This window comes from Talpa europaea (genome assembly GCF_964194135.1).
Source record: "Talpa europaea genome assembly, chromosome: 16".
Taxonomy (NCBI): domain Eukaryota; kingdom Metazoa; phylum Chordata; class Mammalia; order Eulipotyphla; family Talpidae; genus Talpa; species Talpa europaea.
The window spans coordinates 48,372,721-48,509,506 of record NC_140084.1 but is presented as its reverse complement, the minus strand read 5'-3'; the positions used below and the strand labels follow the sequence as shown (position 1 = coordinate 48,509,506).

Here is a 136,786-nt window from a genome sequence, read left to right as displayed (position 1 = left end):
CTGTCCTCATGACCCAAGGACCATACGAAACTCTTTATGCTGGGAAGACGGAAGGAACGTTCTCCACTGACTCTGGTTTGGAAACACGTGCACACGGGGACACTTTCTCTTGCGCCACCGGCCTGAGAGTCTGCAGGGGGAGAACAGGGGTGACGTCGGAGCCACCTGAGCGGGAGCTAAAATTGACCTGTTCCAGCATCTTCCACGCCAGCTGTGGGAAATGCCCTGAGCCCTTAAAGAAGTGGCAGCTACAGGGTCTGGGAAAGCAGAAGGTCTCAGGCTGACACGGTGGGGAGGGCCCCGACATCCAGATCAGGGGGTGCAGGAGGAGACCCAGGGATGATTCTCCTCATTGGAGGCCCCAGAACCATGTCTCCTCAGTGACATCAGGGATGCCCCGGGGTGGACTCGGGGACCTACTGCCTAACGTGGGGGAGAAGGTATATGGGGTCATCGTTTCAGACCCTGCAGCTCCCTGTCATGTGACAGGTACAGAACGGGTAAAAGGATGGGTCCCAAGGGACCCCAGGGCAAAACTGGAGGGGATCCCCTGCTTCACAATGGGATGGACGCAGTGGACAGACCAGGGCGGGAGAGGGAGGGCACCCATCCTGACACAGGCTGCCCCTGGGGACACTTGGGTTCTGCTCCAGGCTGAGTCTGTCCCCCCTACACTGACCCACAAGCCGGACATCCACCTCCAAGGACACTGCAGCCCGGCTGGCCCAGGAACATCACCTCTGCAGCACCCTGGGTCTATGGCAAGGGCAAGACCCCCACTTCTCCTGAACAGGGGCGGCCTCAGCACCAGGGGCACCGACTCCAGCGCTGACCCTCAGCTCGGGGCCCCAGCACCACGGCTCTAGCCTCGCGTGCCGGGTGACCTTCCCCGCAGCGGGCGTGACTCTGGGGACCTGGGCTGGCCGAGCTCTGGGCCTGCACAGAAAACCAGTCAACACGTGTCGCTCCCCACATGGCACCTGTTTAGGAGATGCGACTTCCCACCTGGCCTCGCCCCCGTCCACCTGTCCTGCGGGAGAAGCCACAGAGAACTCTAAGGCCCGGACCCCACGGCTGTGAGGCTCTAACTGTGAGAGATGCGGGTCCCCAGAGGAAACAGAGCCTCCCTCAGCATGAACTCAAAGGGTGGGACTGACCTTGACCCCAGGGGGACACCCCGAGTCTGCGGGAAGCACCACGCCATGTGCGCCTGTCCCCAGGCCAGGGGAGAACTGGGATCTTCCCTGTGACGGCCGAGGACACCGAGGTCTGGTGGGAACAAGGGCCCGGCCTTCCTGACTCCAGAGCCCCGTCCCCATCATCATGCTGTGATGTTGTTGCTGATGATGAAGATGATGATGATGACGACGACTGAGTCTCAGACCTTATCGGCCCGTCACCCCGAGGTCCTGGGGCAGAGCACCCAGGTCAGGAGGCCCCAGGACCACCGTGTCCCCTCAGAGCCCAGGCCCCGTCCTCTCCGGCCCATCTCTTGTGGGGCCCCACCTTGGGGCTCACAGAGCAGTTGGGTTCCTACGGCCCTGCCTGGACAACCTCTGCCCACCTGAAGCCACAGCAGCTGCAAAGGTCTCTGAGCCCTTCCGGCGTCATGGACCTTCTCAAGCACAGAGGTGAGGTCGTCCCCAAGCTACTCCGACTTCTGAAAGAAGCAGATGCCCCCCAAGACCAAGGGCATTTACCAACACCTCCTCCCTCACCCAGACACCCCACCATTTCTAACGCCTGCAGGTGCCCCCACTTGAGCCCACACCAGGGGGTCGGCCCCTGGGGGCCCTTGCAGGGCCTGTGTCTTGCTGTGCAGGGAGCCGAGAGCTGCAGGCGGGTCCTCCTGCCCCACGACCCTCAGTGACCCAGGAGAAGTGTCTACGCAGCCTGGCCTGGCGCACAGTGTGGGACGCACCTCCCTGTGGTCAGCTCATTTTGACCACCCCATCTTGCGTCCATCGGGGCTTCCTCAGCCTGTGCCCCCAGATCCGCCACTCCCCGCGATGCTGCCACCGCTGCTGCTGCCCCTGCTGTGGGCAGGTGAGTGGGGGAGGGGAGGGCCCCGGGTGGGGGCTGCACTGACCCTCGTCTCCCCGCAGGGGCCCTGGCTCAGGAGGAGAGATTCTGGTTGCGCCTGCAGGAGCAGGTGACGGTGCAGAAGGGCCAGTGCGTCCTCGTGCCCTGCGACGTCGCCTACCCCAAGGAAGGTTACATTGAGCAAAGTCCATTCTACGGCTACTGGTTCAGGGCCAGGGGAGGGTCTCAGGGTACACAGCGTGTTCTGGTGGCCACAAACCGCCCAGGTCATGAGGTGCAGAAGGAGACCTGGGGCCAATTCCACCTGCTGGGGGACCCCCGGAACTACAGCTGCTCCCTGAACATCAGAGACGCGGGGAGAGAGGACACGGGGACCTACTACTTCAGGGTGGAGAGAGGGGGTTATGTGAAATATAGTTACATGAATCACCAGCTCTCTGTAACTGTGAAAGGTAAGGGCCGGGTGCAGGAGGGATACATGGGAGGGTCCTGAGCGCCCCCAGCAAGGCTAGGAGGGGCCCCAAGTGTTCACCTTGTGAGGGACCCTAAGATCCATGGGGAAACCACCTGGGGCGGGGGTGGAAGGCCTGACAGAGGCAGCCCCTGGGGACACTCAGGTCCTCCTCCACCCATGTCTGTCCCCCCAGCGCTGACCCACACGCCGGACATCCCCCTCCAGCGACCCCTCCAGTCCGGCCGGCCCAGGAATATCACCTGTGCGGCGCCCTGGGCCTGTGGCAGGAGCGCGCCCCCCGCCTTCTCCTGGACGGGGGTTGCCCTCAGCACCATGGGCACTGACTCCCTGGTGCTCACCCTTAGCCCGGGGCCCCAGCACCACGGCTCCAACCTCACCTGCCGGGTGACCTTCCCCACTAGGGCGTGAGCACAGGGGCCACCGTCCGGCTCAGCATGTACTGTGAGTGTGGGGCCTGGACTCCTGGCATGAAGGGTCCAGGGGGCAGCCGATCTAGGAAGAGGAGATGCGGGGGCTGGGGGCTGGGCCTGCACATCCTGGTGCGTGGAGAAAAAGAGGCCCCTGGCCATATCTCATGTTTGTTGGGGAAAGGCCAGCTGACAGAGAACAATTCTGTCTGTCCAGATGCGCCCCAGAACCTGACCATCCAGGTGATCAGGGTAGAAGGATCAGGTACAGAACAAGGTTCCCTCTCTAGTGTGAGGGGACTGGGGTGTGTCCACTCTTCAGAGTAGAGCCAGGGTCTGAAAACACAGATAGGAGAAAGGATGCTAGGTGGGAGGCACCAGTGGTGGGACGCATATGGGCTCCCCCACCGATGACCCTGCTTGTTCAGAGATGACCCTGACCCTGCTGATGTGTATGGTGAGTCAATATAACGAATACACCTTGTCCCCAGTTCTAGGCCTACACCCTCCTCCCCAGTTCTGCCCTCATGCTCCTTATGATCTATCCACCTCCTCAGGATCACTCTCCTGCTACAACTTACTGTTTAAAATAATGACCACAAAATTGGCCTTGGTAGGCAGGGGCTACATAACAAAATGCCCAGAGGGGGTGATCAAATATCACAGGGTGAACCCCTAAAAAAGGCATGAAACTCTCTTTCTCCAGGACCTGAAGCCCTGGGCAACGGCTCCTCTCTCCCGGTGCAGGAGGGCCAGTCCCTGCGCCTGGCCTGTGTGGTCCACAGCCGCCCTCCCGACAATCTGATGTGGGTCAGGAGGAGCCAGACGGTGAAGTCCTCTCCAAGTCTAAACCCCGTGGGTGCAGGAGGCACGTGGGAGCACCCCCAGACCCTGGAGCTGGAGCTGGCCGGGGTGCCCCTGGAGGACCACGGGAAACTCCTCTGCTTTGCTCAGAACCCTCTGGGCTCCCAGGAGGCCTCCCTGAGTCTCTCTGTGGAGAGTGAATCATCACCCCCCGGTGTTCTGCTGCCCCGAGAGGGGAGAGGCTTCGCTGATGTCCCTATCACCCCCATAGCACCCCAGCTACTGGGAGTTGCCCCATCCCTGTGATTCCTGCACCTGGGCTCACAGAGGGCTTAGGGCCTGCTGCTGACCTAGGGGGCACCAGTCTACAGGACCTCTGTGGTTTTGAGGTGGGGATGAGGCTGCCCTCTACGGGTAGGGGACAGAGAAGTCCTGGAAGTGTAAATCAATTTAAAAACCGAACTCACCTCCTTGCCCAGCAAGTCTGAATGGATAAGGGGAGTGGATGGGGCTGCCCTGGCACCCAGACACTGAGTGGCTGATCCTCTAGACCCATCATCCCCAGAGGGACCCCAGGACCAGTCACCCCAACTGGCCATGATGCCTGGAGCACAACAGAGCCTCGGGGCCTCTCTCTGCCAACAGACAACCCCCCACCCCCGTCTCCCCTCCTCTCTCTCAGCGAGTGCATTTCCATGAGCCCAGCTTTTCTGCTCTCACCCGGTCTCTGGTGAATTCCCTCACCCGGGCCCCTCTGGCCTGACCCGATTCTCCCCCAGACCCTGGAGAGAACTGGACGCTCCCGGGACTGGGAGAGGAGCAGCCTGGGGGCCTGGTGTCTGCTCAGGGCAGGAGTCACCCAGGCCTCTGTCTGCAGGCGCAGCGGGAGCGAGGACAGGGGGGCTTCTGGGGCCCTTGGTGGGACTGGGCGCCAAAGCCTTCATCTTGCTCGGCCTCGTCTTCCTCATGTGAGTTGGGGTCCACCTGAGGCCCTCACAGGCAGTGGGGGAGCTGGGGAGGGCGAGGAGGGGCACACTCCAAAGCTCCCTGCCAGGGATGAGGGCAGGTCTCACCCCCGAGGTCTCTGCCCAGAGCAGCCCCACCCGCCTCCGACATCCCTTTGGCTCCCAGGCAAGCAGCAGGGCTGAAGGGTCTGGTCTCCCCCGCAGAGTGAGGAGCTGCAGGAAGAAAGGGACCAAGGAGGCAGCAGGGAGCAGGCCAGGACCCCAGGCTGCATGGAGAATCCTCTGGGGTGAGTGACTCAGGGTCTTCTGCAGGCTCAGGTCAGCCTGACCTCTGGGGCTGTGCCTGGGGCTCTGCTCCCTTCCCCAGTGAGCCCTCTGAGCCCCGGGTTCTCTCAGGTCCCTGGCCTCTCCCTGTCGCCCCAGCTCCCCTCCCCCAACAAGCTCTGGCAAGAAACTCCCCAACAGCTGTCACTCAGCCCCAGCCCTGCCGCCCCCACATCCGGGTGGGGAAGAAATCCCCGGAGCCTCCTGCAGGGCTATCACTGTCCCGGGGGCACATTGCCCAGGAGGACAGACAGACAGACAGACACAGGGATGTCGGGTCAGAGAGCCGGGTCCTCGGGTCCTGTGAGGAGAGTCTCCCCAGAGTGCCCCTTTCAGCAGCTGCGGGGAGTTCCCCCAGGCAGAGAGGCTGGGCACCCCCACAGGGCAGGGCATCAGATCACAGGGCCAGGGCTGAGGCGGTGCAGAGATGGGCGGGCGCTGCCTCTCCAGGGCCGGGGCCCACAGTGGCCTCGGCCTCGGGCTCCTCCGTGTGCAGCATGACCTCCTGCTCCTCCCGTGCTCCCTGGGCCGCGCCTCGGGGAGTTCTCTATGTTGGGGCTCCCAGGTAGATCTGAGGGGCCCGGGACTGCACGGTGACCCCAGGCTCCGGGTCCCCCCCGGGCTGCGCCTCCGCACAAGTCCCTCTCCAGCTCGTTCCTGCCTGTGCTCCTGCCCCTGGGACCCTCCCCGGGGTGTCACCAGGAGCCGCCATCAGTGTCCCCCAGAAGGGAGTTGGGGTTTCAAACCAGGGACAGGAGATCATGATATATGTTAAGGGGTGTGTGTGAGTGAGTACGTGAGTGAGTGTCTGAGTGTGAGTGAGTGTGTGAGTGTGAAGAACCCTCAGGTGTGGGTGTGAATAAATAAGGGAACAGACACCCCCGAGCCCAGGTCCCTTCTCCAGACCCCCGAAGCTGACCCTGAGCCTTATCTCGTCCCCCTCAGGGTCACCAGGGCAGACCCTGGACTGACAGCCCCCTGCAACCCAGGGTCCCGGCGGCGTCCCCCTCAGAGAAAGAGCAGGAGCTGCATTACACCAACCTCGGGCTCCCCAAGGCGAGCCCCAGGGTCCTTCTGGTCCAGGAGGCCTCCGAGTACGCCCAGGTCAAATTCCCAAATGGCGCAGCCCTCCTCTGCCCCCCTCCTGATGCTGGAGCCCCAAAAAGGCCTCTCTGAGGACTGCGGGTCCTGCGCTCCCTGCAGAGTGACGCCTCAGCGAGGTGAGAAAGGCGAGCTCGGGGCTCCTGGGACAGATGGAGCCGGAGCTCCCGGGTCACGCCCAGCCCAGCCGCTTAGACACGCGTCCCCGTCACTCTCCGGCCTCAGCTCCCTCCGCTGTAAAGTGGGCGCATGTGCACAAGGCGGGAAATGCACCCCGTGTTGCCAGCTGGTCAGCTCCCCCCTCCCCCACGGCACTTCTGCTTGGCTGTTCAGGAGCGTGTGGAGTTCCCAGTGTGACTCTGTTCCTCAGGGTCACTCTCTGGGGAGACCAGTTTCCTCATCCAGCTAAACATGCACATGAACCCCGGCTGGGCTCTGAGGCCTCCCCAGTGTCTAAAGGACAGTAGTAGGGGTGAGGCCCTCAGTGCTGAGGACGGCGCTAGGGAGAGGCGTCCCTGGACAGGCCAGCGCCCCGTGACCCGGGACCGTGAAAGGTCCCGCTAAGCAAATAATCACTAAAGCTCCCCACTGCCGGCTCGCAGGCCTGGTGCGGTAACACGCCAACGCCGCTGTCATGACAACTCTGCTCCCTTAACACGTCTGTCCAGAGAAGGATTTATGACTAACACGGACATTTCCACAGGGTGGGGCAGCGGCCACGCTGGTCTGTCCTCAGGGCCCTTCTGATGCCGCTTCTCTCCCCTGCGTGTCCCCCACCCTTCCAAGACCTTTCCGCCAAATAGGTTGCCTGCTGAAAAAGATGCTCTCGACGTATCAAGTAGGAAGACCCTTGCGTATGAAAGCACCCTTGCCTTGAGCCAGAGCTCAGACCCTACGGGGCTACCCAGGTCTGGGCCCTCATGCAGGAGTAACAAAGCTTCTCCTGACCTCACCATCCTGAGGTGCCGCTTGCTCTGACTGGGTCAAAGCCCAGAGTATCTACAACAGGAGGCCCCAAGGAGCCAGCCCTTAGAGCCGGGGCCAAAGCGGACCCGGGAGTGAACAGGAAGCAGCTCGGGGAGGTTTAAACTTTTAGTTTAGCAAAATGAAAACCTCTAGAATCTGGGGGGTGACCGTGGGCCTCTAGTTACCCCTGAACCACACACTGGAAAATGCTGAAGTGGTAAAAATTGTTAGTTATTGGCCTAATTAAGCAAAGCAACAGCTGGGGGTGACCAGGGCTGGGCCGGGCGCCGGGCGGGAGTCACAGTTCCCGGGCAGAGACCCAGGGGAGGACGGTGAGAAGGTCTCGAGACGGCGGAGGTGTGACGGTGGGACCAGACGTGCTGGGCCTGCGGGGACACATCACCGTGCTCAGTGCCGGCTGCGCGCCTCAGCACCCCAAAATGTTTGCTGGGAGAGAGCAAATGTGGGTGCAGATGGGGACCGGCACGCGGAGCTGCCAAACCGCATGGAAACATGTGGGGGGCTGCGGGGATGCGGAGACAGTTACCCCAGGCCGAGTGGTCACGCTCCCCGGCCCTCGAGCACGACAAGAGGGAAGGGACAAGGTGTTGGGGTGAACGTCTTCCGGCGCCACGAGCACCCCAAGGCTCAGGCTCACACTCCCCACGCGACGGGACTTGTGTGTCTGTCACAGACCATAAGATCCATTTCCTGCAGACTCTCAGCCCCGGGCCCCGCCGCACACTCTGTCTGGCCTGTGTCCTCACACCCCGGCCATGGACACGGCCCCGACCTGGCCTGGACCCCAGTCTCAGCCCTCAGCCCCGCCTCTCTGGCTGCTCCTCCCACAACCACTGAGGAGGCCACTTCCTGAATTGGGGAGTCAGCTTCTCCTCCCCTCCCCCAGGCCTGGGAGCTCCCCTGGCCAATTTTGAACACCCCAAGGCCACAACCAGGATGCTCAGGGCCCAAGGCCAGCGTGAGCTGCTTCAGCCCTTCCCCGGATGCTGGGAGAATTGCAGAACCTGATAAAAGTGAAAATTATTGTATATAAATTTAAAGTAACTAAGAATACTATTTTAAAATTTAAATTACATCTATAAAATTAATTACAATATAATTGCACATACAACTAAATTGGTAATTTAAATATTACAATAACATTTTTATCTAGTGTAAATTTACACAGCGTGATTCTTACTTTTTAGGCAGCTTCAGCCCCCCCGGGATTGTCCCTGTTTGAAGACACCAGGTCCGGTGTTAAGCAGAGGTGGACACTGGGGTCCGGGCCCCTGAGGGCGGGTGGGGAAGTCTGAGCATTTGCACAACTTGGCAATCGCTCCTCCGAGAACCAGGCGCTGACCGGGGACTAACACCCCCTCCCTTACCCGTGGTCACCAGGGGACAACCTGACCAGCAGCCCTGTGGAGACAGGTGACCGGGGACTGGACCTCGCCAGCAGCGAAGGCCCTGGGGTGCCCCCTCCTTACACGGACGACATGTTTATTGTCTGTCCCCGGGGCTGACCAGGTCAGCCGGCACCGCCTCCTCCGGATTCTTGAAACTCTACATTGTTTTAACGCAAAAGAAGAATCACCTAAAAATGTTGGCCAAAAATTAGAATTTATGGCCCAAATCTGGGACATGGTAAATGTCTTCCAGACGGTGAACAATTCAGAGATGGCGGAGCCTCCCTGGTGGTGTAGGGGTTAAGTCTCGGCCGGGTAGCTGGCCCACAAGGCGCAGCAGACCTCTCCCGTCCCCGCGCTGCTCCCCTCAGCAGTATTTCAGTGGATCCGCCTGTTCTGCTCCCCACTCTGTCTCTGGTGAATCCCCCACACCTCTGGCCTAAGTAGTTACAGGACCTGTCAGGAGTTGTCCGGCATCCTGTGCCTAGACACACACAAGCAAAGCACACAGGCGCCCGGAGAGACAGGCAGGGCTGATCCTGACCAAGGAGGACACCCCGAGGCTCAGGAAGCACCACCCCACCCTCATGTTGTACCGTCCCCAGGCCAGGGGAGAACTCGTATCCTCCCTGTGACGGCCGAGGACACTAAGGCCTGGTGAGGACAAGTGCCAGGCCCTCATGACTCCAGAGTCAGGTGTCTCCATCGTCAAGCTGTGATGTCATCATCAGATCAGCCTGAGACTCAGCCTGATCACTCTGTCATAGTGGGGTCCGGGGCAGAGCGCCCAGGTCAGGAGGCTCCAGGAATAACGTGTCCCCCTCACAGACCAGGCCCCGTCCTCTCCACCACACATCCTGGGGCCCCACCTTGGAGATCAGAGAGGAGTCAGGGTCCCTCCATGCCCTGCCTGGACAACCTCCTTCACCAAGAGCCACGGCAGCTGAAACAGGCCCTGAGCCCCTCCAGCACCAGGGAGCTTCTCAAGCACAGAGGCCAAGCCACCCCCACCCCGGCTACCCCATCTCCTGAAAGGAGCAGATGCCCCCCAAGGCCAGGGTCATTCATCGCCCCTTCCTCCCTCACCTGGACCTCACCATCTCTGAGGCCTGAAGGTGCCCACTCCTGAGCCCACACCAGGGGTCAGTCCCTGGGGACCCCTGCAGGGCCTGCATTCCGCTGTGCAGGGAGCCGAGAGCTGCAGGCGGGTCCTCCTGCCCTAAGAGCCCTCACGTGACCCGGCAGGAGAAGTGTCTACACAGCCTGGCCTGGCACACAGTGTGGGAAGCTCCTCCCTGTAGTCAGACACTGTAGCCGCCAGTTTGGGGCTCTTTTGGGGCTTCCTCTCAGACCCGGACTCTCCCCCATGCTGCTGCCACCTCTGTTGCTGCTGCTGCCCTTGCTGTGGGCAGGTGAGTGGGGGAGGGGAGGGGCTCGGGTGGGGGCTGCACTGACCATCCTCTCCCCACAGGGGCCCTGACCCAGGATCCGAGATTCTGGTTGCGCCTGCAGGAGCGGGTGACGGTGCAGGAGGGCCAGTGCATCCTCGTGCCCTGTGATGTCGCCTACCCCAAGGAAGGTTACACTGAGCACAGCCCAGCCTACGGCTACTGGTTCAGGGCCAGGGGAGGGTCTCGGCGTACAAAGGGTGATCTGGTGGCCACAAACCACCCAGGTCCTAAGGTGCAGATCAAGACCCGTCAGCGATTCCACCTGCTGTGGGACCCCCGGAACTACAGCTGCTCCCTGGACATCAGAGACGCGCGGAGAGAGGACACGGGGACCTACTACTTCAGGGTGGAGAGAGGGGATTATGTGAAATATAGTTACATGAATCACCAGCTCTCTGTAAACGTGACAGGTAAGGGCCAGGTGCAGGAGGAACACACGGGAGGGCCCTGAGCGCCCTGGGTGAGGCTGGGAGGGGCCCCATGTCTTTATTCTGAGGGACCCTAAGATCAGCTGGTGGGCGGGGGTGGGTGGCCTGACACTCAGGTCCTGCTCCAGCCCGTATCTGTCTCCCCAGTGCTGACCCACAGGCCGGACATCCACCTCCAGGGCCCCCTCAAGTCTGGCCAGCCCAGGAACATCACATGTGCGGTGCCCTGGGCCTGTGAGAGAGGGACACCACCTGCCTTCTCCTGGACGGGGGTCGGCCTCGGCGCCACGGGCACCCACTCCCCGGTGCTCACCCTCAGCCCGGGGCCCCAGCACCACGGCTCCAACCTCACCTGCCGGGTGACCTTCCCTGCAGTGAACGTGAGCACAGAGACCACCGTCCAGCTCAGCGTGGCCTGTGAGTTTAGGGCCGGGAGACCTGGCCTGAGGGGTCCCCAGGGCGGCAGATGTAGGAAGGTGAGACTTGGGGTCTGGACCCCACAGATTCTGGCGGGCAGAAGGATAGAGGTCCCTGGCCATATCCTCCATGTCTCTTGTTCCTGGGGGAATGGCCAGCTGAGAAGAACAATTCTGTCTGTCTGTCCAGATGCGCCCCAGAACCTGACCATCCAGGTGATCAGGAAAGAAGGTTCAGGTAGGGAGCGAGGTCATCAATAAAGCTTGGAGGGAAGTAGGGTTTGTCCTTACACTTCAGAGCAGAGAACACATGAGAACATATGTGGGAGAAAGGCCTTTGCCAGGTGGGGGACAGCAGAGTTGGGAACCCCCTCGGGCTCTCAGCTCACACATGGACTCCCCCAGTCGCTGACCCTGCTCCCTGGGGTGTCCTATGGTCTCTCCCTTTCCTTATGATGTGCTTATCCCCAGGGCTACTTCTACCACCTCCTCCCCAATTCTGCCCTCATGCTCCTTATGATCCATCCACCTGCTTACAATCTCCCTCCTGCTACAACTTATTCTTTAAAGTAATGACCATAAAATTGGCCTCAGTCAGCAGGGGCTGCAGAACACAATGCCACACAGGGGGTGATCAAACCGCACAGGGTGAACCCTAATAAAGACCCGAAATCTCTCTCTCAGGACCTGAAGCGCTGGGCAACAGCTCCTCTCTCCCAGTAAGGGAGGGCCAGTCCCTGCATCTGGCCTGTGTGGTCCGCAGCAGCCCTCCCGCCAGGATGACCTGGGTTGGGGGGAGCCTGACCGTGAAGTCCTCTCCAAGCCTAAACAGCTTAGGTGTGGGAGGTGCGTGGGAGCACCCCCAGACCCTGGAGCTGGAGCTGGCCAAGGTGCACCTGGAGGACCACGGGAAACTCCTCTGCTGTGCTCAGAACCCCCTGGGCTCCCGGGAGGCCTCCCTGAGTCTCTCTGTGGAGAGTGAGTCATCACTCCTGGGGCTTCTGCTGCCCAGAGAGGGGAGAGGCTACCCTGATGCCCCTACCACCCCCACAGCACCCCACCCACACAGCTGCGAGGAGCCTCCTGGTCCTGGAAGCACCAGGGTCTGCTCTGCAGCTGCCCCTCCCTGAGTTGGGGAGGGGGGGGCTACTCTGGGAAGTGACCTGGACCTTGGCTCCTGGGGACAGGAGAGGGAGAGGGGCCTCATCAGGGCCAAGGGGCACCAGCTTTCCGGGTCCCCCGTGGATGGCTGGGAGGGCTTTGAGTGGGGACAGAGGCTGCACCCTTAGGGGGCTGGAGAGGACAAGTCCTGGAGAGAAGTGGGCCTTCAGGGTTGTGGGTGACCCATGGGTGCCTGTTGCCTGCTCAGGGCACAGAGGTCACAAAGGTCCCCCTGTTTGCAGGTGCACCAGCCGTCAGCACATCAGTGTTTGTGGGGACCGTCGGGGGAGCAGGAGTCTCAGCCCTGCTCGTGCTCTGCCTGGTCTTCCTCCTGTGAGTCACGGTCCCCTTGAAGACCTCACAGTCTGTGAGGAGACTGGGGAGGGGGGTCCACAGGGGCAGGAAGACGCCAGAAGTCCCCGCCCACTGCTGGTGGCCTGTGGGTGACTCAGGGTCTGTGATGCTGAAACGCCCCAGTGAGCCTGTCCCCTGGGGTCTCTGCCCAGTGCAGCCCCCACCGCCTCCCACATTACTCCAGGCCCCCAGCGAGAGTGGGGCTGAAAGGCCTGGTCTCCCTCTGCAGAGTGAGGAGCTGCAGGAAGAAAGGGACAGAGGCAGCAGCCAGCAGGCCAGGCCCCCAGGCCGCAGGGAGAACCCCCGGGGTGAGTGTCTTCCTGCAGGGTGGGGCTGGACCCTCTCTACCTGAGCCTGTGCTGAGCCTACAGGGAAAAAGGATTCCCCATCAACACCCTATTTCCTACCTGGCTTCCCTTAGCTCTCAACCCTGAGGCCTGAGCCTCCCCTCACTGCCCCCAGCACCAAGGCTAGGACCCACCAGGTTCAGGGCAGGCACCACTTGAGCAAAGCTTTTCTCCCTCTTCCCGTCCCCACTAAGACCTCTGAGATCTGGTTTTCTAGGGTCCCTGGCCTCACCCCACCACCCCTGCTCCCCTCCCCAAACAAGCTTTGGCAAGAGGCTCCCCAACAGCTGCCACTCAGCCCCCAGCCCTGCCCAGGGCCAAGACAAGCACCGAGTCTTCACTGTCTCTGCTCACGTGCTCCCCCACCCTGCTGCTCCCCATCTTCCTCCTTCTGCCAGGCTCCTCTCCAGCTGCTTCTCCTCCCTGCTCAGCTCCAGCCCCCTTGGGTGGGGCGGGGAACCTGGCACCTCCCTTTCCCTGGGGGGCCCCCAGGTACAGCTGGCGGCTCTGTGCCTCCCCCAGGGTCGATGTCCCCCATCCAGGCTCTTGGGGGATCAATGCCCAGCTGCAGCCCCTCCTGCCCGCCCCACAACGGAGCCTGTGGCCGGGCAGGGCCCAGAGGGGACTCTGCGCCTGTGGGTCCCGTCCCGTCCTCCCCACGCGGGGGCTGGAGACCTCAAGACTTTTTTGCCCCATTTCAACTCACTCCCCTGGGCCCGGCGGGGGAGCAGTCACAGGGCTGTGCCCACCCACTGCCCGCCCTGAGACAGGCCACGTCCACTGCAGACCCCAGGCCCACCCTTGGCCCCTGTGCTGCCCTCACACCCCAACTTGCAAGTAGAGTAGCTTGTGTGGGGTGTGGGGATCAGGGGATGCCCCCCTTGGCCTGCAGGCACCCCAGGTCGGGTCTGTGTGCCGGGGTCATGGGACATCCCTGTGTCTCCATGTCTGTAAAATGGGGCGATGGTGACATCACCCAGGCAGGTGTGAGGGGTTCAGGAGACTAGTGATAAGAACAAGCCGTTATGATGCAAACCTGGCAGAGGTGAGAATAGGTGAGTGTGTGAGTGTGTGAGTGTGTGTGAGTGTGAAAGACCCTCAGGCGTGGGTGTGACTGGACAAGGGAACAGACACCCCTGAGCCCACATCCCTTCTCCAGACCCCGAGGCTGACCCTGAGCCTTATCTCGTCCCTCTCAGGGGCACCAGGGCGGATCCTGGGCTGACAGCCCTCTGCACCCCCAGGGCCCGGCGAAGTCCCCCTCAGAGGAGGAGCAGGAGCTGCATTACGCCAACCTCAGGCTCCCCAAGGCGACCCCCAGGGCCTTTCTGGTCCAGGAGGCCTCCGAGTACGCCCAGGTCAACGTCCGACATGGAGCCGCCGTCCCCTGCCCCCCTCCCGACACTGGAGCCCCAAAAAGGCCTCTCTGAGGACAGCGGGTCCTGCGCTCCCTGCAGAGCTGCCGCCTCAGCGACGTCAGAAAGGCGAGCTCGGGGCTCCTGGGACAGATGGAGCCGGAGCTCCCGGGTCACGCCCAGCCCAGCCGCTTAGACACGCGTCCCCGTCACTCTCCGGCCTCAGCTCCCTCCGCTGTAAAGTGGGCGCATGTGCACAAGGCGGGAAATGCACCCCGTGTTGCTAACTGGGCAGCTCCCCCCTCCCCCGCGGCCCTTCTGATTGGCTGTTTTACGAACGCACTATTTCACAGTATAAAAGTATTTCTATTGGTATTTAGAAGAAGTGGGGTGTATGTCAGAGTTGGGGGTGGTGAGAGGATTCACCAGAGACAGAGTGGGGAGCAGAAGAGGTGGACTGACTGAATTCCATTGCTGAGGGGCTGAGCGGGGAGACAGGAGAGGTCTGCAGCGCCATGTGGGTCAGTGGCCTGTCCAGGGATGAAACTCTGGCCCCGGTTGTCACAGTGGGCCTTCACGGTGGCAGCACTGAGCCTTTAAGCCCTAGACCCCCAGGGAGGACCCCGTGAATCTATTTCTCAGGGTCACTCTCTGGGGGAGACCAGTTTCCTCATCAGCTAAACATGCACATAAACCCCGGGCTGGGCTCTGAGACCTCCCCAGTGTCTAAAAGGACAGAAGTAGGGGTGAGAGCCTCAGTGCTGAGGACGGCGCTAGGTGAGATGAGTCCCCCTGACAGGCCAGCACCCTGTGAGTCCCCACAGGAGGCCCTGAAGGAACCAGCTCTTGGAGCCAGGGCCAGAGCGGACCCGGGAGGGGACAGGAAGCTGCTCCTGGAGGTTCAGCCTTTCAGTTTTGCAAAATGAAAACCTTCCGGAATCTGCAGGCAACTGTGGGCCTCTGGTTACCCCTGAACCACACAACACAAAATGCCGAGGTGGTAACGGTTGTTAGATTTTCCCCCTAATTAAGCAAAGCAACAGCTGGGGGTGACCAGGCCTGGGCCGGCGCCGGGCGGGAGTCACAGTTCCCGGGCAGAGACCCAGGGGAGGACGGTGAGAAGGTCCTGAGACGGCGGAGGTGTGACGGCGGGACCAGACGTGCTGGGCCTGCGGGGACACGTCAGCGCGCTCAGTGCTGGCTGCGCGCACCTCAGCACCCCAAAATGTTTCCTGCGAGAGAGCAAGTGTGGGTGCGGATGGGGACCGGCTCGCGGAGCTGCCAAACCGCGTGGAAACATGTGGGGGCTGCGGGGACGCGGAGACAGTTACCCCAGGCCGAGCGGTCACGCTCCCCGGCCCTCGAGCACGACAACAAGAGGGAAAGGACGAGGTGTTGGGGTGAACGTCTTCCGGCCCCCCGAGCACCCAAGGCTCAGGCTCACACTCCCCACGCGACAGGACTTGTGTGTCTGTCACAGACCGTAAGATCCATTTCCTGCAGACTCTCAGCCCCGGGCCCCGCCGCACACTCTGTCTGGCCTGTGTCCTCACACCCCGGCCATGGACACGGCCCCGACCTGGCCCGGACCCCAGTCTCAGCCCTCAGCCCCGTGTCTCTGGCTGCTTCTCCCACAGACTCCCCTGAGGAGGCCATTCCTGAATTGGGGAGTCACCTTCACCACTCTACCCCCGCGGCTAGGAGTTCCCCTGGCCAAAGTACCATACCCCAAGGACGATGACCAGGATGCTCAGGGCCCAAGTCCACCATGAGCTACTTCAGACAGTCACACCGGGGCCTGGGGCAGAGTAGGGACGAGTCAGGAGGCCCCAGAACCACCATGTCCCCCTCGTAGTCCAGGCCCTGTCCTTTCCGGCCCGTCCCTAGTGAAACTCCACCTTGGAGCTCACAGAGCAGTGGGGTCCTCATCCTGCGCCCCCAGACCCCCTCACAGCAGCCTGACCCCTGCTGGGCCTCGGCGCCCCCGGGCTTCTCCTTCCTCAACACTCTGTCCCGCATCGCTGCCTGCGGGTCCTGGTCTGCGCCGCCCCCGCCTCATGTCCCCTCTCAGCCTCCCTCACCACCAGCCCCCCTGGCGTGACTGACTCACCCACACCCCCCGCGGTGCCCACACCCGCGCACACCCGCTCACAGCCCAACTCTGCCCGCGATCGTGAGCCTTTGCTGTGGTGAGTCTGTGAAAACATGTTGATGCCACAGACACAGCAGCTCGTGTCTGACCCGCCTCATTTCCTGTCTTCACTCGCAAACATGGCTGTATTACCGGGCAGGGAGGGGGCGCCAGATTCCCCCAACCCTGCCCGCCTTGCATCGGATCGGCCATCGCCATATGAAGACAAAACATACTCTAGCAGGGCAGACCGTTAGGGACAGGAAGTCTAACGCCGTCAGTTCCCGATGCAGACGAGACAAAGAATAAAAGATTCAAAGTGAAGCACCAAAGTCACCGTCCACTGCAGGTAAAAGCCCAGACACAGGGCGCTGCCCAGAGCAGGGCACTGAGGCCCGAGGCTGCCACGCATCTAGGGCCCCTCCTGGGGGACCCATAGGAAAGAGGCAGAAGGGCCCATGATCGGGGAGGAAAAGAGCAACATCAAAATCGAGATCAGCGCTGCCGTGTCCCCTCCCCACAGGCCCCCCCGCGTCTGTGTCACCCCGCCCAGGACCAAGACAAGTGCACTGTCTTCACTGTCTCTGCTCCACATGTCCCTCCTGCTCCCCATCTTCCTCCTTCCTCCAGGCTCCTCTCCAGCTGCTTCTCCACCAGAGACAGAGTGGGGAGCTGAACAGGCAGATCCACTGAAATAACACTGCTGAGGGGAGCAGCGGGGAGACAGGCGAGGTCTGCTGCGCCCTGTGGGTCACCACCATGACAGGGGATGGAACTCAGGCCCAGGCCGACGTAGTGGGCCTTCCTGGTGGTAGCACTGGGCTTTTAACCCTTAGGCCTCTGGGGAGGACCCCGTGAATCTATTTCTCAGGGTCACTCTCTGGGGGAGATCAGTTTTCTCATCCAGCTAAACATGCACATAAATCCCCAGGCTGGGCTCTGAGACCACCTCAGGGTCTAAAAGAACAGAAGTAGGGCCTCCCCAGTGGCGCAGCGGTTGAGCGCTGGGTTGCGAAGCTGCCCACGGCCTCTGCAGCGCCGGTTCGATCCCCCGGCTGCTCCCCGGCCACCAGAGGAGGGTCCCACATGGCGCGCAGACCTCTCCTGCCGCCCGCTGCTCCCCTCAGCAGTGTACTTCGGTCCTTCTGCCTGCTCTGCTCCCCGCTCTGGCTCTGGTGAATTCTCTCACCCTCCCGCCCTTCTGACTGTACCCCGTGCTTGTATGAATAAATAAGTTAATTAATTAATTAAAAAAAAAAAAGAACAGAAGTAGGCATAAGAGCGTCAGTGTTGAGGACGTCGCTAAATGAGATGAGTCCCCCCCGACAGGCCAGCACCCCATGAGTCACCACAGGAGACCCTGAAGGAACCAGCCCTTAGAGCCGGGGCCAGAGAGGACCCGGGAGGGGACAGGAAGCTGCTCGTGGAGGTTCAGCCTTTCAGTTTTGCAAAATGAAAACCTTCCGGAATCTGGTGGGCGACCGTGGGCATCTAGATACCCCCAAACCACACATGGAAAATGCCAAGGTGGTAAAGGTTGTTAGATTTTCCCCCTAAGTAAGCAAAGCAACAGCGGGGGGTGACCAGGCCTGGGCCGGGCGCCGGGCGGGAGTCACAGTTCCCGGGCAGAGACCCAGGGGAGGACGGTGAGAAGGTCTCGAGACGGCGGAGGTGTGACGGCGGGACCAGACGTGCTGGGCCTCAGGTACACGTCAGTGCTGGCTGCGCGCACCTCAGCACCCCAAAATGTTTCCTGCAAGAGAGCAAGTGGGTGCGGATGGGGACCGGCTCGCGGAGCTGCCAAACCGCGTGGAAACATGTGGGGGCTGCGGGGACGCGGAGACAGTTACCCCAGGCCGAGCGGTCACGCTCCCCGGCCCTCGAGCACGACAACAAGAGGGAAGGGACGAGGTGTTGGGGTGAACGTCTTCCGGCGCCACGAGCACCCCAAGGCTCAGGCTCACACTCCCCACGCGACGTGACTTGCGTGTCTGTCACAGACCATCAGATCCATTTCCTGCAGACTCTCAGCCCCGGGCCCCGCCGCACACTCTGTCTGGCCTGTGTCCTCACACCCCGGCCATGGACACGGCCCCGACCTGGCCTGGACCCCAGTCTCAGCCCTCAGCCCCGTGTCTCTGGCTGCTCCTCCACAAAGACTGAGGGGTCCCTTCCTGAATCAGGGAGTCAGCTCCTCCTCCCACCCCCCAGGGCTGGGAGCTCCCCTGGCCAAGGTGCAACACCCCAAGGCTGATGACCAGGATGCTCAGGGCCCAAAGCCAGCGTGAGCTGCTTAAGCCTTTTCCTGAGATGCTGGGAAGATTCTGGAACCTGATAATAATGAATATTACTGTATGTAAATTTAAAGTAACTAAAAATATTATTTTAACATTTAAACTGCAATTACATAATTACAATATATTACATATACAACATTAATTTATATATTTTATTTAAGTATTAACATATTCCTACTCACTTAAAATTTAGCTGTAGTTATCAGTCTGTAGTTTTAATCTAAATATTGAAATAATATTTTTATCTACCGCAAATTTCGAGAGAGTGGTTCTCACTTTTTGTGCAACCTCAGCCCCCCCGGGATAGCTCCTGTTAAAACACACAAGGTGGAGAGACGTGGACACAGGGGGTCCGGGCCCCCTGAGGGCAGGTGGGGAAGTCTGAGCATTTCTACAACTTGGCAATCGCTCCTCCGAGAACCAGGCACTGACCGGGGACTAACACCCCCTCCCTTACCCGTGGTCACCAGGGCAGCCCCATGGAGACAGGTGACCAGGACTGGACCTCACGAAGAAGTGAAGGCCCCGGGGTCCCCCCTCCTTACACGGAGACATGTTTATTGTCTGACCCCAGGGCTAAGTTTCCACTCGTCAAGTCAGCCAGCGCCTTCTCCTCCGGATTCTTTAAAACATGTTATTTTAACACAAAGAAAAATCCTCTAGGGCCTCCCCTGGTGGCGCAGGCAGTTGAGCGCAGCGCTGTGAAGCTGTCCGCAGCCTCTGTAGCGCTGTTTCGATCCCGGCCAGCCGGCGAGGGTCCCACATGGCACGGCAGGCTTCTCCTGCTGTGCCCGCTGCTCCCCTCAGCAGTGTATTTCGTCAGTCTGCCTGTTCTGTTCCCCGCTCTGTCTTTGGTGAGTCCTCTCACCCTCCTGCACATCTGGTCTGTACCCCAGCTCTTGTATAAATAAATAAATAAATCTTTAAAAAAAAGAAAAGAAAAAATGTCCTAAAATACGTTTGTCAAACATTAGAACTTAGTATTTATGGCTTGAACGTGGGACATGTCAACTGTCTTCCAGATAGGGAACAATCCAAAATGGCAGAGCCTCCCTGGTGGCGCCAGGTTATGTCTCAGCACTGTGAAGCTATTGCCACCCCTAGGGTTGACTTCGATTCCTAGCCAGGGAGCTGACCCGTATGACACAGCGGACCTCTCCTGTCTCCCTGCTGCTCCCCTCAGCAGTGTATTTCAGAGGATCCTCCTATTCTGCTCCCCACTCTGTCTCTGTGAATACTCTCACCCCCGCAACTCTGGCTCAAGTTGTACAGGACCTGTCACCTGTCAGGTGTTGCCCAGCATCCTGAACTCAGACACACAACCAGTCAAAGCCCACAGATGCCCAAAGAGACAGGCAAGGCTGAACCTGAACCCAGGAGGACACCTCAAGTCTGCACACATGCCACCTTCAATTTGGACTGTCCCCAGGCTGGAGAGAACTGGGATCCTCCCTTAACGGCCGAGGAAGCTGAGACCTGGCGGGGACAAGGGCCTGGCCCACCCGATTCAGAGCCGCGTCCCCAATGTCACGCTGTGACGTCATCAGCTCCAAACCATGCCAGACTGACCATCACAGTGGGGCCTTGGGCAGAGCACCCAGGTCAGGAGGCCCGGGGACCACCACATCCACCTCACAGTTCAGGCCCCGTCCTTACTGGCCCGTCCCTACTGGAACCCCACCTTGGAGCTCACAGAGCAGTGGGGTCCCTACAGGCCCTGTCTGGACAACCTCCACCACCTGAAGCCGCAGCAGCTGCAACAGCCTCCATGCACCTTGGGCATCAGGGACCTTCTGAAGCACAGAGGCGAAGCCGCCCCACAGCTATCCCCTCTCCTGAAAGGAGCAGATGCCCCACGAGGCCGGGATCATTCATCACCACCTCCTCCTTCTCTCAGACAAAACTATCTCTAATGCCTGCAGGTGCCCCTTCCTGATCCCACACCAAGGGGTCACCCCTAGGGACCCCTGCAGGGCCTGCATCCCACTGTGCAGGGGGCTGAGAGCTGCAGGCAGGTCCTCCTGCCCCACACGCCCTCAGTGACCTGGGAGGAAAAGCGTCTACACAGCCTTGGCCTGGCGCACAGTGTGGGAAGCTCTTTCCTGTGGTCAGAACTGCAGCCGCCCACATGGGTTCTTAAGGGCTTCCTCTCAGACCTGGGACTCTCCCCGGGATGCTGCCACCGCTTCTGCTGCTGCCCCTGCTATGGGCAAGTGAGTGGGGGAGGGGAGGACCCCGGGTGGGGGCTGCACTGACCCTCGTCTCCCCGCAGGGGCCCTGGCTCAGGATGAGAGATTCTGGTTGCACCTGCAGGAGCAGGTGACGGTGCAGGAGGGCTAGTGCACCCTCGTGTCCTGTGACATCTCCTACCCCAAGGAAGGTTACACTGAGCGCAACCCAGCCTACGGCTCCTGGATCAGAAACAGGGGAGGGTCTTGGGGTGCAGACTTTCCTCCGGTGACCGCAAACCGCCCAGGTCATGAGGAGCAGAAGGAAACACAAGGCCTATTCTACCTGCTGGGGGATTCCCTGGACCTACAACTGCTCCCTGGACATCAGAGACACGCAGAGAGGACACAGGGACCTACTACTGAAAGGTGGACAGAGGTCATGTGAAACATAATTACCTGAATCACGAGTTCTCTGTAAATGTGACCGGTGAGGGCCAGGCGCAGGAGGGCCACATTTGAGGGCCCTGAGAACCCTGGGCGAGGCTGGGAGGGGACACATGTCTTCATCTTGTGAGGGACCCTGAGATCCGCAGGGAAACCACCCTGGGCGGGGGCAGCCAGTCTGACATAGGCCGCCCCTGGGGACACTCAGGTCCCGTTCCAGGCCGTATCTGTCCCCCCAGCGCTGACCCACAGACCAGACATCCACCTCCAGGGGCCCCCCCCAGTCTGGCTGGACCAGGAACATCACCTGTGCGGCGCCTTGGACCTGTGACAGAGGCGCACCCCCCACCTTCTCCTGGACAGGGGTCGGCCTCAGTGCCACGAGCACCGACTCCCCGGTGCTCACCCTCAGCCCGGGGCCCCAGCACCACGGCTCCAACCTCACCTGCCGGGTGACCTTCCCCGCTGCTGGTGTGAGCACACAGACCATCATTCGGCTCAATGTGGCCTGTGAGTGTGGGGCCTGGACGTCCGCCCTAAGGGGTCCCCAGGGCAGCAGATGTAGGAAGGGGAGATGTGGGGTCTGGGGTCTGGGAACGTTGATTGTGCTGTTAGGAGGGAAAGAGGCCTGTGGCCATATCCTCCCGTGTCTCACGTTCCTGGGGGAAAGGCCACTGAAGGAGAACAATTATGTCTGTTTTCCCAGATGTGCCCCAAAACCTGGACATCCAGCTGATCAGGAAAGAAGGTTCAGGTAGGGAGCAAGGTCGCCTCCAAAAGTGTGAGCGAAGTGGGGCCGCCTCGGCCCTTCAAAGCAGGGCCACGGTGAGAACACACATGGGAGAAAGGCCTTTGCCAGATGGGGGGCAGCAGAGTTGGGAAGCCCCACGGGCTCTTCAGCTCACACCCGAGCTACCCCACCACTGACCCTGCTCCCTGGGATGTCCTAAGGTCTCTTCCTTTTCTTATGATGTGCTTGTCTCCCATGTCAGTTTCACCTCCTCCTCCCGAATTCTGCCCTCATGCTTCTTATGATCTATCCACCTCCTTAGGATGTCCCACCTGCTACAACTTTTTAAAATAATAACCAGGGCCTCCCCTGGTGGCACAGCGGTTGAGCGCTGGGCTGTGAAGCTGCCCGCAGCCTCTGCAGCACCAGTTCGTTCCCCAGCCACCAGTGAGGGTCCCACATGGTGCGACAGACCTCTCCTGCTGTGCCTGCTCCTCCCCTCAGCAGTGTGTTTCGTCGGTCTGTCTGTTCTGCTCCCCACTCTGGCTCTGGTGAATTCTCTCACCCTCCCACACTTGTGACTGTACCTAGCGCTTGTATAAATAATAAATAAATCTTTAAAAATAAAATAAAATAATGACCATAAAATTGGCTTTAGTGAGCAAGGGCTGCAGAACGCAATGCCAAAAATGTGGTGGTCAAACCTCACAGGGTGAACCCCTACTAAAGGCCTGAAATCAACTCCCTCCAGGACCTGAAGCCCTGGGCAACGGCTCCTCTCTCCTCTGCAGGAGAGCCAGACCCTGCGCCTGGCCTGTGTGGTCCATGGCAGCCCTCCCGCCAGGCTGAGCTGGGTCCAGGGAAGACGGACCGAGAAGTCCTCTTCAAGCCTAAACCCCGTGGGTGCGGTAGCAGCGTGGAAACACCCCTAGACCCTGAAGCTGGAGCTGGCCAGGGTGTACCTGGAGGACCACGGTGTACCTGCCGTACTCAGAACCCCCTGGGATCCCAGGAGGCCTCCCTGAGTCTCTCCGTGGAGAGGGAGTCATCACCCCTGGTCTGCTGCCCTGAGAGGGAGAGGCTGCCCTCATGGCCCCTTCAGGGCCTCCGTGGATTCTTATGGGGGTGCAGCAGGGCAGAGGCTGCCAACTTAGGGGCTGGGGGACAGTGAGGAGTCCTGGATGTCCTGTATCAATCGCTAAGTTTAAAACCCAAACCCCCTTCCTTGCCCAGCAAGTTTGGGAGCTGAATGGAAAAGGGGGGTGGATGGGGCTGCCCTGGGAACCGGACAATGAGCGGCTGATCCTCTAGACCCATCATCCCAAAGGGGACCCCAGGACCAGTCACCCCAACTGGCCATGATGCCTGGAGCACAACAGAGCCTCAGGGCCTCTCTCTCTGCCCAAAGACTCTCCCCGCATCCCGAACCCGACCCCCGTCTCTCCTCCCCTCTCTCAGCGAGTGCATTTCCATGAGCCCAGCTTTTCTGCTCTCACCCGGTCTCTGGTGAATTCCCTCACCCAGGTCCCTCTGGCCTGACCCGATTCTCCCCCTGACCCTGGAGAGAAGCGGGTGCTCCCGGGCGTGGGAGTGCAGCAGCCTGGAGCCCTGGTGTCTGCTCAGGGCAGGAGTCACCCAGGCCTCTGTCTGCAGGCACAGCGGGAGCGAGGACAGGGGGGCTTCTGGGGCCCTTGGTGGGACTGGGCGCCAAAGCCTTCATCTTGCTCGGCCTCGTCTTTCTCATGTGAGTCGGGGTCCCCCTGAAGCCCTCACAGGCAGTGGGGTTGGGTGGGGGTGAGGAGGGGGACACTCCTAAGCTGCCAGCCCAGGGATCAGGGCAAGTCTGACCCCTGGAGTCTCTGCCCAGAGCAGTCCCCACGCGCCTCCCACAGCCCTCCAGGCCCCTGGCGAGCAGCTGGCTGAAGGGCCTGGTCTCCCTCCACAGAGTGAAGAGAATCAGGAAGAAAAGCACAGAAGAAGGCAGCAGGGAGCAGGCCAGGCCCCCAGGCCGCAGGGAGACCCCCACCCCCGGGGTGAGTGACTCAGGGTCTTCTGCAGGCTCAGGTCAGCCTGACCTCTGGGGCTGTGCCTGGGGCTCTGCTCCAGGGCAAAAAGGGTTCCCTGGTCACACCCCGTTCCTCCCCTGGCCTCCCTGAGCTCTTGACCCAGAGACTGAGCCTCCCTCACACCCTCCCAGGACTGACCAAGTCCAGGTCAGGCCCCCTCAGGGCAAAGCTTTTGTCCCCACCCCTTGCCCCCCACCCCCAGCCCTCTGAGCCCCGGGCTCTCTCAGGGTCCCTGGCCTCTCCCAGCCGCCCCAGCTCCCCTCCCCCAAACAAGCTCTGGCAAGAAGCTCCCCGAGAGCTGTCACTCAGCCCCAGCCCTGCCGCCCCCACATCCGGGTGGGGCAGAAATACCCAGAGCCTCCTGCAGGGCTATCACTGTCCCGCGGGCACATTGCCCAGGAGGACAGACAGACAGACAGACGCAGGGGTGGTGGGTCAGAGAGCCGGGTCCTCGGGTCCTGTGAGGAGAGTCTCCCCAGAGCGCCCCTTTCAGCAGCTGCGGGGAGTTCCCCCAGGCAGAGAGGCTGGGCACCCCCACAGGGCAGGGCATCAGATCACAGGGCCAGGGCTGAGGCGGCACAGAGAAGGGCGGGCGCTGCCTCTCCAGGGCCTCGGCCTCGGGCTCCTCCGTGTGCAGCATGAGCTCCTGCTCCTCCCGTGCTCCCTGGGCCGCGCCTCGGGGTGTTCTCTATGTGGGGGCTGCCCGGGTAGATCTGAAGGGCCCGGGACTGTCCGGTGACCCCAGGCTCCGTGTCCCCCCCGGGCTGCGCCTCCGCACACGTCCCTCTCCAGCTCGTTCCCGCCTGTGCTCCTGCCCCTGGGACCCTCCCCGGGGTGTCACCAGGAGCCGCCATCAGTGTCCCCCAGAAGGGAGGTGGGGGTTCAGACCAGGGACAGGAGATCATGGAGATATGTTAAGGTGTGAGTGTGTGAGTGTGTGTGTGAGACTGTGAGTGAGTGAGTGAGTGAAGGACTCTCAGGCGTGGGTGTGACTGGACAAGGGAACAGACACCCCTGAGCCCAGGTCCCTTCTCCAGACCCTGAGGCTGACCCTGAGCCTTATCTCGTCCCTCTCAGGGTCACCAGGGTGGACCCTGGGCTGACAGCCCCCTGCACCCCCGGGGCCTGGCATGTCCCTCTCAGAGGAGGAGCAGGAGCTGCATTACGCCTCCCTCGCGTTCCCCAAGGCGAGCCCCAAGGCCTTTCCGGCCCAGGAGGCCTCCGAACACTCTGAGGCCAACATCTGAAATGGAGCCGTCCTGCCCTGCCCCCCTCCCGACTCTGGGGCGAAGCTCCTCCCTGTGTTCAGCCAGCTTGTGATCGCGCCATCAGGCTTCTGTGGAGGCTTCCTCAGCCTGTGATGCCCAGATCCTTGACTCTCCCTGCGATGCTGCCACCGCTGCTGCTGCCCCTGCTGTGGGCAGGTGAGTGGGAGGGGGGCCCACACCCACGCCCGGGCCCGGGGCTGCACTGACCCTCGTCTCCCCGCAGGGGCCCTGGCTCAGGATGGGAGATTCTGGTTGCGCCTGCAGGAGCGGGTGACGCTGCAGGAGGGCCAGTGCGTCCTCGTGCCCTGCCAAGCCGCCTACCCTGGGCCACGTTACACTGCGGGACGCACAGTTTATGGCTCCTGGTTCAAGAAAAGGGAAACGTCTTCAGGTGTAGGTTTTGCTATGGTGGCCACAAACCACCCAGGTCATAAGGTGGAGAAGGAGACCCGGGGGCGATTCTACCTGCTGTGGGACCCCCAGAACTACAACTGCTCCCTGGACATCAGAGACGCGCGGAGAGAGGACACAGGGACCTACTACTTCAGGGTGGAGACACAGAGTTCTGTGTTATATGATTTTATGAATCAGCAGCTCTCTGTACTGGTGACAGGTAAGGGCCGGGTGCAGGAGGGACACACCAGAGGGTCCTGAGAACCTCGGACAAGGCTAGGAGGGTCCCCATGTCTTCACCTCGTGAGGGACCCTAAGATCCGCGGGGAAAGGACCCTGGTGGGTGGAGCGGGCGGCCTGACACAGGCTGCCCCTGGGGACACTCAGGTCCTGCTCCAGGCCGTGTCTGTGCCCCCAGAGCTTACCCACAGGCCGGACATCCACCTCCAGCGGCCCCTCCAGTCCGGCCAGCCCAGGAACATCACCTGTGCGGTGCCCTGGGCCTGTGGCAGGGGTGTGCCCCCCACCTTCTCCTGGACGGGGGTTGGCCTCAGCACCATGGGCACCGACTCCCCGGTGCTCATCCTCAGCCCGGGGCCCCAGCACCACGGCTCCAACCTCACCTGCCGGGTGACCTTCCCCACAGCGGGCGTGAGCACAGAGACCACCGTCCGGCTCAGCGTGGGCTGTGAGTGTGGGGCTTGGACGCCCATCCTGAGGGGTCCCCAGGGCGGCTGATGTAGGAAGGGGAGACGCGGGGTCTGGGCCCCAAAGATCCTGCCGAGAGGAGGAATAGAGGCCCCTGGCTATATCCTCCCTGTCTCATGTTCCTGGGGGAAGGCCAGCTGACGGAGAACAATTCTGTCTGTCCAGATGCGCCCCAGAACCTGACCATCCAGGTGATCAGGGAAGAAGGCTCAGGTAGGGAGCAAGCTGACCTCTAAAGGTGTCGGGGAAGTGGGGTCTGTCCTGACCCTTCAAAACAGCTGGGATCTGAGGACACACATGGGAGAAGGCCTTTGCTAAGTTGGGGGCAGCAGAGATGGGAACCCCCGTGGGCTCTTCAGTTCATACCCAGACTCCCCTGCCAAAGACCAGCTCCCTGTGTGTCCTATTGTTATAGGACAGGGAGAGGGGCAGCCCAAACCCCGCAAACCTGCCTATTCTAAATGGGTTCTGCCATCCGCCGCATCAACACAAAACATAGGAGACTTTAATGGGAAGGAACTTTAATGGGATTGGCCCAGAGCAAGGCCCCAAAGCCTGCCACAAGTCTAAAGCATCTTCCAGTGGGGACCCACAGAAAAGGGTCACAAACAACCGGACAAGCCCGGAAGAAAAAGAGCAAAATCAACATCAAGATAAAAGCTGCCACTGTCACCTCCCCACGGGTCTCACCCACATCTGTGTCACCCCGTCCACGACCAAAAGACAAGCGCAGTTTCTTCACGTGTCTCTAGGCTCCATGGGCCTCCTCCAGGTCTCCTTCTGGCTCCATCCTGCTTCCTTCCTTAGTCTCTTCAGCTTCTCCTCCTGCTCAGCTCCACCCTTCCTTGGGTGGGGCAGGGAACCTCCCCCTTTCCTGGGGACCACCCTGTTACACTATTGTCTCTTCCTTATCTGATGCTGTACATATCCCCAGTGCCAGGTCTACTTCCTCCTCCCCAATTTGCCCTCATGCTTCTTATGATCTATCCACCTCCTTAGCATCTCACTCCTGGGACAACTTACTTTTGAAAATATTGACCATAAAATTGGCCTCAGTCAGCAGGGGCTGCGGAACACAAGGACAGAGGGGTGACCAAAGCTCACAGGGTGACCGCCTATGAGAGCCTGGACTTGACTTTCTCTCTCCCCAGGACCTGAAGCCCTGGGCAACGGCTCCTCTCTCCCGGTGCAGGAGGGCCAGTCCCTGCACCTGGCTTGTGTGGTCCACAGCTACCCTCCTGCCAGGCTAAGCTGGCTCGGGGGGAGCCTGACTGTGAAGTCCTCTCCAAGCCTAAACCCCGTGGGTGCAGGAGGCGCATGGGAGCAGCCCCAGACCCTGGAGCTGGAGCTGGCTGGGGTGCCCCTGGAGGACCACGGGAAACTCCTCTGCCGCGCTCAGAACCCCCTGGGCTCCCAGGAGGCCTCCCTGAGTCTCTCTGTGGAGAGTGAGTCAGCACCCCCAGGGCTTCTGCTGCCCAGAGAGGGGAGAGGCTGCCCTGATGCCCACATCACCCCCACAACACCCCCCTCCCACACACAGCAGCGGGGCCCCTCCTGGTCCTGTGACCACCAGGGTCTGCTCTGCAGCTGCCCCTCCCCGTGCTGGCAGCTGGTGGCCTCTGCTCAGGGAAGGGACATTGACCTTGTTTCATGAGGACAAGAGGGGGGAGACCCTGTGGTTGTTGGGAGTTTTTTGGGGGTGGGACGGAGGCTGCAGCTGCAGAGGGTGGGGGCCCAGAGGACAAGTCCTGGAGAGAAGTGGGCTCTCCCCGTCATGGGTGAGCCCCTGGAGATCTGGTGTCTGCTCAGGGGACAGGGGTCACCCAGATCCCTTTGTGTTAGGTCCACAAGGAGCCAGGACGTGGGTGGTTCTGGGGGCCGTCGGGGGAGCAGGAGTCTCCGCCCTGCTCGTGCTCTGCCTGGTCTTCTTCATGTGAGTTGGGACCCTTGAAGACCTCACAGGCTGGGAGGGGGCAGGGGTGGGGGGAGGAGGGGGCAGGAAGAGGCCAGAGCACCCGCCCAGGGCTGGCGGCCTGTGGGGTGAGTCAGGGGTTGTGATGCTGAAACACCCCAGCAAGTCTGTCCCTGGGGCCTCTGCCCAATGCAGCCCCCACCCGCCTCCCTCAGCCCTTTGGCTCCTGGGCGAGCAGCAGGGCTGAGGGGCCTGGTCTCCTCCGCAGAGTGAGGAGCTGCAGGAAGAAAGGGACAGAGGCAGCAGCGAGCAGGCCGGGCCCCCAGGCCGCAGGGAGAACCCCCGGGGTGAGTGTCTTCCTGCAGGTGGGGCTGGACCCTCTCTACCTGAGCCTGTGCTGAGCCTACAGGGAAAAAGGATTCCCCATCAACACTCTATTTCCTACCTGGCTTCCCTTAGCTCTCAACCCTGAGGCCTGAGCCTCCCCTCACTGCCCCCAGCACCAAGGTTAGGACCCACCAGGTTCAGGGCAGACACCACTTGAGCAAAGCTTTTCTCCCTCTTCCCGTCCCCACTAAGACCTCTGAGATCTGGTTTTCTAGGGTCCCTGGCCTCACCCCACCACCCCTGCTCCCCTCCCCAAACAAGCTTTGGCAAGAGGCTCCCCAACAGCTGTCACTCAGCCCCAGCCCTGCCACCCCCACATCTGGGTGGGGCAGAAATACCCGGAGCCTCCTGCAGGGCTATCACTGTCCCGCAGGCACATTGCCCCTGAGGACAGACAGACAGACGCAGGGATGTCGGGTCAGAGATTTGGGGTCCTGTGAGAAGAGTCTCCCCGGAGCTCCCGTTTTGGCAGCATGGGGGGAGTTTTCCCCCCAGACAGCTACATCTAGTGACACGCAGGGGCAGGGGCATCCTCTCACCGGGGAAGGGCGCGACACCGAGGGGGCAGGAGCTGCCTCGGGCAGGGCAGAGACCGCACTGGCACAGGCTCCTGCTGGGGGCCCATCCTTTGTGGAATTGCACCTGTCGCTAAACTAACTCCTTCTGGGGTGACCAGCAGGTCTGGAAGAACCGGGGATTCTCTGCACTGGCTCCCCCTGCAACTCTCCTCTGGCCTGCGCCCCCAGACCCCCCTCCAGCAGCCTGACCCCTGCTGGGCCTCGGCGCCCCCGGGCTTCTCCTTCCTCAACACTCTGTCCCGCATCGCTGCCTGCGGGTCCTGGTCTGCGCCGCCCCCGCCTCATGTCCCCTCTCAGCCTCCCTCACCACCAGCCCCCCTGGCGTGACTGACTCACCCACACCCCCCGAGGTGCCCACACCCACGCACACCCGCTCACAGCCCAACTCCGCCCGCGATGGCGCCTCTGCTGGGGAGAGTCTGTGGGAACATGTGGATGCCACGGACACAGCAGCTCGTGTCTGACCCGCCTCAGGTCCTGTCCTCTCTCGCCACGCGGGGCTGTGTCACCCGGCAGGGAGGGGGCGCCCAGATGCCCTGACCCTGCCCGCCTGGCATCGGTTCTGCCATCGCCATATCCAGACAAACACAGTCCAGCGGGGAGAGCGGCAGGGACAGGAGGTCTAAGGCCGTCAGTCCCCGCCCAGACAGGACAGAGAGTAAAGGGTTAAAGTCAAGCACCAAAGTCACCGTCCCCTGCGGGTAAAAGCCCAGACACAGGGCGCTGCCCAGAGCAGGGCCCTGAGGCCCGAGGCTGCCACGCATCTAGGGCCCCTCCTGGGGGGACCACAGGGAAGGGACAGGAGGGCCCAGGCCTCCCCCCAACCCGCCCCCCCCCCGTGTCACCCGCCCAGGGCCAACACAAGCGCCGCATCTTCACTGTCTCTGCTCACACTGTCTCTGCTCACGTGCTTCCCCGCACCTCCTGCTCCCCATCTTCCTCCTTCCTCCAGGCCCCTCTCCAGCTGCTTCTCCTCCCTGCTCAGCTCCAGCCCCCTTGGGTGGGGCGGGGAACCTGGCACCTGCCTTTTCCTGGGAACCCTCGGGTACATCTGGGAGCTCTGCGCCTCCCCCAGGGCCCAGATCCCTGTCCCTGGCTCTGGGACTCCCTGCCCAGCTGCAGCTCCTCCCCCCCCCCCAACTGATCAGTGCCCGGGCAGGGCCCTGAGGGGACTCTGCACCTGGGGCTCCTGTCTGGTCCTCCCCACCCGAGGGCTGGAGACTTAGAGTCTTTTTTCCCCATTTCAACTCACCCCCTGGGCCCGGCAGGGGAGCGGTCACAGGGCTGTGCCCACCCACTGCCCGCCCTGAGACAAGCCACGTCCACTGCACACCCCAGGCCCACCCACGGCCCCCGTGCTGCCCTCACACCCAGATTTGCAAGCAGAGAAGCTTGCATGGGATGCAGGGATCAACGGACGCCGCCCCTGGCCTGCAGGACCCCCAGCCTGGGTCTGTGTGCTGGGGGCGCCGGCTGCTCCTGTGTCTACATGTCTGTAAAATGCAGCGACGGTGACATCAAGAGGCAGGGGTGGGGAGGGGAGGAGACTAGTGATAAGAACAAGCCGTTAGGATGAACATCTGTTAGAGGGGCCTTCACAGCGCTGTGAAGCTGTCCACAGCCTCTGCAGTGCTGTCTGATTTCTGGCCGGCCAGGGAGAGTCCCACATGTCACACTGCTCCTTCAGCAGTGCGTTCGGTCCGCCTGCCTGCTCTGCTCCCCGCTCTGTCTCTGGTGAATCCTCTCTCCCTCCTCTGGCCTGTACCCCAGCTCTCGTACACATAAATAAAATCTTAAAAAAAAAAAAAAGAAAACCTGTTAGAGGTGAGAGCAGGTGAGTGTGTGAGTGTGAAGGGCCCTCAGGCGTGGGTGTGACTGGACAAGGGAACAGACACCCCTGAGCCCGGGTCCCTTTTCCAGACCCCGAGGCTGACACTTGAACCTTATTTCTTCCCTCTCAGGAGCACCAGGGTGGATCCTGGGCTGACAGCGCCCTACACCCCCGGGGCCCGGTGGTGTCCCCCTCAGAGGAGGAGCAGGAGCTGCATTATGCCAACCTCGGGCTCCCCAAGGCGAGCCCCAGGGCCCTTCTGGTCCAGGAGACCCCCGAGTACGCTGAGGTCAACGTCCGACATGGAGCCGCCCTCCTCTGACCCCCTCCCGACGCTGGAGCCCCAAAAGGCCTCTGAGGACAGCGGGTCCTGCGCTCCCTGCAGAGCTGCCGCCTCAGCGACGTCAGAAAGGCGAGCTCGGGGCTCCTGGGACAGATGGAGCCGGAGCTCCCGGGTCACGCCCAGCCCAGCCGCTTAGACACGCGTCCCCGTCACTCTCCGGCCTCAGCTCCCTCCGCTGTGAAGTGGGTGCATGTGCACAAGGCGGGAAATGCACCCCGTGTTGCCAGCTGGTCAGCTCCCCTCTCCCCCACGGCCCTTCTGCTTGGCTGTTCAGGAGCGTGAGCGAGTTCCCAGTGTGACTCTCTTCCTCAGGGTCACTCTCTGGGGAGACCAGTTTCCTCATCCAGCTAAACATGCACATGAACCCCGGGCTGGGCTCTGAGACCTCCCCAGTGTCTAAAAGCACAGAAGTAGGGGTGAGAGCCTCAGGGTTGAGGATGTCCTAAGTGAGAGGTGTCCCCCGGACAGGCCAGCGCCCCGTGAGCCGGGACAGGAGGCCCTGAAGAAACCAGCCCTTAGAGCCGGGGCCAGAGCGGACCCAGGAGGGGACAGGGAGCGGCTGGAGGAGGCGATGCAGTGACAAATGACTGGTCCCTCAGATAAGCATGAACAAGTTTGTCTTTCCCCTATTTCTTGCCATTCCCCCCTAGTTTGACAGGTTTGTCTTCTTGCATTCCAAGGAGAGTAACAAGTAGAGCAAGTGCACGCCCACCTGCCTCTGACGTGGCCCCTTCCCCTTTGCAGACCCTCGCCCATCTCCCCCTTTTTTTAACTTTTGTATAAAGACACTGCACCCTGCCCAGGAGCAGGACGGCTGTCCCTCAGACATGAGGCTGCTGCCTCCTCCTCTGTCCACAAATTAAACCACTTCCCTTTCCCCAAACTCCGTTTCCATTCATTGGCTGAGGGGAAGGGAGGCCGCCGTCCGTATCAGAGGGTCAGCCTTCCAGTGTTGCAAAATCAAAACCTCCAGACCTGGTGGCCGGCCGTGGGACTCTGGTTACCCCCAAACCACACTCTGGAAAATGAACGAGGTGGTAACGGTTGTTAGGTTTTCCCCTAATTAAGCAAAGCAACAGCTGGGGGTGACCAGGCCTGGGCCGGGCGCCAGGCGGGAGTCACAGTTCCCAGGCAGAGACCCAGGGCAGGACGGTGAGAAGGTCCTGAGACGGCGGAGGTGTGACGGCGGGACCAGACGTGCTGGGCCTGCAGGGACACGTCAGTGCTGGCTGCATGCACCTCAGCACCCCAAAATGTTTCCTGCAAGAGAGCAAGTGTGGGTGCGGATGGGGACCGGCTCGCGGAGCTGCCAAACCGCGTGGAAACATGTGGGGGCTGCGGGGACGCGGAGACAGTTACCCCAGGCCGAGCGGTCACGCTCCCCGGCCCTCGAGCACGACAACAAGAGGGAAGGGACGAGGTGTTGGGGTGAACGTCTTCCGGCCCGAGTACCCCAAGGCTCAGGCTCACACTCCCCACGCGACGGGACTTGTGTGTCTGTCACAGACCATCAGATCCATTTCCTGCAGACTCTCAGCCCCGGGCCCCGCCGCACACTCTGTCTGGCCTGTGTCCTCACACCCCGGCCGTGGACACGGCCCCGACCTGGCCTGGACCCCAGTCTCAGCCCTCAGCCCTGTGTCTCTGGCTGCTCCTCCTACAGCCATTGAGAGACCCCTTCCTGAATGGGGGAGTCAGCTCCTCCTCCCGCCCCCCAGGGCTGGGAGCTCCCCTGGCCAATGTTGAACACCCCATGGCCGACGGCCAGGATGCTCAGGGCCCAAGGCCAGCGTGACCTGCTTCAGCCCTTCTCGGGATGCTGGGAAGATTCTGGAACATGATGAAAGGAATATTACTGCATCTAAATTTAAAGTAACCAAAAATATTATTTTTAAACTTAAATTACATTTACACAATTAATTACAATATAATTATATGTACAACATAATTAATTTGTATATTTAATTTATATATTAAAACAATATTTTCAGTTACTTTTTTTTAAGAATTATTCATTTTATGCACACAATAGCTGGGGCACAAGCCAGAGGTGTATTGGTGAGAGGATTCACCAGAGACAGAGCGGGGAGCAGAACAGGCAGACTGACTGAAACACACTGCTGAGGGGAGCAGCGGGGAGACAGGAGAGGTCTGCTGCGCCACGTGGGTAGCTCCCTGGCTGGGAACGAACTCGTGCTGCAGAGGCTGCGGACAGCTTCACAGCACGGTGCTCCACCCGAGGTGCCACCAGGGAGGCCCTATTTTCAGTTACTTTAAGTTTAGATACGGTAATCACTTTGTGGTTTTAATGTAAACATTTAAGATAATATTTTTATCTAGTGTGAATTTACATAGACTGATTCTCACTTTTTAGGCACCTCAGCACCACCAGGATTGTCCCTGTTTAAAGACACCAGGTCGGGTGTTAAGCAGAGGTGGACACTGGGGGTCCGGGCCCCTGAGGGCGGGTGGGGAAGTCTGAGCATTTGCACAACTTGGTAATCGCTCCTCCGAGACACAGGCACTGACCAGGGACTAACACCCCCTCCCTTACCCGTGATCACCAGGCGACAACCTGACCAGCAGCCCCGTGGAGACAGGTGACTGGGGACTGGACCTCGCCAGCAGCAAAGGACCCGGGGTCCCCCCTCCTTACACGGACGACATGTTTATTGTCTGACCCCGGGGCTGAGATTCGCCCAGTCAGCCGGCACCGTCTCCTCCGGACTCTTTAAAACAAGCATACTTTTGCAAAAGCAAAACCACCTTAAAATGTTTGCCAAAAATTAGAAATCGTATTTATGGCCTAAACCTGAGATGTGTCAAATGTCTACCAGATGGTGAACATTCAAAGATGGTGGAGCCTCCCTGGTGACGCAGGGGTTACGTCACAGCAGGATCAAACTGTTGCCAGTCCGGGGGTTGAGTTCGATCCCCAGCCAGGGAGCGACCCACATGGCGCAGCAGACCTCTCCTGTCTCCCCGCTGCTCCCCTCAGCAGTGGATTTCAGTAGATCTGCCTGTTCTGCTCCCCACTCTGTCTCTGGTGAATCCTCTCACCCCCCGCACCTCTGGCCTGTACCCCAAGTTCTTGTATGCATAAATAATAAGTCTTAAAATAGGTAAAAGTTCATGAAAGAAACACCAGAAAAACTCACAGAAATGTCCAGCCAATGAAGCTGATATAAATCTCCTGTTAACCCACACATGGGGCACCAATCACCAGGCCACAGTGACATTTCACTGGCAGGAGACTCTGTCCTCATGACCCAAGGACAATATACAACTCTTTATGCTGGAAAGACGGAAGGAACGTTTCTCTACAGACTGTTTTGAAACACGTGCACACAGTGGTCAATGCTCTTACACCACCAGCCTGAGAGTCTGCAGGGAGATAACAGGGGTGACTTGGGAGCCAATGAGCAGGAGCTAAAATTGAACTATTTCAGCATCTTCCACGCCAGCTGGGGGAAACGCCCTGAGCCCTGGCTGCCTTGAGGAAGGAACAGCTACTGGGTCTGGGAAAGCAGAAGTTCTCAGGCTGACACGGTGGGGGGTGGCCCCGACATCCAGATCAGGAGGTACAAGAAGAGACCCAGGCTGATTCCCCTGGGTGGAGGCCCCAGAACCGGGACAGCTCCCTGGACGTCAGTGGCGCCCCGGAGTGGACATGGGGACCTACTGCATCACCCAGGGGAGAAGGTTTTTGGGGGTCAATGTTTCAGACCCTGGAGCTCTCTATAATGTGACAGGTGTGGAATGGGGTCAAGGGGGGGTCCCAAGGGAAAGCTGGAGGGGATCCCCTGCTTCACACTGGAAGAACACAGTGGACAGACCTGGGCAGGCGGGGGCGGGCGACCTGACACACACTGCACCTGGGGACACTCAGGTCCCGTTCCAGGCCGTATCTGTCCCCCCAGCGCTGACCCACAGGCCGGACATCCACCTCCAGGGGCCCCTCCAGTCCGGCCAGCCCAGGAACATCACCAGTACAGCACCCTGAGCCTGTGGCAGGGGTGTGCGCCCCACCTTCTCCTGGACAGGGGTCGGCCTCAGCGCCACGGGGACCGACTCCCCGGTGCTCACCCTCAGCCCGGGGCCCCAGCACCACGGCTCCAGCCTCACCTGCCGGGTGACCTTCCCCGCAGTGAACGTGAGCACAGAGACCACCGTCCGGCTCAGCGTGGCCTGTGAGTGTGGGGCCCGGGGTCCGCCGGGCGGCAGTTGTAGGAAGGGGAGACGCGGGGTCTGGGGTCTGGACATGCTCATCCTGCCGGGAGGAGGAATAGAGGCCCCTGGCCATATCCTCCCTGTCTCACGCTCCTGGCGGAAGGCCAGCTGACGGAGAACAATTCTGTCTGTCTGCGCAGATGCTCCCCAGGACCGGACCATCCAGGTGATCAGGGAAGAAGGCTCAGGCAGGGAGCGAGGTCACCGCTAAAGGTGTAGGGGAAGTGGGGTCTGTCTCGACCCTTCAAAGCAGAGCCGGGGTGAGAACACACATGGGAAAAAGGCCTTTGCCAGGTGGGGGCAACAGTGTTGGGAACACCCACCGGGTCTTTAGCTCACACCCGGGCTCCCCTGGCCAAGACCCTGCTCCCTGGGGTGTTCTCTGGTCGCTCCCTTTTCTTATGATGTGTTTGTCCCCAGCGCAGTTCTATCTCCTCCCCCCAATTCTGCCCTCATGCTCCTTCTGATCTATCCACCTCCTTAGCCACTGCCTCCTGCTACAACTTACTCTTTACAATATTGACCATAAAATTGGCCTCAGTCAGCAGGGGCTGCAGAACAAAATGCCACAAAGGGGGTGATCCAACCTCACAGGGTGAACCCTAATAAAGGCCTGAAATCTCCCTCTGCAGGACCTGAAGCCCTGGGCAACGGCTCCTCTCTCCCGGTGCAGGAGGGCCAGTCCCTGCGCCTGGCCTGTGTGGTCCACAGCCGCCCTCCCGCCAGGCTGACCTGGCTCGGGGGGAGCCTGACCGTGAAGTCCTCTCCAAGCCTAAACCCCGTGTGTGCGGGAGGCGCGTGGGAGCACCCCCAGACCCTGGAGCTGGAGCTGGCCGGGGTGCGCCTGGAGGACCACGGGAAACTCCTCTGCGGCGCTCAGAACCCCCTGGGCTTCCAGGAGGCCTCCCTGAGTCTCTCTGTGGAGAGTGAGTCATCACTCCTAGGGCTTCTGCTGCCCAGAGAGGGGAGAGGCTGCCCTGATGTCCCCATCACCCCCACAGCACCCCCCATACACACAGTGGTGGGGCCCCTCCTGTTCCTGGGGGACCAGAGTCTGCTCTGCAGCTGCCCCTCCCTGCGCTGGAGCGGGTGGGGGATGCTCCGGGAAGGGACACTGACCTGTCCTTGGGGACAGGAGAGGGGGAGGGGCCTCATCAGACAAAGGGGCAGCAGCTTTCAGGGTCCACTGTGGTTGGCTGGGAGGGCTTCAAGGAGACAGAGCCTGCACCCTTAGAGGTGGGCCCAGAGGACAAGTCCTGGAGAGACGTGGCAACTCGCGGGCCTGGGTGATTCCCTGGGTGTCTGGTATCTGCTCAGGGGACAGGAGTCACCCAAGTCCCCTTGGCCCAGACCCAGCAGGAGCCAGGACGTGGGTGGTTCCGGGGGCCGTCGGGGGAGCAGGAGTCTCTGCCCTGCTCGCACTCTGCCTGGTCTTCTTCATGTGAGTCGGGGTCCCCCTGAAGACCTCCCAGTCTGGGAGAGGACTGGGTAGGGGTAGAGGCGTCTGAAAGACGCCAGAGCTCCCGTCTGGGGCTGGCGGCCTGTGGGTGAGTCAGGGGCTGTGATGCTGAAACGCCCTAGTGAGTCTGTCCCCTGTGGTCTCTGCTCAGAGCCGCCCCCACCCACTTCCAACAGCCCTCAGGTTCCCGGAGGAGCAGCTGGGCTGAAAGGCCTGGTCTCCCTCCGCAGAGTGAAGAGACACAGCACGAGAGGGACGGTGGCAGCAGACCCGGGGTGAGTGACTCAGGGTCTTCTGAGGGTCAGTTGGGCCTGGACCCTCTGAGGCTGTGCCTGGGGCTCTGCTCCAGGGCAAAAAGGGTTCCCTGGTCACACCCCGTTCCTTCCCTGGACTCCCCAGAACTCTCCTCCCAGAGATGAGCCTCCCTCACCCTCTCCTGGGACCCACCAAGTTCAGGTCAGGCCCCACGTTCCCCGCTGAGGCCTCTGAGCCCCGGGTTCTCTCAGGGTCCCTGGGCTCTCTCCACCGCCCCAGCTCCCCTCCCCAAACAAGCTCTGGCAAGAAGCTCCCCGACAGCTGTCACTCAGCCCCAGCCCTGCCGCCCCCACATCCGGGTGGGGCAGAAATACCCGGAGCCTCCTGCAGGGCTATCACTGTCCCGCGGGCACACTGCCCAGGAGGACAGGCAGACAGACGCACGGATGTCGGGTCAGAGATTTGGGGTCCTGTGAGAAGAGTCTCCCCGGAGCTCCCATTTTGGCAGCATGGGGGGAGTTTTCCCCCCAGACAGCTACATCTAGTGACACGCAGGGGCAGGTGCATCCTCTCACCCGGGAAGGACGCGACACCGCGGGGGCAGGAGCTGCCTCGGGCAGGGCAGAGACCGCACTGACACAGGCTCCTGCTGCGGGCCCATCCTTTGTGGAAGTGCACCTGTCGCTAAACTAACTCCTTCTGGGGTGACCAGCAGGTCTGGAAGAACCGGGGATTCTCTGCACTGGCTCCCCCTGCAACTCCCCTCTGGCCTGTGCCCCCAGACCCCCTCACAGCAGCCTGACCCCTGCTGGGCCTCGGCGCCCCCGGGCTTCTCCTTCCTCAACACTCTGTCCCGCGTCCCCGCCTGCGGGTCCTGGTCTGCGCCGCCCCCGCCTCATGTCCCCTCTCAGCCTCCCTCACCACCAGCCCCCCTGGCGTGTGACTGACTCACCCACACCCCCCGCGGTGCCCACACCCGGGCACACCCGCGCACAGCCATACAAACAGCACCAACTGATAACGCGATCACTCGATCTTTTGGTGCAGGCGATGTTGTCTTTGAGGTGAGTCTGTGAAAGACAGCGCTGATGTCACACGCACAGCAGCCTCCGGGTTCTGACCACAGCTTTTCCTGTCCTCACTCCCCACACGTGGCTGGGGGCTCCATGCTTCCCCCAGGACCCATGTCCCTGTCCTTGGCTCTGTGACATCCCTGCCCAGCTGCAGCCCCTCCTGTCCTCCCCACAACGGAGCCTGTGGCCGGGCAGGGCCCTGAGGCGACTCGGCGCCTGTGTGTCCTGTCCCGACCTCCCCACGTGGGGGCAGGAACCCCAAGTCTTTTTTGCCCCATTTCAACTCACCCTCCTGCACCTGGCGGGGGGAGCAGTCACAGGGCTGTGCCCACCCACTGCCTGCCTTGAGACAGGCCATGTTCACTGCAGACCCCAGACCCTCCCCCAACACGGCCCCTGCGCTGCCCTCACACCCTGATTATCAAGTAGAGAAGCTTTGTGGGATGTGGGGATCAGGGGACACCCACCTTGTCCCGCAGGCACCCAGGTCGGGTCTGTGTGCTGGGGGCATGGGGTGCTCCCTGTGTCTGCATGTCTGTAAAATGGGGCGATGGTGAGATCACCCAGGCAGGGGTGGGGGTTCAGGAGACTAGGGATAACAACAAGCCATTATGATGAAAATGGGTGAGTGTGTGAGTGACCGAGTGTGTGTGTGTGTGTGTGTGTTGTGTGTGAGTGAATAAATCACCCTCAGGCGTGGGTATGACTGGACAAGGGAACAGACACCCCTGAGCCCAGGTCCCTTCTCCAGATCCCAAGCTTGACCCTGAGCCTTATCTCGTCCCCCTCAGGGTCACCAGGGCGAGTTCGCCCAGGTCAACATCCATCATGGAGCCGCCCTCCCCTGCCCCCCTCCCGACACTGGAGTCCCAAAAAGGCCTCTCTGAGGACAGCGGGTCCTGCGCTCCCTGCAGAGCTGACACCTCAGCGAGGTCAGAAAGGCGAGCTCGGGGCTCCTGGGACAGATGGAGCCGGAGCCCCCGGGTCACGCCCAGCCCAGCCGCTTAGACACGCGTCCCCGTCACTCTCCGGCCTCAGCTCCCTCCGCTGTAAAGTGGGCGCATGTGCACAAGGCGGGAAATGCACCCCGTGTTGCCCACTGGTCAGCTTCCCCCTCCCCCACGGCCCTTCTGCTTGGCTGTTGAGGAGCCTGTGGAGTTCACAGTGTGACTCTGTTCCTCAGGGTCACTCTCTGGGGGAGACCAGTTTCCTCATCCAGCTAAACCTGCACATAAACCCCGGGCTGGGCTCTGAGACCTCCCCAGTGTCTAAAAGCACAGAAGTAGGGGTGAGAGCCTCAGCGTTGAGGACGGCGCTAAGTGAGATGCGTCCACCAGACAGGCCAGCGCCCCGTGAGCCGGGACAGGAGGCCCTGAAGGAACCAGCCCTTAGAGCCGGGGCCAGAGCGGACCTGGGAGGAGACAGGAAGCTGCTCATGGAGGTTCAGCCTTTCAGTTTTCCAAAATGAAAACCTTCCAGATACTGAGGGGCTACCGTGAGCCTCCAGTTACCTCTGAACCACACACAAAAATGGCTGCAGTGGTAAAGGTTGTTAGTTTCTCCCCTTATTAAGCAAAGCAACAAACAGGGTGACCAGGGCTGGGGCCGGGGGCCAGGCGCCGGGCGGGAGAACAGGTTAAGACGGTGAGAAGGTTCTCGAGATGGCGGATGTGAGCTGGCCAAACCAGAATGGGCTGGCTGGGCCTGCAGGGACACGTCACAGTGGTCGGTGCTGGCTGCGTGCCCCTCAGCACCCCAAAATGTTTCCTGTTAGAGAGCAAGTGTGGGTGAAGATGTGAGCACCGGAACTCTCGCTGGCAGGAGTGAGAATTGCTAGAAGCAGAAACATACTTGTTCTGGGCAGCTGAGCATGAGTAACCCGGGCCAAGGGGTCCAATGCTCCGCGCTCTGAGGGCGCATGATGAGAGAGAGGGCAGAGGACTAGCTGAGACGCTGGCCGACGGCTCCACCAGTAACGGGAGGGTCAGGCTCACAGCTCTTCAGGCTCTGTTTCCTGCATGTCTCTCATAGATCAAACATCACGGATCTGTAAGACCATTCATGAAATTATGTCGGTCATTTCCACCAAGTCTCCCCCACCAGCCCCCGCCGGGCCACTGTCTGGCCTATGTCTTCACACCCCGGGCCATGGACACGGCCCGTAGCTGGACCCGGGAAATCTCTGAAATGACTTGAAATCGAGTCGGAGGGGACAGGAGCCGGGTCCGACCTCTCCAGCCTCGGTCCAGGCCTCTCTCCTGTGCATCCCCCAGCCCCCCTGTTCTCAGCATTTCGCTTGGCGCCCAAAGTTGCTGCTGGTTAAGCTAAAATGTAGAGGCAGGCAGGGGCCTCTGAGCAGGACTAAAGTCTTGGTATGAAGATATCTGCCGACACCAGCAGCGGCCCTTATGGCCAGGGCAGCACAGACGGGCTAGACCACCCCGCCAGGAAGCCGAGCGTGAACAGGGACTAGCCGAGGATGCTGTGATCAGCAGCAGCAACGGCGCCCCCAGGCACCAGCCCCTACGCACCCCCCTCCAGCTGCTGCCAGACTCTTAGGCGTCCCCAGTCCACACGCCCATCCGCAGGGTCCTCAGCATTCCTTCTGGACTCAGCCCCTGCCCTGGACCTGACCCCAGTAACGGTGAGACTGGCCGGGGAAGGCGCTCACCTGCATGGGTGTGAGCCCTCCAGGTTTCTCTCTCTACCTGGACTTTGAGTGTCTCCCCCCCACCCCCCACCCCGCCCCACCATCCGCGCCGTTCCCAATACTGCTCCTCAACGCTGCTGCCTCAACGCTGCTGCCCCGCCAGGGGACGTCTCCGAAGCTCTGACTCCCTCTGCCCCCTGGACCTTCTCTCACCAGCGCCGCAGGCTCCCCACTTCCCCGGACCAGACTGGACTCTGCGCCCACCCTCCCGCAGGGTTTTGCCTGGGGCCTCCATCAGGAAGTGAGACGGACTGGCCGGCCTGGGGCCTGGTCCCCAACACTCAGCAAGGGGCACCCCAGAGTGCTGGGCCTGGATTAGCTGCAACGTCCACCCGAACACGGTCTCTGGCCTTGGTCCCCAGGTCTCAGCCCTCAGCCCCGTCTCCCTGGCTGCTCCTCCACAGCCACTGAGGGGGCCATTCCGGAATCGGGGAGTCAGCTCCTCCCCCCCAGGGCTGGGAGCTCCCCTGGTCAAGGTGCAACACCCCAAGGCTGACGACCAGGACGCTCAGGGCCCAAGACCAGCGTGAGCTGCTTCAGCCCTTTCCCGGGATGCTGGGAAGATTCTGGAACATGGTAAAAGGACTATTACTGCATCTAAATTTAAAATCAATAAAAATATTCTTTTAAAGTGTAAATTAAATGTACAAAAATTATATTTGTATATGACTTTTAATGTTGCATGTTTAATTTACATATTAAAACAATATTTTCATTGACTTCACATTTAAATAGAGTGATTCTCGCTTTTTATCCAACCTCAGCCCCACCGGGATTGTTCAGATTGAAAAACACAAGGTCGGGCGTTCATTTGCTGTGGACAGAGGGGGGCCCCCACCCGTGAGAGAGGAGGGGGAGAGTGAGCATTTGTGTGACTTGGCAACTGCTCCCCGCAAACACAGCCTGAGGGCTCCCCCAGGGCGGGGTGGGGGGCAGGGAGGTGTTGGGAGGTCCCCCAGAGACGCAGGGATGGGGGGGTCTCCCAGCAGGTGTCTGTGACGGCGCTCCTGGCGGGGAAGGCCTGGACTCTTCCCTTTGCTGGGCAGCCTCTGGGCCGCCCCCTGGCTCACCCCTGCCCTGGAAGCCGGAGCCCCAGGTGGTCACGAATCAGGAACCCGGAGGCCTTGAGCAGAGAATTCCGGCCTGACTTGGGCTCGGGCCCCTGCTCCCCTTGGCGTTGGTTCGGGGAAGTGGAGAAGGAGGCCCTGATCCGTGCGCAAGCGAAGCTTCTGCTCACGCTGACGGGTATAAAACCACCGCCTGCTCTGCAGGCCCAGCGTCTGCAGGGGCCGGGGTGTCTGCACAAAGTACCTCAGGTGACCCAGACTTTTGTTCTGGAAAGTGACTCCTGTGGGCAAATTACTAAGAACCAGAGAAATGGATTCCCCGCAGAGGTGGTGGAGCTGCAACACTTCACTCAAGAAAACAGAGAAAACCCTCAGCCTCCTGGGAGTTGATGCACTGACGCCCCCTACCCCCCGCTGAGCAAACACTGTGCAGGGTGCAGGTGAGCAGCCGCCGCCGCTCCCCAGCAAGGCCAATGCAGAGGCCAAGCCCCACCTGCACCAGCCGCACAGCGCGAATGGATACCCGAGCGCCAGGAGCCGCTGTGCCAAAGGCTTCGGGGAGCAGGGCAGGGGGGGTGTCCCAGGGTGGGGCGCAGGCACATGCCTAGCGCGTGGGCGTCCGCGGGTCTCTCTGGGCCGGTCTGCGCGCTCCGTGGAGGAGGCGCAGGTCATCCCGGCCCTGTCGCACCGCCCGTCACAGCCGCGGGGTGCGGGCCTGGAGGCTGGGCGCCCCCAACATGCTCAGGTGTCAACACGGGAGGCCTCGCTGCGCTGGCCCCCCCAGCGTCCCCACTGCCTGAGACTCCTCTCCACCCAGCCCCCCTCACATGTGCTTCCCCCAGCAGCCCCAGGGGGGACAGAGTGTCCCCCGGACAGAGAACTGGGGGCAGGTGTGGGCTCCGGCACAGAGAGGGGCCTTTCCCTGGACCCCCAGCTCTCCGAGTCCCCCCATGTTGTACCTACTTCTTCGAACATCCACAGCCTGTCTCGGGGTCTGGCCAGGAGGGGCCCATTTTCACTTTGCAGAGTGACCCCCCAGGGAAGGACACTGACCAGGCTGGGCCGGCTGGGCTGGGGTGGCGTGAGGCCCAGAGCCCCTGGGGAGAACCTAGTTCCCCTTCTGACCTCACCCTCCTCTTCCTGCGGAGCCGCCCCCGAACCCTGCAACTTCTAGTTCCTGAGGAGAACAAGCCCCGAGCAGCGCTTGCCTGCAGCAGCGGCCGCCCCGCCCGACATGCCGCTGTGGCTGCTGCTGCTGCTGTGGCCCAGGGAGGGGGCCCGGGCTGGGAGGTGCTACGACGGGCTGACGGTGGAGGGGCCGGGGACGGTGCAGGAGGGCCTGTGCCTGCGGGTGCGCTGCTCCTTCCGCTGCGACCCGGACTACCCTTCTGCCCCAGCTCACGGCTACTGGTTCCGGGAAGGGGTCAGTGTAGAGCGGGGTGTTCCCGTGGCCACGAGCAGACCGGAGGGTGACGTGGAGGCGGAGACCCGGGGCCGATTCCACCTCCTCGGGGACCCCAAGACCGACGACTGCTCCCTGGACATCAGAGACGCCAGGAGGGGGGACGCGGGGAAATACTTCTTCAGGGTGGAGCGAGGACGTGCTACAAAACAGTCCTTCACACGGGACAGCCTCTCTGTGCGCGTGGCGGGTGAGCAGCGGCTCCTGCGGAGGCCACGGAGGGCCTGGGCCTGGGCCGGCGCTGGCTGGGCTGCGGTCTGGGGTCGCATGGCTTGGGGCTCAGGGGGTGGGGCTGGACAAACCTGAGGTTCTCTCAGAGCCCCCCCCCATCCTGGGTCTCCCCGCTGCCCCCCAGCGCTGACCCACAGGCCCCACATCCGCATTGCGGGGACCCTGGAGTCCGGCCGCCCCGGGAACCTGACCTGCTCTGTGCCCTGGGCCTGTGAGCGGGGCACGCCCCCCATCTTCTCCTGGACGTCAGGCGCCCTCGCCTCCCTGGGCCCCAGGACCCTCCTCTCCTCGGCGCTCAGCCTCACCCCCCAACCCCGGGACCACAGCACCCCCCTCACCTGCCAGGTGACCTTCCCCGGAGCGGGCGTCACTGTGGAGACGACCGTGCGGCTCAACGTGACCTGTGAGCGTGGGGCCTGGACGCCCGGCCCGGTGGGACCCCAGGATGGTGGGGTGGGGGTCAGAGGTCAGGTGCTGGGTCCCAGAATCTGCGCTGAGAGGGTCAGGAGGACACCCCCTTCATAGACCCAGGGACAGAGGCCCTGTCCCCCCTAAGTGTCCACACTAACCCTCATGTCTCTGTGCAGACGCCCCCCAGAACTTGACCATCACCGTCGTGCGAGGAGACAGCACAGGTAGGGGGATCCCCCCGGGCTGTGGGGAGCAGGGTCTCCCAGCTCAGGGCAGGGCCGGGACCCTCACCCTGGATGCCCCCGGGACCTCAGAACACTGTGGGAGACCCCAGAGGTCCCCCATCCCCAGCCTGCTGTGAGCAGCTGTCCCTGTGGGCCCCTCCCTCTGAGGCCTCTGCTGCCCCCTCGCCCCACACGGGGAGCAGGGTGCCACCCTCAGGCAGGGCCGCCCCTCGGCCCAGCGCCCGGCCCAGTGCCCCTCCCGCTGGCCTGCGCGTCTTCCCCGCACTTTCAGATTCAGCACTTTGACAAAATCCCACGGTCACGTGGCCCAGCATTTCGCAGGCCCCTCCCGGAGGGGACCGTGTCCACTCGCTGCTCCTAGCCCAGGCCTGGCCCCGAGGGACCCTGGTTTCGGGGCGCAGGCAGCCCGTTCCCTCCCGACTGTGGGGCACCCGCGTGCGGGCAGGTCTGAGCCGTGTGCAGCTCCTTCCTGGGAGCCGAGTGCCCGCCTTCTGCCAGCAGCACTGCGGGGGTGACCCTGCCTCCTCTCCCGTGTGTGAGTGTGTGCAGGCATGAGTGTGTGGGTTGTGTGTCAGTGCCGGTGTGTGGGGTGTGCGTACGTGTGCGCGGGTGTGTGTGCGCGTGCGTGTGCAGGTGAGTGTGTGGGTAGGGGTGTGTGGACAAATCCCATGGTCACGTGGCCCAACATCTGCAGGCCTGGCAGAGTCTGTCCCCAGGCCAGGCCCCTCCTGGGGGCACCGTGTCCACTCGGGTGCAGGTGGCCCCGTTCCCTCCCAATTGGGGGGCGCCCGCATATGGGCAGGCCTGAGCCGTGTGCAGCTCCTTCCTGGGAGCCGGGCACCCGCATTCTGCCAGCGGCACTGCGGGGGAGATCCTGCCTCCTCTGCTGTGTGTGTGGGTGTGTGTGTGCAGGTGTGAGCAGGCATGTGTGCAGGTGTGTTTAGGTGAGTGTGCGTGCATGGGTGTGTGCGTGCGGGTGCGTGGGTGTGTGCGTGCGGGTGCGTGTGTGCACGCGAGTGTGCGCAGGTGTGTGAGTGTGCGTGCACAGGTGGAATCAGCCCGACAGCGCGGCGCAGCTGGCGCACAGGCCCCTTCTCTAACCCTGCGGGGCGGCGGCTGCGCACAGTGCACGTGGGGGCCGGGGTGACCTTTCTGCTCCTCAGTGTCGGCGAGTCCGCCCCACCTCGGTCTCGGCTCGCCCCCCCTCCCCGCGGCCCACCTGTCGCCCTGACCCCCGTCTCCCCGCAGCGCCCACCGTCCTCAGGAACAGCTCGGTGCTCCGGATCCGGGAGGGCGAGTCCCTGCGCCTGGTGTGTGCGGCCGATGGCAACCCGCCCCCCGGGGTGACCTGGTCCTGGGGCCACCTGACCCTGAGCCCCTCTTCGGCCCCGAGCCCGGAGGTCCTGGCGTTTCCCCGGGTGCAGGCCTCGCACGAGGGCGAATTCACCTGCCGAGTGCAGCACCCCGCAGGCTCCCTGCAGGCGTCCCTGTACCTGTCCGTGCACAGTGAGTGTCGGGGCTGGAGGAGGAGGCCCGCGAGGCCGGGCGAGCTCCAGGGCGGTCAGCTCTGCTCCACCCTGGGCGTGGGGCGGGTTTCCCTGGGCCCCAGCTCGTCTCTGCTCTCGCTGCCAGACCCGGCTGTGGGGAGGGGAGGGCTGTGGGGTGGGGGAGGGTGGGGGCTATAGCGTGGGGGGGCCTGAGGAGTGGGGAAGGGGAGGGGAGGTCTGGGTGGCGGGGGAGGATTCATCCATGTCTTCACAGCAGGATCGCACTGTTTTTAACGACTCAGTAATATTCCACCGCACACAGGCCCCCCCTCTCCGCCTCCATCTGCCCGTGACGGACAGGCAGCATGTGCCACGTCCTGGCTCCCGCAGACAACACTGCAGCGCGCAGAGGGTGGGGCTCTCTTTCTGAGTCAGTGTCTGCAGACAACTGCTGCATCGCATGGTTTTTACATTTTCAGGAAACTGCATTCCCAGCAACAGGGAACAGAGTTCCTCCTTCTTCATATCCTGTGTTTTTGAGAAATGAGATGATTCTCTATCGAAAGTGCACAAGTTCTCATTCCCACCAGCAATGGTGAAAGTGTAGAAGGTCTCCGGCTGCCCGAGGGGAGGGGCCCTTAGGTCTTGACAGGATCAGGTGGAAACCGGACTCTGCATGACTTTCAGTCAGCGCTGCGCATGATGACAGGGGTCGCGGGCGCTTTTACATGAGGGAGAATCGCTTCATTTCCTTTATCCTGTGAAAGGTGAGGTCATCATCTCCGCTCAGTCCTCTCCCGGGTGAGCTGGCGTTTTCATCATCGTGCTTGGAAAGTTGCACAAGGCCGAGGCACCCAGCTCTCTTTTCGCGGTGTGAGTCCAGACATCTCCACTCAGGCGGCACGCCCTCCTCCCTGGCGGTCCGCGCGCGTCACGATGCTTAGGACTCTCTTCTCATCTGCGGTCCTGTCCATCACTGTCTTCCTCAGATTTTCGCTTTTCCCAAATTGAATTATAAAAACACATTTTCACTCACCCAGCTGGGAGCGCCCTGAAGGGTCCGCCCCACGCCACAGCTCTTCCCTGACATGAGCAGGCCGGAGTCATCTCGACCGCTCTGTCCCTCCTTCCTGCAAGGTCTGTCCAACCCGCATTGTTGTCTTTTCACATCATGTTGACTTCACTGCTGCCACCTCCAGGCAGTCCTCCTGGATATGCCAGCCCCATTACTTGCCATCCCCAGGGCCCCTGCAGTCCAGTGTCACCGCCACCAGGACGTGAATCATGGGGTGTTCTGAGCATGTTTCCAGGTCCCTGCTTCATGACCCTGTGAGGGGCCAAGAGTGAGCCCCCCTGAGAGTTTCCTTGTACAGTAGTAAAGAGGTGTCTGGTGAAATGTGAACTAACGACTTGAGCTTTTGTTGTCAATGTTCTGAAGGAATGGGACATGGATTCCAGGGTGGGGCTGGCAGTGAGCGGGGAGCATCCCCCCCACTCCCGCCCTCCTACCCCCTCCCCCACAGGGCCCAGGAGCAGAGATGGATCCACAGCAGAGCACACAGAGGCCAGAGGGGGCCCTGGGTCGCGCCCACCCCTCTCTGGGCCTGTGAGTCAATCTCGCTCAGGGAGCCGCCCACTGCCCCCTCCTCTTCTCTGAATGTCACCCCAACCCCGTCTCTCCTTCTCCGGCACCCACCGCCCGCAAAACAGCTCCTCTGCCGGAGACCAAGGGCCAGTCCCTATGCCTGGCCTGCATGGCTGACAGCAGCCACCCACCTGCCTGAGCCCAGTTCAGGGAGCCTGACCCTGAGCCCCTAAAAGCCCTCAAGCAGGGTGTGCGGGAGCTGACTGGAGTGTGCCCCAGGGGTGAAGGGGAGCTGACCTGCTGAGCTCAGCACCCCCTGGGCTCCCAGCACGCCTCCCTGAGCCTCTCCCCATAGAGTGATCTGGGGGCTGTGCTCGGTCCCCGCCTCCCCAGGCCCTTCAGCTCCCTGGCCTGAGCGACTAGTGCCCCGTGATGCGGGGAGGCCAAGAGAGCCCAGGTCGGGGTCCAGTGAGAGCAGAAGGACGCGGATTGCACGGCAGCCAGTGACCCGTGCTCGCTCGGCTCCTACAGGCGGGGCGGCGACGCAGGCTGGGGTAGAGCTGGTGGCCATCGGGGACGCGGCTGTCAAAACCCTGCTCCTCCTCCTCTGCCTTGTCGCCCTCATGTGAGCACCCCCGGGGGAAGGCGGGGGGGGGAGCAGTGCAAGGGTGGACCCCAGAAATCGTGCTTGAGGCACCTGAACATGTGGGGGGGGGAAGCAGGGGCTGTTCTTGAGGCCCCGCCCCCAGCATCCTGGACTGACCCCCTGCTGTGCCCAAGCCAGTCTGTGGGTGACACCCGCCCCCCCCGCCCCCTCCCCCCGCCACCTCAGTCAGCCTCCAGCCCCTCAGGGACAGGGCTGCTTTCTGCCTGCTGCCCCTTCTCACCAGATGGGAAAACCCCATCTCTCTTCTCTCAGAGTGAAGTCCCGCAGCAGGAAGGCAGCCAGGACATCGGGGGACCAGGAAGATACAGGCACATCCTGGGTTAAGCCCTTAGGTGCGTGATGGAAGCACCTCAAACCACCCCCCCACCTCTCCCAGGACAGCCCCCTGGATTGCTCTCTTGGCAAGGTCAACACTGAGCTCCACCTTCCCCCAGCCCACCCCCTGCTGGACCTCACTGCAGGTGAATGTCCCCACCTGTAAGTCAGAACAGGGTGTCGCTCTGAGCTTTGACCTCCCCCCTGCTCCCTGCTCCCAGAAACCCCCAGTCACAGCTCACCCCGATGCCCATCTCCTCCCAGGTCAGATGTCACTTCATCCTGCAGCCTCATCTCTTCCCTGGTCTCTGAACCCCCTCCCCTCCAGCCTCCACCCGTGTCCTCCACAGACTCCAGGCTGAGTGTCCAGAGACCCTCCCCGTCCACCCTGCAGGGTCACGGCCCTGCCCTCTCCACGGACTGAGACCAGGTGCAGACAGCTCAGGCTGGGGTGAAGACCAGGCTGCCTCATACCGTCCCCCCATGCAGCCCGACAGCGCCTCTGTGACTCAGACTTTGCATGTGCTGTTCCTTCTCCCAAAATGCCTTTCCCTTCCCCTCCTGCCTCTCCATGTCCGGAGCATCCTTCAGATCAGCTCAGTATCTCTGAATGTGTGTGTGTCAGAGTGTGTGAGAGTGTGTGAGAGTGTGTGTGTGTGTAGAGAGACAGGGGCTGAGGTCTAAGCAGCAATAAGGAAGCAGGGCCTGCGTTTCCCTCAGAAAATGACAGCAGGCGGGGGCCTCCCTGGTGGCGCAAGGAGTTAAGCACAAGACTATGACACTATCCGCGCCTCTGCAGCACGAGTTCCATCCCTGGTTGGACAGGGAGCTACCCCCACGGCGCAGCAGACCTCTCCTGTCTCCCCGCTGCTCCCCTCGGCAGTGGATTTCAGTCAATCTGCCTGTTCTGCTTCCCACTCTGTCTCTGGGGCATCCTCTCACCGCCCCCCCACACCTCTGGCCTGCACCCCTGCTCCTGTATGCATAAAATAAATAATACTTTAAACAAAATTTTAAAAAAAGAAAATTACGGCAGGAAAGGAGAAGGGGACACGGAGAGCTCACCGGGCAGGCAGGGAGCTGTGGCCACAGGGGTGTGGGCAGCAGAGGGGACGGCGGGGGCCACAGCGGGGCAGTCTCCCTCCGAGGCAAGAGGAGGCGGCGCTGGACGAATGTGCCCACCGCACAGAGGCGAGACCCCGCAAGCCTGCAGCGAAACGGAAGATGCAGAAGCCACTTAAAAAGATGCTGGTGGCCTGGGGGGAGCCGCTGCACTCTCAGCTGACCGAGGCGGCAGGGGGGAGGCGACAAGGTCACACCAGGAAGAGTAAAATGTGCTGAGGAGGCCAAAGAAACCACAGAACATGCCAGTGAGTGTGGGGACATGTGGGGAGTCTTGGTTCCCACTCCCAGGCGAGAGCCGGGAAGCAGCTGCAGAAGCTGGCACCTCACACTGCCCAAGGGAAGGACTGGGCAGGGGTGGGACGTGGGACGGGGGAAGCGGGATGAGGCGAGGCGGGGGAGCCAGTGTGGAGAGGAAGTGAGAGCTGCCGCGCGCGCGGGTCTGGGAGGGGAGTCTCACAGGGCTCGGAGAGGCCCTTGGTGTTGCTCCCGAGTCTAAACGAGAGGCCGATGCAATGCTGAAGAGACATGTCCAGAGCATACTTGAAACCCCACTCCGGCAGAGAACTGCCCCAGGAGGGAGTGCCAGACAGACGGGCGAAAAATCAGGGGGCGAGGAGAGGCACCAGGTGGCCCCTGGGGCCTGGACAACCTACCTTCCAGCAGGGTGACTTTGCTGTCCAGGCCACAGGTGGTGCTGTCTGCAGCCCATTGTAATTGTCACCACTGGGACTGTGGGGGCTCCTGGTATGTGGGGTGTAGAGGCCATGGGGTAGCATCTTCCTGGATACTTAGACCTGGGCTGCGCTCCGTGGGTGGGCTGTGTGGGAAGTGAGGTGCAGGAGGGAATCTGACCGATACCAGGTGTTGCCGGCAGCTAACAGTGGTGTTTATTTTTATTTTTCTTAAAGATTTACTCATTTATTCATACAAGAGTTGGGGCACAGGCCAGAGATGCAGGGGGTGAGAGCATTCACCAGAGACAGAGCGGGGAGCAGAACAGGCAAACTGACTGAAATACACTGCTGAGGGGAGCCGCGGGCGAGCCAGGAGAGGTCTGCTGCGCCATGTGGGTTGCTCCCTGGCCAGCCAGGGATCGAACTCATGCTGCAGAGGCTGTGGACAGCTCCACAGTGTAGTGCTTAACCTCATGAGCCACCAGGGAGGCCCTAACAGTAGTGTTTAGACCCTGAGAATCAGAAAGTTTGCAGTGAGAAGCAGCAAGTGCTAAAGCACATCAAAGTTTGAGATGTGCATTATCTATTTCCAAGCAGAGGTCAGAGGGGCAGGGAATCAAGTTTGGGATCAGCAACCGGTAGATTTCTAGTGTGTGTCTTATACATTTATTTTAGCTCCTATTATACATTTATATTTAATAAGCAGGCTTAACCAGCTATAGAGCAGCAGGGGGGCCTCCGGATCGGCACGTCAGGACAGTGGGGGAGCCACACACCCGCAATGTGGAGGTGGGTAACTGGGGTTCCCGGCAGGACGGGCGAGGGGTGACAGATGCTGAGCAGCTCGCGGATCTCCGGATCTGGACAGGGCGGCAGGGCCGGCCCAGAGGCCCACACCCTTGGCCTGAGGGAAGCCCTGAGCAGCCGGGAAAGGAGAGACAGATGCTTCCAGACGGCGCCCCAGTGAGCCCTGGACGCCCAGACCTCCAAGGCGCAGGGCTGCAGCATCCCTGCCCGCCCGCACCCCAGGCGCCCCAGGGAAGGGGGAGGCGCACGGTGGTCAGGCTCCCTCTCCCACACACGCCCCTGGCAGTGACCAAATCCCCCACCGCCCCCGCTCCCCGCCCCGCGCAGCGCCCATGCTCACCCCTAACCCCAGGGGTTGCGGGCGGGGCGACCCGCAGCAGACGGAGGACTCGGCCACGTGCACAGAGGCCAAACCCAGGCCGCGGCGCCGCCTAGCGGCGGGCCCGGGAAGCGCAGCCTGCACCGAGGGGCTGAGGACCCCGCAGGCCCTTCCACAGGCGCCCCCGCACCCGCCGCGCACAGCACTGCAGCTGCACAGCACCACGACCACGCTAGAGGGGGCGTCTCCAGAAAACCAAACCCAAAGACACAGAGGAGTGCGGGATACAACGGATGTAAAACAGCTCTCAGGAAGAGACGCGGGACATGCAAAGTGCCAGCAGCAAAGGGGGGGGGGGGCGGGGAGGCGGGGCGTCCCGGGGGGGACTCCGGGGAAATGAGGTCCAAGGGCAACCCCAAGCCCAGCAGGAAGGCGTCTCTATGAGGGATCAGGACACGCCTGCACACGGGAAGACCAGGCGAGGACCGCATGGCCATCTGAGCCACAGCCGGCCTGAGAAGAGCCTGCCCCCCGCAGACGCCTTGTCCGGGGGCCGCAGCCACAGGGCCGCGAGGAGAGAAATTCCTGTTCAAGCCACAGGGTCTGCGGGTTCGTTGCGGCAGGCGGAGCAGACTGAGACAGTGGCCGTGAGGGCCAGGGCGGGGACAGCGACCGCCAGGACACCTCCGGCCCCCCTGACCGCAGCCCTCCATCAGGAGGAAGGGGCCAGTCCCCAGCCCACCGCGGTCTGTCCCCACAGGGTGTGGGGCGCAGGGTGAGGAGGAGGGCGGGCATTTATAAGCACTTGCCTGTTTTCTAGGAATTTTTTTTTAAAGATTTATTTATTTATTTATTTATACAAGCACTGGGTACAGTCAGAAGCGCGGGAGGGTGAGAGAATTCACCAGAGCCAGAGCGGGGAGCAGAGCAGGCAGAAGGACCGAAGTACACTGCTGAGGGGAGCAGTGGGCGGCAGGAGAGGTCTGCGCGCCATGTGGGACCCTCCTCCGGTGGCCGGGGAGCAGCCGGGGATCGAACTGGCGCCGCAGAGGCTGTGGGCAGCTTCGCAACCCAGCGCTCAACCACTGCACCACCAGGGGAGGCCCCCGTTTTCCAGGAATTTCCATTCTCCAAATTGGATCCCCCCCCCCCCCAGGTGAGACACTGAGGCCAGACGGGGGTCGCAGCTGAGTGTCACCATGTGACTGTGACCAGAACGGTCACTCTGAGGAGGCGGGCCCCGGGCATGCTCTGGGAGCTCGCCCTGCTCACCAGGCCTGGCCTCTGGGTGCAGGTGCTGTGGCGGCCGCAGGTGTCAGAGTCGGTAACCAAGGAGAGAAGAGGAAGGGGAGATAGAGAAGAGGGCAGGTCTTGGGGTTACGCCCCCCAGGGCAGGGAGGGGAAGGGTGGGACAGGGACAGCCTGGGGTGGCTCCATGCTCCTGGGGAGATTTTCGTTTCGGCTACAAACGTCAGGCCGGCACGTCTCAGGCCATCTTGGGGACACACTCAGGCGACTCCCAGCACGTCCCCTATTTCAGGGGTTCTGTCAAGCTTCCCAGCAGCGCACTCAGCCGGCCCCTGCCCCTATGCCCAGGGCCCCCGTGAGCAGGCTCCCCGCGGACTTTCACTTCTGCTTCCCAGTGCCCCGGGCTGGCGGGAGAGCCCCGCACCGCCAGGCCCCAGCCAGACACCCCTCCCCCAGCCCGAGGTGACCCGGGCAGGGCACCTGCTCAGACTGCCCTGGCGACACCGGAAAGTCTGAGGGTCCTCCGAGGGGGTGAGGGGGTGGGCAGCGGTGAGGAATGGGGCGTGGTGGCCTGAGACTCACATCAGGGCTCATTTCATGCATCAGAGCCTCGAGCTCAGCTTCCGCCGGCCCTGCCTGAGCTTCCCCTTCTGCCCAGCCAGCGGCTGAAGTGCCCGGCGAAGACGCCTGTCCCGGAGGGCCCGGGCACCCCCAGGCAGAGATGCTCCTGCCGCTGCTGTGTGCTGCGCTGTGGGGCGGTGAGTGGGGTACAGGGTCGCAGGCTCAGTCCCCTGAATACTGGCTGGAAGTGCCGACGGAGGTGAGGGTGCCGAGGGGCCTGTGTGTGCTGGTGCCCTGCTCCTTCGAGTACCCCCGACACGACTGGGATGAGTCAACCCCAGCTCACGGCTACTGGTACAAGGACCACTGGATCTTGACGCGGGACCGAAAGGAGTACAGGGACCTGGTGGCCACAAACAACCCGAATAAACAGGTGCAACAGAGCACCCGGGGCCGATTCCAGCTGGTGGGCGAACCCCGGGATTTCAGCTGCTCCCTGCTGATCAGGGAGGTGCGGGTGGAGGACAGCGCCCGGTACTTCTTCCGCGTGGAGAGGGGCGAGAGCGTGAAGTACAATTTCTTGCAATTCAAGTTCAAGCTGGAAGTGACAGGTACGGAGCCGCTTCCCCAGGGAGGCCGCGGGGCCTCCTTTCCCTGCCCTTCCTGCTTCTCATCCCGGGGGGACTGTGAGGAGACCCCCGCCAGGCTCTCAGGCTGGGATGCGCCCTCTCACCCCTCCAGCGCCGACCCCGCAGCCGTTCCTCTACCTGCCGGAGACCCTGGAGCCCGGGCGCCAGGCCACCATCGTCTGTGTCTTCAACTGGACCTTCGAGGGATGTCCAGCCCCTGCTTTCTCCTGGAGGGGGGCCGCCCTCTCCGCCCCAAGAATCACCCGCAGTTACGCGCACTTCTCCATGCTCACCCTCACCCCACGGCTCCAGGACCACAACGCAGCCCTCACCTGCCAAGTGGACGTCACAGAGGCGCACGCGGAGAGGACTGTCCAGCTCAGAGTGGCCCGTGAGTTTGACGGGACTTGGGGGTGCGGAGAGGAGAGTGGCGGGAGCAGCCTGGCGGGGGGGAGGGGGGCGCTGTCCCCCGCTGTCCACCAGCCCGCACTGGGCACTTGATGCTCACTGGACTTCCCCGAGCGGCCTCTGCCCCAGGGGCTCTCTCTGGCCTCAGGACCGAAGGCCCCTCCCCCAGCCCGCCTCTTGGTTGCAGATGCCCCCCGAGACCTGACTATCAGCATTTCCCGGGCAAACACGTCAGGTATGAGGCGGGGAGGGCCCGGTGTCCTCTCTGGGGGCCAGGATGGGGGGATGGCAGCCCCCCTCCTCCCCGAGTCTTTATTCCCCCAGTTCTCATCCTCCCCAGCACCGGAGCCCCACGGCCAGGGCGCGCAGGCCTGGCGTGTGGACGCGCGGGAAGGCCAGTTCCTGCAGCTGCTCTGCGCCGCCAAGGGCTGGCCGCCCGCCACCCTGAGCTGGGCCCTGGAGGGCCGCGTCCTCGCCTGGTCACCTCCCTCGGGCGCCCAGGCCCTGGCGCTGGCGCTGCCCCGGGTGAAGGCGGGGGACGCGGGGAGATACACGTGCCGCGCGGAGAACCGGCTGGGCGCTGGGAGCCGCTGGCTGGACCTGGCTGTGCAGTGTGAGTGCCCGGGGAGGGGGGGCCTAGGCCCCCAGAGCTGGGGGCGGGCATGGCCCCTTCGGAGATTCTGACACCGCCAAGCCCGCGCCTGGGCTCCGGCTGGAGCCTTCGATCCAACTCCCTTCTGGAGGTGCCTGCCTGAGGTTTCCTGGGGGGGGGGGACGGTGCGCCCCGGGAGGACTGCACCCCCACACCGGCTGCCAGGGGCAAGTCCAGACACCCCCGTGCTTCTACAGCCCAGGCCTGGGCTCCATTCACTGAGCGGCTCACAGCACGCAGAGGAGCCCTGTGCCGCACGGACCGACCGGAATGCTGATGCCCGTGGGGGAGCTGCGGAAAGCTCCCCACACCCCCGCGTGTGCCCCCCAGGCGCTCTGGACCCTGCCGGGGGTTGTAGGAGGTGGTACCGTGGCCCCTTAGTGAAATCATCGGGCACCGGTCTCCTCCCAGCCTGGAGCGGCCTGTTTGCTTTGGTGACCGCGTCTTTTGTTCTTTAAGTTCCACGTCCCAGGAGCTAGTCTGGTTTTGCTTTGGCTGTTTTGGGGGGGACTACGTGGATGGAACTTGAGGTGACAGGATGCCAAGGGAAACGTCAGAAAGTGAAAGACAGACGCGGGGGTGTTTCCTTCATTTGTGGAATATAAACAAGCAAAGAACACTCACTGGCAAAGCCCAGGGAAGAGGAACTCAGACTGGGGAAAACGTACCCGGGACGGGAGGGCGCGGGGGCGGGCGTGGGGTACGGGGAGGATGTGGGAGGCCATGGGGGAGGGCCTGGGGGGGAAACAGGGCTTTGCCATGGAGCAGTGGCAGAGGACAAATGAAGCATGTGCACACATGGAGGTGTGAAAAGGGACCCCAACTGTATATAGACATGTCAGTGACTGACGAGTGAATTTTTAAAATCCACCAAAAAAAAAAAAAAAAATGGGATTATCAGGTGCTCCTTCCGACCTCCAGCTCCAACCCTCTAACCCGGGTTACTGTCCCCGACACCCTGGCCCTCCCCAGGCCCAGGCGTGTCCCCATCTCCTTCACAGGAACTCAGGCGCAGCTGAAAGGGGCTTGAATCCCCAGGGTTTCAGGGACTCTGGGCCAGAACAAAGCCATGCAGATAGCATAAATCTACATTTACATATATGTGTAGAACCATGAATCTGAGCATCATGGGAGCCAGCCCTGGAGTGGTGAGCACCCCGCGTCTCCAGGGGAGGTCCCTTGCCCAGGAGAAGCCCCCCAACCCCACGTTCTTCTCTGTTCCAGATGCCCCAGAGGACCTGAGAGTGACGGTCTCCCTGGCAAACAGGACAGGTAGGAAGGGGGGGCACCTGCCTGAGCCCGGTTCAGGGAGCCTGACCCTGAGCCCCTAAAAGCCCTCAAGCAAGGTGGTGCGGGAGCTGACTGGAGTGTGCCCCAGGGGTGAAGGGGAGCTCACCTGCCGAGCTCAGCACCCTCTGGCTCCCAGCACGCCTCCCTGAGCCCCTCCCCGCAGAGTGAGCTGGGGGCTGTGCTCGGTCCCCGCCTCCCCAGGCCCTTCAGCTCCCTGGCCTGAGCGACTAGTGCCCGGTGATGCGGGGAGTCCGAGAGAGCCCAGGTCGGGGTCCGGTGGGAGCAGACGGACGCAGATTGCACGGCAGCCAGTGACCCGTGCTCGCTCGGCTCCTACAGGGGGGGCGGCGACACAGGCCGAGATACAGCTTGTGGCCATCGGGGACGCGGCTGTCAAGACCCTGCTCCTCCTCCTCTGCCTCGTCGCCCTCATGTGAGCACCCCTGGGAGAAGGCGGGTGGGGGGAGCAGTGCAAGGGTGGACCCCAGAAATCGTGCTTGAGGCACCTGAACATGTGGGGGGGTGGGACGCAGGAGCTGTTCTTGAGGCCCCGCCCCCAGCATCCTGGACTGACCCCCTGCTGTGCCCAGCCAGTCTGTGGGTGACACCCGCCCCCCCGCCCCCTCCCCCCGCCACCTCAGTCAGCCTCCAGCCCCTCAGGGACAGGGCTGCTTTCTGCCTGCTGCCCCTTCTCACCAGATGGGAAGACCCCATCTCTCTTCTCTCAGAGTGAAGTCCCGCAGCAGGAAGGCAGCCAGGACATCGGGGGACCAGGAAGATACAGGCACATCCTGGGTTAAGCCCTTAGGTGCGTGATGGAAGCACCTCAAACCCCCCCCCACCTCTCCCAGGACAGCCCCCTGGATTGCTCTCTTGGCAAGGTCAACACTGAGCTCCACCTTCCCCCAGCCCACCCCCTGCTGGACCTGGCACACTGCAGGGGAATGTCCCCACCTGTAAGTCAGAACAGGGTGTCGCTCTGAGCTTTGACCTCCCCCCTGCTCCCTGCTCCCAGAAACCCCCAGTCACAGCTCACCCCGATGCCCATCTCCTCCCAGGTCAGATGTCACTTCATCCTGCAGCCTCATCTCTTCCCTGGTCTCTGAACCCCCTCCCCTCCAGCCTCCACCCGTGTCCTCCACAGACTCCAGGCTGAGTGTCCAGAGACCCTCCCCGTCCACCCTGCAGGGTCACGGCCCTGCCCTCTCCACGGACTGAGACCAGGTGCAGACAGCTCAGGCTGGGCTGAAGACCAGGCTGCCTCATACCGTCCCCCCATGCAGCCCGACAGCGCCTCTGTGACTCAGACTTTGCATGTGCTGTTCCTTCTCCCAAAATGCCTTTCCCTTCCCCTCCTGCCTCTCCATGTTCCGAGCATCCTTCAGATCAGCTCAGTATCTCTGAATGTGTGTGTGAGAGAGTGTGTGAGAGTGTGTGTGTGTGTAGAGAGACAGGGGCTGAGGTCTAAGGAGCAATAAGGAAGCAGGGCCTGCGTTTCCCTCAGAAAATGACAGCAGGCGGGGGCCTCCCTGGTGGCGCAAGGAGTTAAGCACAAGACTATGACACTATCCACAGCCTCTGCAGCACGAGTTCCATCCCTGGTTGGACAGGGAGCTACCCCCACGGCGCAGCAGACCTCTCCTGTCTCCCCGCTGCTCCCCTCGGCAGTGGATTTCAGTCAATCTGCCTGTTCTGCTTCCCACTCTGTCTCTGGGGCATCCTCTCACCGCCCCCCCACACCTCTTGCCTGCACCCCAGCTCCTGTATGCATAAAATAAATAATACTTTAAACAAAATTTAAAAAAAAGAAAATTACGGCAGGAAAGGAGAAGGGGACACGGAGAGCTCACCGGGCAGGCAGGGAGCTGTGGCCACAGGGGTGTGGGCAGCAGAGGGGACGGCGGGGGCCACAGCGGGGCAGTCTCCCTCCGAGGCAAGAGGAGGCGGCGCTGGACGAATGTGCCCACCGCACAGAGGCGAGACCCCGCAAGCCTGCAGCGAAACGGAAGATGGAGAAGCCACTTAAAAAGATGCTGGTGTAGGGCCTCCCCGGTGGCGCAGCGGTTGAGCGCTGGATTGCAGAGCTGCTCGCGGCCTCTGCGGCGCCGGTTCGATCCCCGGCTGCTCCCCGGCCACCAGAGGAGGGTCCCACATGGCGCGCAGACCTCTCCTGCCGCCCGCTGCTCCCCTCAGCAGTGTCCTTCGGCCCTTCTGCCTGCTCTGCTCCCCGCTCTGGCTCTGGTGAATTCTCTCACCCTCCCGCGCTTCTGACTGTACCCAGTGCATGTATAAACAAAACAAACAAACAAACATATGAATAAATAAATAAATAAAACATGCCTCTATTAAAAAAAAAAAAAAAAAAGATGCTGGTGGCCTGGGGGGAGCCGCTGCACTCTCAGCTGACCGAGGCGGCAGAGGGGAGGCGACAAGGTCACACCAGGAAGAGTAAAATGTGCTGAGGAGGCCAAAGAAACCACAGAACATGCCAGTGAGTGTGGGGACATGTGGGGAGTCTTGGTTCCCACTCCCAGGCGAGAGCCGGGAAGCAGCTGCAGAAGCTGGCACCTCACACTGCCCACGGGAAGGAACTGGGCAGGGGTGGGACGTGGGACGGGGGAAGCGGGACGAGGCGAGGCGGGGGAGCCAGTGTGGAGAGGAAGTGAGAGCTGCCGCGCGCGCGGGTCTGGGAGGGGAGTCTCACAGGGCTCGGAGAGGCCCTTGGTGTTGCTCCCGAGTCTAAACGAGAGGCCGATGCAATGCTGAAGAGACATGTCCAGAGCATACTTGAAACCCCACTCCGGCAGAGAACTGCCCCTGGAGGGAGTGCCAGAGAGACGGGCGAAAAATCAGGGGGCGAGGAGAGGCACCAGGTGGCCCCTGGGGCCTGGACAACCTAATTCCAGCAGGGTGACTTTGCTGTCCAGGCCACAGGTGGCGCTGTGTGCTGCCCATTGTAATTGTCACCACTGGGACTGTGGGGGCTCCTGGTATGTGGGGTGTAGAGGCCAGGGATGCGCTCAACCTCCCACAGTGCACAGGGCAACCCCGCCCCCCAAGAATCACCTGGATCAAAATATCAATGGCACCTTAGTGAAATGTCTTGGGTGATGAATGTTCTGGGGTGGGGATAACAGGGTAGCATCTTCCTGGATACTTAGACCTGGGCTGCGCTCCGTGGGTGGGCTGTGTGGGAAGTGAGGTGCAGGAGGGAATCTGACCGATACCAGCTGTTGCCGGCAGCTAACAGTGGTGTTTATTTTTATTTTTCTTAAAGATTTACTCATTTATTCATACAAGAGTTGGGGCACAGGACAGAGATGCAGGGGGTGAGAGGATTCACCAGAGACAGAGCGGGGAGGAGAACAGGCAGACTGATGAAGTACACTGCTGAGGGGAGCCGCGGGCGAGCCAGGAGAGGTCTGCTGCGCCATGTGGGTTGCTCCCTGGCCAGCCAGGGATCGAACTCATGCTGCAGAGGCTGTGGACAGCTCCACAGTGTAGTGCTTAACCTCATGAGCCACCAGGGAGGCCCTAACAGTAGTGTTTAGACCCTGAGAATCAGAAAGTTTGCAGTGAGAAGCAGCAAGTGCTAAAGCACATCAAAGTTTGAGATGTGCATTATCTATTTCCAAGCAGAGGTCAGAGGGGCAGGGAATCAAGTTTGGGATCAGCAACCGGTAGATTTCTAGTGTGTGTCTTATACATTTATTTTAGCTCCTATTATATATTTATATTTAATAAGCAGGCTTAACCAGCTATAGAGCAGCAGGGGGGCCTCCGGATCGGCACGTCAGGACAGTGGGGGAGCCACACACCCGCGCTGTGGAGGTGGGTAACTGGGGTTCCCGGCAGGACGGGCGAGGGGTGACAGATTGCTGAGCAGCTCGCGGATCTCCGGATCTGGACAGGGCGGCAGGGCCGGCCCAGAGGCCCACACCCTTGGCCTGAGGGAAGCCCTGAGCAGCCGGGAAAGGAGAGACAGATGCTTCCAGACGGCGCCCCAGTGAGCCCTGGACGCCCAGACCTCCAAGGCGCAGGGCTGCAGCATCCCTGCCCGCCCGCACCCCAGGCGCCCCAGGGAAGGGGGAGGCGCACGGTGGTCAGGCTCCCTCTCCCACACACGCCCCTGGCAGTGACCAAATCCCCCACCGCCCCCGCTCCCCGCCCCGCCGCAGTGCCCATGCTCACCCCTAACCCCAGGGGTTGCGGGCGGGGCGACCCGCAGCAGACAGAGGACTCGGCCACGTGCACAGAGGCCAAACCCAGGCCGCGGCGCCGCCTAGCGGCGGGCCCGGGAAGCGCAGCCTGCACCAAGGGGCTGAGGACCCCGCAGGCCCTTCCACAGGCGCCCCCCGCACCAGCCGCGCACAGCACTGCAGCTGCACAGCACCACGACCACGCTAGAGGGGGCGTCTCCAGAAAACCAAACCCAAAGACACAGAGGAGTGCGGGATACAACGGATGTAAAACAGCTCTCAGGAAGAAACGCGGGACATGGCCTCCCCGGTGGCGCAGCGGTTGAGCGCTGGGCTGCGAAGCTGCCCGTGGCCTCTGCAGCGCCGGTTCGATCCCCGGCTGCTCCCCGGCCACCGCAGGAGGGTCCCGCATGGCGCGCAGACCTCTCCTGCCGCCCGCTGCTCCCCTCAGCAGTGTCCTTCGGTCCTTCTGCCTGCTCTGCTCCCCGCTCTGGCTCTGGTGAATTCTCTCACCCTCCCGCGCTTCTGACTATACCCAGTGCTTGTATAAATAAATAAATAAAGGGATAAGTCTTAAAAAAAAAATCTGTTGAACCTTTAGGAGGTAGTAAAAAAAAAAAAAAAAGAAAGAAACGCGGGACATGCCAAGTGCCAGCAGCAAAGGGGGGCAGGGGAGGGGGGTTGTCCCGGGGCGACTCCGGGGAAATGAGGTCCAAGGGCAACCCCAAGCCCAGCAGGAAGGCGTCTCTATGAGGGATCAGGACACGCCTGCACACGGGAAGACCAGGCGAGGACGGCATGGCCATCTGAGCCACAGCCGGCCTGAGAAGAGCCTGCCCCCGCAGACGCCTTGTCCGGGGGCCGCAGCCACAGGGCCGCGAGGAGAGAAATTCCTGTTCAAGCCACAGGGTCTGCGGGTTCGTTGTGGCAGGCGGAGCAGACTGAGACAGTGGCCGTGAGGGCCAGGGCGGGGACAGCGACCGCCAGGACACTCTGGCCCCCTGACCGCTGCCCTCCATCAGGAGGAAGGGGCCACTCCCCAGCCCACCGCGATGTCTGTCCCCACAGGGTGTGGGGCGCAGGGTGAGGAGGAGGGCGGGCATTTATAAGCACTTGCCTGTTTTCTAGGAATTTTTTTTTTAAAGATTTATTTATTTATTTATACAAGCACTGGGTAGTCAGAAGCGCGGGAGGGTGAGAGAATTCACCAGAGCCAGAGCGGGGAGCAGAGCAGGCAGAAGCATCAAAGTACACTGCTGAAGGGAGCGCGGGTGGCAGGAGAGGTCTGCGCACCATGTGGGACCCTCGCTGGTGGCCGGGGAGCAGCCGGGGATCAAACAGGCGCTGCAGAGGCTGTGGGCAGCTTCGCAACCCACCGCTCAACCACTGCACCACCAGGGGAGGCCCCCGTTTTCCAGGAATTTCCATTCTCCAAATTGGATCCCCCCCCCCCCCGAGGTGAGACACTGAGGCCAGACGGGGGTCGCAGCTGAGTGTCACCATGTGACTGTGACCAGAACGGTCACTCTGAGGAGGCGGGCCCCGGGCATGCTCTGGGAGCTCGCCCTGCTCACCAGGCCTGGCCTCTGGGTGCAGGTGCTGTGGCGGCCGCAGGTGTCAGAGTCGGTAACCAAGGATAGAAGAGGAAGGGGAGACAGACAAGAGGGCAGGTCTTGGGGTTACGCCCCCCAGGGCAGGGAGGGGAAGGGTGGGACAGGGACAGCCTGGGGTGGCCCCATGCTCCTGGGGAGATTTTTGTTTCGGCTACAAACGTCAGGCCGGCACGTCTCAGGCCATCTTGGGGACACACTCAGGCGACTCCCAGCACGTCCCCTATTTCAGGGGTTCTGTCAAGCTTCCCAGCAGCGCACTCAGCCGGCCCCTGCCCCTATGCCCAGGGCCCCCGTGAGCAGGCTCCCCGCGGACTTTCACTTCTGCTTCCCAGTGCCCCGGGCTGGCGGGAGAGCCCCGCACCGCCAGGCCCCAGCCAGACACCCCTCCCCCAGCCCGAGGTGACCCGGGCAGGGCACCTGCTCAGACTGCCCTGGCGACACCGGAAAGTCTGAGGGTCCTCCGAGGGGGTGAGGGGGTGGGCAGCGGTGAGGAATGGGGCGTGGTGGCCTGAGACTCACATCAGGGCTCATTTCATGCATCAGAGCCTCGAGCTCAGCTTCCGCCGGCCCTGCCTGAGCTTCCCCTTCTGCCCAGCCAGCGGCTGAAGTGCCCGGCGAAGACGCCTGTCCCGGAGGGCCCGGGCACCCCCAGGCAGAGATGCTCCTGCCGCTGCTGTGTGCTGCGCTGTGGGGCGGTGAGTGGGGTACAGGGTCGCAGGCTCAGTCCCCTGAATACTGGCTGGAAGTGCCGACGGAGGTGAGGGTGCCGAGGGGCCTGTGTGTGCTGGTGCCCTGCTCCTTCGAGTACCCCCGACACGACTGGGATGAGTCAACCCCAGCTCACGGCTACTGGTACAAGGACCACTGGATCTTGACGCGGGACCGAAAGGAGTACAGGGACCTGGTGGCCACAAACAACCCGAATAAACAGGTGCAACAGAGCACCCGGGGCCGATTCCAGCTGGTGGGCGAACCCCGGGATTTCAGCTGCTCCCTGCTGATCAGGGAGGTGCGGGTGGAGGACAGCGCCCGGTACTTCTTCCGCGTGGAGAGGGGCGAGAGCGTGAAGTACAATTTCTTGCAATTCAAGTTCAAGCTGGAAGTGACAGGTACGGAGCCGCTTCCCCAGGGAGGCCGCGGGGCCTCCTTTCCCTGCCCTTCCTGCTTCTCATCCCGGGGGGACTGTGAGGAGACCCCCGCCAGGCTCTCAGGCTGGGATGCGCCCTCTCACCCCTCCAGCGCCGACTCCGCAGCCGTTCCTCTACCTGCCGGAGACCCTGGAGCCCGGGCGCCAGGCGACCATCATCTGTGTCTTCAACTGGACCTTCGAGGGATGTCCAGCCCCTGCTTTCTCCTGGAGGGGGGCCGCCCTCTCCGCCCCAAGAATCACCCGCAGTTACGCGCACTTCTCCATGCTCACCCTCACCCCACGGCTCCAGGACCACAACGCAGCCCTCACCTGCCAAGTGGACGTCACAGAGGCGCACGCGGAGAGGACTGTCCAGCTCAGAGTGGCCCGTGAGTTTGACGGGACTTGGGGGTGCGGAGAGGAGAGTGGCGGGAGCAGCCTGGCGGGGGGGAGGGGGGCGCTGTCCCCCGCTGTCCACCAGCCCGCACTGGGCACTTGATGCTCACTGGACTTCCCCGAGCGGCCTCTGCCCCAGGGGCTCTCTCTGGCCTCAGGACCGAAGGCCCCTCCCCCAGCCCGCCTCTTGGTTGCAGATGCCCCCCGAGACCTGACTATCAGCATTTCCCGGGCAAACACGTCAGGTATGAGGCGGGGAGGGCCCGGTGTCCTCTCTGGGGGCCAGGATGGGGGGATGGCAGCCCCCCTCCTCCCCGAGTCTTTATTCCCCCAGTTCTCATCCTCCCCAGCACCTGGCGTGTGGCAGGCCTGGCGTGTGGACGCGCGGGAAGGCCAGTTCCTGCAGCTGCTCTGCGCCGCCAAGGGCTGGCCGCCTGCCACCCTGAGCTGGGCCCTGGAGGGCCGCGTCCTCGCCTGGTCACCTCCCTCGGGCGCCCAGGCCCTGGCGCTGGCGCTGCCCCGGGTGAAGGCGGGGGACGCGGGGAGATACACGTGCCGCGCGGAGAACCGGCTGGGCGCTGGGAGCCGCTGGCTGGACCTGGCTGTGCAGTGTGAGTGCCCGGGGAGGGGGGGCCTAGGCCCCCAGAGCTGGGGGCGGGCATGGCCCCTTCGGAGATTCTGACACCGCCAAGCCCGCGCCTGGGCTCCGGCTGGAGCCTTCGATCCAACTCCCTTCTGGAGGTGCCTGCCTGAGGTTTCCTGGGGGGGGGGGACGGTGCGCCCCGGGAGGACTGCACCCCCACACCGGCTGCCAGGGGCAAGTCCAGACACCCCCGTGCTTCTACAGCCCAGGCCTGGGCTCCATTCACTGAGCGGCTCACAGCACGCAGAGGAGCCCTGTGCCGCACGGACCGACCGGAATGCTGATGCCCGTGGGGGAGCTGCGGAAAGCTCCCCACACCCCCGCGTGTGCCCCCCAGGCGCTCTGGACCCTGCCGGGGGTTGTAGGAGGTGGTACCGTGGCCCCTTAGTGAAATCATCGGGCACCGGTCTCCTCCCAGCCTGGAGCGGCCTGTTTGCTTTGGTGACCGCGTCTTTTGTTCTTTAAGTTCCACGTCCCAGGAGCTAGTCTGGTTTTGCTTTGGCTGTTTTTGGGGGGACTACGTGGATGGAACTTGAGGTGACAGGATGCCAAGGGAAACGTCAGAAAGTGAAAGACAGACGCGGGGGTGTTTCCTTCATTTGTGGAATATAAACAAGCAAAGAACACTCACTGGCAAAGCCCAGGGAAGAGGAACTCAGACTGGGGAAAACGTACCCGGGACGGGAGGGCGCAGGGGCGGGCGTGGGGTACGGGGAGGATGTGGGAGGCCATGGGGGAGGGCCTGGGGGGGAAACAGGGCTTTGCCATGGAGCAGTGGCAGAGGACAAATGAAGCATGTGCACACATGGAGGTGTGAAAAGGGACCCCAACTGTATATAGACATGTCAGTGACTGACGAGTGAATTTTTAAAATCCACCAAAAAAAAAAAAAAAAATGGGATTATCAGGTGCTCCTTCCGACCTCCAGCTCCAACCCTCTAACCCGGGTTACTGTCCCCGACACCCTGGCCCTCCCCAGGCCCAGGCGTGTCCCCATCTCCTTCACAGGAACTCAGGCGCAGCTGAAAGGGGCTTGAATCCCCAGGGTTTCAGGGACTCTGGGCCAGAACAAAGCCATGCAGATAGCATAAATCTACATTTACATATATGTGTAGAACCATGAATCTGAGCATCATGGGAGCCAGCCCTGGAGTGGTGAGCACCCCGCGTCTCCAGGGGAGGTCCCTTGCCCAGGAGAAGCCCCCCAACCCCACGTTCTTCTCTGTTCCAGATGCCCCAGAGGACCTGAGAGTGACGGTCTCCCTGGCAAACAGGACAGGTAGGAAGGGGGGCAGGGGATTTCTCAGTGTCAATCTGGGGACACCCGGCATGTGGAATGAGGAGTGCAGGGGGGGTCCCCCCAGCCGTCAGCTGTGCCTCTGTCCCGCTCTTGCCTCCCCCAGTACTGGAAAACCTCAGGAATGGCACGATGCTTCCCGTCCTGGAGGGCCAGAGTCTGCGCCTGCTCTGTGACACCCACAGCAACCCCCGGGCCACCATGAGCTGGGCCCTGGGGGGGCACACCCTGAGCCCCTCCCAGTCCATAGGCCCTGGGGTCCTGGAGCTGTTTCAGATACAAAGGGGGCAGCAAGGAGAGCTCACCTGCCTGGCCCAGCACCCCCTGGGCTCCCAGCACATCTCTCTGAGCCTGCGTGTGCAATGTGAGTGGGGGTGGGGACCCCTGGGTCCTGGGGAGGGGACAGGCACCGCTGACCTCTCCTCCTTCCCCACAGACCCCCCATGGCTGCTGGGCCCCTCCTGCTCCCTGGAGGACGAGGGTCTGCTCTGCAGCTGCTCTGCCCGAGCCCAGCCGGCCCCCTCCCTGCGCTGGCGGCTGGGGGAGCAGCTGCTGGAGGGGAACAGCAGCAACGTCTCCACCCAGGTCACTTTCAGCCCCTCGGGGCTCTGGGCCAACAGCTCCCTGCGCCTCAGCGGGGGGCTCAGCTCTGACCTCACACTCAGCTGTGAGGCCCAGAACCCCCACGGGACCCATATCGCCGCCCTCCTGCTGCAGCCAGGAAGAGCAGGTCAGGGGCCACTGGGGTGGGTTGTGTGGGGCAGGGAACTGGGGGGCTCGCCGGGGAGGGTGCAGCAGGGTTTCTAGGAGATGGAAAGGGACTGCAGGTAACTCCTCTGCAAGGGCCTCGAGGGGGGTGGGCGTGAGCACCCACGCGCATGAGAGGGGCTCAGGCATTTCTGACGTCTCCACGTGTAGACGAGAAGGGATTCATCTCAAAAACCCTCTCCCATGGAATACTTCTGGGAATTGGTGCCACGACCCTCCTCTTCTGCATCACCCTAATCCTGTGAGTTAGGAGCACCAGGAGAGGGGAGCGAGGGGGAGAAAGATCTGGGGCCTGGGCAGTGGCTGGGGATAGGGGCGGGGCCTGGAAGTGGATGGAGGCGGGGCCCGTGTGGGGCGGGGCCAGGACACTCCTCTGTTTCCTCAGCGTGAAGACTCTAAGAAAGAAAGGACCCCCCGCAGAAAGGGTCACAAGGAGGAGCACCATCCTGGATTACATCAACGTGATGCCCCACGCAGGCCCCCTGGTGAGTACCTCCTGGAAAGACCACCTCTTCCTCCCCTTTTCTACACCCAGCAGCACTTTCTCCGCCTCCTAGTCGGCTCCACCCTTCTTGGGGATTAGAACTCAGGCACTTGTTGGGTTTGTAGCAGCCCCAAGTTCATGACTTATCAGAGTTCATGGCACACTAAGTATTAACATCGCTGAGATGTAGTGTGTCCTGGTGAACAGCAGGGCTCGGAGGCCAGCCAGCGTAGGTACAGCTTTGCTGCCAGTGCTGTGTGTTCTCGGACAAATCGCTTAGCCTCTCTGGGCCTCAATTCCTTTTTTTTTTTTTTTAAAGATTTATTTATTTATTTATTTATACAAGCACTGGGTACAGTCAGAAGCGCGGGAGGGTGAGAGAATTCACCAGAGCCAGAGCGGGGAGCAGAGCAGGCAGAAGGACCGAAGGACACTGCTGAGGGGAGCAGCGGGCGGCAGGAGAGGTCTGCACGCCATGTGGGACCCTCCTCCGGTGGCCGGGGAGCATCTGGGGATCGAACCGGGGCCTCGATTCCTTTAATTGTACAGTTAATGAATCAATCAATCACAATGGTCATTCCTCCCTTAGACCCGGAATCGGAAACCCAAACCAAGCGGGCCTCCCCAGCCCCCTCCTTCAAGCGCTGTCTCCCCAGAACCCAAGGGGAACCAGAAGGAGCTGCATTTCGTTTCACACAGTCGCCCAGGACCCAGATCACCCGCTCAGGTCCCAGAGGCAGAGCCTAAGCAAGAGGAGATCCATTATGCTACGCTGCACTTCCTGGGGCTCAGGCCACGGGAGATGCTGGCACCCAGCAACTCGGAGTATGCAGAAGTCAAGTTCCACTGAGGATGGTGGGCTGCAGGGGAGGGGGAAACAGAGGCAAAGTCTCTCTCTTTAAAAATTCTCCAAGGTGGGCCTCCCTGGTGGCACAGCGGTTGAGCGCTGGGTTGCGAAGCTGCCCGCGGCCTCTGTGGTGCCGGTTCGATCCCCGGCTGCTCCCCGGTCACCGGAGGAGGGTCCCACATGGCGCGCAGACCTCTCCTGCCGCCCGCTGCTCCCCTCAGCAGTGTCCTTCGGTCCTTCTGCCTGTCTGCTCCCCGCTCTGGCTCTGGTGAATTCTCTCACCCTCCCGCGCTTCTGACTGTACCCAGTGCATGTGTAAACAGAACAAACAAACAAACAAATAAATAAAATAAATAAACATGCCTCTATTTAAAAAAAAAAAAAAAATTCTCCAAGGTGCTCCCAGCCCTGGTTGTGGGAACTGCTGGACCAACGTCTCCTGAGCGCCCTTCTCCACATGCGTTCTGGATGCCAGGAGAGAGGAGGGAGGGCCTAAGAGATGGCTCAGCGGTCCCCTTGGTGGGACTGGTGAGCTAAATCCCTCAGGTCAAGGCTGGGGCTGCCTATTTTCACCCCACCCCCCAGGCTGAGTGTATTTCACGTGTTCAATGGCAGTGGGGGCGGGGTTAAAAAAGACTTGAGTTGCATGGAAAACTTAAGACATTCAGACTCCAATGCCCCAGAATAAAGTCTGAGGGGTCCCTCGGGGCCATTCTCTTACTCTGTGGCTGATTTTGCTTACTGGCTGGTCCCTTACAGGCAAGGTTTGCAGATTTTCATCTAAAACCCACTTATTTCTGCAGAAGAGGAAATAAGTGGAGTCCAGACACAGGGTGGAGAGTAACCAGGGGGAAATGACAAGGTGGGGAGTTCCCCGGAGACTAGCCTGGGGGCCGAGGGAGGTTGGGGGGGGCGACGGCTTCCAGGAGGCAGGGTGCTTGCGAGTGGAGGGAAGGAGCGACTTCCGTCCCTGAAGGGCAGCCAGGATGGGAGAGGAAGGTTTCTCAGGCCAGACGGGGGCCCCTCCTCCTTCCCCTCAGCTCTTTAGCAATGTGGCTTCAGAGAAGGCCCTCCTGGGGTTGGTTACTAACAGGAGCCCAGAGAGGAGCTGGCCTTTGCATTTAAAGAGAAAACTGATTTTACAAAACTGGAGGACAGGAAGAGCTGGGGGAAGAGATTAAGCAGAAGTTGGGGGTAAAGCTGACGAGACTGTATGGGCCAACAGGGTTTTCTCAGTCACAAACCAACAGTGCCAGTGCCCTAAGAGAAGGGAAAGAGAGGGGCGGCCTTTGCTATGCGAGCAGTAAGGCACCCCATCTCCAGTAACAACTGCGTGAGTGAAAGGAGAATCCCCGCTGCGAAGCCACCAGAGAGATTAGTTCACTTCTGGAGGTCACGCAGGAGAAAGGGACATGGTAGGAGTCTCACCTGTGACGGAGCAGCTCCACAAGCACCGCTCCCCACCCTTCGAGATGCCGCCTGAAGGGGGCGCGCATGGGCAGACTCGGGACCACAGGCCCCAAGACCCATCTCCGGAGCTTAGTCTCAGGGGGGAGTTGCTGACCAGGAGTGGGGATGGCCCCAGCCAGAGATTACCCGAGGAGACCCACACCTCGTACCCACCTCCGCATCATCACCAGCTCAAACTCAGAGCTTTTTAGTAGGGAGAATGCTTCCAGCACTGATTAAGATACAGTGAGCACCAAGCCGGGGCACTGTTGTTCGCTTACTGCTTACAAGATCCCATAAATAATCACAAAGTCTTCAGGGCATTGTTGACCAAAGACTGGGGGAGGAAGTGTCTCTTCTTGCCAGTCCGAATGAACTGGCTCTTTTTATAAGGCAGCCAGAAAAGGCTGACGTTAATCTAGAAGGATTCAGCAAGACCTAGCGGGTGTTAACTCGATAATCAAGAGCTAATTCTCCCACTGGTTTCTGAGCCACTGCCGGCAAGCTTTCCTTATCTGATGTACTTATCCTTTTATGGCGTAAAGACGCCACCCCGCTCCCTGCCCACACCGTGAGCTGGGAGACACAACAGCCGCTCAGGGGCCAGCTCCACGCCGGCTCCACGGGGAAGGTGACAAGCTTGCTTGTCCTTCTAATTGAGGTGACGCCGGTCTGCATGTCCACTCACGACTTTGATTCTCATGAAAGGCACCAAGAGGAAGGCCTGACCTTTCTTTAATATGACAAAGTAGTTAGCAGGCACAAATTCTTAGGACAGAGCAACCGTGGAAACTCAAGGACAGCTCACAGCTCTATTTCTTGTATTAGTCATCGATGACAAAAATCCCCCCTTCAGTCAAGTTTTGTGGTTCCTGGCTCTCCTGCTGTGACAGCTGGGCCTCAGAGGCAGATCAGTGACCAACAAATAAAGAAGAAGGGGCGGGGCCTCCCTGGTGGCTCGGGGTTAAGATGCAGCACTATGAAGCTATCACCAGCCACTGAAACACGAGTTTGATCCCCGGCCAGCAGGTGACCCACATGGCGCAGCAGACCTCTCCTGTCTCTCTGCTGCTCCCCTCAGCAGTGTATTTCAGTAGATCCGCCCGTTCGGCTCCCACTCTGGTCTAGCCCCCCCCACACCTTTGGCCGGCACCCCAGCTCTTGTATGCATAAACAAATAAATCTTAAAAAAAAAAAAAAAGAAGAAGGGCGGTCTCCCTTGTGGTGCAGGGGGTTGGGGTGTAACCTATGAAGCTATCTGCAGCCACTGCAGCACGAGTTCTATCCCCAGCCAGCCAGGGAGCAACCCACATGGCGCAGCAGACCTCTCCTGCCTCGCCCGCTACTCCCCTCAGCAGTATGTTTCGGCTCTGCCTGTTCTGTTCCCCACTCTGTCTCTGGTGGATCCTCTCAGCCCCCACACCTCTGGCCCATACCCCAGTTCTTATACGCATGAATAAATAAATCTTAAAAAAAAAAGAAGAAGAAGAAGGGGGAGAAGAGCGAAAGACAAGAGAGAGGTTGCCCGCTCTCTGCAAAGATGTAAAGGTGGAGAGATTCTGGTTCTCCTTCTGCCCCCAAATCCTGAGTGCGCTCCTTCAGTTTGACCCGGGAAAACACAACAGGGCGACGCTAGGCAACGGGTCTGAGTTTACTGGGTTAAGGGTCCTGACTTTGGCAACTGTGTCTTGGGACTTAGAGGGAGGGCTGAGTGTTCTTAGCCAGCACTCCTGGGAGGAGCAGCGTTGTGTAAAGGAAACCACCAGCAGGCACACAGACCCAGCTTGGGCTGTCTCCTTTGCCAGGCTTCCCAACCACAGGCAGCACACATACAAAACAGCTGCACCGCTGCTGGCTGGCTCCAGCGTGTGCTGTTAATGTGAGGGGGAAAGGATGTCCTGAGCAAACTCCATACAGGCTTTGTGCCCTCCACACCCCCACTCCATCCAGACACTGGGCACTACAAATCCCATAATCCCCAAAAAGAGGTTTGCAAGAACCTGAGGGTGGAGTGAAGCGGCCATTTTCTCTGTTTATGAATATAACCAGCCATGGGAGTGGGTCTCGCGCTCTCGTGGCCAGGCAGCGCTTGGTCTCAGCGGGTCATTTGGGATTCCAGGCGGAACGGGTAGGACGCATTTAAGAATTTATCTCCCTCTTTTTCTCCCTGAGTTGTTCATTTCCTCATTTCCCCTTCCCTTGTGAATAAACCTTTTGTTAACCTTTTGTGTGTGCCTGCAGTTTAAGCCACCTTTAAGCACATGGGTGAGGACCCACAGTCAGACAACCCGTTTTATATCGGGGTTGCCCTGTAACATTAAGACTCTATTTCTCTTCTCCTAACGGCGTCTCACATTCTGTCACTTTCCAAACAGTTCTCGAGGCAGTTAAGGGGGAAGAAATAAATTGTAAGCCAGTGAGATGTGAGCTGCCCCTCCGAACAGAATAAACTGGGTCATGAACTGGCTTCTGTTTGAATGCAGGGGTGGCACCACTCACTGGGCCCTGATCAAACACAGAAACTGAATCTTGGGCTAAGAAACCCCAAAATTCCTGTTTGAAAGAAAACCTCAAAAGTCCTGTTTGAGCAGGTGGACTGTAATCTCCACTGGAGGGCCCTGTTTGGACCTGAGACCAGAACAGGTAGACCCCCAGGCTAACCAAAAGTGCCGTGCCAGACCAAGAAGCATGCAATCCTGATTCCCCACAATGGTCTTAGAATTTTCTGGAAGGGGCCGGCAGAGAGCCCAGCATGCCGGGACACAGTCTAGCCCAGAACAAACTTTGACATGGTTGGTTCTATCCTCTTTCCCATGGTGTGAGGCTGCCCCTTTAAAACTGTAGCTTAGGGCCTCCCCTGGTGGCGCAGTGGTTGAGCACTGGGCTGTGAAGCCGCCAGCAGCCTCTGCAGCTCCTGTTTGATCTCGTGCAGCTGGCGAGGGTCCCACATGGCGCCAGAGACCTCGCCTTCCGCACCCGGCTGCTCCCCTCAGCAGTGTCTTTCGTCAGTCTACCTGTTCTTCTCCCCGTTCTGGCTCTGGTAAATTCTCTCACCCTCCCTGGTTTCTAAGTGTGCCCAGTGCTTGTATAAATAAATAAATAAATCTTAAAAAAACAAACAAAACAAAACTGTAGCTTAGCTCCCCTGGGAGGGTAAACCTGTGAGTCATTTCCTGAACCCCCAGGGGCCCAGTTTGATCATCTGTGAAAGGCAGATTAAATGAGTCAGAATTATCAATTAAAACGGACATCTATTTTATAAAGTAACTGACTAGCATCCCTCAAGAAGGTCCAGGTGGGGAGGACAGGGCGATGCCAAGGAACTGCTGTAGACAGAGGGCAACAGGAGAGCTGGTGACGAGGTGGGGTCCTGCTGTGGGTTCCAGAACAGAGAAGAGGACACTGATGTCCAAAACCCACAGCACATCAGCAGCTTGGTTAACAGTGGGGCTGTCTGGTTTGCTCTGACAAACGTGTCCTGACCGCGGAGGCAGGAAACGGACAGGTGGTCATTCAGGTGAGACCTTTGTGGGCATCTGTATTCACTTTGAACTTTTTTGTCCATATAAAAGTGTTGTAGAAAGAAATTCTACTTTTTACCCAGGCAGAAGAAGAACAACCGGTACTTCAGGAATGGTGAGGTCAGAAGCTGTATTACTCATGCATGAGGTCCCAGACCTGGGTATCCCCATAAGGTCTGAGCACCTGTTTAAAGACCAAGAGTTCCTTTTTTTACACAACTGTGTCCGTATCTGTTACATGGATAACACCGTTTTTCAATCAGGCACAACCATTTGAGGCAAAGTCCCCAGACAAGGCGGGCAAGGCAAGGGGGGCAAGATGCAGGCATTCGGCGATGGCCTTGGAGAGAGAGACCAGCTTGGCCAGCTGCCCGGCCTGGTAGATAAGGGTGCTGAGGGCCTGGCCATGAATCCTGAGAGGGAAGGAGCTGGAAGGAAGCAAACTTGTTGATGACGCCTGCGCTGGAGTGTTCACTGCACCTGGGCTGGAGGTTCCGCCGGAATCTTTATTATAGTCATTTGCTCGAGAATATCTTCGCACTTCAAAAGCAGTCCAAAAATTCAAAAATTCTGTTTAAAAATGGACCCATCTCTCTCCCCCTGGTTCATCCCTTCCTAGTCCCTCAACACCTGGCTCCACCCGCGGGAGGGGCCGGCTCCCGTTCCCGGCCCTCCCCACAGGGGCCTCCCGCACCACCTCGAAACACAGCCCCTGGCCCCGCGCCTCCACGGCCCCCCAGAAGCCGCGGCTACGGTCTTACTCCCGAGGAAACACACGGTTGGCGCCCCCGCCGCCCGCCCTGGCCTTCCTCGCCGGGGGAGCCAGAAGCGGAGTCCCTCGTCCTCCAGGGCTGTGCCGCGCGGCCCGGCGGGAGGCTCCTGGCCGGGGGCCCGTGGTTGGGGGGCCCGTGGTTGGGGGGCCCCTGGGCCGGGCGCCCTCCGGCCCTGACACCCGCTTCTTCAGTCCAGGGAACGGACACAACTGCCTCCCGGGAGGGCGCTGCCCGCCGCCCGCGGGCCGAGGGGGAGGGCGCTGCCCAGCAGCACCCCGGGGTGGGGGGGGGCGCGAGCGCCGGCGGACGACGGGGAAATGGACGTTCACGCCGCGGACCACCCCGCAGGCCCGGCCGCGCTTACACGAGCCTGCAATGACCGAGGCGTCTGCGTCTGCGGAGGGCAGGAGGCGGCGAGGAGGGAGGACAGGGCCGGGGCGGCGGGGCGCAGGGAAGGCGGGAAGCGGGGAGTCACCTGAGGGGGCGGCTTTCGCCCGCGGCCCGCGCCCCTCCCGGGCTGGGGGCCACGCGGGCCCACGGGGAGGCGGCGGACGCCAGGACTTGGGGTCGAAGGTTCGGCAGAGACGCGAGGAGGCGCCCCGCGGCCCGGGACACCCCGCAGCCGTCGTCCCGTCTGAGGACCCCGCCGGGAGCCTGAGGAGAACGGGACACCCCGCGGCTGGGGGAGGGGCGGGCCCCGGGGCGAGGAAAGGGGGGGCTCAGGAGCGGGTGTCGGAAGGCGGGGGCTGCGTCCGCACCCCCAGAGGGAGGGGCGACCGCCCCGCAGGCCCCCGCACGTCCGCAGACGAGGCCCCGCCCCCTGCCGGCTGCCCCCCCCCACCCCCCCCGCGCTCCCGGAGAAATCGCAGCGAAGGTTCTAGAACAAATAACCCCCGTGAAGATGGAAGAGCAGAAAGAAGGGCCCGGGCCTGCGGGGTAGGACAGCGCCGGCGAGGGCTGGGCCCGGGGTGCGGGGCTGCGGGGGGGGGGGGGGGGGGGGAGGGGCCGCGGGCCGGAGGCTCGGGGCGCCCGCGGGGGCGGGGGGGGGGTCAGCATCACCGCGCCTATCGCAGCGGCGCCGTGTTACTAATCACCACAGTAATGCAGTTACCATGTGGAGAAATTACATAACGCCCCACACAACACACACACAACAGTCCACAGTAACCATCTCCGTCCCTCGGGCCGCCCTCCGGCCGGCGCTCCCGCAGCGGGAAGACCGAAGCTGCCCCAGGGACTTGCTGCAGGCTTTGGCTTTGGCTTTGGCTTTGGCTTTGGCTTTGGCTTTGGCTTTGGCTTTGGCTGGAGCCGCGCCCTTGGGGAGGCACCGAGTCAGGCCCCAGCTCTGGCCCGAGTCTGGGTCTGAGGGTGGGGGGCAGAGGCAGGCGCAGAGAGACACCCCAGGACAACGGCTGCAGTAGCCCGGGCGCCTAACGGCAGACGAGCGGCCGGCGGGACCGCTGACCTGTCCCCCTCGTTGCAGGACCGGCTTGCCCCTGCCAGCGCCCGGGCCTGAGCCGCGCCCCCACGCGCCCCTGCCGGCCCTGCCGCCTTCCCTCCTGGGCGCCGTGGACCCAGCCCACCTGGGGCTGCCGGAGAGCGTGGCCTCGGTCACCGTGCCCATCCGCCTGGATGCCCTCTCCTGCCTCCTGCACAGCGCGCTCCTCGGGGCCTGCGCCCTCCAGCAGGCCTGGCCCTCCTGCCCCTGCTCCGGGGGGTGCTGGCCCCCTCCTGGCTGCGCCACGGGTCCACCCAGGGTGCGGGGGGCTCGGGAGGTCCGGCCCAGGCCAGGCCGGGGTCGGGGCCAGCGGCGATGGGGCCCTGGGAGGGCCGAGCCTCCAGAGAGGGGCTGGGCTGCGGGCGCAGGCGCTGCTCCCAGGAGCCCCCCCATGAAGCCACCATCCCCACTGGTACCGCCTAACCAGGATGGGGAGAAGGAAGCCCAAGGCCCTGGGCCAGCCGTGGACATGGCGCCTGCAGCTGAGGACTGGGAGACAGAGTATTAGGACCCCGTGTCCAGCAAGGCTGGGCCCCACAAGGCTCCCCGGGAGGATTCTTGGAGCCCAGTGTCATGGCAGCCTTCTCAGAGATACCCCAAGAAACAACCCACCCCCATTCCTCTTCCCCCAAAACCTCAGGAAGGGGCCGTGTGGTCACCTGGTGAGACCCCCAGTGATTCAAGATCCCAAGTCAGAACCCAGGCCTCGCCCTGTTGCGGACACCCTCTCCGCCACAGGGATAGCACACCTCACCCCCAGCCCTGGTGCACCCCCGGCCCTGCTCCACCCCAGCCTCGTCCCTAAACCGGAGCTCTGGCCAAGGCTCTGCAGGCCCCACGCAGGCCACTCCAGGTGCAGTGTCCTTCCCGTTCACCCCTCCCCACCCCCTTCCCCTCCCAGCTTCTTCACCCGCAACCCAGCCACCCGAGCCAACCCCACCCTCATCCCAGCTCCACCTCCCTGCAGCCCCAAACCCGGCTCCGCTCCCCCACAGCCCACGCCATCCAGAGCCCAAGCTGTCCAGTCCCCCGCAGCCCCTGCCCGTTTCCTGTCCTGTGTGAATAATAAACGCCTGTCCCCGTGTCTGTCTCTGTGTGTGCTTAGCGCCCAGTGGCTGCTGCCAGCAGGGGGGTGGCAGGGTGGCAGGGTGGCTGGGAAGGTCACGGGCAGGAGCCAGGGGACCCACGGCGGGGAGGGATGTTGGGGCCCTGCTTCAGGAAAATCTTTTTGGGGCTTCTGCAGCCGCTGCAGTTCTGCCCGCTGGAAGCTGCTGGGCCCCGGGCCATTGTATGGGGAGGCTTAAGGGCTTTGGGGCACCCGGGAGCAGAGCGGTGAGTGACCTGGCTCGGCCCAGTCAATACAGAAGGACTGAAGTAGACGGAGGGCTCAGGGCAGGCTCCCCACTCAGGCAAGACCAGGCATGGACCTGGGCCCTTCCTCCCCAAGACCTAGGGGCCCAGCGTCTTCCTCTTCCGGGATCAGCGAGTCCAGGTCCTGGCCCTACTCCTCTCCCTCCCCTGGTGTCCCAGCCCCAGGCCCTGCTCACCTGGGACACCAGAGCCCAGGCCCCCAGCCTCCCCCTGAGACCCAGAGCCCAGCTCTGACCCCTCCCCTCCCGCAGGTCAGCATGCACAGCTTCGGGGGCGGCCTCCTCTGCACGTGCGTGGGGTGCCATCCTCCTGGTGGTGGCCACAGCAACAGACAGCAGTACCCGCTGTCAGGGTCCCTCGCCTACCAGGGCCTGTGGCGCTACTGCCTGGGCAGCAAGTGCTACCTGCAGACGGAGCACATCGGTGAGGCTCTGGGTGGGGCCCTGGTGGGTGGGAGCCCCAAGGCAGCACCTCATGGCTGCAGGCCCCTCAACTGGGGGTGGAGAGTGTGGTTCAGAGAGGGATGCAGCCAGCCAAGGTCACTTAGCACAGAAGGGGCAGAACTGGGGTGTGAGTGTTTGCTCCCAGTCCTGGTACAAGACAGACTGACTTGGGGGTCCAATAGAGAGAGGAAACTTCTCCTGGGGAGACACAAGAGCCGGGTCAGCAGATGCAGCTAGGGGTGTGGGAACAGCATTTCCTAAATAGCTGCTGTGTGTCAGGAACTGTGGGGTACTGGGGTACAGAATCAATACAGACCCTAAATTTGCTCAATTTTAGACAAGGTATTTCTGCAAATCGCGGTGCCAGGCCATGCAGGGCAGATGCACATGTGTGTGCGTGCATGTGTGTGTGTGTACGTGTGTACATATATTACAATATGTATTTTTAATGTGGATAAAAACACTGCTTGCAGCGCAGGGGCCCTGCAGCCTTCATGCTAACAACACACCATATAATAATATCCACATGTATCACCCGCCCAAGGAAAGAGACACAGATTGTGTTACATGATGTCTTTTCTACAATCCACACCCCCTGAAGTTAATAACCTGCCGCCTGTTACATGTAATAGGTGCTCGGACAGCAGCAACACTCACAGCTGGTGTTTCTCCAGGGCTGTGTCCCACCCGCGACTCTGCGTGTGTGACATGGTCTCGCTCCCTCCAGTCTCCCAGCAGCAGGAGAAAGGACCCCTGTGTCTGCAAACCAGACCAGGGACTTCACCTCAGAAAGACAAACCTTCTCTTGAGGGCGTGTGGGAGGAGAAGCCAAGCCTCTCTGAACCCCGACATGACGGGTCCTTGGAGATTTCACCTACCCCATCTCACTGAACCTGCTCTGAGAGAGGCAGCGGGCGGTCCCTTGCAGGAAAGGTAAACCGAGGCAGGGATCTGGGGTGGAGGCTTGTCCTGGGCAGCCCAGTCCTGACTTCCCCCATTGTCTGCATTGGGCTGTCTCCTTCCCCACCCAGCTTGAGACTGGGGACACCCTGGGGACACCTGAGTCCTCTCCGCATGGTACCCAGGCTGGGGTGGAGTGAGGGAGGGAGGAGGGAGGTCTGCACATTCCTTTGACCCAAAACCGAAATCCCCCGGGACGCACCACAGCCAGGTTCCTCCTGGGTGTGCGCCCCCACCACCGGGTCCACACCGCTGGCCTCTTAGTCAGTTGTAAGTCACACACCACATTCAGGACGGGATCCCCGACCTGACTTCCCGGGCACCGGCGCGGGCAGGCGTTCCCCGGGGCGCGTGGCTCCTGCTGCTGCCGCCAGGGCTGGGGCCGCAGAGGGCCTGGAAACTCGGCGCGCAGTCCCAGCCCCTGGTGCGAGCGGCCGCGGCCCAGAGCCCCTCCAGGACCTGATCTGAAAGGGTGTCTTGACCGACGGCCGGGCAGTGGCCGGGCCCCCACGCGGCCCGCTGGGCTGCGCACCCCGGCTCTCGCCCTCTCGCAGCGGCCGAGCCGGACACGGGCCGGAACCCACTCGCCGAGCCGGACACGGGCCGGAACCCACTCGCCGAGCCGGACACGGGCCGGAACCCACTCGCCGGGCCGGACACGGGCCGGAACCCACTCGCCGGGCCGGACACGGGCCGGAACCCACTCGCCGGGCCGGACACGGGCCGGAACCCACTCGCCGGGCCGGACACGGGCCGGAACCCACTCGCCGGGCCGGACACGGGCCGGAACCCACTCGCCGGGCCGGACACGGGCCGGAACCCACTCGCCGGGCCGGACAAGGACCAGAACCCGCTCTCCGGCCCTCGAGCTCGGAACCGCCGGGAGGTCTCGCGCCGCGCCCTGGGGCTCCCCGGACTCGCTGGGGGCAGAACCACCCGAGAGGCGTGGTCTCGGCCCCCGGCGGCCGGGAGTCTGGCATTAACGGGGCGACACGCTGGCTCTGTTCCGGGGTGCCCCTGTTCCGGGGTGCCCCAGAGGGACACGGGATGCCTCGGGGAGGCCTCACCCGCGCGAAGACTCAGGACAAGGCCCAAGGGCAGGCACCGGGGAAAGCTGACAAGAGGCTCATCCGCACGGGACTGGCGCAGAGGGAACGGGGGACCCGCCAACGCGTCCTACCTGTCACGCGTCTGGGCGGCGACCCCGGCGCTCGCTGCGGGCAGGCAGGTCCGGGCGGGCAGGGCCACTGTCCGCTTTGACCAAATATGGCCGCTAAGTTCCGCCCCGAGTTCCCAGCAACCCCCACGCCAAGAAGCCAAGTGTCGCGGCAGGTCTCTGGTATTATGGGAGTTGTAGTCCTCGGCGCTTGGGCTCTTTGGCATTGGGGGTAGCAGTGGGTGGAATTCATTCAGAACAAACTGTTCCCCAAATGATTTCTTACGAGGGTTGGAAGGGAGGATTTGTTCCTGGCTTCTCCCAGAGCTTCTGGTTGTTCCCTGACCAACTCTGCCAGTCCTTGGCACGAAACTACATTGCTTGATGTCTTCGTCCATGTCCACGTGGCCTGTCTGTCTCCGAATTTCCCGGTTTCATGAGGACACCCGTCATGTTTTTGAGGGACCCACCCGACTCCTCTGTGGCCTCATCTTAACTGATTCCATGTGCCATGGCCCTATTTCCAAATGAGGTCATATTCTGAGGCCCTGGGGGTTGGATCATCAAAGTAAGAATTTGGAAGGATGGGAGGGGACGCTTTTCCACTCATAACAACATCCGTGAAGAGAAATAGCCAGGAACATTTTCCACTGAGACTTGTACAAGGCAAAAGACTGCATTTTGCAAGGATAGCTTTGCAATGGCCAGGTGGAGGGGTGTAATTGTCAGGGGTGCTGGAGAGGCAGTTCCTGGGGGAACGAGGACTCAGAGCCTAGTGTCCAGTGTCAGTCCCGTAAGTGCCTGTGCCGTTTCAAGGCTCATTTTCTTCACCTGAGAAATGGGGATAAAAATAGTCCACACAGCTTAAGGTTGTTGGAAGAAGCAGTCAGGCTCGTCCATAGAAAGAGCATCTGGCACCTGCTTGGCCATGGCTAAGAGGAGGATGAGATCATGATATTTTTCACAAAGCATGTCCTGAGAGTCCAGCCCGGAGCTCAGCACAGGGGAGAATGACCCCCAGAGCTCTCAGCGTGTTTTCTGAGCAGGATTGGGAGCTGGCGGCACAGCAGCAAAGGAGAACGCAAGGCCCTTTCTTCATAAGGCTGAGGAGTCAGTGGGGAGACACAGAATTGTCCAAAATAAATGTGACATTTTCAGATCTGAGTGAGTGGTATGAAGGGGATAAATGAGAGCACAGGAGGCAGGATAAAATGTGAAGACCGGGAGGACATAGGAAATCAGCATTCACTCACTCATACGTTCATTCATTCGTGAGTTACCTGGAAATAAAATCTGCATGATAAAGTTGATTAGATCATCAACGTGAGGGTTGGCACCTAGTCCGCAGCCCTACAGATTTCACTCCGCTGAAACTGCTCCAACAAACACATTTGAATTTTATTTACATAGTTAGGAACAACAAATCATTGACATTAAAAAAATGTACTTATTCTTGACACAGGGGCTCCTAGTTCTAAGTTATTTTGACCTAAAGAAGCACAGATGGATGAGCAGAGGAAGGCAATGCAGGTTTCATCTCCCCTTTCTCAGGAATGCCCTGCAGAGCAGCAGGGGCTGGGGACCTGTTGTTAAATCTCCTTTATCTGCTCTTTGGTCAGTAGGGGTGAAAGGATGGGCTTTACCCTCTAGTAGCAGATTTTTGCAGAACTGTGTCTGATGTCAGCGGCTTTGCTTAACCGAGTGCTAGAGGGAGGAGCTGTGTTTACACTAGTATAATCACACATCCTGCAAGCACCTCTCCAGGCAGGGGTGCAAACCAAACCTCTGCTGGGCTGCTGCTTCTTCTCATTTTTTTTTTTTTTTTACATTTTAAAAAGACAGCTTTATTAGTAAAAGGAGAAAGAAAAAGAGAGGCATCTGCATAGTCGCAGGTGGGCAGGAGAGCCGCCTCTGCTGGGCTTCTTCTGAAATAGAATCAGCCCAGTCGCTGTCCCCAGGGAGCAATCAGCCTGCAGGGGGAGATAGATGGGAGTCACAGTTCAGAAGTGGAGTGAGGATGACACTGGAGGCATGCTTTCCAGAGGAGGGCACTGGAGAGCTGGGCTTTAGAGGATGAATAGGAGTTCGGTGAAGAGGTGGGTGTTTGCAGAAAGGTAGAGGAGAAGCTGGGTCAGGGATATGGAGAGAGGGGAAGCTTTGCTTCCTGAGGAATAGCAGTGTTTGTCACCAAGGGTGGAAGAGGGGTGGGGGTGACTGTGGGGTGCCCCCACAGCATACTGGAATGTCACCCAAGCCTTCATGATCCTGTCTGCGCTGTGCGCCACCTCCAGCATCATCATGGGAGTCCTGGCCTTTGCCCAGCAGCCCACCTTCAGCCGCCTCTCCCAGCCATTCTCTGCGGGCATCCTGTGTTTTGCCTCCAGTGAGTGGATCCCCTCTCCCCGTCCACCACCCCGACCCTCAGCCCCCTGCTCCTCTCCAGCCTCAATCCCTCCCACCCCCGGTGCCAACTCCAAGACTGTTTCTAATCCAGCCTGTCCTGACAGCAGCTGGCGCACTGGCCAGAGCTGCCCCACAGGTTTAGGGGTGCGGTCCCAATGAGTCTGCCCTCGCCTCACCTGCAGGTGGGGTCCCCAGGCCACTCTTTGCATGTTGACCAACCGGCTACATATTGGGGGGGTTCCCAGGGCCCTCTCAGTTTAGAAAACTCACAGAGCCCAGGAAAGCCTCCTACGTATAGGGATAGTGTTACCACACTACCTGGACCTCACGGGCTCTCTCTGAGACGGCTGCTCTGGCAAACGCAAGTGTGGATTTCATTTATACAGGTTGGAGCTGCCAGCCATTGACATTAAAAATATAATTCCTTTTTTATTTACTTTTGCATAGAAGAACTGGGGTATAGGCCAGAGGTGCAGGGGTGAGAGGATTCACCAGAGACAGAGTGAGGAACAGAACAGGTGGATCTACTGAAACACATGGCTGATGGGAGACAGGAGAGGTCTGCTGTGACCGCTGGGTCACCTTCCTGGCCAGGGATCGAATTCATGCTGCAGTGGCTGGTGATAGCTTCATAGTGCTACAGCGCGTAACCCCAGCACCAGAAGGGAGGCTCCCCAAATTATAATTATTCTTGACAGTGGGCTTTGAGTCCTAACTTATTTTCACCTAAAGATATGCCTATGCTGGAGGGAGGCCCTGCAGGTTTAATGCTCCCTTTCCATGGAGCCGCAGAGGCTGAGGGCTTATTGTTAAATCTTCTTTATCTGCTCCCTGATCGTCAGTGGGGTGAAAAGCCGGCTCTACCAGCAGATTCTGCAGAGCCGTTTCTGACTTCAAGTCACGCAGATGGCCGTGCTCTCCGGACACCCAGAGCAAGGAGGGTCATTTCCCAAAACTCTGTCTGGTGTGCTCACAGTTGCAAGGCACACACCCCCAGGCCTGCCAAACAAAGAGATAGCGAGGGCTTCCCTGGTGGCACAGGAGTTAAAGACAGCGCTGTCAAGCTATCTGCAGCCACTGCAGCACGAGTTCCATCCCCAGCCAGGGAGCTACCCACATGGCGCAGCAGACTTCTGTCTTGCCCGCTGCTCCCCTCAGCAGTGTATTCTGTCAGTCTGCCTGTTCTGTTCCCCACTCTGTCTCTGGTGAGTCCTCTCACCCCCCACCCCACCGCACCTCTCGCCTGCACCCCAGGTCTTGTATGCATAAATAAATAATTCTTTAAAAAAAAAAAACAACAAAGGGATAGAGAGGGTGAGGCCCCAGAGGGTCCTAACCCGGAGCTGCCCCATGGCACCAGGGAGGTGACGCTGCCCTCGCCTGCCAGCACAGGACCACCCAGACTTCCCACGGAGGCCCACTCCAAGGGCTTGATTCACCCACCAGCCCCACGCATGAACACACTCTCGCTCCCCCCTGAGGCGGGCCGCTCCCAGGACTCCCGGCCCCAAGCCTCTGTCCGGGGCGGGTCCTCCCGGTCACTACTGAGTCACCTCAGCCATCAGCTCAGGTGTGACAGGGAGGCTCCGGAATAACAAAGCCACGCGCTTACTCAGGCAGTCCCGAGGGTTCGGTCTCCTCCGGGGAGCCAGAGACAAAGGCCTGTCAGGTCCACTGAGACGCAGCCACCCTGCCCGCCCCACCCGCCGACTCCCCATTCTTCACCGCATGGCGAGTGAGCCCTCGCCCTTGGCTTCTCACCTGCCCGGCTACCCCAGCCCCACCTCCAGGCCCCAACACGTCCCCGCAGCCACCCGCGCACCCCCTCGCTCCCCAGCCCTTCTCGTCCTGTTGGCCTTGGCCATCTACACGGGGGTCACGGTCAGCTTCCTCGGCCGTCGCTTTTGGGACTGGCGCTTCTCCTGGTCCTACATCCTGGGCGGGGTGGCCCTGCTTATGACCTTCGTCGCAGGTATGGGGGCGGGGGGGGCAGAGGGGGCTGCGCCCCAGATGGTGGGACGGTGAGACGATGGGGTTTCCCACCTGGCCCCCAGCACTGAGAGGGAGGGCAGGCCAGGGAGGGGGTTGTAGGGTGTTGGGTGGCGCAGGGGCTGGGAGATGTGGGGAGAGGGGGGCTGGGAGACCTGGGGGGTTGACTGGGGTCTCTTCTCGGGCAGGGACCTTCTACATGTGCGCCTACCGGATGCACGAGTGTCGGCGCCTGTCCGCTCCCCGCTGAGCACGAAAGCCCCCCGACTTCATCCACAAGTGAAAGTGAAGAGGAGACGCTGAGCTGAGGAGGTGGGGGGAGGCCTAGAGGCCTGGAATCCTGGGTCCTGGAGGCGTGAGGAGGCTCGGTCCTGGCTCTGGGTGGCGGCCCCTGACTCCTGTGTCCCACGGGGGAAGGCCGGAGACCCCACCCATGGGGGGTGTCAGAGAAATGGGGTACCCATTAGAGTTGTGTTTGGGAGCCTAATAAAACTGATGTGAAACTACAGGCGGGTGAATCCCCGGGGACGGGGTGCAGAGAAACAGACAGGGGTGTGGTGCATGGGGCGAGGTGCTGGGCTAGGGCGGGTGTGTGCAGAGGCCAGACTGGGGGGCTAACGCCATCCAACTTCTGGGAACACCACGCCTGCAGGGGGCTGTCCCCCCCTCCCCTACACCACACCAGGAGCCCAGGCCTGACACACCAGCCTGCAGACCCGGGTCCCTTCCTGCAGGTTAAGGGCTTGGTCCCAGGAGACGCCCCCCCCCCCACCTCGCCTCCCCTTCCAGGCCCGGGGGGTCACCTGTACTTTGGCAACTCCCCAAGTTCCCCTCTGTGGGTCCGGTTGACCTGTTGGTGCTCAAGGATGGCGGGAAGCTTCTCTCCCTGGGTTGTATCAGAGAAGGATCTGACTCAGGCGCAGCCACAGGGGAGAGGCTGGGGGAGGCACGGAAAGGGGCTCTCACACCCCTCCAGGGGTGCCCTCTCCCCTAGCATCTGTGTTCACGCACCAGGGAGCTCTCTAAACCCTGTCCTTTTGGGGTCATATGGGGGTTTCATTGAACACTGACTGAAGTCAGCCTCCAGCCTTTCGCCCCTCTGGGGGGCCTGGGGGGAGCTGAGGCTCCAGGAGCTCAGGGCTTGGTCAGTTGCCCTGGCAACAGCCCTATCTCCAGGCGCTTCCCCAAAGATGCCACTCAGTGCCCCCCACCCCTGAGGAAATCCCAGGGTTACAAGCTTGGGCCTGGAGGCAGGAGGGAAATGATAGTGGGGTGGGGGTCAGGGCAGGAGTTATAGGGGTTGAGAAGGGTGAGGGCGTGGGCGTGGGGCTGAGCTGGGAACCAGGATGGGTTTGGGGTTGAGCTGGGGGCTGGGTTTGCAAATAAACATGGGGTTAGTTGGAGGGTAGGGGCGGGGCTGCATTCCCACAAGGTCGCGCCCTCCCCTTGCAGCCCCGCCCTCGCGCCCCGGGGCCCCTCCGCTGCCTGGGAGGTCTGTCGTGTGCTGAAGCCTTTGCCCCAGTCTGGCTCCGCCGCCGCGGGCCTGGCGAGCTTGTGGGCAGCAGAGGCGGTCAGCTCACCGGGGCGGGCGTGCCCTGGGCGAGCAGCGCTTTGGCGTCCCCGGGGCCAGCTGTCCCGGGACTCAGTCTTCACGACAGGTTCGCTTCTGGGTCACGCTCAGCTTCCTAGAAGTCCAGGTGCCACGTCCCACCTGGCAGTGCACCTGGACCGCACACCTGCTCTCAGGTGAGGTGCGGCCAGCGCCTGGTGCTGCGATGCGGAGGCTGGCCTTGGAGGGTCCTGCACCCACCTCCCCTCTCACCCTGGAGAGCCCCCCCCCCCCAGGGCCCCCGGCCCCGCCCCGTGATACAGTCACAGACAGACAGGCATTAACAAATGTGCCTTTCCCCTATTTTCTGACAGGTTTGTCTTTGATAACAAGATTAACAGTTTGTCTTTCCCCCATTGGTTGCAATTTCCCCCTTGTTTATCTTTCCGACCCAGACTCCCAGATGAGCACTCCTGCATTTCAAGGGAACATCAGCTATTGAAGAAAAACAGGCTGGTGCCCACCTGTCTCAGTGCTGCACCCCGCCCGAGAGCAGGACGGCTGTCTCTCAGACATGAGGCTGCTGCCTCCTCATCTGTCGACAAATTAAACCATTTTCCTTTTCCTCAAACTCTGTTTCCTTCTATTGGCTGAGGGAAACTGAGGCCGGCGTTCGGTCACACCCGGAGCAGAGCTGTCTAGGAAGAGACTTGCCGGCAGGATGTGCGGCTGCTCAGAAGCTGTCAGAATGTGGTTCTCCACCTGCCAGGGTCCTCAGCTCCAACCAGGGAGCTGGGAGGCAGAGCTCCCCACCGCCCCTTCCTCCCTCCGGACCTGGAGTCTGGGTCCCAAGTCTTCTTCCCTCAGCCCCAGGCACCATGGCCCCCAGCCCCTTCTTTTTGTGAAGACCCTTGAGTTGCCCCACCGCCCCCACCTCGGTCTCCCCCAACGGAAGCTTGCAGAACCCACAGGAAATTATGACACATTGTCCCCCAACTGTCCCCTCTGGCCACATCCCCCTTCTATTTAATTCACAGCCCAGCACATTCACCGCTGGGGCCCCAAGTCTCTCTCACCTCTTCCAGGAAGCCCCCCAGATGATTCAAGCTTCAGGCGGTGGTTCGAGCTTCAGGCGGTGGTTCGAGCTCCAGGCACTGGAGTTATATAGCCTGGAACACACAACCCTCCTCTCAACCACAACATGACACGCTAGAGTGTGAAGGCAGCTGCCGGGAAATGGGTGAAACCAGACCCACCTTATCTTCAGAGCCACTCCTCCCCGCCAGCGTCTCTTCCAGGAGCTCAGTGGACCCCGGAGCACAGCCCCTCAGCGGACGCGCCATGGAGCCCTGCCGGTCCCTGGCCCTGCTGGCCGGCTGCCTGGGCCTCATCTCCAACCTGGTGGCTGTGAGCACGGATTTCTGGTTCGTGGCCATTGGACCCGGATTTTCAGCTCACTCGGGCCTCTGGCGAACGATCCCTCTAGAGGCAGCGAAAAGTAAGAGGGGTCCCTGTGGGGGCGGAGGGGACCGGCCAGGAGGCACTGGTGCTCAGAGGTCTGGTCTGGCGCAGGCTACATCCAGGTGACACGGACTTTTGCCATTTTGTCTGCCCTGCTGGGGCTGGTGTCTGTCGGGTTCCTGGTCCTGTCCTGCATCCCCTCCCTGTCCGCCCCGGGCCGCGGGCCCCTCGTCTCCTGCATCACAGGCTTTGCCGCAGGTAAGAAGGGGGATGGCCCCAGGTGGGGGCAGGCGGCCCCTGCAGCAGCCTTGATGGCCTCGTCTGTCCTGATCCAGCCCTCTGCGCCACAGTGGCCATGGCGGTCTACACCAGCGAGCGGTGGAGCCAGGTTCCCCACTCCCAGAACCAGTCCTTCTTCGGCTGGTCCTTCTACCTGGGCTGGACGTCGGCTGCCTTGCTGTTCATTACAGGTGAGTGCTGCCCTGGGCGTGGGAGGCTGGCGGAGGCTGAGGGAGCAGGGCAGCCCCTGAACGTGTCTGTGACCCCAGGGGGCTTGAGTCTGGGCGCCCACCGCAAGAGCCCCTTGCCTGGCTACGAGAGGATGTGAGCGGAGGAGCCCAGGGCGTCCCTGGTGGCAGAAGGGGCTAAGAAACAGCACTATGAAGCTGTCTGCAACCTCTGCAGCACGAGTTCTATCCTCGGCCAGGGAGATACCCACATGGCACAGCAGACCTCTCCTCCCTGCTGCTCCCCTCAGCAGCGTATTTCAATCAATCCACCTGTTCTGCTCCCCACTCTGTCTCTGGTGAATCCTCTCATCCCCCACATCTCTGGCCTGTACCCCGGTACTTGTATGCATAAAAAAATTAAAAAAAAAAAAAGATGAGCCCAGGAATCCTGCCCCTCATGCTGTCCCCCCACCCTTGTTTGTTTCTTCACCCAGTCAAGTTAAATTCGCTGGCTGTGGTTATTCTGAGATTATTGAGTCATGACAGAAGCCAGGGCTCGCCGGCTGCATGGCGGGGCACTCGGGGGCCCCAGAGAGGAGTCAGGCACACCCCTCCTCTTGCTGCCCACCAGGGTCCCCGAGTTCAGAGGGGGCACAAAGTCCAAGAGGGTGCCGAGAAAGGCTGATCACATCTGGGGGTGCAGAGAGAGGTGCTTAGGGACTTCTGGTGCTGAGAAAAGGTAATCAGACACAGGCACCCAAAGGTGGAGCTGTGGAAAGACCAGCTGTTTTTAGGGGATGCAGATGAGAGCTCTGTGGCCAGAACGTGGGGCGGGGGGAGTGAGGCTGGACAGAGAAGGTGGTGAGAGATGGGCTAATTCCCAACTGATTATTTCCCAAGGGAGCTGGGGAGTTAGGAGAATGGTATCAGGGGAGGGAAGTATCTACTTGGGGTGCCAGAAAGCCCCCTCTGGGATGCACAGGGGAGGCTGAGGTGAGGGAGGAGCTTGGTGATTCAGTGGGTCACACACAAGATGGGCCTGCTGGGGCCAGGCCAGAAATGGACAGGCAAGAAGGAACCAGGAGATTCAGGGGGTGGAAGGAACCAGACTCCAGGGTCCAAGGGCAATTCGGGGTGACAGGCAGGAGAGGGCACATGTAAGTGCCCAGGGAGCCAGGGGCCCCCAGGTCAAGCATGGGACAGTGAGCCATCCCTGCTGTGGTGGACACTGCTGGGCTCAGCTGAGAGGTGGCTGAGGATCAGATGGTGTGGGAGGCAGGGAGACCAGGGCTGGAGCTGGGGGTGAGTTCGTGGGGAGAGGCACTGGATGGAGCAGGAGGGGCCTGGAGGGATGCGGGCACTGAGAGGTGGAGGGAGGAGGGCGGAGCTGCAGGGGCCTGGGAGGGCAGGAGCCACAGCAGGAGAACATGGGGTCAGGGCAGAGCAGTTTCTAGAGGGCCAAGGTCTAGACTGTCAGGGCCCAGGCCTGCCATGTGTTTCTGAGCTGTCATCTGCAGGACAACTGTGTGTGTGGTGTTATCTCTTTAAATGGCCACTGGGGGAGAGGGTTCTGGAACCCCTGCGGCCTCACAGAGACCCAGTCTCCCTTCCCCCACCTCCCTGGGTGTTGTGTCTGAGATCTGGGAGCTGGGTGTGAGTCTCTTAGGTGGGTGTGCGTGTGGGGGAGGGGGGCAGTGGACAGACCAAAGGGTCACCCCACCGGGGATGGAGGTCTCTGGGGGACAAGAAGCTTCCTAAGCAGAGGATGCCGGGGGAGCAAGGCCTCAGTCCCCAGTGGGAGCCTTAGGGAGGAGGAAGGAGGAACCCTGAGGGAGGAGACTTTACAGATTCCCCGGAGCAGGGGCCTGGGTGCTGTGGTGGCGATCTGGGATACAGAGGGACCAGCGGAAGGGGGTCTGTCGGGAGAGGGGCCTGGGGAAGAAGGGGAAGAAGCTCCCAGAAGCTGGGGCAGGCCCTTGGCCAATCCTGCCCCTGTGGCCCTCCTGACAGACTCCCTGTCATGGGGGTGAAGCGGAGCCTCCAGAGCGGGGGCACCATCCTGGGCTTCTTAGCCAACGTGGTCACCATTCTCTCCACTGCCTCTAACTACTGGATCCAGCACCAAGGGGGCCACAGCGGCCTGTGGCAGGAATGTAAAAGCGGCGTCTGCTCCAACCTACCCTGCCAGAGTGAGGCCCGCCCGCCCCAGGCCCCCTAGATGGCAACCCCGCACGGACCCCAGCTGTCCCCGCCCTCCCCCAAGAGCTGGGCACCTACATCTTTTCCAATTCCAGTCCCAGATCCAGCTGCCCCTCGGTGACCGAGGCCACCACACTCCCCCCACGTGGGTGATATTAACGGCCCTCAGGTCCCCACCCAACCCCCTGACTTCGGGTGGGTGATCTCAGCCGCGCGGCGGCGGGAGGGGTGCCACCCCCCAGCAGCTGAGGCGCCGCTGTCCGCAGCCATGCTGGCGGTCACCGCGGCGGGCATGGTGCTCTCGGCGTGCGGCAGCGCCGTGGGCTTGGTGATGGCGCTGCGGATTCTGTGCCGCGAGGGCAGCTCGCGGGGCCAGGCCACGAGCATCGTCTTCTTCCTCTGCGGTGAGACGGCAGCGGGGGCCAGACGTAGGGTGGCCTGGGATGGGAGAGGCAGGGGTCCGGGGATCACGAACTGACGCTCTGGGGGGGACCTGGAGGGGACCGCAGGCGACCCCGGCCAGGGGCGGGCGAGACGGCAGCCAGGCCGGGGGCGGGGCCAGCAGGGGCGGTGGGCGGGGCCCGGCCCGGCGGGGCGGGGCCTGCGGCGGTGGGCGGGGCCTGGCGGGCCTGGGCGGGGCCTGACCGGCCGGGTGGGCCCAGGCCTGCTGCTGCTGATCGCCTTGACAGGTTACACCGCCAAGAATGCGTGGAAAACCAACGTCTTCTTCTCCTGGTCCTATTTTTCGGGGTGGCTGGCATTACCCTTCTCTATCCTCGCGGGTAACCCGGACAGCGGGAAGAGGGGGGAGGAGCTGGCCCGGGGAGGCCCCCCACCCCCGCAGACACCCCAGTGACCTCCCAGGGACCCCCCAGCACACGCCGCCCGCTCTCGACCCCGCAGACCAGGCAGAGCCGCCCTTGGAGCCCGCCCGGGCCCCGGGCCCGCCTGCCGTCTGCGGGGACCCACCGTGCGCCCCCGCCCCGCCCCGCCCGCCAGGGTTCTGCTTCCTGCTGGCCGACATGATCGTGCAGAGCACCGACGCCATCAGCGGGTTCCCCGTGTGCCTGTGACCGCAGCCGGCCTGGGGCGCAATAAAGGAGCGACTTCCACCGCCGCGCCCGCGAGCCTTTTTGCGGCCGGAGCGCGCGGGGCCCCGCGGGCGCGGGCACCGCCACGACGGGCGCGCGGCGGGACGAGGCGGGGCGCGGAGGCCGTACCTGGGGCTCCGGCGGGCAGGGCCGGGAGGGAGGAACCGGGGGGGAACGGGACGCGGAGGAGCGGGTGGGGCGACCCCCGGCGCTTCGAGGGGAGCGGGCGCCGGCGGAGGACGCGGGCACGGGGGAGCGTGGGGCCGGCGCCGGGGTGCCAGGCGCGTGGGGAGAGCGTGGGGAGACAGACGCGGGCAGGGCGGCTAGGTGGGGCGAGGAAGAGGCGGGAGTCCGCGGGGAGCGGAGGAGTCGGGGCTCCGCGAGAAGTTAGGACGGGGGCGCAGCTCTGCTCCTGGGGCGCCTCCCGCCCCGGCACGACCCTTCACCCAGTTCCCGGCCGCGCCCCCTTCCCGTCCCGGTCCCGCCTCCCTCCCCCAGGGCCCCTCCCCATTGGCCGGCAGCCGCCTGCCACGCCTCCCTGCCCTCCGGCCTCCCGATTGGTGCGCTGCCGGGGCGGGGAGGCGGGCGCTGCCGCGAGTGACTGGCTGCCGGCGGGGGCGCAGGCGCAGAGACGGGCGGGGGCGGGGCGCCGGCCGCGGGAGTCGGAGCTGGCGCCTGACCCCGCAGCCGGCTGCAGCGGGAAGATGGCGGAGCTGCGCGCGCTTGTGGCTGTCAAGAGAGTGATCGACTTCGCCGTGAAGGTGACCGGGCCCCCCTCCCACCTCCCCGAGCCCCGGGGCCGGGTGCCTCCGGCGTCGTGAGAGCGCATGTGTGGGGGTGCCTCGCAACCCCCATCTCTGCCTCTCTTCCCCACAGTCAAAGTCACACCTAAGGGCAAAGATCAGGCGCTGACCTGAGAGGCTCTGACAGCGGCTCTCTCCAAGCTCACACCCGCCCCGGGTGGCCCGGCTCCCTCTGCCTCCCGCTCCGGTCTCGCTCCGAGGACTGCTGAGCGAGCCGCCTGTTTCCGAGCGGCCGCAGGAGCCCAGGTCCTGCTGAACAATCGGAGAAACGAGGCACGGAGACTGCTCTTCCCCGCCCGGGCTCTGCTCAGGAGCCAGACTTTCACAATCAGACTGTGCTGCAAACGCCAGGGACTATTACCGCCAGAAAGCGTGCCCTGGGGAGGTCAGATTGGGTCCTGGGGACCCAACGCCCTCTTTCAGCCTCCATGGCCACAGGGAGCGTGAGGAGGCTCTGGCTAGGAAAGGAAGGAGAAGTGTGTCTGCTGGAGATGAAAGCCAATCCTCTGGCCCAGCCGTGGAATAGCTGACATTCTTCCCGGGAAGGAAACTTCTCTGCAGAGCTGGCTTGTCCCCAGGGAGATGCTGGTCTGGACAGAGGTGAACCAGTCCTGCAGGCCAGTACTTGAACCAAGTACTTAAAGCAAGCTGAGGGGTGATGACTGTCCACCCATGCCTGCCCCCCCCACCCCATCAGACTGGGAGCTCACGTCCATGTGCCCTGCATTGCCCAGCCCAGGGCCTGGCACGCTGGAGGCCTCAGCCTGATGAAACTGGGGTCACCAAGTTGACCCTGCTGACTTGAGGGCCCAGGAGCCAGACCCAGCATGGAGGCTTAAGTGCTGGTGCCCGCTCAGCTCCTGGGCAGAGATGAGCTAGTTCCGTCCTTTCAGAACCTTCCAGATGCTGTTAGTGCCCTTGGACAGGCAGGGAAACGGAGGCCCGTGGGGTTTGTGTTACCTGCCGGATCATGCAGCTCGGCAGAGGCAAGGCTGGAGGCCACCCCAGTCCTGCTCCACTCTCGGGGCTCCCTTCTGTCTCCACTCAACAGTCATGTGGCTTGTTGACCAGGGTGTTGCCTCCTGAATCCTGGCTCCCCACTCTCCTGGATTCCACCTACCTCTGGGTGTCCCTTTGGGTTCCTACAGCCCCCGAACTTCCCTCTGCTCCTACCCTGGCCCCTGACCTGATGTCCTGGTTCCTATCGGTCTCCCCCACTGGGTCCCCTCTGGGCCCAGCCTTGCCCAGCACAGGATTGGCATCCGGGGAATGAGTGAGGAGCGGAAGTGGGAAAGCCCTTGTGTCCGCTCCCACCCTCTTGTCTTCCCACAGTGCCCTAGGGCGCCTGCCGTCACATCCGGTACAGTCTGTTGCTATCCCTTTCTTAATAAATAAATGATTCCGACACTGCCAGTCCCTAATTACAGGGGCAGACACACCCTACGGGGGCAGACCTCACCCTGCCTCCACTCCTCTCTCACCCCCATCACTTCTGGCCTGGCCCTCCTGCCCTCTCGCTCTCTCAGCCCCGTTCTCTCTTCTCCATCCTCACAACTGTTCAAGTTCAGGCCCTGCCACTGCCTTGCTGTGTGGCTTCGGGTGAGGCACCGAACCTCTCTGTGCCTCAGTTGCCTCATCTGTTAACTGAGGATGGGAAGGCAGGCACCAGCCTCCTGGGCTGCGGGACAGCTGGATGAATTAATAATGCAGCAAACCCTGAAGCAACGCCTGTCCGGGCGTCGTGGCTGTTTCTGTTGATAGTTACTGCGTGGCACCTCCAAGGCAGAGCCCGGAAGCTTCTCACTGAATCACCTACCTCCATTTGTAAGACATCACTGTTAAAACAAAAACAAGCCCGTCACTGATTCCGTAGGCCGAGCCTCATGTCCAGCCTTGCGTGATGTGACTCGGCCGTGGTTTTCAATCCTGACATCTACTCAGGCTTAAAACAGCCTCCATGGAGAGGATGCGACGGCTGGTTCCTTGCGCATCCTTTTCTCCCCCGGAGGCGGGAAGAGGGGGCCCTGATGGGGGCTGTTTTCCTGTCTTGCATTTTATTTTATCTTTTCCACGAGAGCGAGGGCTTGTGTGTCTTGGGTCCATACTGTTTGGCTGAGCGCGTGAAGGGCTGGCCAGGTTCTAACGCAGCACTGTCGGGAGCAAGTTCGCCGTCATTCATCTGACAGATAAGCCCTGTGCACCCAACAGTGTGCCAGGCGCCCCAGGCCTGGAGACACAGTCCAGAACAAAACAGGCCGAAGCCCTGTCCTCAGGAGTTGACATCCTGGCGGGGGTGGGGGGTGGGTGAGGGAACACCAGTGCCACGAAGACCTCACTCTGCCCACCAGCCTCTGCGCTGGACCCAGCCCTGCCCCCCGGGGCTCTGTTGTCCCCCTGACCCTCCCTCCTCCCCTCCTGCTGGGCAGATCCGGGTGAAGCCTGACCGGTCGGGTGTGGTCACCGATGGCGTGAAGCACTCCATGAACCCCTTCTGCGAGATCGCCGTGGAGGAGGCTGTGCGGCTCAAGGAGAAGAAGCTGGTGAAGGAGGTCATCGCCGTCAGCTGCGGGCCTGCCCAGTGCCAGGTGCTCGGGGCTGGAGGGCGCTGGGGCCTGGGCTCCCGGGGCTGAGGGAGGAGGCTGGGGCCTGGGCTCCCGGGGCTGTGGGAGGAGGCCTGGAGGGCTGGACCCAGGGGCTGAGGGAGGAGGCTGGGCCTGGGCTCCTGGGGCTGAGGAGTCTAGCCGCTTCTCTGCATGGCAGGAGACCATCCGCACTGCTCTGGCCATGGGCGCAGACCGAGGCATCCACGTGGAGATATCAGCTGCAGAGGCAGAGCGCCTGGGTCCCCTGCAGGTGGCCCGGGTCCTGGCCAAGCTGGCTGAGAAGGAGAAGGTGAACCTGGTGCTGCTGGGCAAGCAGGTAGGTGTGCTCGGTGTCCCCCGCCCCCAGCCCTGCTCTGCAGTGGGGTACAGGCGTCCCAGGCACGAAGCGGGAGGGCAGGCACCCCAGAGCTTTGCCGTCACCGCGGCTGGAGTGTTTGAGCCCGGGAGGGCAGGTCACTGGGCTGTAGCTGGATACCCAGAGGGGGTGGACAGAGATGCGGCGGGAGCAGCAGGGCTTGAGCCGGGGGGAGTGTGGGAGGAGGGACACAGGCTTCCAGGGCCCTGGAACGGCCCTGGGGAGGAGGCTGACGGGCCCAAGTAGGTCACTGGTGTCCTGCCCAGCACCGCACGAGGGAGGCAACAGAAAGCGGAGCACCAACGAGCAGCAAGGGCGTCAGTGTACACGTCAGGAAACGGCGGCGGAGGATGTAACCAGGCCAGGCTCCTGGTCTGGGTGGGACTCTGGGGACCCCGGTCTCACACCAGCTCCCCAGGACACGATGTGGCAGCATGACCTACCGAAGTCCCCCGCACTGGCTGATGGGGCTCTTTCCGTGGTGCCAGCTTGGCCTGGGTGTCGGTGACAGTTCCTGGGGTCAGGGCCTCCGACTGGGGAGATGCTGGATGAGCTGGTCAGGATGCTGTTTGTGTGGGTGGCAGGTAGGTCCGAAATGAATCTGGCATAAGCCAAGAAGCCAACCTATTAGCACACATAAGGAAAATTAACAGGGTTACAGGTACAGCGTGATCCAGGGTCACATGTGACCCCTGGGCTCTGCTCCCCTCTTGGTTTCACTTTCTCCGGACTCACATCCCACCAGCCTAGTGACCTCACAGGAAGAAAGAAACCTCTTTCCCAAGGGCTCCAGCAAAGCTCCCACCACTGTCTCCTTATTGGTGCAGCCTGAGTCATGCGTCCATCCCTGAGCGACCTGACGTTCTCATTGGCCCAAATCCTGCTCATCCAATTCCCCCACCTGCCTGGCGCAGGGTGGCTTCTGTGACTATCTCTGCAGGGCTCAATGATTTGGTGCCTGGGGTGTAGGGTGCCCTCAAGAGCCCCTGGATGGGTCCTGGCCTATCTCCTGGTCCCAGTGAGGGAATGGGATCTTTCTAGACCAGGAGCCCAAGACTATGGCCTGTGGCCACCGTTAATTTTGTAAATAAAGTTTTATTGGAATGCCACACACCTCCTTGCTGACATGGACATGTGTGGCCCGTGGCTGCTGGCGCACAAAGACTGCATTTATGGAAAACTCAGGGTGTGTATGTACTTTATAGAAAAAGCACACCACCAGCCCTGTTCTAGACAAAGGCCCGGATGGTGCACGAGAAGCCCCATCTTTGGTCTCCTCTCTCCCCACTCAGGCTATTGATGATGACTGCAACCAGACAGGGCAGATGACGGCTGGATTTCTGGACTGGCCACAGGTGAGACCGGAGATGGGGGGCACCCAGGACACAGTAACCTGTTGCCTGCAGAGTGGGGTGGCTCCTCCAGTGGGACAGAGGAGCTGATGGGGCACCAGCCATGACACCAGACCTCGACTAGGCCTTCATAGACCCTCCAGCCCTGCTGCTCCAACCACAACAACTCACCCCTGCCCCAGGGCCTTTGCACTTGCTTTCCCTGAGCCTGAAATCTGGTTTCTTCAGGTTGCCTGGTGGCTTTCTCAGGTCTCAGGTTCAAGACAGAGGCCTGGGCCTGACACAGAGACCTGAGGCTCATCTTTTATTTAAGCCAACATGTCTTCAACATCTAATCTATCTAAATGTATTGGGCTTATTTGCATTCATTTCCTTTTTGGATGAAGCCTTTTGAAACTGAGCACTTTATTTTAAAATATTTTTTTTAAAGATTTATTTTCTACAAGAATTGGGGTACAGGCCAGATATGCAGGGGGTGAGAGGATTCACCAGAGACAGAATGGGGAACAGAACAGGCAGATGGACCGAAGTACACTGCTGATGGAAGCAGCGGGCAAGACAGGAGGGGTCTGTCCCACAATGTGGGTTTCTCCCTGGCCGGCCGGGAATCGAACTCGTGCTGAAGTGGCTGAGGATTGCTTCAAAGGTTGCGTCTTAACCCCTGCACCACCAGGGAGGCCCTAAAATATTTTGTTTTAAAGTGAACAAACCTTAAGATTTCATTGTCTTCATAATAAGCAAAAGGTGAAGCTGAACACTGGCTCACTAGGCCCTTCTTTTCATCTCCTCCCAGTTCAAAAGGCTCATATCTCTTATTAGCCAGCCTTCTCTTAGATCTGCAGCTGGCTCAACACACTCGCGCCACAGCACCACCGTCTTGGTGGTTTTAGCTTTATGAATTTTTTTCATAAAAAACTTTAATATATTAATCATCTCATGAAGAATCTTCACCTCACCTTCCCCCCCCCCCCACGATGTCCCTCCCCAGGGCACATTCGCCTCCCAGCTGACACTGGAAGGGGACAAGTTGAAAGTGGAGCGGGAGATCGACGGGGGCCTGGAGACGCTGCGCCTGAAGCTGCCGGCCGTGGTGACTGCCGACCTGCGGCTCAATGAGCCCCGCTACGCCACGCTGCCCAACATCATGGTGAGCGCAGCAGCCGGCCACCGGGCTGGGCGGGCTGGCGACTCCCTGGGGTCAGATGGGGGAGGGTCCGAGGGACGCCTCATCCAAAGAGTGGGATGTCCCCAGGCCTGTAGCCAGCAGGGGGTTCGCTGGGTCTTTTTGGCCGCTGGTGGGTGTTCGTGGGGCCTGTCTGGGCTAACAGGGAGGGTGTGCTGGGCACTTTAGCCGACAGAAACCCTCACTGGACATTCCAAGCAACGAGGGGAGTTCACTGGATAACCTTAGCCATAAAGGAGGATTTATTTCCTCATCCTTGCTCATTAGGGAGGGTCCACTGGTAATCTCTGCTAGCAGAAAGATGGTTTAGGCTGTCATGGCAAATGAAGCGGGGTTCAGGGGCTCTCTTAGCTAACAGGGAGAGCTCAGAGTCAGTAGAATGGATTCATTGAATCATCTTGGCCAACGGGAAGGGTGTCGGGGGCCCTCATCCAGTAGGATGGGTTCCTTGAGTCATCTCAACCAATAGGTGGGTTCAGTGACTCCTCTAAGTGAACAGGGACAGTGGGTGGGTTTCCCAGGGCCCTCCGGCTGCCAGGAGCCGTCCACACCACGTGTGGCCCTGCGAGAGACTGCGTGTCCGGGCCAGTGGGCAGGTCCCAAAGGGCCCAGCCGGTGGGTTTTGCAGACATGGCAGCCAGGCAAGGGGGCTGAGGAGGGTGGGCAGGGGCTCCGGCAGTCCCGTGAGCTGCGGCTTCCCCCACGCAGAAAGCCAAGAAGAAGAAGATCGAGGTGGTCAAGGTTGGGGACCTGGGCGTGGACCTGACCTCCAAGCTCTCCGTGGTTAGCGTGGAGGACCCGCCCCAGCGCACGGCCGGAGTCAAGGTGGAGACCACGGAGGACCTGGTGGCCAAGCTGAAGGAGATTGGGCGGATTTGAGTCCCTTCCCTGAAACTCAGCAATAAAACTATGACTCTCCTGACATCTGTCTCTATTCTCTCATTCCCTGGAGACCCTCTGATTCCTTGAACAAACACTTGCTTAAGCCTCAGTGTGCCAGCCCCTGTGCTGGGCAACTCCAGGGACCCAGGTGAGTCTCATCCAGGCGCTGCCCATGCGTGTGGAAGGGGAGATGTGGGCCCAGGCCCCTGGGGGGGTCTGTATGCTATAAACCGGCCTAGGGTGGGGGTGCGATTCCTCACCACGGGGCTGCTTGAGCTTCCTCAACATGGCGGCCGGGTCCCAGGGCAGAGTCTATGACACGGGAGGGAGCATGTGCCAGTCCCTCAAGGCCTAGATGCAGGGGCTGGGACAGGGTGTCCTCCATCACACCCCCTTGGTCTAGTGTCACAAGTGTACCCGATGCAGGGGTGGGGTCACAGACCCTACTCCTTAATGGGAAGAGGGTTGCATATGCAGCCATCTTGAGGCCACAATACTGACCCCATGGGGTACTGAGGGGTTCATCAATGCAGCATCCCCAAAACCACACTTGACATGTGGAAAATGCTTGCATCGTCACCTCATTGGTGTGGTGAGAACTGCCTGAGTAAACTGGGTGGACTGGGGGCCCGGCAGGGGCCTGGAGGCCAGCGCGGGGCGGTGTGGGAGAAGCTTTCTGAGGAATGAGCAGCCTGAGGACTGAAGCCAGCTCCTCCCTCTGGCTGTGCAACCTCTGGCCTTTGCCCTGACCTCTCTGAGCCGCCGTAATCCCCTGGCCTGTGAAACGAGAACACCTCCCAGCTCCTAGGGTGTCTGGCGGGCCCAGCCTGATGATCTCCGGATGCATGATAAGTGCTAATTATTATTTTGGTTCTTAATAAGGTGAGGCCTGAAGTGGTGGAGCCGGGTTGGAGCGGGCAGGGAGGAGCCAGTGCATTCCAGGCAGGGGAAACTGCGCAGGCTGGGAGGGGAGAGCGGGTGCATCAGAACTTCGGGTGTTCGAAGAGTAAGTGCTGGGAGGTGTGGGGGGAAGGAGTGGGGGGTCTGACTCATGCAGGGCCTGGAAAACCCACTGAGGACCTTGGGTGTCTCCTAGGACGCTGGGGAGCCAGGGGAGGCCCAGGGGCAGCGCAGGGTAGAGAAACTCAGCGGCACCATGGGAATCCTGGGACGGTGGAAGCCGGAGAGAAGCGGCCAGCAAGGGCAAGGTGGGGAGAGGACGGACCTGTGCCTAGGGTAGGGAGTCAGTCAGCGGTTAGAGGAGGGACAGCGCAGACGAGGGGCTGGATTGGGTGACTGACAGCAGGGAGGGGGAGGAAGGAGGAAGGCCCCTGGCATCTCCAGCTCTGCTCGGGAGCTGCAGAATCTAGGAGAGTCAGGTGAGAGGGAGGACGGTGCAGTCAGTGGGATGAGGGTGTGGAGGACCTGGGGGATGAGGAGATGTGGCTCTGGGTGTCAGGGGAGTGACCGGGTGGGAAGTGGCCACTCAAGACTTAGTCCCGGGGCCGCTCTGGTGGTGTGAGGGGTTACAATGCAGCACTATGAAGCTGTCCGCAGCCACCGCAGCATGAGTCGATCCCCGGCCAGGGAGCTACCCACATGGCGCAGCAGACCTCTCCTGTCTCCTTGCTGCTCCCCTCAGCAGTGGATTTCAGTGGATCTGTCTGTTCTGCTCCCCACTCTGTTTCTGGTGAATCCTCTTACCCCCCACAGCTCTGGTCTGCACCCCAGCTCTTGTATGCATAAATAAATAAATCTTAAAAAAAAAAAAGGACTTGGTCCCAAGGGCAACGGGGAACCACAGGTGATTGGGAGCAGGATCAGACTTCGCGAGCTGAGGCTGCAGGCTGGATAGGGTGTACCCCAAACCTGGAGGCTGCAGAGGAGAAAGCCTGAGCTGAGGCCAAGAGCACCAGTGGTTTGGGCTCTCTGAAAGGTCACAGCACCCTTCTCCAGGAAGCCTTCCTGGATTTGCCCCCTGCAGGTTGCCACCTCATTCCCAGCCAGGACTCACTTCTCATCATCCTCCCCCTGGGCATGGGGTGTGCAGGGATCAGGCTGGCCCTCCCCACAGATGGGACCAGCTGATGAAGACAAGTGGGGTGAGGTCAGCTGCTCAGCCACTAGATGGAGGTGGGGGATCCTGGCACCTCCCACTGGGTCTAGTTCCCTTCCCCGCCCAAGAAGCTACCAGTCCTGTTGGACTTGTCATTCCCGGGAGAGAAGGGTGCAGGCCCTGCGTCTCGCTCCAGTGTTCGCGGGTGCGCCCAGCACCATGGACACCTCACGGGTGCTGCCGCTCTTCCTGCTCCTAGGTGAGTGCCCTGCTCAGCCCCCTTTCCACCCGGCCCCTGCTCCGAATTCCCCACAATGCCCTCCTCTGCTCTCCTCTGCAGCCTCTCGAGTTGGGGTCACAGGCCTCAGAGCCTCTGCTGGAGCTCAGCAAACCAATGCCTCCGGGAACTCAGAAAGCTTTACCCAAGGTCCGGGTTCGAAGGCTCCTTCCCTCGAACCCCCCAGCTGGAAATTTCTGGATCAGGCTCCAGTCTCAGAAGCCTCCGCTAATGTCCCTCGTTCCACATGGTTTCCCGCAGCCCTGAATTCGGATGACACACATGGGTCTCTCTGGTCGAACGTTTCTGCTGAGGGTCAGAGTCTCAGCCTGGACCCCACCTTCTCTGAAACGCCTGGTTCTGAAATATTTACCGATTACGTGGATTCCCAAGTCCCTGCCAAAGACCCAGAGCACCCCTTCTCTGCCAAGACCCCGGCTTCAGGAATTTCTGCTCAAGTCCCAGACCCCACATTCTCTGCCAAGAACCTCGGCTCCCAGGTCTCCCCTCAGGACCTGGAATTTGAATTCCCTGTCCAGGACCCTGGAGCCAAAGTTCCTGCGGAAGCCCGCCCAGAGGCAAGCTTCCCCCAGCAGGTGGGGGGGCCTGTGGCTGTGCTGGTGGGGACCACCATCCAGCTCCCCCTGGTTCCAGTCCCCAGCGCTGGCCCCCCGGCCCCTCTGGTGGTCTGGCGCCGGGGCTCCAAGGTGCTGGCAGCTGGGGGCTTGGGGCCAGGGGCCCCTCTGATCAGCTTGGACCCGGCTCACCAAGACCGCCTACGATTTGACCAAGCCCGTGGGGGTCTGGAACTCGCCTCTGCCCAGCTACACGATGCGGGGGTCTACACGGCTGAGGTCATCCGGGCTGGGGTCTCCCGGGAGGTGCGGGAGTTCACGGTGCGTGTGTATGGTAAGTGGGCCACGGGTCCAGGGCACAGGGGGTGCCTGCTAGAACCTGGGGCAGGTCACTGCTGTTCTGGGGGTGTTCCCTCCCCAGAGGAAAGGGGTGCTGGGCAGGGGGAAGACGTCTAGGATGCAGGGAGGAAGAGAGGGTGAGGGCCGAGCCAGAGCTGGGCCGCAGGAGAGAACAGCTGGGGGCTGGCGGTGCTGGGGCGGGAGACTGGGCGACCCGGAGGGGCCTGGGGCTTGGAGAGCAGGGCCTAGGCGAGGAGAGGGTGGAGGCCGCGTCCTGAGCGGGTTCCCCTCTCCCAGAGCCCCTGCCCAGGCTGTCGGTGCAGCCGCAGGCCCCCGAGACGGAGGAGGGGGCGGCAGAGCTCCGCCTGCGCTGCCTGGGCTGGGGGCCGGGTCGCGGGGAGCTGAGCTGGAGCCGGGACGGACGCCCCCTGGAGCCCGCGGACCCCGAGGGGGCCGAGCCGCCCCGCATCCGCGCGGAGGGCGACCAGCTGCTCATCGCGCGCCCGGAGCGCGGCGACCACGCCCGGTACACGTGCCGCGTGCGCAGCCCCTTCGGCCACGCGGAGGCCGCGGCCGCCGTCAGCGTCTTCTGTGAGTGGGGGCGGCCGGGGCGCGGCGGGCCCGGGGCGCGGCGGGGCTCCTCGGCGCCGGGCGAGGGGCAGGGGGCGTAGGGCCGGGGAGGCGCGGGCCCCGGCCCTCCGCGCTGACCCCTCCCCACGCAGACGGCCCGGACCCGCCGGTCATCACGGTCTCCTCGGACCGCGACGCGGCCGCCGCCGTCTACGTCCGCGCGGGCAGCAACGTGACCCTGCGCTGCGCCGCCGCCTCGCGGCCGCCCGCCGACATCGCGTGGAGCCTGGCCGACCCGGCCGAAGCCGCGGTGCCCGCCGGCCCGCGCCTCCTGCTGCCCGCGGTGCGGCCGGGCCACGCCGGCGCCTACGCCTGCCTCGCCGCGAACCCGCGCACCGGCCGCCGCCGCCGCTCGCTGCTCAACCTCACCGTGGCAGGTGAGCGCGGGGGCGGGGCCACGGTGGGCGGGGCCGCCGCGGGGCGGGGCCACCGAGGCCCGGGGCCGCCCAGAAAGGGGCGGGGCCATCTCGGGGCGGGGCCAACGAGGGACGGGGACGCCCAGAAGGGGTGGGGCTGCCTCGGGGGCGGGGCCATCAGGGGTTTGGGAAACCCCTGGCGGAAAGGGGCGGAGGCACCACGGGGCGGGGCCCGCGAGGGACTGGGAGGCCCAGTTGGAGGCGGGGCCACAGCGACGGGGCGTGGCGCCCCTGAAGGGCGGGGGCGGGCGGAGCCGGGAGGGAATGAACGCGCGGAGAGACTGGAGGAGAGGGAAGAGTCTGCCTCCCCGATCTCTCCCTCCACAGATCTGCCCCCGGGGTCCCCACAGTGCTCGGTCGAAGGAGGTCCCGGGGACCGCAGCCTCCGCTTCCGCTGTTCGTGGCCGGGTGGGGTCCCCGCCGCCTCCCTGCAATTCCAGGGTCTCCCCGACGGCATCCGCGCCGGGCCGGCGCCCTCGGTGCTCCTGGCGGCCGTCCCCGCCCACCCCCGGCTCAGCGGCGTCCCGGTCACCTGCCTCGCCCGCCACCTGGTGACCACCCGCAGCTGCACCGTCACCCCGGGTGAGGGCGGCTGGGGCTCTGGGCGTGGAGGGGTTTCTTGGCTCTTCTATATAGGACCCAAAAGGGGTCTTCCCAGCTCCTGGAAAGGGGATTGCCTTTTACTTGAACGCTGCGGACGCATGAATGACTCCCGCAGAGGAGACAGGAGATAAATTATTTCCAAGGGGGCTGGCATCCCCCAGTGGGTTCAGATAAGTCAGTGGTTGACAGTAACGCTTCCCAGCCAGGCCCTCGCCTATGCCATCGACTCAAGGCCTTGTAAGGGACTCAGATCACGATGCGCGAGCGCGGGCACGTCCTGCTGGGCTGGGCTGAGCTTCCACTGCTGTATGACTTACAGAGGGGAGGGGTCTTTCCTGACCCCTGGGTAGGGGCCTGACTTTCCTCCCTGGGTGTCTTCACCTACAGAAGCCCCCCGGGAGGTGCTGCTGCTTCCGGTGGTGGAGGAGACCAGGTCAGGGGAGGCTGAGGTGGCCCTGGAGGCCTCCGGCTGTCCCCCGCCTTCCAGGGCATCCTGGGCGCGGGAACGGCGGCCCCTGGCTCCAGGAGGCGGCGGACGCCTGCGGCTCAGCCCAGATGGACGGAGGCTCCTCATCAGCAACTTCTCTCTGGATTGGGACCTCGGAAATTACTCAGTGCTGTGCAGTGGGGTGCTGGGCGCTGGTGGTGACCATATCACCCTCATTGGTGAGCCCCTTCCTTCCCCAGATCCAGGACCCCAGGCCTACTGATCTACCTGCAAATTAGCAGCTGGAACACCAGGTCCTCCTCCCTCAGGCCCAGGAGTCCAGGCCCCAGCCTCCTACCTCAGACCAGGAGTCTAGCCCCCCAGCCTCTGCCTCAGGCCCTGGAATCCAGGTCCCAGCCTCTCCCTCAGAGCAGCAGTCCAGTCTCCAGCCTCCTCCCTCAGACCAGGAGTCCAGTCCTCTTGCCTCTGCCTCAGGCCCAGGAGTCCAATCCCCCAGCCTCTGCCTCAGGCCCAGGAATCCAGGTCCCAGCCTCTCTCTCAGACCAGCAGTCCAGTCTCCTCCCTCAGACCAGGAGTCCAGTCCTCCTGCCTCTGCCTCAGGCCCAGGAGTCCAAAAACTCAACCCCTTCCTCCCTCAGACCCTGCAGTCCAAGCCCCAAACTTCTCCCACAGACCAGGAGTCCAGGTCCTAGGCCCTTTCTCTCCTGGACCCAAAAGTCCCCCAAGACCTAGCAAGCCAGGCCCACAGTCCCCTTTCCTCTCCCCTCTAGGACACATGAATCTATCCCCCTCCTTGACCCCCAGGGCCCTCCATCTCCTCATGGAGGCTGCAGAAAGCCCGGGACGCGGCGGTGCTGACCTGGGATGTGGAGCGCGGGGCCCTGATCAGCGGTTTTGAGATCCAGGCTCGGCAGGAGGGGCCAGACCTGGGCAGAACCAGCACCAACAAGGACTGGGTCTCCCTGCTCATCCTGGGGCCTCAGGAACGGTCAGCTGTGGTGCCCCTTCCTCCTCGGAACCCAGGGAGCTGGGCCTTGCGGGTCGTACCCACCTTGGGGAGGCGGCCAGGGATCCCATCACAAAGTCGCATCTATCAGGCCGGTGAGTTGAGGTGGGCGCCCGCTCTGGGCCTCCTCCTTCCGTCTGTTTTGTTGGGTCCACCTTCTCCTGTTTCGGTCCTGGGATGGCATGACAAAGCTCGTGAAATGTCCCCTGACGTGACCTTGTCCACTCTTCCTGCTTGAGTCTCATCAGCCCTCAGACGAGACCTCATCTCCTAACTCCAGGCTTGAACAGCCGCCTGCTGACCCACCCCCTTCCCTCTGGATGTTGGGTCTGGATCCCACACTTCACATGTCCAAGAGGGAACGCTAGATGCCCCCACCAAGTGCACCCCCACTGACTCTCCATTCTCCCCCAACCGGGCAAATGGCCCCACCCACATGTCAAGTCACCTCCACACTCCAGACACCAGCAGGTCTCAGTCATTTTCCTCCCCAGCCACTGCTTCCCCTCTCCCCTCCACACCTCGGCCACCCACCACCACCCTCTCTTGCCTTGACCAGCGAAGCCATGTAGCTGATCTTTTAATGCTCCCTCCACCGGCCTCTACTCCATCCTCCAGGCGGAAGCTAAAGTCAGGCAAATCGGATCCTGTCGCTGCTGCCCTCCTTAAAACCCTTCCATCAACTCCCACCAGACCCTCTAAGGCTAGGCCCCTGCGGCCCTTCCTATTGTCCCTCCCCGCATCCCATGCCCGGCACTCACAGCGGCCCGCACTGAACACGGAACTCTCTCCTACCTCCGAGGCTTTGCATTTGCTGCTCCTTTTTGCAACCCCTTCCACCGGGGGCTGGCACGTGGCACGCCGGCTCCTTATCCAGCCAGGTCTCAGATTTCCTCAGGTTCTTCCTTCACCGCCCTTCCTAAATGTCCCCCCGCTTCCCTTTATTTCTATCATCGCAATTCTTTTTACCTTCGCAGCCCCAGCTATGAGTGTGTTATTTATTCGCACACTCATTTCTGATCTCCCTCTTCCGGTGAGACCCGGCCTGGGTGGGGTCGTGCCCGTTCTGCCCACCCATGGGTCCCCACGACCTGCTAGGAACACCGGGCACACCACAGTCACTCAGCAAACACTGAGGGAATCGAGGTTCCTAGGCTCCCAGCGGGTCGGGCAGGGGCTTGAGAAGCTCGGGTCCAGCCCGCCCCTGCTCCCTGGCCCGCTCTGTCTCCTCCAGGCCACACCCTGGGCCCCGGGGCCATCGCGGGCATCGTCCTGGGCTCCCTGCTGGGCCTGGCGCTCCTGTCAGCGCTTCTCCTCTGCATCTGCTACCTGTGCCGCCGTCGGGGTGAGTGAGGGGCCATCTTGGAGGGCCCCTAAAACAGCCCCCTTGGAGCTTGGCCGGACCGGTCAGCACAGTCCCAGCCGCGCCCCCCACCAATTTAACGCCGTCTCAGCCAATCAGAGAAGGCTCCGCCTCCCGGAACAACTCGCCTTGCCATTGGCTGGGCCGGCCTCCCGGAACAGCCAATGACGCGCCGGGCCCTCTCCCTCCTCCCGCCCTCCTAGGAGAGGCGCTGAGGAAAAAGCCGCGCCCGCCCGCCCGGACGCCGACGGGGCTCCCGCCGGGAAGGCCTCTGCCCCGCAAAGCCCCGCCGGAGGACCCCAGCCCCAGCAAGGGCCCCCGAGTGAGTGTGGGTGCCCCAACGCCCGGGAAGGTGGGCGCCGAGGGGGCCCCCCTCGCCCCGTCGGGGCTGGTGTGAGGTGCGCTGCCGCCCCCTCGGCCCGCTGGCGGGTTTGCGGGGTCGGCGGCTCTTCCCCCGCGGGCTTGTGTAAGGCTCGCCGGAACTGGCTCCGAGCGATTCTGTTTAAAGGGCGATGCCCCCTCCCCCGCCCCCCAGGAACATTTTAACTAAAGTTTTACCTGTTGGGGTGGCAGCGCCGTGTTCTTTCCCTTTCCAGTGGGCGCACCTTCTGGGTGCCCCCCGAACTGGGCGGGAATCCCTCCCCCATCACACCCGCTTTGCGCTGCCCTCCCAGCAAGGCCAGACTGTTCCCCTGAAAGCTGACCCCGCGTCCCCTCTCCAGGCCGCCGACCCCGGAGCAGACCCCAGACCAGCCGTCTCTCCGGGCGGGGGCCCGAGGACCGTCCGCGCGGCCACGCAGGTGTGAGGGGAGCGGGCTCCCGGCGCCACTTCCCGGGGGCGTCCACTCCTGCTGTGGCCGCTGGCCGGTCACCAAGTCGCGGCTTCCCGGCCCGCCGCTCAGCCCCAAGACTCCACCTGTGTTCGTGCAGCTAAGAGGCAGGGCGGCTGGGCCGGGCCCCCTGCAGAGGAACGAAGATCAGGCTCCTGCTGATCTCCCAGCGAGGTCCCACGGCCTGCAAGCTGACAGCTGGTTCTGCCGCCACTGGCAGGGCTGGAGCTGGAGCTGGAGAGGGCCCTGCCACCCCTGGCTCCTGCAGAGATCTTCCTTGGCCTGCCCCCCGCAGGCCAAGCCCCGGCCCACACCCAGAGTCTTCATCTTAAAAAGAATCAGATCCCGTCCCTCTTCTCTTTCAACCTCCGGCTTAAGCCCACTGCCCCTCAGACCCGGCCCTCCTCCTGCCTCCACAGAGTGTGGTTGGCCTCCTTCACCTCTCACTTCCCTTCCAGGGCTTTCTCCTGCAGCGCGGGTCTTCTCTCTGCCTGGCTTCATGGCCTCCAGGCCCTCAGCGTACCCTCTGCCTGGAACCCCTCTCTCCTCCCCTGTCATTCCTTCCTCAAGCATAAGGGGAATGTTCTTGGAAGAACCTTCCTATCATCTGCCTCAGACCTGGCTTGTCCCTGGAAGTGCCAATCTCTCCTTGTACATAAACACATACTGACCTGTCTCATCCCGGATTCCCTCTCTAACCTGCGAGCTGCAGGATGGCAGAGACCACATCACTGCCCCCTGTGGAGACTGGCACGCAGAAGGCGATCATAAATATTCTTTGAAGGTCAGCTGTGTTGGTGCCCACGCGGACTGGGCTCGCTGCTGCTCTCCCCCGCACGCCATCTTTCTCAGCTGGGTTTCTCATTGGAAATTTAACAAACCAGTGAAGATTCTCTTGGCTGCAAGTAACAAAATAAAGGGTGGCAAGCATCACGGAAGCGGGTGGCTTCAGACTGACTCAGCAACTCAGTGACCCCATCAGGGACCTGGCTTTGTGCACCCCATGCTGCCAGCCACCTTGGGTTGGCGTGCTGTCTGTTGTTACAAAGTGGCTGCCACTGCTCCAGACAGCACATCTTCACACCAGCCTATCTAAAGACAAAGGGGGAAAGGGTTTCGCTCTCCTCTCCCCTAGACCAGTGTTGTGAGTGGAAAACACACCAGCGAACTTTCCTTAAGTCTCATTGACCAAAAACTGGCCACCTCACTGTGAGGGCAGCTGGGAAGCTAGTAACAGTCTGTTTCCTGGAAGGCGAGGTGTCTTTTTCAGCTGGATTTCTCATTGGAAATTTATTGTATCCATGAAGATTCTTTTGGCGACAAATAAATGGTGGCAAGCACTGTGGATGTGTGATTTCCTCTGCTCACTAGACACAAAATCTACTGCAACTTGTCTTAAACATACGGGGACTTTGTGCAGCCGAGGGTGGGTATCAGGTTAGTTTCGATCCAGCTGCTCAGATGATGACTTCATGACTCAGTTTCTCCTGATCACCTGCTCTGCATTCCGTGGTGTCTGCACCGCTGTCTTCCCCACCACTGCTCTCCTCAGTGACCCAGGATGTCCTTGTGTGATGAAGAAAAGCATCGCTGTAGATGGAGGCTTCGTGGGGTCGGACACATGACCCAGCAGTGGGGCGTCTGTCCTCAGAAATCCCTACACCCCCGTGTTGATGCTCTCAGTCACCTGACTGGGTCCCGTGCCTCCTCTGACCCAGCGCGGTGGGTGGGTCCTGCCGTTACTAAGTGAGCCGCCGGCCACCTCCACCAGAGAGAAAGGCAGGGTGGGAAGGCCGCTGAAGGCGTCACCTCTGGCCTCCACGCACCCAGACCCCGAATGACACTGGCACCCGGAGGCGGAGACTTTGGAAAAAGGCGTTTATTGGTGTGGCGGTCTCAACACTCCCCATGAATCGGAACACACGGCCCCCAGGGCCCCCGCCCCCCTCCCTGGCATCCCGTCCCCCGCCCCTCCCCATCCCCTGGACCCTGGGAATGGAAGACAATGTGGGATGGGGCCCACGCCCCCGTCTGAGGTACAGTCGCTGCCCCTGGCCCTCGCCCCGCTCTGCCTCCCCCAGCCCTGGCTGGTCTGGTCCAGGTGGGCGACTCGGCCTGGGGTTGGGGCTCGGTGTCTGTGTGATGACGCCTCTCCCCGCTTTGCCTGGTGTGACGTGCCGGAGGGGGCTGTTCCCACCGTATCAGAGCTGGGGTACAGCCTCTCGGAGCCCCTTTTGGACCACAGTTGCCACCTTTGGGGGAGCTACAGCTGGTCACCGGCTACAGGGCAGCTGGAGACAGGGGGCTATTGCTGGTCACAGTCGCTGGTGTGCGTGCGTGCGTGCGTGCGTGTCTATCTGAGTGTGTGTGAGGGCTCGGTCAGCCTCTGGGAGGGGCGGTCGGCGGAAAGAGCGGGGAGGGTGGACCAGTGCCGGCACTGCGGGCGGCTGGCTGGCGCTGCAGGTGGCACGGGAGTGGTAATGGGGCAGGGCAAAAGCACTGAGACAGACGGGTGGCTCGAGGCACCAGCCTGACAGCTGTATGGAAGCACCGTTTGGCCCGGGAGGGGGCCAGAAAGTCGGGGAGGGGGTTGGGGGAGGGTCTCGGGCTCCTGAGCCAGCCATGGGGCCTCTGGCTGCAGGCAGCTGGTGGTTGGCAGCAGGATGTCCAGAGCCCAGATGGGTGTCCCCCACCTACCCAGCTCAGCGGTGGGTGAGGCACCCCCCCTCAGCCCCACCTGCCCAGGAGACACCCCTTCCGAGGGGAGGGGAGGGGCAGGTGTGCGTGCATATACTGGGGAAGCAGGGAGCCCCGGAGAACCTCTCTTCACAGCTTCTACCACGAAACCCCCACACCCACCTCCAGCCAGAGGTGAGAGGCTGAGAGTGGGGGCGGTGGATGTGGGGGTGCCAGGGGAGGGAAGCTCGTCGAGCCCCCCCCTTTCCACCCCACCACCCCTCCCCACACACGCGCACACACACGCGCAGCGCCACGCGCACACCCACTGCACACACGAGATCTGGTCGACAGCCTGAGCTAAGAGAGGGGTGTGGGGTGGCCGGGGGGGGGTCACAATCGGACGTGAACGGCGGTGAGAATGGCTGTAGAAAGATGCATAATTTTGCGTTATCCCTCACAGTGATGGGTTCTGTAAAGATCTTCCTCGCTCCTCCTCCTCCTCCCTTCTTCCACGATGGCCGAGAGCTCCTCTCCGCTGCAGACCCACGGCGCTCGCTCCCCCCTTCTGCTCTCGCTCTCGGCTTCAGGCCCCCTGCAGGGGGGGGTCAGCAGCTCTGGGCTCCTCCTACACCCTCCACCACAGCCACCCCAGGGCGGAGAGGAGGGTCAGGGGCCCTGGGGGCCTGGGTGCAGAGTTCTCCAGGGATCCTGGGCCTGGGGAGAGACAGAGGGTCATGGGGGAGAACACGGAGGGGGGTGTCAGGGAGAGTCTCCTTGGAGACTCCATCTGTTTGGGCATCTCTGGAGGCCTGGGACTCTCTGGGTCTGTCTTTCCAGAAACAGTTTCTGTCCCCCAATCGCTGCGTCCATCAGCACTGTGGCCTCTCTGCGCCCTACCGCCTGTTTCTCCTTTTCAAGACTTCCACACTCCAGCCCGCTCCGCCCTCGGCTCAGCCCCACGCCTTGGGATGGCTTCTCTGGCCCCTCTTTCTTCCAGCTCCCATGCGTGCCCTGCATATAGAGGCTCCGTCTCTCTCCGAAAGGCCCCTCCAGGGCCTCCCTGCCTCCGTCTCTCCACAGCTCCGCCCCCCAAGAGCAGAGGAACCCCCTTAACATCAACCCCGCGCCGCTGCTGCCAGCCTCCAGCAGCCCCGCCCGCAGTGGCATCAAATCCGGGGTCACCACGGCGGTGAGCCTCGGCTAGTCTAACCTCAGGCTTCACTCCACTCCCGTGCTGCCTGCCTCCTTGGGGTGCCCGCCCCCCCAATTCCCACTCCAGGCGAGGCTTCGCGCTGCTCTAGGCCGGGCGGGCTGCTTCTACCGCTCCGGTCTCAGTTCAAACGCGGCGGTCTCCGGAGACTTTCTCTCGTGAGCCCAGTGCTAGCCCCACCCCCCACCCCGTGCGGTTATTTATTTTGCCTCCGGCCTTTATCGATATCCAGGATGGCTGCCTGCGCCGGATCTCATTATTTAATGTCGCACGCGGCTACTTGATGGCGAGATCTAGCCCTGACTCAGGTGCCCTGCGAGTGCCCAGCGCCCGGCCCGCTGGGCGGCACGGGACCTGCGGGTCGGAGGGAGGGATTTCGTGCCGGGGCGCAGCGCCCCGGTCTCCGCGGGCCTCTGAGCCAGCGTGGGCGTGGTCCCGGCGGGGCTGCCCTGGCCCCGCCCACCAAGGCCCCGCCCCTCCGCGTCCCCGGCCCCGCCCCCGAGGCCCGCCCCGAGGCCCCGCCCCGAGGCCCCGCCCCTCCGCGCCCCCGAGGCCCGCCCCGAGGCCCCGCCCCTCCGCGCCCCCGGCCCCGCCCCCGAGGCCCGCCCCGAGGCCCCGCCCCTCCGCGCCCCCGGCCCCGCCCCCGAGGCCCGCCCCGAGGCCCCGCCCCTCCGCGCCCCCGGCCCCGCCCCCGAGGCCCCGCCCCGCCCCGGCCCCGGCCCCGCCCCCCGCGGCCGCCCGGGACGCACGCAGGAGCCGCATGGAGGCGCTGGAAGCTCCGAGCCGGTTGGCGGCGCGACACGTGTAGTTGCCGTAATGCCGGGCGCTCACGTTGGCGAAGAGAAGCATCGAGCGGGTGCGCTCCGTCTGCACCTTCAGCCCCTCCGAGGCGCCGCCACTCAGCCTGCCGGCGAGTCGGGTCAGGGACCCCGCGGGCCCAGCCTCCCCAGCCCGACCCTCAGGACCCCGCTTTCCCGGGACCCCGCGTCCTGCCCCCCACCCCAGTGACTCCCAGCTTCGGGTTCCAGCCCCCCGGGATTCCCGGCCACTCCCACCGATGCCCCACTCCGGCACCCCCAGCCCCAGGGACACTGGACTCTGCGCTGGGTGCCCCCGATCTCTAGGGACTCCCAGGCGCAACGGCCCCTAAAGCTTCCCCTAAAGCTTCCCCTAAAGCTTCCCCGCCAGGTCCTCGGCGCGGCTCCGACCTGGGACCTGCTGAACAGCCGAGGAGACTGGGCCCAGGGCCCAAATGTCCATGCAGCCCCAGGCTCCCTGGGGTCCGGCCGGCCTCAAAGCCTAAAGGCTGGACTCCCCCTCGCCCCGGCCCTCGGGCCCCAGGACTGCTCCCCCCGCCCCCCGCTCCCGCGGACCCGGCCCCAAGCCCCGCGCCCGCCCGTCCTCACAGGCGGTCGTCCTTGAACCACTGGAAGTCCGCGGGGGGCACCGCCATGGCTTCGCAGCGCAGGAGGGCGGCGCGGCCCAGGGCTGTGCGGGCGCTGGTCACGTCGGTGATGGTCGGGGGGTCTGGTGCGGGGCGAGAGGCGGCGAACTGTCCCAGCCGCGCGGGCCGGGGGTCCAGGCCCGCGTCCTTCACCCCCCCCCCCGGGGGCCTCCCCTCCCCGGCCGCGCCCCCAGAACCCCGCGGGTGCGCGCCCGCGGCGCGGGGCTCACAGTTGACGGTGACCAGCACGCGGCGGCTGTCGGGCGCCGAGTTCACCCCGTTGTGGGTCACGCACTCGTACTCGCCGGCCTGGCCTCGCTGGATGTCGGAAATCTCAAGGATCTCGCCCTCCGAGGTGAAGCCGTCTGCGGGGGAGGGGCGGGGCGGGGGCGGGGCCGGACACAGACACTTAACACGGGACAACACGGGCACAACACGGACACACATCAGCGGGGCGGGCACCGCGGGGCCTGGAGGGCCCGGGCGCGGGACGGGCCTTCCCGGCGGTCTCCCGCGAGGGGCGGCGGGCGGTGAGGCTCTGGGGCTGAGGAAGCAGAGCCCAGCCGGGAGGCCTCACTTTGGAGCTGCGGTGGGGCCGGGGGTCTGGGGTCTGGCTCTTGGGGTCCTGGGACTCAGCAGCCAGGCTCAGGGCAGCCAGGCTCCAGGATCTCGAGTCCAGGACAGTGGGGCCCAGAGGGCCCGGTGGGAGAAGGTCCAGGGGTCTGAGATCTGGTTACTGGGGTCTGGGGTCCCCAGGGGCCTAGCGATGGCCACCACTGGCCTCCAAAGACCCAGCAAATGACGATCCAGGGTCTGGGCAATGGAGACCCTGTGGAAGGGGGTGGGTGCATCCAGGGTGTCACGTTCTGCCACTTGGCACCTTTGGGGAGTGACTGCGCGCACCTGAAGGGCTCTTAAAACAGATGCGGGGCTCTGACTGCTGAGATCTGGGTGGGCCCCAGCACACGCATTTCCAGCAAGTTCCCAGGAGATGCTGCATCAGCCCCCCTTGAAAACAGAGGAGGCCTGGCAGAGCCCACAGCGGAGGCTGGGGGGGCAGGGGTGGCGGGAGGTGAGCTGGGTACCTCGTGGTCTGATCCAGGGGAATCCCGTGAGCTTCCAGGGAGGAGACTGGGGATATTAGTAATGGGGGGGGGCAGTAAACTGGGGTCCAGCGGGAGAGTTGGGGAAATGGCCCAGGTCTGAGGCCTGGGGGGTCGGCCAGGGAGACATGGGGTCAAGGAGGAGGGAACATCGAGCCATCACAGAAATTGGGGGTACGAGGAATGGAGATAGGAGGGATCTGGGACTCTACCTAGGGATGTGGGGACTCAAGGGGCCCAACTTCGGAGTGGGGACAAGCGGCTTTCCAGGAGGGGTGGGGGCCTCACCTCGGAGCTGCCTCCAGGTGACCGTGGGCTCCGGCCGCCCCACGGCCAGACAAAGCAGGTTCACATTGCCCCCCTCGTTCACTGCCACAGGCGAGGAGATGTTCACGATGCGGGCGGGGACTGCGGAGGTGGGTGGAGGTCAGAGAGGCTGGGTATGGAGGGACACCCTCAGCCCGGGAGCCCAGGCCCCGCCCCTCCCTCAGCCCAGGAGTCCAGGCCCCGCCCCTCCCTCATATCCAGGAGTCCAGGCCCCGCCCCCCCACTCAGACCCTTGTCCAGGCCCCGCCCCCCCAGCAGCGGGAGCCCAGGCCCCGTCCCCTCCCACAAGGGAAAGGGGTTGGGGGAGGCCCCCCTGCTCTCTGACAACCTCGTGTCCGTCCTCCCCCACCCGGGCCTGGCTCCTGCGCCAACTGTGCTCTGTCTTCCTGACTTTCTCAGCCTCTGTCTCTCTCCACCTTCCTGCTAACCAGTGTATCTTCCGATCTGAATTCCTCCGTCTGGGTTTCTATTTTCATTTCTCTACTGTTGTTGAAAGAGATGAAACCATGCAAGGAACACCCGCCTGGCCTTAACGGCCTGGGAGCCGCCCCTGTTCTCCTGTTTACCAAAGTCACCCTAGGCCCGAGCCCCCCACAGACACTGCGGGGCTCCAGCTGACGGCAGGTTTGTATTTTCGTCTCCAGCGGGCAACGAAGGGCATGAAGTGAGGGTGTCCGTCCGCTGACAAAATGGACTCGATGCCCCTGGGACCCCACCGTCTGGCTCCCTTCGGCCCCCCTGACGGCTTTCTCTGGGTTCCCCTGGCTCCCTGCACCCCGGCCACTTTTGATGCCACTGAGGGGGGCGGCCTCCCAAGCTCTGTCCCCACCGCCCCCCTCTCTGTGGCCTCTGCAGCGCCGCCTCTGGGCACATCCGATCCAGTCGCGGTGCTGGCCTCTGCACATCTAACTCGGTTCCTCTCCAGCACATGCTGTTCCTTTCCCGCACCCCCTCGGCCCGGATGGAGGTCTCCCTTCACACGTTCTGTCTGGGGAGCTGCCTCTGCACCTCCCCTGGGAGAGGCCCTGGGCCCCGGCGGCGGTGACAGACTGCTCAGCCCTCCCGTCCTCAGGGCCCAAGCAGAGCTGCGCAGCCACTGCTCAGCACGCAAGCAGAGCCAGGCCGGGCTGCGAGAAGGCGAAGGTTCTTCCGGCTGAGGCCCGCAAGCTGGGCCAGGGCCTGCAAGGACAGGGCAAGGCCGGGAGACAGGGGCGGAGCGCCCGCACCCCCCAGCCCGCAGCCCCACCCGGGCTCACCATGCACGATGAGGTAGACCTGAGTGGTGTAGGGCTGGTGGCGCGTCTGGAAGGAGCAGGTGTAGAGGCCCTCGTCGCCCAGCGCCACCTGCGTGATGAGGATGGAGAACTCCTCGGGCGTGTTGACCAGCAGCCGCACGCGCGGGTCGCTGGTCCAGCGGTCGTTGCCGGCGTACAGGATGTTGGATCGATTCAGCCAGGCCACGCGGGTCACGTGCTCGTCGATGAAGCAGCTGCCGAGGCAGGGCCGAGGTGAGGCAGGTCTCCCCTGCCCCACCGGCCACCCTCTGGGGTCCCAGAGCCGGGGTGGGAGTGGGGGGGTGAGCCCTGGGCGGATGCGGCAGGGCCCACCTGACTGGCCGGTACACTGAGCCGCAGCTGGGGGGGAGAGAGGGGGACACGAAGCCCAGAAAGGGGGGGGGGCAGAGAATTAGGTGGGTATAGGGGCCTGGGGGAAGTGCCAGTCTGGCTCCCTTACTGAGCCCCCCCATGCCCCTCCCTCCCCCTCAGGGCGCTGCAGACTCAGTCCTCACCCCTTCGGCAGATGGGGACACCCAGAGCCCACTCCCAATGGGGAGTTCCTGAGCCAGGCTGGGCCTGCAGGTCAAGACTGGCCCCCAGAGGAGGGGCGCACAGGCCAGGGTAGGCCTCCCCGGTGAGGCAGGCAGTACCTGAGGGTGGCGTTGTCGCCCTCGCACACGGTGTAGTTGTCGGCGGGGGAGCTGAACTCCAGGCTCTGGGACAGCAACCCTGCGGGGAGGGGCCCGCAGCTCAGCCACAGGGGGCCTGAGGCCTGTGCTGGCGCCCCAGCAACTCCCTGGGAGCCTGCGCCCGGCACAGAAGTTCCCGGATGCACACACTGCCTTGCCACGGGGTCACAATGGCCCCCACAGACACGCAGGTGGGGTCCCACCTGGACACGCCCACCCACTCGTCTCCAGAAGCATGGAGACAACCCCCAATTACAGCGTGCAAACACGGACGGGTGGATGCACATGCAGGCGCTGTGCACAGGCACACAGACACGCAGGCAGATGCAGCTACCTGTAAATACACGTGCAGATACACACCTGCAGGTGCACACAGGTGCACACATTCCCTTGCACACCTGCCCGTGAATACTCACCTGCACAGGCACAAACCTGCGCACACAGACACATGCACACAGAAGCATATAAATACAGATTTGTGCACACGCACACACTACCTCTGCACACGTGTGACACGTAGAGGCACACACCTATTCATGTCAGTGTGCACACATATACACGCACACTCATATTTCAAACACACACAGAGGCATGCGTGTGCGCACAGTCACAGGCGCAGGAGTCCGCAGCGCACATGCACCCCCACAGAGGCACATGCCTGTGCACAGACACGTGGCATCCAAAAGCACACGGAGCCAGCTGCTGGCGACACCGCGCACCCACACGTGCGCACACACAGATGCATGCAGAGGCACGCGGACGCCCACCCGTCACCACCGCGGTGCCCCCGGGGCGCGGGGTCTGGCCGCGCACAAGCCTCACCACCCGCGTCTGCAGACCCCTGTGTGCCCGCCCGCGCACACCCCGGCGAGGGCCCCGCCCCCACCCATTCATCTCTCGGCGGACGGTGGACCGTGGCCAGCCGGCTGGACCGTGGCCAGGACTGGGGGCTGGGCCGGCGGAGGCGGCGGATGGAGACGGCAGCAGGCCGCAGACGGAGCCGAGGAGGCAGTGACCTTGGAGAGAGGGCCCTGCATGGGGCTGCCCGGCCGCCGCCCGGGGACCAGGAGCTAATTAATCTAATGAATTAATTGCCCGTGCTGCCCCGATGACTCTCCCGGGGCCGCTCCATCAGCAGCCCCGCAGGACAGGGCCGAGGAAGCGGCGCGCGGAGCTCCCGGCCCGGCCCCGCCCCGCCCGCGGCGTGGAGCCAGGCCAGGCCCCCCGGGCTGTGCCGAGCCTGGGACGCCGGCGGAGCGCAGGGGCCGGCGCGGGGCCCGCGGCACACACCGCCCAGGGCGCACAGCGGCCGGCCTGCAGGGACAGGCGACTGTCTCCCGGAGCCCGCCCTCGCCGGCCACAGCGGGGCAGCCGGGCAGCCCCTGCGCGCCCCGGAGCCGACCCGCCATCTGCCAAGGGCGCCGTCCGGACACCCGCGCGGCACACGCGCCAGTGCGAAGGCGACACAGCGACAGCCCCAGCCAGGGCCGCTGCGCGCGCGCACACACACACGCGCACACACACACGCGCACACACACACGCGCGCGCGCACACCCCGGCTTCATCGGTCACACAGACACCAGCAGCCGAGAGCCGCGCACCCCGCCCCCCCACGGCGCTCGCGCGCGACGCTCCAGCCGGGGCCGCGCAGCCGCTCCACCTCGCAGCCTCCCGCGCACAAAGGGGCTGCCGGGGGCCAGGACTCGCGCGCACGTGCTCGCGCTGTCCCCGACGACCGACCCCCGCACAGGCGCGTCCCGCCGCGCGCCATCTGTCCCGCTGCCGGTCGCGCACACTCCGGGCTGGGGCTTCCCCACCCCCACCGCTCTGACATTTAGGGTCGGCGGATTCTTTCTCTCGGGGGTTGGGGGGGGCGCCAAGCAGCATTCCTAGGCCCCAAGTCCCCAGACATGTGTGAGATGCCCCCCCCCCCGGGGGCAAAGGACTCCCCACCCCTGCGACAGTCACTGTCCAAAGTTAGGGGAGGGGAACCCGAGCCTGCGGGCGACGAGGGAGCTGTCCAAGGTGCCCCTAAGCCTCAGAGACCGACTCCAACCAGGCGCTCCCCCACAGGAGCCAAGCCCACAAACCAGGGCCCCGGGGTGAGGGGTGGATCCCACAGAGACAGGCAGGACCCTACACAAATGTTTCGGCATTCAGAAACAGGGCCAGCAGACACCCCTTGCCAGAGGGCCTGTCCCCACGCTCAGAGCTGCCCAAGGCTCCCGCCTGCCCCAGGATGACGTCCCAGCGCCTGGCCTGGGGCGGGCACCCTCGCGTCCCAGCTCTCCTAGTGCATGTTTGACCTGGCTCTGCCCGTCCCAGTCTTCTTGCCAGCGTATCCCACCAAACTGTCTGTCTCGCACAGTTCCCAGACCCCAGGGTCAGGTGTGTGACCTTGGACACGTCTCTTCCTCTCTCTGGGCTTCAGCAAAAGGGGTTTAGCCCCCAGGCCCAGTGTCTCTCTGGCTGGGATCAGACCCCTCTGGACGGCGTCTGGATCCGTGGACATTGCCTCACAGGGCCTCTCCCAGGCAGGACCAGGGTCTGACCCACCTCCAGGCTCCAGCCTCGCCTGACTCAGTGTCTGGGCTCCGGGATGTTTTACGACGTGTCTAACCTGTGGCTAACCGAACGAGCAACGAGGCCGGCTCCTTGAGAACGCTGCTTGCAAACTCTGGCTCAGTGGCGGGAAGCTCTCCCTGTCCTCTCCAGGTTTGGCCTCTGTTCCCACAATGCCAGGACTGCCTTCACTACAGCCCAGATACCACGTGTCTGTCGGTCCCCGCCATCAGAATAGACGTTCTGATGCAGGTCTGTGTCCCCACTATGTCCCAGCACTGGGCCTGGCCCATGGGAGGCCTCGAGAAATATGTCAGACAAGCGAATGGAAATGGATGCCTGCCACAGGCTTCTCTAATTCCTGAACTCCTACTCATTCTTCAAGACCCAAACCCAAAAGCCCCCTCCTTCAGGAAGACCTCCATGACTGATTCAGGCAGAGAACACCTACATCCTCTGGCTCAGTCAGAACAACGTCCAGGGGTGCCTCCCCTAACTGACTAGGAGTTCCCTGAGAACTGAAATCTTGGCTGTGTCCCTCAGGGCTAGGCATAGCTCAGCATTTGAAGAGAGAATGGGTGGTCACTAGAGATCCAGTAAGAAAGCCCAGAGGAGCCTGACCCAGGAGAGCAAAGGTCTGCCCCACTATTTTCTGGCTGGGGAGCCCCCTGCCAGGCTGAGCCTCAGTTTCCCCATTTGTAAAAGGAGAGAAGTAAGTTTTTCACTCTAAAGGCATTTATGAGGGATTCTGAGAACACGCCAGCAAAAAAGAAAGAAAAAATTAGCTCTTGGCGTGCAGAAGGGCACAGCAAACGCATGGGCTTGTAAAAGAAACGTCTATGGTTATCCACCCCGGGAGCTGGTCTCCCTCCAAGCGCTCTGGGTGGGGGTGGGAGGCCAGGGTGTGTCTGGTTGACCTTGTTGGGTGCCCAGCACCCACCCCAGAGTCAGCCATGGCGCCCAGCTGCCTGGTCAGTGTCCACTCTAACACCACCGGCCTGTGTAACTGGGTTCAAAGGGGGAGGACTGGGGAGCCCCGCTGCTGAGTCACACAAGGCAATCGCCTCCCTAGGACTTGGTTTCCCCGCCTGTAACAGGGACGATCATCGCACGCCCCACGTGGGGACGTGGGGGGGAGGATGAGGAGAGGTTGTCCAGGCCATGGGCGCCTGCCCATCAGTGCCGGCCGGGGGCTGCACAGGCGCTGCTGGTGGGATGGTCGTGCCGAGGGTGTCCGGCTGGGGGCCGCGTGGGTGTCTGCCCGTCCAGACCCATTTGAGACTCAGGGTGAGCTCGCGCTTCAAGAGAAGGGGGCTGCTGACAGGCGGGGCGACCTTGTGTTGGAGCAAAGACACAGGTGGGACCCGCCGAGGGAGTGGTGTTTAGAGTCTATGGCCCCAGAAACCCGACGGGGAACCCCAGGTCCAGGCACCTGCGCTCAGGTGGCCAATGACAGGGGAACTGGGCTGAAGCATGGGCGCCCGGCAGGGAAGGGCGGCGAGAAGGAACTGGGCCCACCTGCAGGCATGGAGGAGCCCCCAGCCCCCACGTCCACTCTGCTGAGCCCCAGAGTCCAGAACACTGGGCGTCACTGACTCCTGGGGCTCCCCCTGAACCCAGAGCCTTGGCCTTGCCACAGCACATGTCCCTTCCTGCTGGTTCCTGCCTCGGGGCCTTTGCCCTGGTCTCCTGGGTCTTGCAGCGCGGCCTGTCTCGGCTCCACGCGCCCCCCCCCCCCCAAGCCTCTGGAGTTTCTGCTCTGGTTTCCTGATCTCCCCAGGCCCCTAGGGTCTGTGCTCCCTGTGGGCAGGGCTCCAGCGACCCAGCTCCCCCGGCTCCCCCGGCTCCATCCCCAGTGCCCAGAGCTTCCCAGAGATGAGTCGGTCCAGGGACCGAGACCCCCACTGTGCGGCAGGCCACAGCCGGGGTAGACCCGGCGGGGATGGTCGCGGGCCGTCCTGCGCCTGTCCGGCCAGCGAGGACGGGCGCCACACTGCAGGCCACAGCTGGCTCCATGTGCGCGTGTGCGTGTGCGCACGTGTGTGGGCACAGCGACACTGGAGGAAAAAGCAAGCTAGACAGGACAGATGCTGGAGCAGAGTCTGCAGGGCAGGCTGGGAGCAGTGGCTACCTTGTTTCTACCCCAAGCAACACCAGCACCCAAGTCCCCTTGACTTCTGTAGCACTGGACTGCCAGGGAGGGAGAGGGGCGCAGCCTGGGCCCTGGGGGGCATGGGCTTTCCTCAGCCAGAGCCCAGGGCCTGTGGGTGGGGGTGCCTGTGGGCAGGTGTGTCCTTGGGTGGGGGGGATCTGTGGGTGGGCGTGTCCATGGGCAGGCATCTCAGTGGGTGGGGGTGTCTGTGGGTGGGTGGGGGTTTCCGTGATGGGGGTTTTCGTGGGTGGGGGTGGGGTGGGTGGGCATCTCTGTGTGGGCAGCACTGCATTCAGGCTGAGCTCTGTCTCAGACCCCCCCGCCCCAGCCCCCTCTCGCCCTGGGGTCTCACACCCGACCCCACTCCAGCCCTGCACGTGTGTACTAGTGTGATCTGTGGTCCTGCAGAATGGAAGGGCAAAGTGGGGTGTTATCTCAAGAGTAAAAGGAAAAGGGGGGCAGTGAATGGAGAGGACAGGGAGTGGGGAAGGTCACCAGGGGTGTGAGGACTGGAGGACTGAGGGTAACAGAAGGCCAGGGGTTCCCAGGAGGGAGCTGGGGGCGCACTGGGGGCAGGCAAGGGCATGGGGAGCAGTTCCAGAGCCCCGGAGGGCCCAGCTGCGGATGGAGCAGGGTGCAGAGCCAGAGACCCAGAGAAGAGACAAGTGCAATGTCAGGCGAGCTGGGCGCCTCTGGGAATGACCCAGACGCTGGGGGAGGCGAGGCAGACAGCACAGGCGGGCGGCGGGCGGGGCGGGAGGGCCGGCGGTGCCTGTGTGTCTGCAGGTGCAGGTGCGCCTGGGGTCAGGCTGGGTGACGGGTGTTTCTGGGGCTGTGCGTGCCCCGCGTGAGTGGGTGAGGCCTGGGAGGGCCGGGCACCCCTCAGAGTGTCTGGTTGGCCGGGCTGTGCGCCCCTGACTCGGGGAGCTGGGGTCTGCTGGAGCTGGGGTCCGGGCGGGGCCTGGGGGAGCCCTCCAGAAGCCATGAGGTCACTGCTCCCTGCCTCCTCGCTCCCCGCCTGTGCCCTGGGGCCTCTCCTGGCCAGCCCTGGCCGCGGACCCCTGGGGAGACAGCACCTCCATTACACGTCTCAGTCCAGAGACCTCCCAGTGCACTCCCGAGCCCCCCACTTTCCATTTTCCCATCCGTGCCCCTCAGGAGGCCAGCCCCACTCCCCCAGACACTACTGTCCCCCAGACATTAATCCTCTGACCCCACGTTAACCCTTTCCTTCCCCCAGAGTAAACCTCCTTTCTCAACCTGCCCCTCCTAAGTCCCTCTGTCCCCCACTTCAGGCATTCAGCCAGCGCTTCCCACATCTGGGTCCCCAGGCCACCCCCCAACTTCCTGGAGGTCCCACTCCACTCAAGTGCAGACACCCCCAAATACCAACACTTTCTCCCAAACTTGAGGGCCCAGCCCGGGGAATTCCCCCCCTCCCAGCGGGGAAGCCAGGCCCTCGCCCCTTTATTTCTGGCCCTGGGACGCTGTCAGTGGCCGCCCCTGCCGACTCCCGGGAGACACCATCCCCCCACCTTTGCCCAGAAATCCCCGCCCTCGAAGATGAAGACCCCCGACGGGGCATCACCCACCCCCCTTCGCCCCACCCCAACTCAGTTCAGAGATGCTGCCCGCGGACCCCGACTTTCGCGCTGGAGCCCCCTCCCGGCTCCGGGGCCGCAGACTCCCGCCCCCAGGCCGGGCGGGACCCGGACCCCCTCGCGGCCCGAGGCCCCGGCTCCCGGCCCCGGGCGCGCCCCCGCTGCGGGCGCCGCTGCACACTCCGAGGACCCCCCTTTCCGCCCGGGGAGGCGGCCCCCGCGCCCCGCGCCCCGACCTCCGCGTCCCGGGGCCTCCCCGTCCCCGCCCGGGAGGCACCCCCACCCCGCCCCGCCCGGGACCCCGCGTCCGGCGAGCCCCCCGCCCCCGGGCTGCGGTACCTCGGCTGATGACGGCCAGGCCGGCCAGGGCGGCGGCGGCGAGGAGCCGGAGCCGGGCCCCGGGCGCAGGGGGGGGCATCGCGGCGGCGGCGCGGAGGGGGAGGGGAGAGGGGGGGCCGGTCCGGGGCGCGCGAGGCCTGGGGGAAGAGGGGGAGGGGGAGGGGGACCCCGCCTGCGGCTGCACCGGCCCGGGGGGCGGCGGGGGCGGGGGGAGGGGGCTGGGGGGGCGCGACGAGGCGGCCGGAGCTGCTGCAGACCCGGGGAGGGGGCGGCGCTGACGGGCAGGAAGGCCGGCCAATCAGGGGAGGCGGGGGGCCGGGGAGGCGGGGCCGAGGGGGTGCTCGGCGGAGGGAGAGGCCTTTGTTACTGCGGCCCGGCCCCCGCCCCTCCCGCCCCGGGCGTCCCCGCGGCGTCCCCGCGCGATCCTGGACCCCGGGCCCGGGCCACTTCCCGGAGGCCGCCCCCCTCCTGCTTCAGCCCCCAACCTCCTCCCAGGTGCAGACCCCCAGCCCCTCCTCCCCCAGCCCCAGCGACCCCGGCCCCCAGCCTCTCACACCCAGCTGCAGACCCTCAGCTCCTGCGCCCTCAAGCCCGGGAGCCCAGGCTCCCCGCCTCTCACTCACACCCGGGGTGCAGACCCCAGCTCCTCCCCGCTCAAACCCAGGAGCCCAGGCCCCCAGTCCCGCCTCCCCCAGCCCCTGGAGACCAAGCCCCCCGGTCTCCTCCTTCACACCCAGGGTGCAGACCCCCAGCTCCTCCTCCCGGAAACCCAGGAGTCCGGGTCCCAGCCCCTCCTCCCCCAGACCCAGCGACCCAGGCCCCCAGCCTCCTCCCTCAGACCAGAGTCCTGGCCCTCAGCCCCTCCTCCTCCGGGACCCGCTGTTCTGCTTTCAAGAATAACACTGACTCTGGGTGTGAAGTTCCTCCCTCCACCCCTGACCCCCAGGCTGACAGGGGAGTGGCGAAGTCTGGGGACCCTGATCTTGGGAGTGAGACGATGGTAATCCAGGCCTCAGGTGCAAGAAATCCATACGCCCCATTCTCCCACTTGGCTGCAGGGCCTTGGATAAGTCACTTCTCTTCCCAGAACCCCAGGGTCTCCCCCTGCAAACTGGAGTAGCCTCTATTTCTCAATGTTGCTGAGAAAAAGAACAGATCCTGGGGGAGGCGCTAGCTCTGCCCAGCACCCCAACAAGCTACAGCCATTCCTTTCCTCGGGTCATAGGTACAGCAGGCCTCGGCCCTCCAGCCCTCAGGGGAGTTGTCTCTGTCCCATTTCTAGAGAACAGAGTGACCCTTGAATCTACTCCAAGTCTGGAGTTTTACAGTCAGAAGCGCAGGAGGGTGAGAGGATTCACCAGAGCCAGAGCAGGGAACAGGACAGGCAGACTGACGAAATACACTGCTGAGGGGAGCAGCGGGCGGCAGGTGAGGTCTGTCGCACCATGTGGGACCCTCACTGGGGGCCTGGGATCGAACTAGCGCTGCAGAGGCTGCGGGCAGCTTCGCAGCCCAGCGCTCAACCGCTGCACCATCAGGGGAGGCCCCCAGTTGCTCCTCTTTCTGCTCATAGCCAATGTGCCGGCAAAAGCAGCTGTCTGCCTCCACGACAGGTCTCTGCTCTGCTGTGTTCTTCCCGCTCCGCCCAGGCCTAGCGTCCGCCTCGCCCCGGGTGACACTTTCCCTGCAGCAGCCAGGGCCCTGTCTTCCTGGCCAACACCCTCAGATCAACCACCACCGAACACGAGAAACAGCTGAAGCCTCTGCCCTACTGCAGAGCTCCAGCTGCTCTGGCCTTTCTGTTCCTTGCACTAACCAAAGGGCAATGAATATTCATTCATATGCCCTTGTGTGGCCATAGGACCTTTGCGCTGGCTGTTCCCTCTGCTGCTCTTCCCTTTCCCCAGACTCCCTACCGCCCAGGTCTCACCTTTAAGGAGACTTGACTCATCACGCTTCCCAAAGTAGCCTCCCCCTCCAGACACAAGAGCTGTCAGAGCTGTTTTGCAGATTCGACTCCCTTATTTGTCCCCATGTTTACTTCCAGTCTCTCCCCCATCCTCACGCCTCGCTTCCAGAACGAAAGCTTTGCTAGGGCAGCATTTTTCTTGTCTGTTTTTGCTCAAGGCTGTATCTCCGGAGCCCAGTCCAGTGACTGACACATAGTAGATACTCCATAAACCAGTTCTGAGGAACTCGTTGGTGACCTTCTGTCCTCACTTGGACAACTAGAGGTGACTCAGGTCCAAGAGGAAAAGGGACTCACATCAACACAGCCATGCAGCCCACGGGTCAGTGTGATGCTGTTGCTTGGCGCTGGCTCCTGAGAACCCATGGTCATGTGCTCAGGAATTGTGCCAGTCAGATGTTACACCATCATGAGCTTGAAGCTGGTCACGGGGAGAGTATTTACACCATGGTGACTGGCAAACACCACAGATTGGGATCTTTTTTTTTTGAGTCGTTTGATCAGCACATCACAGTGCACAGGCCATTGTGAGGCGGGCAAAAGGTCCTTGGTTTCTCCCTCTTAACTTCAGGGCCTTCTAGACTTAAGACGAGGACCAGTGTTCCCACTACCTTAACTGGACCATCCCAGACCTGGCGACAAATGAGCAATGAACACGGGGGCATCTCTCCGAGCTCTTTTGGCATACTACTTCCTCAGGCCTTATGGGATGTCTTGATTTTATCGCCACTTCACTGATGAGAAGCAGAGACACAGACAACTAAGGAAAAACTGCCAAAGCCATAGACGTGGCTCAAGATGCCTGCTGTATGTGTAACAGACAACTAACTTGCAGCCAGAATACATAAAGGACTCTACAAATCAACAAAAAAGAGACAACTGAGTTTTAAGAAGGGGCGAAAGACCTGGACAAGTATGTCCCAACAAAGAATACCTAAAAATCATGAAAAACATTAAATATCAATAGCCATCAGAGAAGGGCCTCCCTGGTGGCGCAGCGGTTGAGCGCTGGGTTGCGAAGCTGCCCGCAGCCTCTGCAGCGCCGGTTCGATCCCCGGCCACCGGGTGAGGGTCCCACATGGCGCGCAGACCTCTCCTGCTGCGCCCACTGCTCCCCTCAGCAGTGTCCTTCGTCAGTCTGCCTGCTCTGCTCTCTCCTCTGGCTCTGGTGAATCCTCTCACCCTCCCGTGCTTCTGACCATACCCAGTGCTTATATAAATAAATAAATAAATCTTTAAAAAAAAAAAAACTCATCAGAGAAATCAAGTTCAAGCCACAACGCGATATTTCTGCCATCCCACCAGGATGGCCACAGTGAAAACAGCTACTAATAACAAGTGCTGGTGAGGGTATGGCCCACCTGGCACTGTCATGCCCTGCTAGTGGGCAGGCCCATGGGCCCAGCTGCTCTGCAGAAGGCGTGGGCCTATGAGCTGCACACGGCTTCACCTTGTGACCTGATGGTGTCACCCCTGGGTGTCTGTTCATCCGTGAGAAAAGAACATATAGGTGCACACACACAATCGCATTTGAATATCCCTGTTGCTTTATTCAAAATGGTCCCGAATGGACGTGAGCACGAGCGTAACAGCAGATCTTCTCACACAGACCCTGGAGGCTACTTGGCGATAACACAGGAGGAGGTATGGACAGGGGCTAAAATGTGGATAAATCTTTGAAGGCAGAAAATGGAGCAGAAAACGCCAGAAGCCAGAGCTCACATGCTGAGTGAGGGTGTGAAGGCCAGGCCCAGGCCGCGTAAGCCATGATGGGCAGTCAGGAGGCCCCCGGCACTGCTGGGGGGCCGGGGCAGGGGCCGGGAGGGGCCATGGAGACAACACTCTAGAAACCTCACTGTCCCCTGGCAAAGGCCATTCATCTGTCCCTTCTGAATTCAGGGCCAGCTTGAGTCAGCAGCGGGAGCCCTGTCCTTGGCCCCGACACGTGCCGAGTGGCCAGAAGCGCGGGGTGCTGGCTGCCCACATCGTTAGCCGAGGGGTCACGACCAGCCACCCTCGCCCTGCTCGTCCAGAGTTGCCCAGGGGGCAGGAGGGCGGCTGGGGGGTGCTGGGCCCCAAACCAGTGCCTGTGAGGGGCTCTCAGGCAAGTCACGCGACGTCTGAGCCTCCCGCCCCCACTGAGAGGCAGAGACAGAGCCGCCCGCAAAGCGCTAGCTTGCACGGGGGATCAGTCCGATAATGCCCGCAGGTATTTGTGCAGGTGAGCGCAGCGTTCACGGTGATGCTGCAGACAGCCACGTCAGGTGGTGAGGACCCGCATGTGTGCACGGAGCAACGACACGCACGAACATACACACACGTGCACACACACCTAGCAGAGGGGGTCCAGCCCTGGGAAGAGCCCTGACCACGGGCAGACGTGGCTATGGGGCTTGGCCCTCCCGAGTCGCCCCGGCCACTTCACATTGAACGGCGATCTCAGCTTCTCCTGATCAAAAACAAGCATCAGGAGGCCCCGTGTGGGGGTGCCCGCTGGGAGGAGCTGGAGGAGCGGCCGGGCAGAGGCAGCTGCTCTGAGCTATCCTGCAGCTCCCCGCACGGACTCTGCGCAGGGCCCTCAGCACCATTTTGTTCCCACTGGGCCCACATGGCCTCTGATGTGGCGGCCTCTGCTCTTGCGTCCAGGGATGAACATTTCTCTGGGGTCAAGGGTCCTGAGCCAGGCATAGTCTTGCTTTGTGGCCTGAAGCACCGCGAGCCTCAGTCTCCATGTGTGTCAGGTGGGGTGCGGAGGGTGGGGTGCCACAACATCCCGTGCCCCTGCAGCGTCCTCGGGGTGTTTTCACTCCACAGGTCTGTTTCTCTCCTGGTAGGAGGCTGAGGCTGGATGGGGCGTAGTGCCTGAGGCTGCAGGGGTCACCCTGAGCCCAGGAGCCCCAGGGGCCCTCACTACTGTCCACCTCCGTGCTGCTTCCCTCTGTGCTCTGGCGGGTCAGCCTGCTGCCCGGCCAGCTGCCCCAGAGGGCAGTGAGCAGGTGAGTCCCTGGCTTGGACCAACGGGAGGTCTTGGGGGGGGGGTCTGCTGAGTGAATGGGTGGAGGTCGTGGGGTCCCAGAGAGAGTGGTGGCTCCCGTGTGCGGGTCTGAGTGGCCCGCCCGGGGCTGGTGTGTCTGCAGCCTCCTCTCAAGCACCCCAGACTCTGCGAGAATCATACCTGGCTGTCCTCTGTCTCGCCTTGGGTCTCCCCCCAACAAGGCCTCCAAGTCGCTCCTCTAAGCCTGTTATGGGCTAGACTGTGTACCCCCAAATTCATGTGCTGAGCTCTTATCTGCAGGACCTCCGGAACATGACTGTATCTGGCAAGCGGGCCCTTCTCCAGGTAATCAGGGCAGAAGTGACTCGTCAGGGTGGCCCCAACGCAATGGGACGGGGCTCCTTATAAGAACAGGCGATCAGGGCCTCCCTGGTGGCGCAGCGGTTGAGCGCTGGGTTGCGAAGCTGCCTGCAGCCTCTGCAGCGCCAGTTCGATCCCCGGCCACCGGTGAGGGTCCCGCATGGCGCGCAGACCTCTCCTGCCGCCCGCTGCTCCCCTCAGCAGTGTCCTTCGGTCCTTCTGCCTGCTCTGCTCCCCGCTCTGGCTCTGGTGAATTCGTTCACCCTCCCGCGCTTCTGACTGTACCCAGTGCTTGTGTAAATAAATAAATAAATCTCTTAAAAAAAAAAAAAAAGAACAGGGGATCAAAGGCCACCCTGATGGCGCAGAGGTCAAGTCTCAGGACTATGAAGCTGTCCGCAGCCACTGCGGCACACCCCTGCAGGGAGCTGACCCACAGGGCGCAGCAGACCTCTCCTGTCTCTCCGCTGCTCCCTCAGCAGTGGATTTCAGCAGATCTCCCTGTTCTCCCCACTCTGTCTCTGGTGAATCCTCTCACCCCCCCACAGCTCTGGCCTGTACCCCAGTTCTTATATGCATAAACAAATGCATAAAACCTTTTTTTTTTTTAAATATAGGCATGTTTTTATTTATTTATTTGTTTGTTTGTTTGCTTGTTTATACAAGCACTGGGTACAGTCAGAAGCGCGGGAGGGTGAGAGAATTCACCAGAGCCAGAGCGGGGAGCAGAGCAGGCAGAAGGACCGAAGTACACTGCTGAGGGGAGCAGCGGGCAGCAGGAGAGGTCTGCGCGCCATGTGGGACCCTCCTCCCGTGGCCGGGGAGCAGCCGGGGATTGAACCGGCGCCGCAGAGGCCGCGGGCAGCCTCGCAACCCAGCGCTCAACCGCTGCGCCACCGGGGAGGCCCTAAAATCTTTTTTAAAGTCTTTAACAATAACAACAACAACAAAAGACAAAGAGGCGACCAGGACACACAGACACGCAGAGGGCGACCCTGTGAGGACACTAGAGGAGACCCCAGCACCCACAAGCCAAGCAGCAGCCTCAAGGAACCCAACTCTGCTGACACCTTGACCTTTGACCTCAGACCATCTGGCGTCTTGGCCCCAGTGCTTTGTTGTGGCACAGACCTGAGGAAAAAGCCATCCTCTCCTGACAGGGGCCGCAGTGCCTCTGGCCACAGCCTTCCCTGCAGAGTCCGGGCTGGGCAGGCATGTCCGCAGCGCCGGCCGCCTCCACGAAGAACCAGGTGCTCAGCAACCCAGCTGGCTCCAGCTCTGACCTGATGGGCGACCCCCACTCCCTCGCACCCCGTCAGCAGCCAGGTCAGGCCCTAGCTTCTTTGTCACCAGCGACCCCTGCTGGTCCCGTGGGGGCAGCAACCCTGGTGCAGCCTGGCCCAGGGACTGGCCTGCAACCCGGGACCCGGGCGGGGCTTCAGAGCCCTCAGGTGCTCTGGTCCCTGGCGGTTGTGGTTTCTCGGCCATCAGGGCCTCCCAGTCCTGAGACCTGGCTCTCTTCCCCCCAAGCAAGCGCCTTCGTTCTGAGGCACAGAACCCAAACCGGGGTCAGGAGACCCGGTTTCAGCGAGGGGTCCCTCCACCAACAAATAAAAATAGAACTCCTGGGCCTCCCTGGTGGTGCAAGGGGTTAAGCACTACACTATGAAGCGCCTGCAGCCTCTGCAGCACGCGTTTGATCCCCGGCTGGCCAGGGAGCAACCCACATGGTGCAGCGGACCTGTCCTGTCTCCCTGCTACTCCCCTCAGCAGTGGCTTTCAGTCAATCTGACTGTTCTGCTCTCTGCTCTGTCTCTGGTGAGTCCTCTCACCACCACCACCCCCAACTCTGGCCTGTACCCCGGCTCTTGAATGCATAAATAAATAAATCTTTTCAAAAAAATAATAAAAATAAAATGAGAACTCCCCAGTGACCCCGCTTCTGGGCATTTCCCGGGAGAAGGTGGGAATACTGACTTAGAAAGACATCTGCCCCCTAAGTCCACTGCAGCATTATTCACCATAGTCAAGAGGCAGTAGCCCCCCCAACACCCCAGTTCAGATGACGTGTCACAGAGGCTGGCGACATGCCCAAGGGGGTATAATCAGTCATCAGACACCCCAACTCTGCTCTGCCTCCTCAGACCTGGCTCCGGGCGGGCACAGCGGGGTACCACAGCGGCTGTCTGGGGCGGGGTTAGGGCTCTCACCGTGTAGTCCATGCTGAGGCCTCCCGCTCCTCCTCAACCCGGCCCCCACCTGCACCCTTTCCTGCCCTCCTCCAGCCCTCCCGCCCACCAGCCTCCCTCTCAGCCCTCCCCTGGACGTCACTCCGGGGGCCCCCTCCAGTGAAAGCTGACCCTCTAGGGGTTCTCAGGGGGCCGGGGCCCATGCCTGCACTTCCTGTCAAGAACCTTGCCCTCTGACCCCAGAGCCCCTTCCGCTATCCGAGGCTCAGGAAGACCCATGCTCTCCGGCTTCTGTCCAGAACCTTCTGTCCAGGGTCTGACCCTGACCCACCCTCCCCCACCCTGCACCCCTCGGGAGTCTCCAGGGCACGTGGGCACAGCCGGCTGCCCCCCTCCTCAGGTCCTGCAGCCAGTGCCCCTTACCGGGTAATGGGGCCATTGTGGGGCAGGTGGCCCAGGCCAGGTCCTCCAGACGCCTCCACTCCTGCACAGGCCGTCGGGCGGGCTCACAGAGGCTTCTCTGGGACCCCCCACTCACCAAAGGATGAGCCCCTTCTCAGCCTGAGCGACACGGGCGGGCGGAGAGGGCCACAGAGGCCAGGTGGTGGCGGGCGGGGCGTCGGAACAGACCAACTCCCGGAAAGCCACTCGCGCCGGATCCAGCCCGCACGGCGGAGCCGTGTTCGTCCCCCTACAGCTGAGCCATGACCTCCCCTGCCCCCTAGATTCTCATGTCGGGGTCCTCCCACCCAGGAGCGCCTAGCCTGAGACCCCGCATGGCCTGTGGACGCTGGACAGAGGCTGAGGAGGATACCGCGGCGCCCGAACAGCCCGTGGGCCCAAACACTGTGCAGAGCAGACCAGAGCCACCTTAACTGAACGGAGGGGAGGCTCTCCCGGCAGCCTGCCCACACTGGGGATGGCATGTGGACGGAATATTCAGAACCCTCAACACGGATGGGGCAGGACAGCCAGGAGGGCCGAGGCGCAGGGCAGGTGGGGGTGGCGCGGTGGACAGTGGGCCCATGGGCGCTGGGCCTGGCACTCACGCCAGAGGCCGGAGGGCAGCGAGGCCAGGGAACCGGCACGCGGCCCTGACAGCCCTCCCCTGAGCCTGGAGACACCCAAGTCTCACCTGGAATCGGGGAAGTGAAGGGTTTCCCTGAGGCTATGAAGTTCAAGTTCGAGCTGTGTCCTTGGGCTGCACCCTCCAGCACCCCCTTCCCAGCCCGGGGCGGAGGTGCCAGCACACATCCCACTCGCCCTCCCTTGCCTGTGTGTTGGGGGGACCCCCTCCTGCCACTGCCCCTGCCCCTCGCAAAGAAACTAGCAGGCCGCACCTCTCAGGTTACTCGAATGTAACTTCTACCAGGTCCCCTTCTGGGCATCTGTAACCACAAGGAATCCTCCTTTCTTAGGCTCCCCAGCACCCCTCTAGCCACGCCTCCGTTCACACGGGAGGGACCAAGACCCAGCGCCCAGGCCAGGTATGAAAGTACCCTAAGTTACCCTCAGCAAATAAAAGTCCTTCCAGCTCTATCCTTCGGGGTTTGCTTCAGGACTGAGCTCCCAGGGTCTGGTTTTTGGCATACGATGCTAGTGAATGACATTCCAGAGCCTGGTTTCAAAAACAAAACAAAAAAAAACAAAATAAGTTTTCATAATAAAGGAAACAAGTCTCAGACAGGACTGAAGACGGTCACCCCCCACAGCTCTAAATCAAAAGCTACTGTCTTGTGTTATAAAGGGGTGCAAGGCATCTGATTTGACATTGTGCAAGACAGAGAATGTTTACGATGTAATTTATGTTCCTCTCTCCATGTGCGGCTTCTATGAATATTCATGGCTGCTCCTGACTGCTCTGTTCTCTACTAATACGAATCCGCCCTTGGAGGAACAATTTCAGCAAAGTGGTCTTGTGAGACTCCAGAGATGTCAGAAATGACTCCAAGTCCCGGGAAGCGACGTCCAGGCGAAACGACAGTCTGGCCGGTTGTCTGAGCGGAGACCAGGGCGCCCGGTCGCCATGGCGCTGGAGCGGACAGCCTGTTGTCTGACATCCGACACCCGGGGGCCAGGCCGCGCCAACACACAAACCTGGGACTTCGCTTGATGATTATTAAGCAAATATTGTGGGAGATTCGTCAGCCTAGAATACCTAGCCTGAGCTGGAGGCTGCTGCGAATTCTGCTTTTCTGATTTTGGCGCCACAGAACCCTCCCTCTGCTCCAGCTCCTCCTCCCTCTGTGGAGGTGATAAGTGGAGCAACCCTCAGGCCACCTTCCCCGGGGCACCTTCTTCACAGCCGCCAGAGAACCCGCCAGAGAAGCCCCCCACCACCACCACCAGCGAGCCCCCGGGAGGTGGTCCCACATCAGTAGCAGACCTCGTCTACCCGTCACTGGAAAAAAAAATGCACAAGCACAAATACTGATGATGAATAGCTCTCTATTAATTTCTAATTTAATTCCACTGTGCTTCAAGAACATTACATTTCAACACTTTAAAATTTGTTGGGATTTGTTTTATGGCCCAGACTATGATCTTTTTGGTAAGTGCCCGTTGGATGGAATCTCCGATAAATTTCACTTAAGGCAATTTGGTTGATCGTATTCTACACGCAACCCCACTTTTTCATTTACTTGCTCAATTACTGAGAGGGGAGAGTTGATTTGCCTTGTTCTTTCATTAGATTACGTGGCTGTGGTTTTTTTTTTTTAGTTAAATTTGGAAATAAAAATTTTAGTTAGCAATTTTCAGCATCTAATTCTTTCAGTGATGATAGTGACACATTTACAACCTCAAAGCAAATTTTGGGAATTCTGGGGTGGTCCAGCCAGGCTCTGCCTGAAGTCACCGGATAATTTTAGGCAAAGGCCAGACCCCTCCGGCTGCCCCCCCTCCCATTTCTCTCACCCGTCAGGTGAGACTATATCGCCCAGGGTGTCAAATTTGGGTCTCTCCTCCTTATTCCCTTTCCCTGGGGTCTGGCACAGTCATGGCTGTCGCCACAGCCACCTCCACTTGTCACCTACAAATGATTACTTCCTTCACCGAGGTCACCTCTTGGGCTGGCGTGCCAGATCTGGTTCTAGCCGGCTCTTGCCCTGCAGGTCTATCCCCCAGCACCTGGCTACTTCCTTGACTCAGGAAAGTTCTCCTTGATTTGTGTCGTGTGCATCGGGTGACACTGGCTGATTTAATTCTTACGGAGCCCCAGGTACAGAACCTACTTCCTAGAGGGCCGAAGTGAGCCCCGTGCCCAGCCTGAGGGACCGAAGGCACAGCCCAGCCCACACCAGATGAGGTGGCACTTGCCGCTGAGGCAAAGGGAGGCTCCAGCAGCTCCTCCGCCCAGGGCAGGCAGCATTGCCCACACCCCGACGGGCATGGGCCTCACGTGGTACCTGACATGGTACCTGCCGGGCGAGGCCCCTGCCACGGGCACGCCAGGAGCATGCGCGAGTCTCCCGGGCCCCATCGGGACCTGGCTTGGTGCACAGGAGCCCGGGCAAGGTGCGAGTGGGGCTCCTCTTCCCCCACCCCGACCCCTGCTGGCCCGGGCGACACAGGCTGACCAGCCGCTTAGAGCCCAGCACTGAGCGCGAAAGTGATGGGCGAACCAGCTGCCGTTGGCAGGGAACAAAAAGCCAAGGATTCGACCCTCAGAAGGCCCTAGTACCCCGTTTGCGAGGCGCCAATCACCAAGGAGACGAAACACTGGCTTTCAGCGCCCAGACCCCAACCCACCCCTGGCCTGTTCCAGCCCACTTCCCATCTTCTCCGCCATTTCCGGTCTGCCAGCTCTCATCCTCCCCTCCTGACCACTCCAGCCTCCCTCACAGGGTTTGCTGCTCTGACAGAAGCAAACCCCAGAAGTCTCTGCTGCACAAGATTCTCACAGATGCAGCTCTGACGCATACAAGTCTGCTCGCCACAGTTACAATGCACGGGAGGAAATAACCCGCTGGGAGAGAGGACAACAGTCATCCCCGGAGGCTCGAGGAGCCCCCGCCCCACTTTGGTGCTAGAACTCACCAAACCACCCCACCTGGAGCCTTTAAAATGGAACACTAATTGACGTTCGGTAACACTCACCCTTTGCGAGTGTACGCTTCGATTTTTAGCATATTTGTAAAGGTGTGCAACCATCGCCATGATCTAATTCCAGAATATTCTCGTCACTCCTAGATACACCAAATGTCCACTAACAATTACTAAGCCCTACACCCATTCCCCAGTCTTAGGCCACCACCAAGCTATTGATACTCTAGGTAACTCTGTATTTGCCCATTCTGGACACTTAATGGAAAGGACATGATACACTATGCGGTCTTCCCTGTCTGCTTCTTTGACTTGGCATGTTTTCAAGGCGCATTCATCCTGAATAAGTATCCCTATCATTTTTATTGCTGACTAATACTCCACTGTATGGATATACCACCTTTTGTTGATCCATTTGTCAATTGATGGGCTGGTTATTTTCAACCCCTGGTCACGAGCCATCAGTCAGAGCCATAGAGCTACATACAGGCACCTCCTTTTTCACTTACCATCTCATGGGAGACTACAGTTGCCATTTACAACTCTAGAGCTTGAGAGATGTTGTCCTAATCCTCTCAACCATGCTGTGAGACACATCTCATCGCCACCACCTCACAGAAGACGGCGCATGGAAAGTCTTGACACCTTCACCTTGGTGAAGAAAAAGGAAGAATCCAATCAACTAAAGCACAGACAAGTCTGGCGATCGACCCAAGGCTGACAAATTCCAGACTCAACCTGAATCTCAGCAGTGTCCTCTCCTTGACACCATCTTCTCTTAAAAACTGCAGCGTAAGCCCGGAGAATCCATCCTCCTGAATAAAAGATGGGAATAAATCAGCTCTCCCACCCCCCAGGGTTGGTGAAATACGTAGGGAAAGAGTTGGCAACTGCACAGCAGTGAGCTCACAGCTATGACCTGATGGAACATACAACCTGCTTCTTTCTCCCTTCCCCTCTTTCTTCCCTCCTTTCAGAAGGGTTCTAGATTCTTCTTAGAAGAGGCCCGGAAGACAGAAGACCCAATGTTTGTCTCCCCTTTCTGGAAGATGATTCAGGGATTGCCAACTAGTGGTACCCGAGTTGAACGTGACATATCAACAGGCTGTTGGGCCTACTAAATGTGCACTTTTGCTAGTCAGTCTTGGTAAGACAACCTATTAAAACATGTATATTTCACAAAAAATCCAAACTTTCAGTTAATTTTTTTTAACTTTTTTTTTTAAGATTTATTTTTCTTTTTATTTATTTATACAAGCACTGGGTACAGTCAGAAGCGCGGGAGGGTGAGAGATTTCATCAGGGCCAGAGCGGGGAGCAGAGCAGGCAGAAGGACCGAAGTACACTGCTGAGGGGAGCAGCGGGCGGCAGGAGAGGTCTGCGCGCCATGCGGGACCCTCCTCCGGTGGCCGGGGAGCAGCCGGGGATCGAACCGGCGCTGCAGAGGCTGCGGGCAGCTTCGCAACAGAGCGCTCAACCGCTGCGCCACCAGGGAGGCCCCCAAATCCTCACTTCTTGCTCTTGCCTGCCAGGCTTCAGTCAGCTGGGGTGCCTTCTCGTGCACCCCCCTTTTTATTCTTCTTCCCCAAATTTTCTAGGCTCCTCACTTCTCTCAGCATTACCTTGGAGGCTGGTTCCAAGGGCTCGGGCGCCTCCCGGCCCCCAGCGCACCCTCTGCGTCTGTCCTCATCAGCCGGCGGTGCCCGGCGCCCCCAGACTCGCCAGGGGCTGGGCCCTTTGGGTGACTGACCAGCGCGGCAGGCCGGGAGGCTGGCTTTCTAGGGAAACTGAGGCCTGACAGACCCACCAGCTGGCTCACAAGCCTGGGCAGGCTGTCCCCTGACGGGTGCCTTCTGGGGGATCCCCATGAATGGAGTAAAGGGGAGATTACCTGCTCGAATGGCCCAAGCACTACGAGGCCCGTGACGTCGGAGGGCACGACCTGACCATCCATCACCAGGCCACTCGGGCGCCTTCTCGGTAAGCGGGTGACCCGCGCTGCCCGTCACCTTGACCAGGGGGCCGACTGTGGCCCACCGGGGGCCGACTGGCCCTGAGGAGGCCGGGCCTGCTGACTGACCCAGACCGGCTTGTGCGGCCATGGGGCTCCCGGGGCGCCCAGGCGGGAGCGTCGCCGGCGCGGCAGTGACGTGGCCTACCGGCCCGAGGCCACGCTGACTGACAGAGAAACCCCAGGCATGGAAGCCCCGTTGAGGCGGTTCCGGCCCAAGACCCACACCCAGGGATGGCCAAGCAGGCCCACAGGCCAGGCGTGGCCCCGAGAGGGCCAGCCAGCCTCGGCCAGCGGCGATGGGGGAGGATGTGCGACGAACGCGGATGTGCCACAGAAGGGGAATCACTTGGTCTCGTCAGCCCGCCTCGCGAGATGCGCGTAAGATAAGCCAATCGGTGGCTGCACACGCACACCTTGTCACAGCCAATCAATGAGGCAGCTGGAGCTGATGCACAGCCAGGGGAGCCAATTGGAAGCGGACAGCGCATGTTCCGCCTCCCTTTGCTCGCGGGAGGGGCGGGGTGAGCTGGCGAGGTTCAACCAATCAGTAGCGAGAGTTCCCTTCCACGCGCCCACTTGTGTTCTTGTTGAATTTGTTTTTTGCTTTTCTGTTGGCTTTTGTTTATCTCCATTTTTATCTTTATTATTTCCTTCCTTCTGTCGCCTTTGGTTTATTTTGTTCTTCTTTAATGTCTAAAGCTAGGTGATTTGTTTGAAAAAAATTTTTTTTTTCAAAAAATTTCTTAAAGATTTACTTATTTATGCATACAAGCACTGGGGTGCAGGCCAGAGGGGTGTGTGTTGGGGTGGTTCGGTGAGAGGATTCGCCAGAGACAGAGTGGGTAACAGAACCGGTGGATCCACTGAAAACACTGCTGAGGGCAGCAGCCTGGAGCTAGAAGAGGTCTGCTGCGCCCTGTGGGTAGCTCCCTGGCCGGGGATCGAACTCGTGCCGCAGTGGCTGCAGAGAGCTTCATAGTGCTGCATCTTAACCCCTTGCACCACCGGGGAGGCCCCCAAATTTATTTTTGATGTGGCAAGTTGAAGAATCAAGTCCCCCAGCCTGGCTACGGGGCCCTGGGAGAGCAGACCCCAGCCTGAGTTCTACTGGTGCGTGACCCGCACTTGCCTCCTTGGCCGAGGCACCTGCTGCCACGGCCCAGGCGTATGAGGTAACACCAGACTTCTTCCAGCTCCTTGCTTTGTGCCTGTCGCCACCTCTATCTGGGATGCTTCTCTTCTTTGCTTGTTCAACTCCTGCTTTCTCCACGGTGTGCACCCCAATGGGAGCTTCCCCTGAAAAGCCTTTCCTAACTCCCTCCCCACCCCAGGGCAGAGTCACAGCTCTAGTCCTGGAGTGATACGGAGCCGCACCACACTGTGTTTTATGAGGTTACACGTTTCTGTCTCCTCCCCACCTCCCACCGTGTGAATTTCGTTCCTTTGACACTGGACATCCCCCTTTGTGGCTGGCTTGCAGTAAGAGTTTGGAGAACAAAGAAATGGAGAGAAAATGAGGGTGTTCCCAAGGGTCCCTCCATGAACACGATGCAAAGGAACTGAAATGTCCATTACTGCTTTGAAACGACTGTTCTGAGTGAAGGCCTGGTGTTTATGGCGACTTGAAAAGAAGAACTGGAGCCCGGTGGTCATTCTGTTGGTTGGTCTGTGAGGGCAGAAGGAGGCCCTAGTCCCGGGGCTCGCAGTCTGAGGTCTCGCTGCACCTCTCTGACACCTGGCATGTCGTTTTTTGCTTGTCAAGCTGGGCAGGGGAAACTATGCATATCTTAGCGCCCCCCAAAGAATCATTTTGCTCTAGAAGGTCAGTTAGCAGCAGCAGGGAGATTAACAGTCACGGTCCTGTCCAGCCCTTAGAGAAGCGCAGCAGGGGTGAGGCAGGGAGTGCACAGGCCTGAGCAGGAGCCGCCTGAGCTGGGGCTCCAAGGACAACCCTGTGCGGCAAACATGGAGAGAGGACATTGCCGTGGGTGGAACCACACGGGGGAGGAATGGAGAGGCGCGAAGGAGGGTGAGATCCTCGGGAATGGGCTGGGGTGCCGCCAAGGTGTGTGAGAGGTGGTGGCCCAGAGACGGGGGGGGGGGGGGGGGGGGGGGGGGGGCTGGGGGAGGGTGGGGGGTGGGGGGGAGGGGGAGGTGGATGGTGGTGAGATTGTGAACATTCTGGAATAAGGCTCACTGGAGCTGACAGTGCAGCTGCACTGCAGGGGCAGGCGTGGAAGGATGCTTA

General features: G+C 61.9%; 10 protein-coding genes across 10 annotated transcripts; 9 read left to right on the top strand and 1 right to left on the bottom strand.

Moving 5' to 3' along the window:
* Positions 1-43,293: 43,293 nt before the first annotated feature.
* On the top strand, positions 43,294-44,357 carry LOC311186117 (sialic acid-binding Ig-like lectin 9; the record flags this gene model as incomplete). The annotated part of the gene is made up of 3 exons (XM_084257004.1): positions 43,294-43,711; positions 43,877-44,184; positions 44,340-44,357. The coding sequence occupies 3 exons, from the start codon at positions 43,294-43,296 to the stop codon at positions 44,355-44,357; spliced, it is 744 nt and encodes a 247-aa protein (XP_084113130.1).
* An 8,276-nt stretch (positions 44,358-52,633) lies between these two features.
* LOC311186116 (sialic acid-binding Ig-like lectin 16) lies at positions 52,634-57,393 on the top strand (the record flags this gene model as incomplete). The annotated part of the gene is given in 10 exon segments (XM_084257003.1): positions 52,634-52,711; positions 53,294-53,807; positions 53,938-54,318; positions 54,421-54,468; positions 54,574-54,846; positions 56,110-56,129; positions 56,220-56,298; positions 56,301-56,339; positions 56,515-56,608; positions 57,234-57,393. Coding segments are annotated over 10 exon segments (1,686 nt in total).
* A 4,529-nt stretch (positions 57,394-61,922) lies between these two features.
* Positions 61,923-67,554, top strand: LOC311186115 (sialic acid-binding Ig-like lectin 16; the record flags this gene model as incomplete). Its single annotated transcript, XM_084257002.1, has 9 exons — positions 61,923-62,000; positions 62,583-63,096; positions 63,227-63,505; positions 63,671-63,757; positions 63,863-64,123; positions 65,387-65,434; positions 65,559-65,816; positions 65,889-66,182; positions 67,361-67,554. 9 exons carry the CDS (start codon positions 61,923-61,925, stop codon positions 67,552-67,554), a joined length of 2,013 nt encoding a protein of 670 aa, XP_084113128.1.
* Positions 67,555-68,963: 1,409 nt separating this feature from the next.
* Positions 68,964-75,300, top strand: LOC311186114 (piRNA-mediated silencing protein C19orf84; the record flags this gene model as incomplete). The annotated part of the gene is made up of 2 exons (XM_084257001.1): positions 68,964-69,166; positions 74,778-75,300. 2 exons carry the CDS (start codon positions 68,964-68,966, stop codon positions 75,298-75,300), a joined length of 726 nt encoding a protein of 241 aa, XP_084113127.1.
* Positions 75,301-76,420: 1,120 nt separating this feature from the next.
* LIM2 (lens intrinsic membrane protein 2) lies at positions 76,421-83,364 on the top strand (the record flags this gene model as incomplete). The annotated part of the gene is given in 6 exon segments (XM_084257949.1): positions 76,421-76,459; positions 76,461-76,494; positions 76,497-76,586; positions 80,956-81,105; positions 82,963-83,097; positions 83,303-83,364. Coding segments are annotated over 6 exon segments (510 nt in total).
* Positions 83,365-86,004: 2,640 nt separating this feature from the next.
* NKG7 (natural killer cell granule protein 7) lies at positions 86,005-86,731 on the top strand (the record flags this gene model as incomplete). Its single annotated transcript, XM_084257000.1, has 4 exons — positions 86,005-86,161; positions 86,236-86,382; positions 86,460-86,594; positions 86,673-86,731. 4 exons carry the CDS (start codon positions 86,005-86,007, stop codon positions 86,729-86,731), a joined length of 498 nt encoding a protein of 165 aa, XP_084113126.1.
* A 1,862-nt stretch (positions 86,732-88,593) lies between these two features.
* CLDND2 (claudin domain containing 2) lies at positions 88,594-89,845 on the top strand (the record flags this gene model as incomplete). Its single annotated transcript, XM_084257488.1, has 4 exons — positions 88,594-88,762; positions 89,039-89,176; positions 89,435-89,554; positions 89,772-89,845. The coding sequence occupies 4 exons, from the start codon at positions 88,594-88,596 to the stop codon at positions 89,843-89,845; spliced, it is 501 nt and encodes a 166-aa protein (XP_084113614.1).
* A 680-nt stretch (positions 89,846-90,525) lies between these two features.
* On the top strand, positions 90,526-97,074 carry ETFB (electron transfer flavoprotein subunit beta). Its single transcript, XM_084257304.1, has 6 exons — positions 90,526-90,624; positions 93,093-93,251; positions 93,427-93,585; positions 94,917-94,979; positions 95,965-96,123; positions 96,868-97,074. Exons 1-6 carry the CDS (start codon positions 90,568-90,570, stop codon positions 97,036-97,038), a joined length of 768 nt encoding a protein of 255 aa, XP_084113430.1. The 5' UTR covers positions 90,526-90,567; the 3' UTR covers positions 97,039-97,074.
* Positions 97,075-99,243: 2,169 nt separating this feature from the next.
* VSIG10L (V-set and immunoglobulin domain containing 10 like) lies at positions 99,244-105,560 on the top strand (the record flags this gene model as incomplete). The annotated part of the gene is made up of 9 exons (XM_084256999.1): positions 99,244-100,283; positions 100,586-100,879; positions 101,011-101,295; positions 101,662-101,916; positions 102,325-102,603; positions 103,190-103,486; positions 104,626-104,736; positions 104,958-105,106; positions 105,477-105,560. The coding sequence occupies exons 1-9, from the start codon at positions 99,317-99,319 to the stop codon at positions 105,558-105,560; spliced, it is 2,721 nt and encodes a 906-aa protein (XP_084113125.1). The 5' UTR covers positions 99,244-99,316.
* Positions 105,561-108,864: 3,304 nt separating this feature from the next.
* Positions 108,865-121,046, bottom strand: IGLON5 (IgLON family member 5; the record flags this gene model as incomplete). Its single annotated transcript, XM_084257727.1, has 8 exons — positions 108,865-108,977; positions 110,223-110,377; positions 110,880-111,000; positions 111,148-111,282; positions 112,309-112,428; positions 113,604-113,836; positions 114,275-114,353; positions 120,968-121,046. 8 exons carry the CDS (start codon positions 121,044-121,046, stop codon positions 108,889-108,891), a joined length of 1,011 nt encoding a protein of 336 aa, XP_084113853.1. The 3' UTR covers positions 108,865-108,888.
* Positions 121,047-136,786: the final 15,740 nt, after the last annotated feature.

What these genes read in the sequence shown, in the direction of transcription:
- ETFB (XM_084257304.1), top strand. Translation starts at nt 90,568, where the DNA reads ATGGCGGAGCTGCGCGCGCTTGTGGCTGTCAAGAGAGTGATCGACTTC. An exon ending in TGGTGCTGCTGGGCAAGCAG is followed by an intron (nt 93,586 to 94,916) that starts GTAGGTGTGCTC and finishes CTCCCCACTCAG; the next exon opens with GCTATTGATGATGACTGCAA. An exon ending in GATTTCTGGACTGGCCACAG is followed by an intron (nt 94,980 to 95,964) that starts GTGAGACCGGAG and finishes GTCCCTCCCCAG; the next exon opens with GGCACATTCGCCTCCCAGCT.